This window comes from Anolis carolinensis, chromosome 2 (assembly GCF_035594765.1).
Source record: "Anolis carolinensis isolate JA03-04 chromosome 2, rAnoCar3.1.pri, whole genome shotgun sequence".
In the NCBI taxonomy this organism is placed as follows: domain Eukaryota; kingdom Metazoa; phylum Chordata; class Lepidosauria; order Squamata; family Dactyloidae; genus Anolis; species Anolis carolinensis.
This window is the reverse complement of record NC_085842.1, coordinates 87,809,552-87,952,327: the sequence shown is the minus strand read 5'-3', so window position 1 is coordinate 87,952,327 and position 142,776 is coordinate 87,809,552. Positions and strand designations below refer to the sequence as shown.

Genomic DNA, 142,776 nt, shown 5'->3' with positions numbered 1-142,776 from the left:
CTTTCCTGTCATCTCATGATGTGGCCAAAGTACTTCATCTTTGCCTCTAATATCCTTCCCTCCAGTGATCAGCTGGGCATTATTTCCTGGAGGATGGACTGGTTGGATTTTCCTGCAGTCCAAGGCACTCTCAGAATTTTCCTCCAGCACCAGAGTTCAAAAGCGTCTATCTTCCTTCGCTCAGCCTTCCTTATGGTCCAGCTCTCACATCCATAGGTTACTATGGGGAATACCATTGCTTTAACTATTCGGACCTTCCTTGCCAATGTGATGTCTCTGCTCTTCACTATTTTATCAAGATTGGCCATTGCTCTCTGCCCATGAAGTAAACATCTTCTGATTTCCTAGCTGCAGTCTGCGTCTGCAGTAATCTTCGCACCTAGAAATACAAAGTCTGTCAGTGTCTCCATGTTTTCTCCCTCTATTTGCCAGTTATCAATCAGTCTGGTTGCCATAATCTTGGTTTTCTTGAAAAACTGCCACCCAGCTTTTGCATTTTCTTCTTTCACCTTGGTTAGAAGGCTCCTCAGCTCTTCTGTCACTTCTGGTGTGAATGAATTGGCTGTCTACAGAAACGTTGCCAAGGGGACACCCAGATGTGTTACCATCCTGCTGGAAGGCTTCTCTCATGTCCCTGCAAGCTAGAGCTGACAGACAGGAGCTCACCCAGTCTTGCAGATTTGAACCGGCAATCTTCAGGTCAGCAACCCAACCTTCAGGTCAGCAGTCCAGCTGGCACAAGGGCTTAACCCATTGCACCACCATGGCTCCTTATTGTCTTGAGATCATAAACCAGTGGTTCTCAACCTGTGGGTTCCCAGATGTTTTGGACTTCAACTCCCAGAGATCCTAACAGCTGGTAAACTAGCTGGGATTTCTGGGAGTTGTAGACCAAAACACCTGGGGACCCACAGGTTGAGAACCACTGCCATAAACCATTGACAGTGATGGCAGATAATAGTGGCCTTTTGGGACCCAATGCCCTGTTTGGGTGCAAAGGAGATAACATTGGAGATAACATCAAGTGTAATGCATTACGGCCAGTGCAAGTATGAGATCATGGTTTTCTGAAAAGTATTTGGAGAAGAGGAATGAATGACAGAGTGCTGCAATGCAATATGTTTCAACTAGCTGAAGACATCTGTTTCCCTCCCTTGTGCCACTGCTGTTGCGAATGCCTTGTGCCTCTCCAGGAGGACAAATGTCCACATGGCCAACTCTTCTCTGAAGGACTGAGGTTTCATTTCTGCCAAGATTCCAGGGCTGAAATTATCCAAAGGATTTTAGCCTAAAATGCTCCCTTTTTTCCACTGGTGAGAAAAAAAAAAATCCTCCCACCTCCGCTTGTTTCTATGGCAACAGTTCCCAAGATAACAAACTGCACTCTCATGCAAAGAAGTGCAGAAAATGTTGCTGGAATGCAGTCCATAGGTTTGGGATCACCCCCTCTCAAGTCAAAGGCTCAGACCGCAACAGCAGTTACTTATCTTGGACAACTGCTTTTAAGGAGATTTGGAGTACAACATCTTCCAGCAGTCATGTAATTCTGGCTTAATGTTTAATAGCTCTATCCTCCAAGGATTCAGCTTATGAAGCTGGTGGATGAAATCAATGAACACAAGCCTGTGGGGTCAAACCTACATTTGGGAAAAATGCAGCATTTGCCTTAATCAGTAGATGCGAAGAGGCAGCAGCAGGGGGCTACAGAGTTATATTGGTTTGATAGCCTGCCCTAAGATAACTTACTCCCTGCTCTCAGGTATGGTACTAGGTGGTCTCCCAATGCCAGTGAGAAAGAAAGATTCAACAACCAGTATGTAAGATGGGAGTGGGGTGTGTATGCCTTCTTGCTCTTTGCTGTATGTTGCAAAATATCTTGGGTCAACTCTGCAAATTCAGTACATCTAAATTCAGTCAATTTCAGCAAGGCTGAAAAATTTGGCTCCCACTGAGAGGGACAAATGTCTCTGGACTTGATCCAGGAAGTGCACACCCAAAACCGAAAGGCTGACAGATAGTCCTCCTGCCCTCATTCCCAGTCTTTGTAAAAATATTTTGGTGCATTGTCATTTTATACATTCGTTTTGCTTTAGCAAGGGCTGGTAATGTGCATGATGTCGCTTCTTTGGGGTGTTCTGTATCAAGCCAGACATCTGGCAAAAATAAAAGCAGCTAGGGGAGAGGAGAACTGTGGGGGACGAGACAAGGACGACAGCTGGCTAGAGGATAAAAACATTCCTGCTGTCTCCATTTTGATTGCAAAGTGTTTCCTCCTAAGGCTCGCTGTGCACAGAAGATGTGGAAAGCTTATGTTCTTGGGCTGTGTCACTCACAAGAATATATCAAGAGCCCTGCTAGACCATGCTAAAGGGCAGCCCAGCATACAGCAGGCAACCAGCTGCGATGTGGAAACACCAGAAGTCTGACAAGTTGGCAACAGTACCCCATGCTTCCCAGGTACTTAAGCGTATACACACACACACACACGCTCCAGGAATTTGCCTACTACACTCCTTTAAACTGCTGGAAGCTGTTGCTGTGTCTTGTGGTAGTGAATGCCACAGTTTATGCAATTACAGATTGTGCAAAGCACTTCCTTTTATCTATCCGAAAATCTCCCACTCAAGCCTCCTTGCACCCCATCATCTTCATTAAAAATAATAATCCTGTGTTGAAATAGAGCAGTTTGAATCCAAAGTTTCCATTACAGAAAACTCAATGTGAAGGGTTTATAATTAAACCAGGGCCTGTTTGGGCCGGGCAATATTTGTAAGTGAAAACAGCACAAACTCCCCGGCCTCTCCAGATAAATCTCCCTTCCTTAAGTGAAAAAATAGACATTGTTTTGCCATTGCTGGGCTTACAAAGCATGAATGTCAAACCAGTCCTCGTCCTCCCCCTTACTTCCATTTTTTCTCAACCGCAGGTGGCAGATCTGAAGTCAGTGTAAATGATTCCAGAATTAAGCAGACAGCCTTCCACTCCACATACTGTTCCCGCTCTGGGAGGCGGAGCTGTCGCAGGGAAGAAAGCGAAGTTGCTAAGCACCGGTTTTGAGATGTGATGAAACGACCCACCCAGACTCTTTTCTCTCTCATTAACCCCAGTCCTCTTTTAATAGGGAAGCATGAGCTCCCTGAAGCCTCAGGTAAATGTGTACACCTGTATGACATAAGGTGAGAGAAAAAGATAATGAAAAGAGGCCACAATAAATACACAAATAAATACATCATTGTTCCATTCTAATGAGGCAGCCCAGAAAAATAAGTGCTTTTAAACTACACATGCTAGATTTGTAGGGGTAATTTCAACATGGAACAAAAAAAAAGCCTTTGTTGAAGTGATGAAAAAAATCCTGTCCTTCTTCAGAGATTTCCATGCAGAAGTCAAGGCAGACTTTTGAGGGAGGGACAGGCAATTCCATGGCAAGCCAAAGGACAATAGGAAAGGCCTGTTCTTTTCTGTGGAGTGGCGTCACGCAGGAGATACGGAGAGTCCACCACCCAATAGCACCAAAATGATTGTGCACGTTTCAGCAGAAATGTACTGTACTCATTTTTACTTTAAAAACCATTCCTGTGGTTAGATACAGTTGGCCCACCATATCCACTGATTCTGCATCCAGAAGTTCAACCACCTACAGCTCGGATATATATATATATAAATTCCAAAAGGAAAACCTTGATTTTGCCATTTTATATAAGGGACAATTGTACATAATGGGATTTGAGCAATTACTGCTGTTGGTATTCACCACAAACCAAACCCCAGAAGATACCAAGGGCTCACCGTACAACCACAAAAACATTTGTTTGTAAACACAGCTTACATGTACTGTATCAATATGCTAAAAGGCTATAATTCAATGTGAAATTACTTTTTGAACCTTTTCATGTGCATGAACTCTGGTCAGAGCTGTCATGATGACCCAGCTACGATGCTGTTTCTCCTGCATGTGTTACACGCAGGGCTCTTGTTTTTACTGGTATTGTTGTTGCTTTTAGTCAAATATTAAGGTATTTTAGCTATAATATTGTGGTCTGCTCTGGTGTAGGAGGAGTTCCACACTGGGTGGCACCAACCCCAGTAACTCCACTGCAGAGGGATAAAAGAAAAGATCCACTTTGATCTGAGAAGGTGCTTTGGAAGAAAGATCTCCTCTTTCTCCCTGGGGCCACTTTCTGTGTCCTTTTAAGGCCAAGTAGTTAGGCCTCCTGCCCTTCCTACTGGTTAAGCAAGCCTCTCTTGGTTGAGGTGAGTGCGTTTTCATACCCACACTGTAGCATGAATGTCATTTAACACCACTTTAACTGCTACAGAGTACTGGGAGTTGTAGATTTACAAGCTCTTTAGCTTTTTCTGCCACAGAGTGCAGGTGCCTCCCAAACTGCAAATTCCAGGATTCCATAGTATTGAGGCAATTAAAGTGGTATCAAACTGCTTTAATTCTGCAGTGTAGTTGCACCCACATAGTCTGCAAGAGTGGCATGGTAAGCATGCCCTGGCCAAGACATGCGGAAAGGGAGGCTCATGTATTTTAATAGTGATTTTGTGGGCTGTTAAATTGTATAGTTTTAAAGACTATGAGCCATTGGGATGCAAATACAGTTACACACCTCACACCTCTGAGGATGCCTGCCATAGATGTGGGTAAAATGTCAGGAGAGAATGCTTCTGGAACATGGCCATACAGCCCCAAAACTCACAGCAACCCCCCCCCCCCCAAATCTCTTGATGTCTTGGCTTTTAGTCCTGTTCTTGGTTATTTGGGGCAATGATTCAGAAAGTCGCATTGGATAGACTGTATCAGCTCTAGATTTAAGATAAGGTTAACATGACTTTTTAATGGGTGGGCAAAGTGAAGAGAGCTGTATGGTAAATGTTTTGTATCTCAAAAACGAGAGCTGATAGGCGGAAACTGATGCCATTTTTGGAATCAGCAGGTCAAACATACCCAGAAAAAGGCCTAACATTTAAGGCACCAAAATGTGTGTTGACTGGAGACCTCCAAGGCCATCTAGTCCAACCCCCTTCTGCATGAAGGACCTCCCAGTCAAAGCACCCTGGACAGATGGCGATCGCGTCTGCTTAAAAACCTCCAGAGAAGGAGACTTCACCCTCCTCCTCCTCTTGGCACCTGTGCGGCGTTCCAAGCGGGCTGCCGAGGATCCACAGCTGAGCCCCGACTTTTCTCTACCCCCCCCCCCCCCCCCAAAGAGCACGCCTGAGCCCCAGTAATTCTTCCTTCCAATCCGGTCAACAGCGGCTCCTATCCCCGCCCTCGGTGATGAGCCACCTGCTGCTTCCCGAGGAGGCGACGCAACGCCGACAGATGGGGGTCACCCGCCCCCCGCCGAGAGCGCCGCCCGCTCCTTCTTCTTCCCCGGTCTCGTCGCGCCCCAAGGAGCCCCATCGCCGTGGAAACGCGCTCCCCGCTTCTTCGCTCCTCTGGCAGCGCGAAGGGGCAGCGGCGCCTTCTGGAGGAAGGAAGGAAGGAAGGGAGGGAGGGAGGGAGGAAAGAAGGGAGGAAAGAAGGAAAGAAAGAAAGAAAGGCTTCCGAAGGAAATCACAAAGGAAGGAAGGAAGGAAGGAAGGAAGGAAGGAAGGAAGGAAGGAAGGAAGGAAGGAAGGAAGGAAGGAAGGAAGGAAGGAAGACTTCCGAAGGACACTACAAGCAGGTTTGGCTGGAGAGATACAGAGGAAGGAAGGAAGGAAGGAAGGAAGGAAGGAAGGAAGGAAGGAAGGAAGGAAGGAAGGAAGGAAGGAAGGAAGGAAGGAAGGAAGGAAGGAAAGAAAGAAGGGAGGAAAGAAGGAAAGAAGGAAAGAAGGAAAGAAAGAAAGAAAGAAAGAAAGAAAGAAAGAAAGAAAGAAAGAAAGAAAGAAAGAAAGAAAGGCTTCCGAAGGACATCACAAAGGAAGGAAGGAAGGAAGGAAGGAAGGAAGGAAGGAAGGAAGGAAGGAAGGAAGGAAGGAAGGAAGGAAGGAAGGAAGGAAGGAAGGAAAGACGGAAGACTTCCGAAGGACACTACAAGCAGGTTTGGCTGGAGAGATACAGAGGAAGGAAGAAAGGAAGGAAGGAAGGAAGGAAGGAAGGAAGGAAGGAAGGAAGGAAGGAAAGAAAGAAGGGAGGAAAGAAAGAAAGAAAGAAAGAAAGAAAGAAAGAAAGAAAGAAAGAAAGAAAGAAAGAAAGAAAGAAAGAAAGAAAGGCTTCCGAAGGATATCACAAAGGAAGGAAGGAAGGAAGGGAGGAAGGAAAGACGGAAGACTTCCGAAGGACACCACAAGCAGGTTTGGCTGGAGAGATACAGAGGAAGGAAGAAAGGAAGGAAGGAAGGAAGGGAAGAAGGAAGGAAGGAAGGAAGGAAGGAAGGAAGGAAGGAAGGAAGGAAGGAAGGAAGGAAAGAAAGAAGGGAGGAAAGAAAGAAAGAAAGAAAGAAAGAAAGAAAGAAAGAAAGAAAGAAAGAAAGAAAGAAAGAAAGACTTCCGAAGGACACCACAAACAGGGCTGGCTGGAGAGATACAGAGGAAGGAAGGAAGGAAGGAAGGAAGGAAGGAAGGAAGGAAGGAAGGAAGGAAGGAAGGAAGGAAGGAAGGAAGGAAGGAAAGAAATAACTGCACCCAGTTAATCCAGCCTTCTAACCAAGATGAAAGGAGAGAGTGCAGAAACTGGCTTGCAGTTAAACATCAAACATTATGGCAACCAGACTGACTGATAACTGCAAATAGAGGGGAAAAATGTGGAGGCAGTGACAGACTTTATATTTCTAGGTACGAAGATCACTGCAGATGCAGACTGCAGTCAGGAAATCAGAAGTTTACTTCTTGGGAGGAGAGCAATGACCATTCTCCACAAAATAGCGAAGAGTAGAGACATCACACTGGCAACGAAGGTCCACATAGTCAAAGCAATGGTATTCCCCGTAGTAACCTATGAATGCAAGAGCTGGACTATAAGGAAGGCTGAGCAAAGGAAGACAGATGCTTCTGAACTGTGGTATTGGAGGAAAATCCTGAGAGTGCCTTGGACCACAAGAAGAGCCAACCAGTCCATACTCCAGGAAATAATGCCCAACAGCTCATTGGAGGGAAGGATATTAAAGGCAAAGATGAAGTAATTTGGCCACACAATGAGAAGGCAGGAAAGCTTGGAGAAGAGAATGATGCTAGGGGGAAAGGAAGAGGGGCCGACCAAGGGCAAGATGGATGGATGGATGGTATCTTTGAAGTGAGCGGCTTGACCTTGAAGGAGCTGGGGGTGGCGACAGCACTCTGGCATGGGCTGGTCCATGAGGTCACAAAGAATCAGAAGCAACTGAACAAATAAACAGCAACAAGTCTCTAGGGACATATGCCATTGGAAATAAATTGCAATCATAACCTTATTGAAAAGGAAAAATGATGTCATATCCATTTTGCAAATGTGGATCTCCATGAACATGTAGAGAAGACCACCTTTTGAAAACCACTAGTCAAGAAAAGCATGGTTTTGTCAGAAATCAACTTTTTTTCATGTCAGGAGTGACTTGAGAAACTGCAAGTCACTTCTGATGTGAGAGAATTGGCTGTCTGCAAGGATGTTGCTCAGGGACCCCCCAGATGTTTTGATGATTTACCATCCATGTCTCCGCATGACAGAGCTGGAGCTGACAGAGGGAGATCATCCGTGCTCTCCCTAGATTTGAACTAGCAACCTTCAGGTCTACAACCCAACCTGCCAGCACAAGGGTTTAACCCACTGTGTCACCAAGAACTTCTTAACAAGTGATATTCATAAGCATTATAGGTCCACACAGGGAACTCAACTGCTAAACTGAAGAACCATGTCTTTGAACTGCCAAGAACAAAGACATACCACTACAAAAATATATTTGGTTAGCAGAGGATGGTTGATTTTTTTTGAAGTTAAAATTGCAGTTGCAATCCTAATTGTTCAAAAGATATACATTCCATTGAAACCTCTTAGTTTAAAATGTGTAGTCAGAGATAAAAAAACAAAGTCTTATTTGAAAAATAACATCTCTTGTTTACTCACAAACATCCTATATTAATTCACCATGCAGGGACATTTCTTATTTAAGATCAGTTATAGATAGGATGTAGTTCTCTCTGTATTGAGTACACAGGGTATCATTTTTAATCAATAGTCCATAGTCTATAGGTATAGTTGTACTCATTGAAGTCCATAAGTCATACTTCTCTACTGAAGTACAAACAGCAACATGCATCCACTTCCACTGAGATCTAAAGCAGACATAATACAAAATGGAGTCCTGAGTCTGAACATGTCTATAAACCCCCCCCCCCCCACACACACACACCAAAGAGGTACAGGTAAATCAACATACTGGTAAATCAACATACACATAGAATGGAGGTTAGCAAATACATACATTAACAAATAACTAATGGAAGGCATGGGAGGTTGCTATTTCCAGGAAGGAAGGAAGGAAGGAAGGAAGGAAGGAAGGAAGGAAGGAAGGAAGGAGAGGGAGGGAGGGAGGGAGGGAGGGAGGGAGGGAGGGAGGGAGGGAGGGAGGGGACCCTGAAGGTCATCCAGTCCAAACCCCGCCTGCCATGCAGAACAGGCAAAGCATTCCCAGCAGAAGGCCATCCAGCCTCTGCTATAAACCCGACAGGAAAGAAGGTATCCCAGGAAGCATATTCCACAGCCGAACAAATCTAAACCATCAGAAAGTTCTTCCTCATGTTTAGGTGAAATTTTCCTGCAAATTATATCCATTTCTCCACTATGTCCTAGTCTCCAGAGTTGCAGAAAACAGGCCTGCCCTCTTCTCAGTGTGACAGCCTTTCAAATATTTAAACCTGGCTCTCAACCCCTCTCAACCATTTCAAGCTCTGCTTCCTTTTGGACAAGATGAAAGCTTAGTGAAGCTACTCCTTGGGCTCACTCGCCCTCTCCGTCCCAATTTAATGTTTGTTGTTGTGTGCCTTTTCCACTCATGGTGATGACCGTCACCCCGGCTTTCAAATTGATTTGAAAGCGCAGCGGAGAGTTCCGCAGATCACTCACCAAAGGAACGGGACGGGACCGCAGCAGACTATTGTTAAAAGATCTTTTTTTCTTCACTTTCCCCTTCCCTGAACTATGTAACAAATCCCCCAATAAAAGTAGCATTCATTTTAACAGTAACACTCTCTATCTGGTTATTTTGTATCTTTCTCTGACTCCTTCCTTTGCATGCAATTTCTCTCTCTCTCCCGTCCCTTTAACTCCGGCTGAGGTTTCTCCGCCATAGATTAATATGGCGGACGATACAAATCGGCTCATATCTCTATCAAAATTACCCCTAGAACGCTCCTCTTTCAGTCCTAACCCTTTCTAAGGCTCCTGACTCGAAGACCACCAGCGGAACCGAAATCGGTCCAGTTTTCGGCACCTCAACAGCTGATTGTCAAACGGGACCGACTGCTCTCTTCCAGCCTTCTCCCGGACTTTTCTCTCCCCTTGACTCGCGGAATGGTTTTAAGAGATCCCTAGCCCCTTTCTGTGAACTGGGGATGGGGGGATCGCTCTCTCGCGGGGGAGACATGGATCTCCAAGTACCCTCACCCTCTCTGCAGCTGCCAGGGGGTGCCCGGACGGGTGCCCTCCACGTTTCATTCATACTTTCATGATTTTATGAAGGAGAAGAACACTCTTCCCCAGACCTACCCCTGGACTTATGAAATCCTATACTTCCAAAGACTGCAACCCACATGTGCCTCTTCCCCATGCCATCTCTACGAATTCCTCCCATCACAGATGAACTCTTTTTCCTCATGTATCCATGAATTTGCATATTCTATGTACCTGGACACCCTCATGACCCACTGTTGTATGAATTTCTAATCGTTGGGCTAACTTCATGAATTGTGAAATCATGCTGCTTGAACTCCACTCCTATGACTTTCCATATTGGGTTCCCCAGATGTTGTAAACCTCATTCTTATCAAATGTTTTCAATTGTTTATATCATCCATGGTTCCCCTTTGTGCAATGTAACCCCCCCTCTATGGATTCTCCCTTTCCTCCTTGAAATCTACCTATCTGCCTATATGTATTTATACTCTTTGGGATCCCCGGAAAATATGTGTTTTTCCCAGCTGGGTTTATGTTCCAACTTTATTTTAATTTTCATCCTATCCCATATAATTGTCAAATCATGAAATCAAATGGGAAATATTATGACCCCAACATGAACCCTAGCCCTTATGACCCAGACCTCCCTTCCCAAAAACAAAAGGATAATCTGCCACAGTTTAATCCAATCTCATTCCGATCGCATGGACAATATAGGGCTTGAGTCACCAAATTCCTAAAGGTGATTCGACCCCAAGGTAAACATTGTCATATCCCAGGCCAGGACGCCTCAGGAAGGCACCCTGTGGGGCCCGTCAATGACGGCTCATCACCACCCTTCTTTACTTCCCCCTGTCACCCCAAGGCATATCTAAAACCTGTGAACGTGACAGGACCCCGGACATCCTTGATGGGTGCCATTAATTCCTTTAGAAATCGGCCGGGCCAGGATTAATCTGATATTTCCTGTCCGGTCACTTCATTGTTTCAATAGCTCCCGCCTCCTCCTCCCTGATTGGCCCGAGTGGGGACAAAAAAGCGGCTCCCCATTGGGCCAGCAGAGCGAGGCGGGAAACGAAAGCCCGCCTCGTTCAACCTCCTAGCCTATCCGCGATCAGATCGGCGGGGGAGCGGGGCGGGAAATTCAAAGGGCTGTCAGACCGAAACATTGTATAAATATGGCTTTATTTGAAACATATGTTACGCTAGTAGATTGAATGATCGCTATTAGCGTCCTTTTCAGCTGAATCGCTCAATAAAGACTCCTTGGCGGATTTTCCTTCAACTTTGGCGAACCTTCTTCATTTCAGGCTTCAGGTTGTATTGCGGCTTATATTCTCCTTTTGGCTTCGCCAAGGTCCGTTCCCTCTGGACCGGGTCGGGTCTCTCCTTAAGGGCCCGATCCCCTAAAACGCGGTCGACAACAATGGCATGCCTAATGTGAACCTATCTTGCCTTTTCTCTGAGACCTACCCACCATCCCCGCAGTGAGTTTCCATGGCCAAGCAAGAATTTGAACCCATGTCTCCAGAATCAGCAGCACTCAAACCAATATTCAGGCTGTCCCCAAGTTACGAACAAGATAGGTTCTGTAGGTTTGTTCTTAAGTGGAATTTGTAATTCAGAGCAAGTATATTTTTAAACTGTAACTCCAGCTTAAAATATATCTTTTTTTAGCTTTGGATAGCATAGGGAAGGGTTAACACCCCTGTGGTGTTTGTTTTGCTGTCTGTGTCCCTGTTCAGAAGATTTCACCTCACTTTCTGTCCCTGTGAGAATTGGATTTTGAAAAATTTGGCTTGTTGTGGAAACAAGGATTGGTGATAAAGCTTCAGTGGAGACACCTTTCCCCCCTGATAACTCTTTCAGGAGTGAATTTCCCTTCCTAGTGATAGATTTATCTCACTTCCTGTTGTCTCACTCTCTTGCTTAATTATGAGCCGCTTGTAAGTTGGATGTTTGTAACTTGGAGATTGCCTGAACAATAGTGGTTCTTAATGGCCTTTTTTGGTAGGAGTTGTAGGGGCACCTTTAACCATTCATTAGCACCCAGAACTTGCAGCCAGCTCTCAGGCCTATACGTCTGGCAGAAAAAAGAGTGGCATCTCAATATATCCATTCAAGAACAGCTATCTAGGGAGCTTTATGGCCAATAAACAGGCAAAAGGCACACAGCCGAGAGAAGACAAAGAAGAATGGTTGATCAGCTGTGGCCCTCCTAATAATTCTTCACTTCAAATGGCAATATTGCCACCACTGTCTTGCCAAGTGGCATTGGAGGCTAAAAATGCATTATATAGCCATGTAGAATGGGCCTGAGCTGCAGTTTTCTCTGCTCATTGCCTGTGCTCTTGGCCCCTTTCTGTCCATCCTGTCTTTTGTGCAAGTTCCCCTTTAATCTAATTTTAATCCCATTTAATCTTAATCCTGTATATTCTGTATATCCCCAAAACAATACAAATATCACACTACTTTTCAGAACATAATCAGGTTTCCTTTCCAGAGTTTACAGTTTCATTTTTCACCATAACTGGTAATTATACACACCATAAGGACTTGTTTAGCATTTTAAAATCATTGCCATTTTAGTGATTATGTTACCAAATACTCTAATCCAACAGCTGGACGCAGCTGCTCTCTTATGCCATTTTAAAATTATGAGTTTAAAAGTATGCATTGTTTTTAATATGTATCGGTTTTAAATGCACTTTGCACTGGTGCTATGTTTTTTTGAATTGGTGTTATGAGTCCAAACTGCTGTTGAATTTTAATCTGTTTTGTTACCCGCATTAATCCCTACACCAGGCAGGTAAGAAATAAACAAAGCCAACAATTACGATAATGGTAGAAGACAGCCAGGCTAATGTGCCTATCAACCATTTATCTAAAACTGAAATTTCATGCTGCCTTGGATCCTATCTCAGGAGAAAAGCAGGGTAAAAACCTAATCAATCAATCAGGTAAAAATAGGTGATAGCAGTTTAAGGAGCAATTTGCTCATCTAGTGAGGGACAAGCATCCAAATATGGTTATGCTACCAGGGTGCTGAGCTTCATCACAGTTTTAGTTGCAGAGACTTTGAACACAATGGAATAGAAAGGTGTTTACAAGTAGGCATATGTTCCTCACTAAAAGTGCAGATTAAACCAAGGTTCACTGGAAAATGTTCAAAGGGCTGTTACCGCTTAAAGAAAACTTAAATGGGTCCAATCAGCTAAGGATGGTATTTCTCCTGTTTCCACACTTTAGCTAAGACGACTCTTAGGACCTTGAAAATGTTTGACTTAATACAGATGGACTGTTTGACACAGAAACTAAGAAACGCAAAAAAACAAAACAAAAACAACAACAACAACAACAACAAACCCAGACTGGTTGGGCTTTAAAGAATTTATTCAGAGTAGAGGAACACTATTCATTATAAATCTATCTGATGTATAAACTGTAATAATGGAATTAAAACTGGAACAAACAACAGTTGAAAAATGCAAGGAAAGACAATTGCCCGAAAGAGGACAATGGGAAGTCATAGTTTTAACTCACGGGATGTATGTGGGTTCTTCCCCCCCCTCTTTTTTTAACCCCCCCCCCACTTTCCTATACCTCCACAACCAATATTTCCCCCCACTTTCGCTGTAATTATCAAAATAATTGCAATAAAACTATTTTTTTAAAAAAGAAAGAAAACTTAAATGCATTGAATCAAATGATTCTATGCTTATGTAGCCTTAAATCCAATGTGGTGTAGTATTTTGGATATTGTCAACCAGGACTGTGGGGACCAGGGTTCAAATCCTTGCTTGATTATGGAAACACACTCTCAGCCTAAGAGGGAGGCAAGGAAAGACCTCTGAATTAATCTCACCAAGAATACTTCATTATAGGTCCACCATAGGATATAATAAATTGGAACAACTTGAAGGTACACAGTGACGTGTTTATGTCGTCTCCATGTATTACTGGGGGGAAAAACCAACTTTTGTTTTGATGTGATGCACTTACGTATTTTTACTTATTTATCTGCACTTTGATAGCAGGCATTGGGGGCATCTAAACTGTAGAATGCAATTTGACCACTTTAACTGTCGTGGCTCAGTGTTATAGAATCCTGGGATTTATAGTTTTGTGAAGCACCAAAACACTTTCCAAAGGCTAAAAGTCTCATAAAACTACAACTCACATTATTAATAGCACTGAGCCATGGTAGTTAAAATGATGTTGATGACCGTCACCCCGGCTTTCAAATTGATTTGAACCCGCAGCGGAGAGTTCCGCAGATCCATCACCAAAAGGAACGGAGCGGGACCGCAGCAGACTATTATTAAAAGATCTTTTTTTCTCACTTTCCCCTTCCCTGAACTATGTAACAAACCCCCCAATAAAAGTAGCATTTATTTTAACTGTAACACTATCTGGTTATTTTGTGTCTTTCTCTGACTCCTTCCTTTGCACGCAATTTCTCTCTCTCTCTCTCTCACTAACCCGTCCGATCTTTAAACCCTGGCGGAGTTAATACGTTAATAGGTTAATACGGTTAATAGGTTAATACGGCGGGCGATACAAATTGACTCATATCTTTATCAAAATTACCCCTAGCACGCTCCTCTTTTAGTCCTAACCCTTTCTAAGGCTCCTGACTCAAGGACCACCAACGGAACCAAAATCGGTCCAGTTCTCGGCACCTCATCAGCTGACTGTCAAACGGAACCGACTGCTCCTTTCAAGCCAGACTGCTCCCTTGGTGATGGATCTGCGGAACTCTCCGCTGCGGGTTCAAATCAATTTGAAAGCTGGGGTGACGGTCATCATATCCCCACTCGGGAGGGCGGGGCGAAGTGGGAGGAGCCCATTTCGCCCCTGCCCTACCGCATAAGCATTGTAACCTCTCAGCAGCAGCGTGGCCATCTGTTGAGAGGGGTTCGAATTGTTCTTTTTGCGACAAATTTGGAACAGAGCGGGCAAATGCGACCAGCAGCAGCTTATTATTAGAAGAAAAGATTACAGCTAGAAAGAGGAGAAATCCTTTACAAAACCGGGCTAGAATTGACAGGGAGGGTTAGAGAAACAATGAGAATTAGGGTTAGCATTTTTAGGGTTAGCATTTTTAGGGTTAGCACGCTGGACAGCTCCCAGCGGTGAAAGATAGGGAAGAAATAGAGAGGGAAAAAAAATAGAGAGAAAATTAGAACTCACAGCTCCTGACGTGGTACCAAGGACAGCTCCCAGTGGTATCGCAGTGCCGGCTCTTCCGAGTGGGGGTTGAAGTGAGAGCCGATCAGCTGGCAGGTGAGCTTGACAGCTGTCAAATTGAGCTGTCAAATGTTTGTAGGTCCAAAAAGGGGTGTTCCCGTGGTGCTAGAGGGATGGGATTTGGAGGGGTCTGGCGTTTGGTCTTTCTCCGGGCCTCGGGAGGGTGTGGGTCAGGACAGTTTGCGGGCGGCAGGCCCTGAGGAGGCGTTTTCCGGAACAACACCCTCAGGTCGTCTCCCAGCTCAGCAGTCCACAGGTCTTTGTCTTCCTCGCCGCTGGTGGGGGCTGGTTCTGGTTCCGGAGCACTCTTGATGGATCCTGGCATGGATTCCAGCACCTTGCAAGCGGTGTAGGAGGTCAGGAGGACTTCGAGGAGGTCGGGATGCCATCTTCACCAGGCGCCTCCTAGTGACCACAGCCAGGTCCAGCACTTCCACCCGGGAGGAAGTCCAAGGGGTAGAGAATGCCTCAGGACAGCAAAGAAAAGAGATCACGTGTCCCATCCCCACTCCCTTCCCCCCAAGACCCTATGTGCGGAGGGTTAATTTTGTAAAGAAGAAAAAAAAGGGGGGGGGGGAATGGAAATAGATCATTCATACCTTTTGGGACGTTTTCAATACTGAAGGTTCCTCTGGCACCCTCGCAGCCATGTTAGAGCTCCCCACTCGCGCCTGACCCAGCGACCAACAGCGAGGGTCCTGTTCGTGGCTCCATGGGGACGCACCTTTAGCATTTGCCGCCTCTTCTCAGGTGAGGGGGGTCGCCCTTACCTGCCAGCCTTCTCCTGGTCTCGTGGGGGCGCCCTTTCCTCCCTGCAGTTGAAGGGAAATACTTCCAAGGGAACCCTTACTTCAGGGATCCCCCCCCCCAAGAAATTCCCCTCCAGAGAGTTCAGCCCAGTCTAACGTGGAGGAGGGCTCCCAGCCCCCTCCCCTCTCACCCCGAAACACCGTTCCTCTTCTCAAGTCACACTCTCTCAAGCCTTTTCCCATTCCACCCCAAAACTCCTCCCCCCTTGCGGCCCCCCTCTCTTAATCTCTCTCTTCCTCTCGCTCGTCCTTTTGCCAGAGGAACAGGGGGAAAGGAGGAGCCGTGGGGAGATGAGGACCATCAGGGGAAGGAGGGGGAACGGTGGAAAAAGGGGGAACTGACTGTTCAGAGACCATAAAACATCCATTGCCATCCTCTGTTTTATCTGAAGCCTGCATATTGAATCAATAGTTTTCCAAAGAATCATTTTCCCCTCTCTCCCTCCTTTTAAAAGCTATCTATTTTTGAATTTTTGAGTCACAGTTCAATCCCCTTTTTTCCCTCTTCTTTTCTGTTTGTTTTCAAAACATTACCCATAGCTCCAGAAACTCCCCAAAGACCCCAGAAGAACATAAATTTTTAGACTGTCAATTTGCATTTTTGTTGGTTACAATTTGCAAGTGGGACCTTTGATCTGGCATTCTTTCCAAATCGTCAGGTCACATCTTGAAATTTGCTCAAACTAAAGGATCCCGTGTCCCTAAAGACTCCTTTCCCTTTTTCTTTTTTTTCACCCAATCCCTTTGGGCAACCCTGCAAAACCCCTCCCCTTTTTGAATCTTTTTGAATCTTTCTCTCTCTCTCTCGCTCTGCCCCTCTCCCCTCTCTGGGGGTTATTGTGTATCTTTGGAAAACCTTCCATCTTCAGGGACTGGCTGAGTCCTGCCTGGGGCTTCCCTGTTCTCTGAGTAGTATTCTTTGTTTGTTGCCTTGATTTTGGAGTTTTGTCTGTCCTTTAAATATTGGGAACCAAGTTTGGTTCCTCTTTCTCATGGTTTTCTTCCTTGATCTATCCTTCCTGCTCCTGTCTCTCTCTCTTGTTAGCTCTCTTCTCGAATGACTGTGTATACAATGAGTTAGGGGTTTTACTAACACTCTCTCAGTATAAAAGGGACTGTTGGAAAATTTAGAATGGGAACCCTGGCACCCCACATGGAAGGCACCCCACTCCGACCTGGACTACCAGGACCATCATCCGCTCCTGTGGCTGTAAAGGGACTCTGAGAAACCCAGCTCAGATAAGGCAAGAGCAACCAGTGGGGTGCCATCACGGTGATGAGGCCCCCACCCACAAGCTGGCTCCGATCCCTGGCAGGGATCGTAAGGCTGACCCTGAGCAGAAGAACATTTCCCTTCAACTGCAGGGAGGAAAGGGCGCCCCCACGAGACCAGGAGAAGGCTGGCAGGTAAGGGCGACCCCCCTCACCTGAGAAGAGGCGGCAAATGCTAAAGGTGCGTCCCCATGGAGCCACGAACAGGACCCTCGCTGTTGGTCGCTGGGTCAGGCGCGAGTGGGGAGCTCTAACATGGCTGCGAGGGTGCCAGAGGAACCTTCAGTATTGAAAACGTCCCAAAAGGTATGAATGATCTATTTCCATTCCCCCCCCCTTTTTTTTTCTTCTTTACAAAATTAACCCTCCGCACATAGGGTCTTGGGGGGAAGGGAGTGGGGATGGGACACGTGATCTCTTTTCTTTGCTGTCCTGAGGCATTCTCTACCCCTTGGACTTCCTCCCGGGTGGAAGTGCTGGACCTGGCTGTGGTCACTAGGAGGCGCCTGGTGAAGATGGCATCCCGACCTCCTCGAAGTCCTCCTGACCTCCTACACCGCTTGCAAGGTGCTGGAATCCGTGCCAGGATCCATCAAGAGTGCTCCGGAACCAGAACCAGCCCCCACCAGCGGCGAGGAAGACAAAGACCTGTGGACTGCTGAGCTGGGAGACGACCTGAGGGTGTTGTTCTGGAAAACGCCTCCTCAGGGCCTGCCGCCCGCAAACTGTCCTGACCCACACCCTCCCGAGGCCCGGAGAAAGACCAAACGCCAGACCCCTCCAAATCCCATCCCTCTAGCACCACGGGAACACCCCTTTTTGGACCTACAAACATTTGACAGCTCAATTTGACAGCTGTCAAGCTCACCTGCCAGCTGATCGGCTCTCACTTCAACCCCCACTCGGAAGAGCCGGCACTGCGATACCGCTGGGAGCTGTCCTTGGTACCACGTCAGGAGCTGTGAGTTCTAATTTTCTCTCTATTTTTTTTCCCTCTCTATTTCTTCCCTATCTTTCACCGCTGGGAGCTGTCCAGCGTGCTAACCCTAAAAATGCTAACCCTAAAAATGCTAACCCTAATTCTCATTGTTTCTCTAACCCTCCCTGTCAATTCTAGCCCGGTTTTGTAAAGGATTTCTCCTCTTTCTAGCTGTAATCTTTTCTTCTAATAATAAGCTGCTGCTGGTCGCATTTGCCCGCTCTGTTCCAAATTTGTCGCAAAAAGAACAATTCGAACCCCTCTCAACAGATGGCCACGCTGCTGCTGAGAGGTTACAATGCTTATGCGGTAGGGCAGGGGCGAAATGGGCTCCTCCCACTTCGCCCCGCCCTCCCGAGTGGGGATATGATGACCGTCACCCCAGCTTTCAAATTGATTTGAACCCGCAGCGGAGAGTTCCGCAGATCCATCACCAAAAGGAACGGAGCGGGACCGCAGCAGACTATTATTGAAAGATCTTTTTTTCTCACTTTCCCCTTTCCTGAACTATGTAACAAACCCCCCAATAAAAGTAGCATTTATTTTAACTGTAACACTCTCTATCTGGTTATTTTGTGTCTTTCTCTGACTCCTTCCTTTGCACGCAATTTCTCTCTCTCTCTCTCTCTCTCTCTCACTAACCCGTCCGATCTTTAAACCCTGGCGGAGGCTTCGCCCGCCATAGGTTAATACGGCGGGCGATACAAATTGACTCATATCTTTATCAAAATTACCCCTAGCACGCTCCTCTTTTAGTCCTAACCCTTTCTAAGGCTCCTGACTCAAGGACCACCAACGGAACCAAAATCGGTCCAGTTCTCGGCACCTCATCAGCTGACTGTCAAACGGAACCGACTGCTCCTTTCAAGCCAGACTGCTCCCTTCCAGCCTTATCCCGGACTTTCCTCTCCCCGCGACCCGCGGGATGGTTTTAAGAGATCCCTGGTCCCTTTCTGCGAACTGGGGATGGGGGATCGCTCTCCCGCTGGGGAGACATAGTTCTCCAAGGACCTTCACCCTCTCTACAGCTGCCAGGAGGGTGCCTGGACGGGCGCCCTCCACGTTTCATTCATACCTTCATAATTTTATGAAGGAGAAGAACAGACCTATCCCTGAACTTATGAAATCTTATACTTCCAAAGACTGCAACCCACATGTGCCTCTTCCCCATGCCATCTCTATGAATTCCTTCCACCACAGATGAACTCTTTTCCTCATGTATCCGTGAATTTTCATATTCTATGTACCTGGACACCCTCATGAATCACTGTTGTATGAATTTCTAATCGTTGGGCTAACTTCATGAATTGTGAGATCATGCTGCTAGAACTCCACTTCTATGAATTTCCATATTGGGTTCCCCAGATGTTGTGAACTTCGTTCTTATCAAATGTTTTCAATTGTTTATATCATTCATGATTCCCCTTTATGCAATGTAACCCACCTCTATGGATTCTCCCTTATTTCCTTGAAATCCATCTATCTGCCTATATGTATTTGTACTCTTTGGGATCCCCGGAAAATATGTATTTTTCCCAGCTGGGTTTATATTCCAACTTTATTTTATTTTTCATTTTATTTCATATAATTGTCAAATCATGAAATCAAATAGGAAATATTTTGAACTCAACATGAACCCCAGATCCTATGACCCAGGCTTCCCTTCCCAAAAACAAAAGGATAATCTGCCACAGCTTAACCCAATCAAATTCAGATTGCATGGACAATATAGGGCTTGAGTCGCCGAATTCGGAGTATTGACCTAAAGGTGATTCGCCCTCAAGGCAAACATTGTCATATCTCCTCCAAAAGGAAATCCAGGACACCTCAGGAAGGCGCCCTGCTGAGCCCATCACCACCCATCCCTACTTCCACCTCTGACACCCCAAGGCATATCTGAAATCTGTATACGTGACAGGAACCCTTGATTGCTGTCATTAATCCCTTTAGAATTCGGCCGGGCAGGAATTAATCCAATCTTTCCTGCTCAGTCACTTCATTGTTTCAATAACTCCCGCCTTCTCCTCCCTGATTGGCTCGAGTGGGGACAAAAAGCAGCTCCCTATTGGGCCAGCAGAGCAAGGCGGGAAACGAAAGCCCGCCTCGTTCAACCCTCTAGCCTATCCGCGATCAGATGGGCGGGGGGAGCGGGGCGGGAAACTCAAGGGGCTGTCAGACTGAAACACTGTATAAATATGGCTTTATTTTTGATATATGGTACCCTAGTAGACTGAATGATCACTACTAGAGTCCTTTTCAGCTGAATCGCTCAAGAAAGACTCCTTGGCGGATTTTCCTTCAACTTTGGCGGATCTTCTTCATTTTGGCTTCAGGTTGTATTGCGGCTCATATTTTCCTATTGGCTCCGCCAAGGTCCGTTCTCTCAGGACCGGATCGGGACTCTCCTTAAGGGCCCGATCCCCTAAAGCGCGGTCGACAACAATGTCAAATTGTGTTCATTTTACAGTGTGCTTTGCCTTGCTTTGGGCAGTCAGGCAATATTCCAGAGCTTGCTAGAAACTTTGGAGTATCCTGCGGCTTTGGGGTGGTCTGGACAGTGGGATCAGGGCCAATTCGGATCAATCCACTGTCCAGACAGAAGACTGGAACCATCAGTGCAGAAAAAGGGGATGGATCGTGACAGTATCAGCACTGCTGCTGCTTCCAGGCAGCCATGGACCTCTATCCAAGCTCCTGGCTGTTGTGAGCACCTCATTCTGGCATCAGCAGAACCAGCAAGGAATGATCACTCAGCTTGACCATAGGGGGCGCCAATGTGGCACTACAGCAGCTTTGGCTGGATGCATCTGACTAGAAGACTTTTTAGCCTAAAGAACATTTTAAAATATGTCAACTATAGAGTGTAGATCAGGCATGGGCAAACTTCAGCCCTCTAGGTTTTTCGAACTTTGACTCCTACAATTCCCAACAGCTGGTAAGCTGGCTCCAAAACACCTGGGGGGCCAAAGTTTGCCCATGCCTGGTGTAGACGGTCTAGTAGAGGCATACCTCTGGTTGACAAGTTCAAGGTAAAGTAAAACCCACAGGACCAGAAAAAAGCTTTATGTAAAACATTAATTTAAAGTACCACAATGCTGGGGCAAGAATCCAGAATGCCGTCATCTCCATCTGCAGAGCTAAGTGATGTGTTTGTTCAGCGAGATCTTGTAGGGACCTGGAAGGTTTGTGCTATGTATATTTGCTTGCACAAGCTACAGTGCATTTGAGGCACACCTATCCAAGCTCTGGTTAACATTCAAACTTGGTTTTTAAACATATTTTCTTTGTGCCAACACAGCAACTTAGTCGATTGTATGTTACTTGTATTTCACATCAGTGTATGTTTTAAAACATTTTACTATGCAATAATGGTATGCTTGCCTTATCAACTGTTTGAGAAGCATGGGTTAAGTGCTACAGTTTCAAAACATAATTATTGTTAGTGATTTTTACTCCTTTCCATACTACTTCCCCTCAAAACTTCATGTGTTGAGATGTGCTTACTGAAAAGAAAAACAGATTAAACCCAGTCCTTTTAGTATACAGTAATCATCTGTAAGGCACTTTTTGAGTTTTCCAAACACTGCACATTTTGTCATCCCATGTATTTCTATAAAAAGGAGAGAATTCATCAACGGCGACTATCTTGAATTATCCCATGACTTTGTCTTCCTTACACCTCTGCTTTCTTGTGTATTTGTTTACAAGGTAGGGACAAGAAGGAGGCAGAGGTTCAGCTGGTACATCAACCCAGGGTCCGGAGAGCAAAGGAGGACCCCGTGAGTTAGGTTGGTGGAAAAGGCCTGCATTTATTCGACTTGCTTTATGCTCTCTCCTTCCTCAACCCTTGGGCAATGGAATGTGCCAAGATCTGGAGAGCCTCTTCTCAGTTCCCCTGCCACCTTCCCGGTTTGTTTGGTGGTCACAATAGAGAGGGGCTGCATCAATGGCTGCTCCTGAACCAACTGGATGGAAGGATGGCTCCCTTCTTGAAATCCTCCTATCAGTAACTGAAAACCTTCTCATGGCAGCAGGTATTTTAAAAAACTACAAGGGATAGGTTTTCATTTATGTGATGAGTTATGGTTTGTATTGTCTTTTAATAAACATTAAAGTTTTAATGTTTTAAATTTATAAATGGCCTAATTGCTATTTAAATAACTTTTATATTTATACTTCTATCCAAGTGTTGTATACCTTCTAATCTGCATTGTTTTAAATATGTTGTTAGACATCTTGGGTCACATCATTAGGAGAAAGGTCAATGCTAGGTGGGGAATATAATGTCAAGTGTGGGGAGAAAGGCAGAGGCCATGGCATGTGAACCACGGGGGCATGTGAGGTTGTGACATTAGCGTTTTATGAAGACTGTACTAAAATGTCATTACTGTAAAGCAGAGTTTGTCTGTGCTTCATGGGCTTCAGCAAGGCTAAACATATTAATGGTTAACTTGTATCCCAGTTTCCAAAACATGCTCTAACAGCAAATTAGACATCTGAACTCTCATGCATTTCACAAACACAAATTACACTGTATTCCTCAACATGATGCAGTTGCATTTCAGCACAACATAACATGCACTATGTAAAGTCAATGCTCCTCTCCAACAAGAAATGTCTGATCCACAAACCTCGTGTTTCCAAGGAATGCTAGAATTATACTTTCAAAGCATTATGTAAAGTCAATGCTTCTCTCTAACAAGAAATGTCTGATCCACAAACCTTGTGTTTCTAAGGAATGCTAGAATTATACTTTCAAAGCTTGTTTGTGATTGTTACTATACTTATGAATAGGGTACACAGCAATCATTTTTGAAAGAGGTATTTTTATTCCTGGAGTTCCACTTGAGAGTAAGCAGGGGAGAGAAAGATTATGAAACATTTTTTTTGGCCTGGACAATGAAAGTAGATAATAGCGTGTTCCAATTTGCAGCTCTTCCAAGTATATATTTGCACCATTGATCTCATGTAAGATCATACATCTGTTCACTGCTGCGAAGCAGATACAAATGCACAGAATTTAGAACCAAGCAGGTAGAAGCTCCCCAGAAGGCCTAACAGGGAAAAGAATGAGAGCAAATCTAAGGGTGAGAACGCCCTTAAATAGCAGTAAAGGAAACAAACACAGGGACAGACCAGATAAAAAGACAAGGGGCAGTGGGGTGGGAGGACAAGGTTGGGCTTTGGCAATTGAAAGAAAAACCTGAACACAAACCTGGTTTCAGCAGCTCCTAACCCAATGGTTCTCAACCTGTGGGTCCCCAGATGTTTTGGTAGTCAACTCCCAGAAATCCTAACAGCTGGTAAACTGGCTGGCACTTTTGGGAGTTGTAGGCCAAAACACCTGGGGACCCACAGGTTGAGAATCACTTTCCTGACCTAAGGAGCATAAACATCCAACCACAGAAACTATAGATAGGTCAAAAGGAGAGGATCACACATCTATCAAATATATAAACCAGAACTTAATTGTACCAAATCAAGTAACTGTCATTTAACACAAAATGTTATTTCCTAGTTGGGGAGACTGCCAACATGAAAATGATGGCAGCTTTTTTACAGAATATATGCAGAAGATCCCAGGCTTAAACCCTGACATCTCTAGTTAAAAACATGTGGTAGCAGATGATCGGAAAGACATTTTTGTCTAAGACACTGGAGAGCCCTTGCCAGATAGAGAAGAGCGGATATACTGGCCAAGATAAACAGGAAAATGCTCTACATCAGCTCAGACCACTCATTACAGATTTGGATGAAGCAATGATGCAGTTTAACCAGTGGAGATATATACAGAGATTAACCAAGATCACTTCAATATATTTATCAAGAGGAAAGCGCTGCAGTTTCCGCCTTCTTGAGTTGGCAAAGATCAAAGTTATCTTTCACTTTCATCACAGGCAACTAAAGGAGGAAGCCTTTGCTCTTGATATGTATATTTAAATTCTTTGTTAATTGCATACAAATGCACTATTAAAAGGAAATATTCCATAATCCCAAACCTGATGTGAGAATGTAAATTCCTTTCAGCAACACTTGGCTGGCTTTATTAAGGTAAATACCATTTCATTTGAAAAACTGTCCCTTTCACTGACATTTTTGTAATGCACACATTTAACAAACCATGGGCATAAATAGCACTTTAAAAATTGTATAATATGGACTTGAGGACAGTGACACATACCAAGTGTGAATGGTATATAGGAGTAAAGATGGGCCACTATGCCACATAAAACAGAACTGCATCCCCCCACAAGAAGTTCAATTAAATTTAACTATGCTCTATTCACAGTTGTAGTACTTTTTCCATTTTGAAACACTACTTTCCAAGTAGGAATTGGTTTTAGGATATTACTTGGGGTTGAGATACTTACATTCATACATAGCATTCTCCACTGAAGATTCAATCTTAGATTGGCCAGAGTTAACCAAGAATTTTTTGAAGGAGGAATGGAGTTAAAAGAAGCAGAAACAAGAAAGAGGACAGGGGAAAACAAAAGACGCATACACTTAAGACACCTCAGAGAGCTTATTATGTTCAAAGAGAAATTCCAATGCAAGAAGGCAGGAAAGATACATCGACATGTAATCTAGAAATAGAGCAACAGTCTGTCAAAGGCGAAAAGCTGCAACCAAGTCTCTATCTGTCCCACTGAAGTAATGAAGAGAGGCTGCTCCCTTCCAGGGTCAGGCTGGCAAATGCTTCAGACTCACAACTGGTATGAGGCAGGTCAGCACCTGGTGATGCATTTGCTTTTGCGCCACAGCAACAACTAGTTAGTACTTACAACTAACAAAAAAAATCAAACAGTCCATATATGAACAACAACAGTGCAATACTAGCGTGAGGTACCACAGATGAATTGGGAAATGAAGGCAACCACCCTGCAGCAAAGCAGCCCTCATGGCACGTGTTTGGAAAGAGCTGCTGAGAGAGTGAAGACACACATGCTAGACACGGAAAAAAGGAAAGGTTAAGGCTGGAAAACTCTTAAATCCAGGTAACAAGCAGGAGTGGCCCAGGCCTGCTTGGTAGAGCTTCTTGAGAGCAGCCCTGCTCAGGACCTGAGCTCCCAGTTATGGAAGACGGTGGAAGATTCTTCGGAGGCAAAGAGATCCAGTCTTTGAATGCTTCTCCCATGTTTTCATTTTTACTATTCTCTTTGATAAAGGGCCAACATATGCTACAGTTTGCTTTGCTGCATTTGAATATACAGTGCTTGTATTTCGCACCCCTGGAATTGGGCTAAAACCATGTCTGGGTGCAATTCAGATTGGGAAAACTCTGTAGGGGGAAAATATGAACCCTACATCCTTAAGGCTGCTGTTCCAGGTTCTGAAAGCCATCACATAGCTTTACAATAAAAATGAAGTTTCAGTCTCAGGGCTCTTGCTTCTCCTGCAGTTTGGCACTCTGGTCTAAGGGGTTATGCTTTCCAGCTGTAATACATACAGGCACCCCCATTAACACAACTGGAAGGTGATCCCTTTAATCATCCCTTTGGGAAATATCACTAGGACAGACAGGAGAATCCCTTTCTTTCTGGGGAGGGGGAGGGGGGCAAAAGGAACACAGTCATACAGGAAAGGCATTTTTTAAAAAGAGGGGCACAATTCCTATAGAGGTTCCCAGAAGAAGGAAAGCACTCCACACCCCATTCTCCTTGTGAATCCATATCGGTTCTACAAAATCATTTAAAGCTAGAAACCAGTTTGTTACCATCCATGGTAATGGAATGGCACCTCCTATGCTGTATTCTAGCATGTTAAGATGTCCCTATTCCTACCAAACAATAAAGCGGATAGCCTGCCATCCCAGGTAAAACTGTGGTCACTTACCAGACATATCTAGGAATCCAAAGGGAGTCTTTAAAGGTTGCCACCACTCTTGAAGTACATTTTGGTAGCATAGCAAGTCAACCAGGTAAGTGGGGGCGGGGCAGCAGAGAGAATGCATGCACAAGGCATCCCAACTGTTCCCTCTGAACTGAATACAACAGTGATGGCTACTCTCGTGCTTCAGCTGCCACCTTGCCACCATGAGAGTAGATGGCTCTGAGGAGAGAACTTGAAAAATACTCAGAGACCCAAATCCACTGCTTGGGGAGAAGAGCTGCTTACGAGTTTCCTAGAAGTTAGTTTGTGCACATTTTTCACTGGGGTTAAGCAAGGATGTTGCAGGTATGGTAGAGAGAGAAATGCACAAGGGCCCTCTCTTCCCCAACAATTAAAAATTTACATATGTTATATACATACATTCAAAGATATATCAATATAAATATATAAAACAAACTTCAGCGAATGAGCAGAAAGAGGCCAAAGGCCAGGGCTAGAGCCAGGGCCAGCCCTGGAAGGTTTCACTCAGTCCTGCTCTTGTCTTTCGGATATAGAGGTGTAGCTGGAGGATCCCTTGGCAATGCACTGAAGAACTTAGAAGTGGCAATGTTTCCTAGTCCTGGGGCAGTTTCCTCTGCAAGGTGAGTCTTCTGCTGCCCAGACATGATGAGCCCACACAGGGAGAGCCAGCACATGTTCATACACAAACAGACAGTACCAGGGCCCACACCACACTGCTTTGGTCGAGTCAGGCTTGGCCAGGCTTGTGCAAAGAATAGATTGGCTGCAACTATAGGCGAGTGGGTTCCTCTTCACTTTCACTGCAGTTCCCACAACAGTCCTAGAGAACAAAGGGAGGCGGGAATAGGGAAGGGTGGAGGAAAGCAACAGGAAAAGGGAGAGCACACAGCAAGCATTGCATAAGTACAGTTGTTATTCCAACAGGCAAGAAGACACAGGATTTTCATTCCCATCAGCTTACAGAAAGACATGATTGCTCAGAAGGGAACGTTTCAGCCCAGCAGCAAGATAAAGTCTGCTAGTTAGGCTAGAGCAGGTATAGGCAAACTTTGGCCCTCCGTGTGTTTTAGACTTCAACTCCCACAATTCTTAACAGTTAGGAATTGTGGGAGTTGAAGTCCAAAACACACAGAGGGTCGAGATTTTCCCATGCCTGGGCTAGAGGGCAGTGCTCCCAAAGCTCCGTGCCTTCTAGCAGCCAATCTAAATCACTAGAGAGAAAGACTCTCACTGGGTCTTTCATCACATTTACTTGAAGCCAGACTGTACTTGTCATATCTTCGCAGAACTGTACCTGCACATGTACAACGTGAAAGTATGAACCATTCCCAACTGTAGCGCAGGAGCCATAGCCTAGTTGTTTGGACAGCAGGAAATGTCCAAAACATTAGCCCAATTCCATGGAATATTTAAAGACTCTGAGTAAGACTGAAGAGGAACACTTTTTAGTTTACCAGTGTCACAGCCAAATTAAAGAGTCATATAAGTTAGAAAAAACTGCTTTAAAAATTGTATTGCCTCCATTCCAGGAGAACAAGGCAAGATATTCACATTACTCTGTAGTGGCTGTTAATGCACACAAGCAGCTTTTTCTTAAGGGGGTGGAGGCTCTGAAGAAATAGTTCCTATCCCCTTGTCTTGCCATGTCCGCAGGTGAGTCTGGGGTATCAGGGAAGACACTTTCCTGAGCAGGGCAGCTGGGAGAGAAGGGGCTGCTCATTCTGGAAAGAGAAAACATGCTGAGAGAGCTCCAGCCTGACAGCTAAGGGTCCTCCTAAGGCATCTCTCTGATTATAGAGTAAGCCGTCACAGCCTTCAGAGCTGGACTAGGAAGAACAGGGCCAAGGGCTATTCAGAAATGATAGGCCCACATAGAAGGCTGTATGCAAGTATAGTAATATAAAAACAACACATAGGATGCTAGAAAAAGATCAAGTCCCTAGCCCTGTGAAAATCCTGCTTCTTCTTAGGCACTGAAAGCATAGGAGTCAGATTTTTTTTTTAATGTCAGGAGCAACTTGAGAAACTGCAAGTTGTTTATGGTGTGAGAGAATTGGCCATCTGCCTGGATGTTTGATGCTTAATAATCCTGTAGGAGGCTTCTTTCATGTCGCGGTCAGGCCCTCAATTGGTTCAACTCATTTCTGCGAAACCGGAGCCAATGCGTGGAGTATATGGATCAAGTCTCTGAGAGATCTCCTCTCCTATGTGGGGTACCCCAAGGTGCAATACTTTCCCCTCTTCTTTTCAACATCTACGTTAGACCCCTTGCTAGTTTGGCTGGGAGTTTCGGCCTAGACTGCTATCAATATGCGGACGACACCCAACTCCTTCTGCGCTTGGAGCCTGGAGCAACGTCAATACCAGACAATTTCACCTTATGTCTGGAGGCTCTGTCGAACTGGCTACGTGCTAGTAGACTGAAGGTGAACCCGGCGAAGACTGAGATTCTTTGGCATGGCCGCTCGACTGGTCTGACCCATTTGCTACCCACCTTCGATGGTGCTGCCCTATCTCCTTCGCCTACAGTTAAGAGCCTGGGTGTCGTTTTAGATTCGCAGCTGACAATGGAAGCTCAAGTCGCTGCTGCCAGCAAACAGGCCTTTTTCCACCTACGACAAGCAAGGCAACTGGCACCCTATATATCTGATGAGGCGCTGGCAACAGTCATTCATGCCACGGTCACGTCTAGGCTGGACTATTGCAACTCCCTGTATGTTGGCCTTCCGATGTCCACGACCCGAAAGCTCCGTATTGTTCAGAATGCGGCAGCCAGGCTACTCACAAGAACACTCATGAAATGCCACATAACACCAGTGCTGCAGCATCTGCATTGGCTTCCAACTGATTACCGTGGTCTATATAAGATGCTAGTTCTGACCTTTAAATCTCTTTACGGCCAGGGCCCATCGTACCTTAGGGACCGTCTCTCCTTCTCCCATCATCTGAGGTCGCAACGACCATCCCAACGAGACTTACTTTATGTACCGGGTCCTAGAGAAGTGCACTTGGAAAGGACCAGGCGCAGAGCTTTTTCTATTTCTGCCCCTGCCTTATGGAATGCCTTGCCGCCCTATATGAGAGCCATGCGTGAGTTAGGGCCTTTTACCCTAGCACTCAAGACCTGGCTCTTTACTAGAGCTTTTAATCTATGTTAATTTTATTAATATTTGTATGTATGTATTTTTATCCTTTACAATTTTATCTTGTAAATTGCCTAGAGCATCGTGGATGGAGGGCGATTAATAAGTAATTAAATGATGATGATGATGATGATGATGTCCCTGCATGAGAAGCTAGAGCTGACAGACGGAAGCTCATCCTACTCCCTGGATTCGAACCGCCAACCTTTCGGTCGGCAGTCCTGCCGACACAAGGGTTTAACCCACTATGCCACTGGGGGCTAGGAGTCAGGAAAAGGGCTAGTTTTTAAATCAGAAGAGCTCCAAAAACAAACAGGGACAAGCTTCAGGAAAGAACAAATGCACCTTTTTCAAATGTTTCTAACTCTTCTTCCAATGCTAGCTTACAACATTCCAAATGGAAAACAGATAGGTTAGTCATGATAAGAAATCTTTGGGGAAATGGGAGACTATAATGCACTTTCCATTTGTGTAGGTGCTGTGGGCTTTATTTCATAGAAGGGAACCAGCAAAACCATTTCTGAGTACTCCTTGCCTAAGAATACCCCATGAAATCCATGGGGTCACAAGTTGACAGGCAACTTGAAAGCACATACACACACACACACACACAGCTACTTAGAACCAAAAGGACCATGCTTGTCTATCTACCAGAAATGAAGAAGTGTAGGAGTGACATATTAGCAACCAAAACTGTTCCAGGTATTCTAGACCTGTTGGGTGTTCAGAATTGATAGGTATCTGATTATCTTTGGAAAAATTGTTTGGAATCAGGTTTGGAGCACTTAAGGAGGTTGTTAGTCCATGGAACTGAGTTCCAGGACTACTGCATTAGACAGAGGACATACAAGTGGGACTCAGGCCCAAGGCTTCTAGACAGCTGAATAAAATCCCACATTATCTGCTTTGAACTGGGATATATGGCAGTGTGGACTCAGATAAGCAAGTTCAAAGCAGATATTGTGGGTTATTCTGCCTTGGTATTCTGGGTTATATGGCTGGGTGGAAGGGCCCCCAGCCTCATGGCTACAGAAGGATGTGCAGTGTAAAGAGAACAAATTGAATGTTGTGAGGAAACTATTCAGAATACAGGAGGGGGCATCTTCTTTTCTTGTGGTCAGAAAATTTACCTGTCGGCTGAAGAGACGTTGAAGTAGACCTTTTTTTGGCACAGTAGGTTGTTGCCCCTTCCAGTCCAGATCAGGAGGCACAGCGCCATCAGGACCAAAGACATTTAGCTCCTTGAAACACTCTGTTTCTATCATCTAGAAGAAAAGAAAAATAAATACAGAGGTTACCAAAAGAAAAAAAATGCATTGTTTTCTGAGGGACCTCATTAAAAGGGCATCCCACTGCCACTAGGTCCAAGGTAGGTAAAGGTAAAGGTTTCCCCTGACATTAAGTCCAGTCATGTCTGACTCTGGGGGTTGGTGCTCATCTCCATTTCTAAGCCGAAGAGCCGGCGTTGTCCATAGACACCTCCAAGGTCATGTGGCTGGCATGACTGCATGGAGCGCTGTTACCTTCCCTCCAGAGCGGTACCTATTGATCTACTCATATTGGCATGTTTTCGAATTGCTAGGTTGGCAGAAGCTGCAGCAACAGCGGGCGCTCACTCCGCTCCCGGGATTTGAACCTGGGACCTTTCAGTCTGCAAGTTCAGCATCTCAGTGCTTTAACATACTTCGCCACCGGGGCTCCAAGGTCCAAGGTAGCGAAGTATGAAATACCTCCACTGATTTGTTGTGCAGTTTTGTGGCCTCCTCGTCCCTGAGAAGACTGGATGGCCCTTTCAATATGCATTCCCTTTCAGGAGCACCATGCTTCCTGGAGCACAGCAGAACACCTACCTCATTTTGCCAAGGAATAGGAACACTTCCTGTTGCAAACTTATGGTAGAAATCATGATCTGTGGGCTCCAGCTCTACTCCCTTGACTGTGGAGAACTGCTCAATGTCCAATACATCTTTGCAATAAATAGCCTGGGGCTACGGGGAATGCAGAAAAGAGCATTATGAAAGGCTAATTCTCCTATCATTAAATCTTGAAACAGAGATTGCAAGGCTCCTCTGTGTCATTCACGTACAATGAACTCACATCGGGTTTAAACGGTGGGTCTAGCATCCCAGCTTCCAGCCGCTTGAAATTCAAATGTTTAAAGAGAGGGTGTTCTTTCACCCCCTGGGCACCAGCATCTCCACATCCCAGCCGGTCCATTGGATCTTTGCACAGGAGCTGGAATACAGAACATAGAGTAAAAAGAGGGCCTCTCTACTACTTTGTGGCTTCGGCTACAAAAAAAACCTGCAGTAACCAGAGAGACAAAACAAACCTGATTCAAACAATTGTTTTTTAAGGAACTGACATAGAATTTAAACTTTTGGTTTTTTTTGTCTTGATTCTAACATACAGAATTAAAATTACAATTTATAATAAATGTTTGACTGAAATCTGAAAGAATATGTTCTTTGTCCAAACTCCCACAACTTCTAACAACTTTGATGTCTGAGATTCATATATTTACCTATGTTTCTCAGCCATCTTCAAGGGCTATAAAGGTCATGGAAGACTCCACACACTTTAATATTTATCTCAAAACTTTATACACAATCTGCAATCCTGAGGTTTTGTACAGAAACCATATTTTGTACAGAATATACAAAGGATGAAAAACCTTGTAAATTCAAGGATAAAATAAGGGTTTTCCCCAACACACATCCAAGGAAACAACAAAGTGATGATACCTTATTAAATAGCACATGCGATAGATAGTATGACCAACAACTATCTGTATTCCCAGGATATCTAAATATCTTATACACAAGGCACTGCTTACCCAAAACACTTGCAAAAGGAGTTAAAGTGTAAAAGGACTCAGGGGACTAGAGTTGATGGTGGATAAGGAGAAAGAGACAAAGGAAGCCTGCTCCATCTTCCCAGCAGCGGAAACTTTCTGCGTACAAGACATGTGAGTGGGACTGTGACAAGATTTCACATTGAAATCTTATCAATTGTTGTTTCAATCCTGTTGATGGAACTTAACTGGTGAACTAAATGAGACCAAGATGCCTCCTATAGAAATGAAAGCTTCTACATTGGTTTTTCCTGGGACAAACTAATAAGAGGATATGAATCAACAGGATGAGCTAATGTAGATCTTAAAATGTTTATTTTCTTAATGCCAGGCAGACATTATAGATAGGCAGTCATTTATGGTGCAAGTTGGAGTTAAGTCACATTTGCCACTCACTAATCTCAGATACATCCCTAGAGTCAGCCCCCAAGGTGGCAAGTGATGATCTGAAAGCTTATAAATCTTGTACTAAACAAGTTGCTAACATAGCAAAGGTGCACTGATGTAATTTCTTGGCTGAGCCTAGCTTTGGAGAGGGCCCTGCACACTAAACTAGTTCCAACCACAAATCAAGTGTTTTTCAGGGAGCATAGTTCAGCTTTTCCACTCAAAACATGCCCCACTCTGAAGAGACCTGGCATCCCTTTGCAACAGGAAAAGGAGGTTAAGTAGCTTAAGGCCAAGGAAACAGCACAAGTACCATGGAGCAGAGAGACCGTGAAGCAGGTGAGAATTTCTCAGAATACTCTTCTTGCACTTCCTTCACCAACCGTTCCACTTCTTCGCGTTTTATTTTTTTCCTGCGCTGCTGGAATGGAGACTGGCCCTCAATCATCTCATAGAGCAGGCATCCTAAAGCCCACCAGTCAGGGCTGAATGTGTAGCGCTCATTCTTCACGACTTCAGGAGCTTCAAAAGTAAGAAGTGTGTGAACAAACCTATGCATAGCTTTCAAATACATAAAATTTGGTATTAAAGGAAGATTTGTAGCTCAATGATAGCTTGGCACACAAGAAGGACTTAGATGCGAATTTCAGGATTGAGAAGGACCATTGCTGAAACCCTGGAGAGCCACTGTACATAAGTGCAGATGCTATTAAGCTAGATAAATCAGTATAACACCATTTCCAATAATCCCAGCAGCCCAGGGTAAAAAATATGATTATATTCAGTCTCATGCTTACTGGGATGGTAGAAATGGAAAATGGCTTAAATGGCAGCTGCCTTGGGAATAAGCAGCAAGAATGAATGCCCACCACCTCCCCCAAGCTGTAATTCAAAGATAGGGTACATCTCATTTTGCACAACTGTGTAATCCTGGGCTCTAATATTTCAATAATTGCCCATTTCAAATTCCATTGTTTCCTCCCTTCTACCCAAACAATGCAAAAATGTTTGTAGAATATTTAACAAATGTTAGGCTTTTGCACCACCTGAATATTTTCATACCTGGATGATACTGGTGGGCAATAAATACACCATAAAGATTCAATAGCAATACTGAGCAAATAAACAACAAAAACTGAGTTCCACTTGTTCTTACCAATTACAAGTGATTACAAAAAATTTTGTGTTTGACTTTGATATTTCAGGGAGGGACTTCCATATCCCTGCATTGACACAAACAGCCTTTTTGAAATGGCACATGAATTATTTCTCACTGGGCGCCAGAAAGATGCTAACTCCAATCTTCTCAGCCCCTGCTGAAAAGGGCCTGCTTTTGCCCCATGTCCTTGACCTGATCTGCCTCACAGTCTCCATCATCATCCCAGTTGACTCACCAGGTACTTCTTGGATACTTACCCATGTAGCCAACTGTTCCCACCCGGCCTTTTATTGTCTGTCCCTCTGGAACATATACAGCAAGCCCCAGGTCAGAAATGCGGATGTGACCTTGTGAAAAGACAGTGAGTCAAGCGAGTGTTCAATTGAAAGATCCTCCTTAACCCAGAATAAATCCTGCTATAAATCCCAAAGTGCATCAACTCACTGATAGATGGAGCCACAGCATCCACTGCAAATGTTTACTCACCATGGTCGTCTAACAAAATATTCTCTGGTTTCAAATCCCTATAGGGGAAGACAGTTTTTATAAGATAAATCCTTTCCTGTTGCTCATGCACATGAAGAACATCAGAAAACCTCAAAGCAAGAATCCCAAATGTCAAGAAAATACCCTACATATAGAGCGGAATATAAATAAAGTATATTATTATTATTATTATTATTATTATTATTATTATTATTATTATTATATTATTATTATTATTAGTAGTAGTAGTAGTAGTATTACATTTCAAAATACAAGCCCCCCCTCCCATGCAGATCTTCTCTATGGAGATCTTCAAGAATTCAGTTTGAAAATATTTTTAAAAAATCAAAACAGAAAATATTAATGTTACCATTTTATACAAGAAAACACCATTTTACTAAACCATTATATGTAACGAGACAAGAACATTCATGGATTTTGGTATCCACGGGGAGTCTTGGAACCAAACTTCAGCAGAAACCAAGGGCTTAAATAAATAGCCCATTGTTCAGGGAGCATCACTTACTTAACCCTCCTTAGCCCCTTGACCAGTGGCTCTCAACCTGGGGTGCACAGATGTTTTGGGCCTTCAACTCCCAGAAATCCTAACAGCTGGTAAACTGGCTGGGATTTCTGGGAGTTGTAGGCCAAAAACATCTGGGCACCCCAGGCTGAGAACCACTGCCTTAGACCTTTCTCCACACCCTCCACCAGCCTGACAATCAAAGGGTACCAGACCTTTTTCAGTTTCTGAACAATTCATTCATAGTACAGTACATTCAAGGAGTCGCACCAATCACTGCTGCCTATGAATGCCAACCTGAGTTGCAGCTTTGCCTAGGAGAAAGTCCAATTCTCACCTGTACACTATCCGCTCATGGTGAAGATCTTCCAAACCACAGCAGATTTCAGCAGCATAGAAAACAGCTCGCGGCTCCTCAAAGCCTGCCTCCCCCATGTGGTAGATGTGGAACTTCAGATCCCCGCCATTCATGAGAGTCAAGACCAAGCAGAGGGCGTCTTTAGTTTCATAAGCATAAGCCAGACTCACCTGTAATACACACAGACTGGTCAGGCTCTAGAAAAGAATCAAAATAGCCCCACACAGCTTAGAATTCCCCCATCAAACATATGGCATGACGGTACCAATCTTTACAAACACCAGACATTTTCAGAACAGAAAGGATGTGCAAGCCAATAGTTATAAGGAGAGTAAAGCTCAATGACACACATAGTAACGTTAAGTAGTAAAGGGGAGATGAAAGGAATGGAGGAAGCACCGGCTAAACAGAAAAAAACTGGGATTCTGGAGAGCTGAAAATAAAAACACAAAAGAAAGAGAGTTAGGATCTAAGTCTCAGACCAGGAATGAAAAACTCCCACAGTTTTCAGTACTGTCAGAATAATGTCAGCACTTCTATAAAGTGGCTGACACAAGTATAATAGTCGGAAATCACTAGCATATCCATACTGTCAGAGCTTCTCCAATTACTAGGAACTGCCTAGTTTTATAATCAGGTTCTCTAGAAACAAAAATGTACCTGGAAGGATAGAACATCAAGATGTCTGATCAGAAGGAATGAAAACTTAAAAACAGAAACTAGACACAGAAGGCTGGATATTTAACCCAGCTCTTCTGTGGATTTTTTTAAATGAAAAAAACTATCATACTACTCATTTCCAGTGAGTACAACCCATTCATCTCAAAACAATGTGTGCACTAAATATAAAATAGTTGATTGGCACAAAAGGCTCACAACCAGCTACTTCATTTTGTCCTAATGAGCTTAGGTAAAAAGCTATGTATGATTTTAATCAGACTATGCTGACCTTGAACACAGATCTTTTTAGCCCTTAAGGTCTCAATAAAAAGGGGATGCCTCCATTAGGGATGGGCAAGATGTGGCCTGGCGGAAACCTGGCGGAGGACTTGGAGGCCTCCATCTTTTCCAGAATTCCCAGAGAACTCTTTTTCTGGCAAAAAAGGTAAAGTACCACTGCTAGAAGCTTCTACGGTCTGTATGTCAACTTTTAAATAGGCTATAGCTCCCCTGCACTATTTAGGAAAATACCCCCACCCCCAAACCAAAGGTGGATTTCTGGCAACTTCTCTTTACTGGGTTGGGGAAGCATTTTTAACTGTCCAAGTGGTCCCCCAGACAGGCCCCTAAAGTCAGAAAAGTGGTCTCCAGTTTGTCTACAATTCCCAATCCTCAAATGCCAGAAAAGCTGCAGCTTTTACGAGAACACCACTTAGACACTAGAGAAATTATTATTTGCCTTTTCTCTTTAATAAGAAAAGAAAAATCCAGCGAGACCCTGGGGCTGTTGTGCTATCACAATACTTGGGAATAGGTACTTCATAACTGTCCCCCTCCACACACACACACATTTCTTTTACACCGCAAAAAACCCATACAACTAACCATGACAGTATAGGTTTCACACACAGGCAGTCCCCAAGTTATGAACAAGTCATGTACTGTGGTTTGTTGTTAAGTTGAATTTGTTTGTATGTCAGAATAAGTACATTTTAAAAATGTAACTCCAGCTAGCTAGCTAGCTAGCTAGCTAACATAGGGAAGGGTTAACACACCTGTGGTATTTGGAGACACCTTCATTCCCATGATAACTCTTACAGGAGTGAATCTCCCCTTCTAGGGGCAAACTCCTCTCACTTCCTGTTGTCTCACCCCCATTCTTAACTATGAGTCATTTGTAAGTTGGATGTTTGTAACTTGAGAACTGCCTGTGTAGTAAGAGATGAAGCCAGAGAAAAGCAGCTCCAGGGCCTGCTTTTCTGGGCCTGAATATATTGCACAAGATTTCTCTAGCCTAAAATGATACATTTTAATATATTGGGTTTATGGTTCCCGTCCCCTTGATCCAGTAATGTAAGTGTTATTTATTGCCATAATTGTATTATTTTACTTTGCTTAAGAATGTGTTATTATGTTGCTATGTAATGTTTGTGTTGTTTTTATGATTGGAAACCGCCCTGAGTCCCATCCGGGAGATAGGGTGGTATATAAATAAAGTTTTATTTATTATTATTATTATTATTACTTGATATATTAACAAACTCCAAAAGAGGTAATGCAGCCGGTAAGACTGCATGCACTCCTGTAGACTAATATCATCCCCAACTGACTTCCAACAATTTAAGATCCTATTTAAACCCACTCTCACAGGGGCTCCAAAACAAACTAGTCTTCTCCTTCCACTACGTGTAGCCTCCTCAATATCATTTCATTGTAGTGGGCAAGGATCAAGGGCACTGCCAAGCCATTCCAACCCCAGTGCAAAAGTAAAGCATTTCCTATGTACTTACTACAAACCTACTGTTCACTTTCTCCAGTATCTGCTTCTCATTCAAAGCCATGGCTTCCCCCTTCCGTTTTTTAATCCGCTTCTTCTCAAGCTTCTTGCAGGCATACATTTTCCCAGTGGCTCGCACCTGGCAAGCACACACCTTGAGAGAAGCAGGAAGTAAATTAAGTATTATACAACTGACAGCTCTGTTTTATCAGCTCTTTTGACATTGCTGATATTCCACTATATCTGAATCTATACAATACAGGAAAAGGGATATAAATGAGGGAAAAATGAGACCTGAAAAGGGAGGGGTGGGAGAAAGCAAGAAAAAAACCTGCGTCTCTTAGAGATGCAATGCAAAGCCAGTGGCAAGAGGCAGAGGCGAGAAGTGTTCCCACCCCATTATCCTGCCTTTTACAGAGAGATAGATGTCCCTCCTTCCTCATCTTAGTTTTTTGCCCAAACTGTGCTCAGTAGCAATGTGTAGAAGCATGACAAATGTGGTATGCCCATCATTTTGAATACTCAAGATGGAGCAGAGATTATATTTTAAATAAAAGTTTACAGTAGTCTCTCCAAGTTTAGTGAGGCTTGCAGGGAGAGACTGCCAAACCTCATGAGGCTTACACAGTAAGTCCCTATGAAACGTGTCTACTTCAAGTGCCCAAAATGGCAGGGAGAACATAACATTTCCAGCACTGACTCGTAAATATGTCTATCCAGGTTTTGGGGGCGATTTTAATTTTTATATGGGTATATACAGTAGATTCAAATATATATTTCTAAGCTGAACACAGATTGATTTCTCATCAAGCTCTTTCTCTGGAATAGAAATATATTCCATGCTACAGGCTCTTGAAAGTATGCAAGGGAAATACCTCCTCAGGATTGCTCCAGTAACATACCTCTCCAAAGCCTCCTTTGCCCAGTACACGGTACTGACGAAAAGTGTTCTTGGTCACGTGCTGCCTGAGAACAGAAAGGAGGAGAGGAGAGTGAACTGAAACTCACCCCCTAAGAAGGATAAATAGTTCCTTATGCATTTACTCTACAATGTATGCAAATAAACACAATACCTATCTATGCCTGACGGAAAGTGTACCACTTAGTATTACATCCAAAGAAATAGGTTTATATCCATGAAATCTCATGCTAAAGTAAAAACCAATGAGTACTGTCACATTTTCCTTCCCTGCTTGCCTCCTTCTTATTAAGTAGGTAATGAAACTTAAGGGTTAGTGGGCCTCAAGGTTAGTAACACCAAAAGTGTGAACATGTCCTCAAGAGAACACCTTTCACTGCATGACCAACATTCAAAAGAGAACAAGTATTAATGGCATGCAATTTGTTCTTAATGTAATACCTAAGGCTGCTAGACTGAATAAAATAGGTCTGCTATAAACTCATGACAAAACACATGGGTTACCTTTCTAGAGATTTCCATTGCAGGAAACGGTTAAAATAAATGCTATCAAGGTAGTCAGCAAAAGGTGCCACACTAAGATAGTCATGGATGAGCCTAGGAAAAGAAGCAAAAATGATTAGTGAAATCAAAATTAGGAAGGACAATAAAGCTGAAAGGCCCAGAGATGTCTCTGGACAAAATGCTGAATGCACACACCAATCTCTTGGATCATGAAGTCAGGACAGTAAACATCATACACAGCCCAGACAATGTAAGAGTCAGTCTGGAGAGCAGAGCAGAAGTGACTGCCTGCATCAGTTTCTGCCAAAGCAAGCAAACTCCAACCAGGGGCTCTCAGTTCATACACTCACTCATTGCTTATTTTTGGAGGGAAGGGGATGCGTGTAAGGGGGACTGCTATTTTTATGAACAGCAGTCCTGGCTGGGATGATTCTGGGAATTTTTGAGTTAGTTTTCCAACTTTGTCATGTTTTGTGGGAGCCTTTTCCACATCTGAGTAGCAAATACTGAGACCAGAAATGGAAACTACATTGGCCGGTGCAGAAACATTAAGCGCTCAAGGGGGATGCCTGAGGAGAGGCCTGCCCTGAAGAAGGTTTCATTTTAATATGGCCACAGCTTCAGTCACAACCACTACCACCAGTGTCAAGGAACGTCACAATTTCATTCGTAGCCATCCAATATCCAGAACTCATACTTGCAGACATGAAAATGTGCAAGACATGACGGAGGTCTTTTATTTCTTTATTTATATTCCACTTTTCTTCCACTGACATAGAGGCCAACTCACGTGGCTTTTACACAGTTGCCCATTCAGGACAGCTTTCTTCTGCAAAGGCCACTACTCCATGTACATTCAGACATTTTTCTTGAGGGAGGCAGAGCAAGTCTAAATAACGTTTAGGGCGGAGCACAACATATATACAGCAAGCATTCCATGCCAGGACATAAAATAATGATAAATATACGCAAACATTAAAACATTAAAAACATTAATCATTAAAATCAGTTATATCTACTTTAAAATCAGAATTGCACTGGAGGACCTAGAGAAAGTGGATCAATCAAATCCACCAGTAATTGAATCCACAAATATTGAACCCAGAAATGTGGACTGACAGTAGTGAAATAAATATTATATAAAAGACATGGACAGGAGTACACTCAGAGATGAAAAAATCATCTTCCTGATGCACAGTGTCAATAGGTTCACCTGCATCAGAGAATGAATGCTTATGTAACCCATTCCAAAACTTCCCATTAACAGACCTCAAATACATTAGACAAGAAAGCAGTCATTGGTAGTGACTACTGCCCTGAGAAAGGTTCACATTGTAAAATAAATTTCTCCCATTCTCCCCACTCACTTGGTAGATTCCTTAAAGAGCTCTTTACCCGGTTCCTCCTCCTCCAGTCGTTCAGAACACAAAGTTACCAGCTCCAAGGGCACTTCAGGCACATGGTCCGCACTCTGAGAAAAAGGGCCAAACAAGAGACTCAGATTTCTGCAGGTCAGAACCAGGGCCCACAGCTGAGACAGACCCAAACAAGCAGCAAAATCCTGTTATTCAATCTATGTCCTGCCAGATTCAAGACCACAGATGATTCTATCAGGTTAGCTAGGGTCTCACTGTTGAGGCTGCAGCACAACTGTGGGGCCAGCATGGAAAGAAAAGGATGGCAGGTGCAAAAGTCCACACCTCCTTATTTCCAAAGCTGCACTGCTCTGTCAATAGCAAGATGCAGAAGAAGATGGATACAACTGGCTCATTGCCTCTCCTTTCAGTGCCAGGCCCATATTTGCACACACAGAGAAAAACAGTAACAAATCTCGTTGGCCCACTGAGGGTCTGGCATTTGCCCATGAATTCTTGGCACATATGGTAATATTCCATATTGTTAATATTCAGGTATATGCTTCACACAACATCTGTTCTTTATCAATACCGCATGCTTCCTCCTCCACAAAGCTAGCTACTCTCACCTGAGGATTCAAGTATGTGTCGATCAGCTGCTGCCCACACTCTTTCCGATTCTCATCAGGGGTCACTTCATACTCTGCCTATACAGAATGAGAAGGAAACATCATGAATTTACTCTATGGACTTCTTGTAGGAATAAGAATACAGAGAGGATCCAAATTAATCATATTTTCTCATTGCAAGACAAGAAAGAACACCCCTTTATTTGCAGAGCCCCCAAAAGTTACTTTTTAAAACTGCAACTCCCAGAACCTCGCTCCCAGCCAGCACAGTCAGCTCATGGCTGGGGGAATGTTGGGATTCGTAGTCTATAAGAACTGCTCTAAACTCTTCATCATATGTAATAGCATTCTCTTCCGGTGGCACAGCGGGTTAAACCGCTGACCTGCTGAGCTTGCTGACCAAAAGGTTGGTGATTCAAATCTAGGGAGTGGGGTGAGCTTCTGCTATTAGCCCCAGCTTCTGCCAACCTAGCAGTTCAAAAACATGCAAATGTGAGTAGATCAATAGGTACCACTTCCGCAGGAAGGTAACGGCGCTCCATGCAGTCAGGCTGGCTACATGACCTAGAAGATGTCTGCGGACAACACCGGCACTTCAGCTTAGAAATGAAGATGAGCACCAACCCCTAGACTTAATGTCAGGGGAAAACCATTACCATTAACATCTCTTCTGGGGAATCACTATCCCAATAATTTTCAGACATTGGAATCCAAAACTCATTATCTGCTCTGAGAAGAATATAACTGCTGAACAGGATCAGAGCTATAGATTCAACTGTGAGAGAAAGCAGGATGTGGTGATCCAAAAATGCAGTTAGCCACTATGTCCTACGTGCCCAGGAGGGGACAGGGATCTCATACAGTTGTACTTACCACAGCATCCAAGAACTTGACACAGCGCATCAGCTCAAGTCGCGTTTCACAGAACTGCCGGAAGAGTAGGCGGCCAATGGGTTGCTTCTCACACAAACTGTGGTAGTCTCCCTCTGGAATGGAAACAGGCATTAGTCAATTCTTATTAACTCTTTTTGCCCTTAATTAGCCTGTTATGTTGTGTAATCCAAAACTTTTACTGCTTAGCAGGAAATTAAGGGACCTGATACAAAGGCTTCACAGATAACGTAACAGAATCTCCAAGCGCAGAAAGAGGGTACCAGTTATTATTTATTCTCTCTCCTGTTGGACCTCAAGACAGTTTTGTTTAATGAGAGAAGAAGAATCAACCTAATTAATCAAACTGAAAGTTTACTTATTGATTGCAACGTGGGGCATGTAGATCACACCCCAGGGAGTATCTTGCTATGTAACGGTTTGAGTCTAGACTTGTTTTTGATGTTGACCTGCTCTTCTCATTTAAAGACGGGCCAACCACTGTCAATTGGAACAGTTGCTTCACAAAAGTACAAGTCTAGCTTGGCATCTCTACACTAAATTTTCCTTGCTCCCCCCTTCGCCCCCATCCCCAATCTGATATTTATATACCAGGGGCTTTGTTCCTTTCCCTTATAGTCTGAAGGACAATCTCCTTCCCAACTGTGCTGTGATTGAAGGGAGGAAAAGAGGAATGACATTCAGTTCCCTTATTAAATTACCAAGCTCTTTGTTTCTCTGTGACTCACTGATCTGGGCAAGTCTCCCAAGTGGAAAAAGAGATTTAGAGCAATGACTTCTATGGGAAGGCAACAGGGCAGCCTCCTCAGAATACAGGATTCTGTGGCTTAAGTGTGAGTTAAATAATCTATATCACCCGACATGCAGAGACATGGCAGAATTGGTTGTTTTCTTGGCTGAGACTAAGTAAAGACAGGAAGGCAAGAACAGTGACATCATGCAGAGAAGCCAGATGTAGCCTCCTATGTAAATGCAGAGCTGGGGAAAGTTACTTTCTTGAACATCAACTCCAAGAATCCTGGGATGCTGCTTGAGAGGTTTTGGGAGTTGTCTTCCAGAAAAGTAACTTCACCAGCAATATTCAGGTCAGAATATGGAGAAACAGAACAATTTCCAATCAATAAAGGAGTCAAGGCAAGCCTGTATTTTATCACCCTGCTTAATATGTACTCTGAACTTATCATATGAAAAGCAGGTTTAGACTTGGAAGACAGAGACATGAAAATTGGAGGAAATAAGGGCAACGTGAGACTCTACTGGATTAACCGAAGTGCAAAAACAGGGTTATCGTGACCGTTAAATAATGACCACAGCTAACGTATCAATTTTAAAGTAAATTATGAAGATACAAAAATAGTCAAAGTTTCCCCAGACCATCATGCTGTCATTAATCAAAATGGAGACTGCAGACAAGAAAGCAGAAGAAGACTAGGACTTGGAAATGCAACGAGGAAGGAACAAAACAATATTCTCAAAAGTTTAAATTGAATGCTAAAGTAAGGATTGTCTATGCCAATCTATTTCTGATTTCTATGTATGGTTGTGAATACCAGATAGTGAAAACAGTTGATATTTGGAGAAGCAGTTCATTTGAAGTGTGGTTCTGCGGGTATTCTGTGAATACGTAGAATGCTAAGACAATAAATACATAGGTCCTTAAGGAAATCAAGCCTGAATCTTCTCTAAAAGTCAAGATGACTAAGCTGAGTCTATCATCCTTTAGACATGTCATGAGAAGACATGACTCACTAGAAAAGACCATGATGCTTGGCAAGACTGAAGGCTACAGGAAGATAGGAACACCACCTTTGATATGGATGGAGTCTGTCAAGGAAGCCATATCCCTGAGTTTGAAAGACTTGTGTAGGGCTGTTGATAACATAGTGACTTGGAAGTATTTTGTTTATAAGTTTGCTATAGGTCAAAGCCAATTTGAGAGCAGTTAACCATACGCAAATAGCTGGGCCAATCTGGTTACCTGGCAGCCATAATTTCTGTGTACAATTCTAAACTGGAGTCTTTTGGGGAAAGAAACAATCCATTCTGCTAAAAAAAAAAAAACACCACATAGGACGAGTAATTGGCTGCATGCCCATTTTTGAAAGAGAAATATTTTTGCAATAAAGTATTTGGCAAGAACTGGGACTTAAAAAAACATTTTGTCCATTGCCTTAAGTGTACAATATCTCAACTGAGCCAACAGTAGCAACTCATCGTCCTACCCATCATGCTGCGACCAATACAGTCATCATTCCCCAGGAAGCTTCTCTGCTACAAGTCCCCCAGACCAAACTCTTTTACAGTGTATGTTGCAAGCACTTTCCTCCTCTGTGCAGCAGTTTCTTCTAAGGAAGCTGTGGTTTCCTGACTTGTGAATACACTCAAAGAAAACAACACCAACACTGAAAGGGAGGAGGGTGGGGAAAGAGGCAGCATGCAGCTGCACCATTTCCTTTTCTGACAGGAAATGAGTATATTGAACGAAGGAAGGTGAAGGGTTCAGTGCAAGGCAAGATGAGAAAAGCCTTCCTTGCTCTAAAGAAGAGACTTTATGCTTATTGGATCTAATCAGGCTTCCCCCTCTCCTACAAGAATTCTGAAGGTCTATCAACCAGAGCCAGGTGTTAAGCAGTGGCCCGGGAAGGCAGACACAACACAGAGGAACCATGTGATTCTGAATATACAGTATGCTCAGCCCATATATTTGTTAGCTTTTCATATGAGAACTGAATCTTGCACACAAACTCTACTCTTGTTTTCCTGAAGGTTGTCTTGACTTCAGTGTTCTATAAGAGGAGTGGAAGTAACTTCCTGCTAAACCACAGGGAAGTGAAACCTTTGCTGATCATCGTCAACTGTGGATTGCAGTAGATCCTGCCTGGCCTTCTGCCTAAACCTGCTCCCATGGGATCAAAGGCACAGATGTAGAGGCACTCTTGATCCACCATGCCTGCCAAAGGCAAGAACTACACATCAGGCAAAGGAACTCTACATTGAGATAACTTGATGATAAAGTTTTTTTAAAAAAAACATAAAGAACATTTTTCACAGTTTGCTATTCTAAGGTATCCCCATAGGAATACGTCACACATTACAGGAGGCAGCTGTATGAATTTCAAAGAATACTCCAGCCAACTAGTGTCTCCTTGACCAGCACAGACATCTGCTTCCCTTGCACGTCACAGCTTTATCATGTCAATCGGCTGTATGCACTAAATGCTGTGTTTAAAGTAGTTTTAACTGTGGAAGTTACACTTTCTGGCAGTCTGAAAAAAAAACAGGACAGAGGGATCATAGGAAACTACTCCAGTAACAAGGACAAGGAGAGAGGAAAAGAAATCTCTGCTGGATCAGGCCAATGACCACTTCCAAGGGGTCAAATGGCAGGCTATGCAGAAAATACTGTTACAAGAGCCAGGACTGGAATACTGGCAGAGCACCAGCAGTGAACTTTCGATCGTCCAACACACACAAGATAATGTACATCGGAAGGAAGAATTAAGTGAAACCACTCAAAGAAAAAGCCTGGGCGTCACTGTGGGCAGCAGTAGGAACCCCTTAGTCCACAATTGCGATCTCTAAGGGAGAAAAGTGAAGGACACATAAGACAAAATGAACTGAAAATATTTAACCCATTAAGGGGGAAAGGCCGTTATAGTTCAGAGACACATAATGTACTTTATACATAAAAGGCTTCAGATTAAATCCCCAGCATTTCCAGATACTGCTAGGAGAGACTACTGATTGAACCCCTTGAGAACCATTGCTAGTTAGTGTAGACAATATAAATCTAAATAGATCAGTTGTCCAAGTAGGTATATGGCAGCTTCCTATATAGCAAGGTTATCACTTCACAAGTATTCACAGCACAGGCATCCGTGTGACTAAAACACACAGCAAATCATTGATGTTTTAAAGAACAAACATCTCACTAAACCTCAGTAACATTTTGTCTTTTGTGCTAATGCCCAATTGTATCAGATTGAATTTCTCAAAAGTGTTAGCACAAAATAGAATGGAACAGAGCTTAAAAACACAAAAATATATAACCAGTGTTAGATCTTTCAGCTCCCCTACCTTTTTCTTTAAAAAAAAAAAAAAAGCTTAACATGCACAATTTGAATCACAGGGGATAGCATCCTGGACAATAGGCATGTAGGGCATCAAGAACTACACAGAACCCCAAATTCAGAACTACAGTTTTCATTGCTGTTTCCAAGGTGATAAGAAACAGCAGTAATACTGAGCAACAAAAGATTCTCACACCATTTCGTAAGCACTCTACACACTGTACATGAGAGGTGTCCCTGCATCTCTGGAAAAGCCTCTGTGTGTTCAAAGTGTACATGGGAGGAAGTCGGCAGTAATCACACCGTAACCCAAAACATTTGAGATCCCCTCATCATTTAAATTACTTGCTTATATAGCTCTTCCTTTGCACGACTTTGTTACTAGAAAATTTATTGGAACCTATTAAAAAACCACATTCCAGACCAAAAGAAAACTACAATTTAAACACCCTATAAATCTGAAATCAAGTCAATAAATCTTGGTTCAATAGAGGAAGAATTCAAGCCATGTATGCAAGGCTTCCTTTTAAAATTGAATGTATCAAGGTGATCCTGGGGAAAAGATCATGTCTTTCACCTGCGAGAAAGATATTTCTATCATACATTTAATAAATTCAGAGGTTCTAACAGAGGAATGTCAGTGACAAGGACATACTGTCATTGAGCTAAATGACTGCCTTGTGCAAAATCACTTTATGCATTTCATGTGTTTTACATACACCTGAGATCCCAACAACTCTTTCATTGGGTTGCTGTGAGTTTACTTTTTATTTTATTTCTACTTTATTTTATTTTGACAAGTCTGAGGAACATGTGGCCTTTCAGATGCGGTTGGACCGCAACTACCATTGGAACTATTAATAAAAGGATGGGAGCTACAGTCCAACAATATCTGGAAGACCAACCATTTCTATTACTGATTTAATAGAGAGTCCTAGAGAGAAAATTATCATCTTTCACCTTGAGTTATCACTTGTCTGACACACTGATTGCAAGAGAAACCCCAGCTCTCAAGAAACTGAAGTAACTGCAATCTAGATATGAAGCTGAGGTTAGATGAAACTAAATCATTTTATCTTCCTAAGTAAGGATTTAATTATAACTCATAGGTGATAAAAACAGCAAGGGAAACTTGTGGGAGAAGGGATACAGAACAAGAAGAAATGAACACTTTCATTCCATGAACTTCAAATAACTCTAAAATCAGGAAAGACAGAAGTGATATTTCCCAGAAAGAGTCAGAATAATATAAAGAGAAAGTAACTGGAATCATTATCCCAAGAGGGCAACAGAAGCTTGCTCAAACTTTTTTTTTGTTGAAACAAGTCATCTGCTTCAAACTAGGCATGAGGCCAAGTATACTTTTCAAAAGAAAAAGGATGATCATGAACCCATGAAACTGCCTTACTCTGGGGCGGTCAAACTCTGATTCAAAAACAAGATATGGCTTGACTGTTTACATCTGCAGCTCATGTACCAAGAAAGATGTCCAGGCAATTTGCATCTGACAATTTTCTTAAAGACTCATGAACTGAACAATCTATATGCCTTTTGGAGTCACTACATCTGCAGACACCATGAAAAGGAGAGAGAGAGTAGCAATTGAAGAACATGAAGTGCGTGCAAAAGAATAAAAAGAGGGCAGAAACTCTTGAAGAAGCACAACATGGATATAAGCAGCTGCTTAAACAGTGAGGGCAATATGAAAAGAAGGACAGAAAGGGTTACTGGGTGCCAAGAAGGTAAAGAACATGGAGAGGAGAGAGAAGGAATGAACACAAGCCTATTGACAAACAGAAATGGGAGAAGGCCTGGAGAAGGGGAAGCGACTGATCAGTATTGGCCCTTTTGGGTAGTCACAGAAATCTTTCAAAAGATGGACACTCTGCTGCCACTTTCCTTAGGAAAGGGAGGGTAAAAGCCGATTCAATAGTTCCCCCCTTTCACAATTTAGAAGATCAAGAGGTGAGATTAATCCCCTTTAGGCCTTTAGGCTGGTTTAATGTTTACAAAGCTTTACAAATGTTTACAAACATTGGTTTAATGTTTACAAATCTCAGTTGGTGCAAGACATTTGATTTGTTTAATATGTTTTAACTATTTGAATGATTATTTATAACTACTATGTATATGTTTTTTACAGTTTTATAATATTGTGTTCTGCTGTTACTGTTAATGTTTGAATCTGGCATTTGCTGTACTTATACCCTTTTGGGGTGACAAGGGCAGAGTATAAGTACAGCAAATAAATAAATGAATAATGTTCATCTCCACATATGCTTAAAGTTCTCATCTAAAAATGGATCAATATAATCTGCCTAAAGCTTTCCCCTTAGCAAGAATGCAAAGGACTTACAAACAGCACAGAAACTCACGAGGTCTTGGACCAAATAATCTGCAATATGTGAAGTATAACCCTGAAATAACTTCTGTAAACATTACTCTTAAGGCATTTATGGTGTGTGTGTGTTTGTCATGTATTCTATCTTCTGCATTTTTGACAATGGTTATGTGTGGCTGAGAGGGTCTGTAATTCTAGCCATCTCTATTTTGTGCTCAGTCTGAGCACTGTTCTGTGCAAGCCAATGCTCTCTACTATGACTGGCAGGTGCTTCTCAAGATCACAAGCAGGGGTCTTTAATAGCCCTGCTACCTGAGAAAGAAAGCATGTAAAGTATGTAATATTAAGGAATGAGCAAACTTATTTTCTGTTGCTCTAGAAACTTCCTAACAGTAAAAGGTGTTCAAAGGTGGAATATGCTGCCTTGGAGTATGACAAGTCTCCCTCTCCAGAGGTTTTTAAACAGAGGCTGGATGGTCAATTGCTGGGAGAAGTCTGATTGTGTGTTCCTGCATGGTCTTTTCCTACTCTATGATTCTATGTCCCCTCTATTGAGCTATGTCCCCTCACAAGGTTGCCAGCAAGGTGTGGTAAAATGAAATGGGCTCCATATCAATAACACTATGTAACAATATTTGAAAAATGTTCTGTTCCTGGTCTGAAAGTGTTATTTCTTGTTTAATTGTGTGGTACTTATTCTGAAAGTAGTTGTTATACATCATAAACTTCATTTTAGTGGCTGCCACAAACTAGGGTGAATTGGTTGAGACTCTGAGATATTCATTGAAAAACTGTAGCAAAATGTGTCGCAGTTTAATAAGTATTTTCCATGTTTTTATGATAGAATCAATTAGGAAATTACATTTATAGCTCAACAACAGAAACTGTGTTACATGGTGTAATCTTTCAAAAGTCCCAGCATCACTAGTGTGAAAAACAGATTAGCTATCATTGTCGAAGGCTTTCATGGCCGGAATCACAGGGTTGTTGTGAGTCTTTTGGGCTGTATGACCATGTTCCAGACGCATTCTCTCCTGATGTTTCGCCCCCACCTATGGCAGGCATCCTCAGAAGTTGAGGGGTCTGTTGTAAACTAAGTAAGTGAGGTTTATATATCTGTGGAATATCCAGGGTCGGGGGAGGAACTCACTTACTTAGTATCCAACAGACCTCTCAACCTCTGAGGCTGCCTGCCATAGATGTGAGTGAAATGTCAGGAGAGAATGCTTCTGGAATATGGCCATACAGCCCGGAAGACTCACAACCACCCAACTAGCTATCACTTTTGCTTCCATCTTTCCCCTTTTACTGCTGAACGATACAAATATGGGAAGAATTCTCAATTCCTCCCTGAATTGTACCTAGACAGGCTGTTCTGGCTCCTTGTGATCAAACTAGATGAGTACTTGTTTCTTATTGGTATGCTTTGTTACAAGTGTCTCCTTCTGCTTACTTGTGGCTATTAGGTTTAATTGTTCATAATAACTGTAGGAAAACTGTAGATACCCACTAGGTAATTAATTATCCACAATGAAATCCATGATGATCTGGCACAGATTTGAACAATTCCATCTTGTAAAGGTCCTGTGCCAAGCACTCCAGGCTTCACCATTCACAACCAAGCCATTGCCGTCCCACACCCAGGAGAGCGAGACAGAGAAGGCAGGACTTGACCTCCTGCTACCACAACCATGGTCCTCACCCAAGGCATGCCGAAGATCTTCACACTGGCTGACATGGGGAAACTGCAGCATTTGGCGCCATTTCTTACTCTTGCCCTTTCGATTTCCGCCTCCACCTGCATGACACATAGAATGAAAAGAAATATGCAAAACTGTGAGATAACTAAAAACAGGAACTGACCAGAAGATATGCCTCATGATGACCTTTAACCAGCTGCTTCCAGCCATCAAACTCAATTCAAATGTGGCCTGGAAAAGCGCGCCTAGAACTTTTCCATGTCTTTTCCCTCTCTTTGTCCATCTGAGAATTTCAGAAGCCAATCCACCTCCAATCACAAATTAAAGGTCAGAAGGTGGTGAGGAGCTTTGTTAAGGGCACCCTTCAGTAAATAAATACACACAATGCACTGAAATACGATCTCCAGGATTCTTTTCTATATACTGCAATTATAGGTGCCTGTCAGAGTATAGACACTCAGTGCCAAGTCTTTGTGTACATCAAGAAAAGGAACTTGCTCTAGAAAAATAAGTGTCAAGACACAACCATTCTAAGCTCCTACATAGTGTTGAAGCTGACTCATAGGGCAACCATAAACTAATAAACAACAAAGTAGAATACTACTTTCCTTCTGCTACCCAAGGAATAGAAAGACTGCTAATTAGCATTTTGGAAGCAGAAGAATATGTAATATTTGTGATTTCAGAACAATTACAGGAGGTCTTGGGGTTAATCACTCAGGCATTCCAGCCTACCTTACAGGCTCAGTTACATATGAGTTCTATAGGGACCACCTACTTATCATGCTACATCATGAGATAAAAACTACAGCAAAAGAAAATGATACAGAGCAGTAGTCGCCTCCTTCCGCTAAACCAAGGCACATAATTGGGCCTTTTCACTGCCCTGATTAAGCCCTTCCAGACGGTCCTTGCCTACACAGGATTTCTTTTTTGTAGCTTTCCTTTTCACAACAACAAAAAGGGAACAAGGCAGTTATAGTTTTACTATACACTCACCAAAAGGCGGAGAGCAGGGGTGGGCAAAGACAACCTAGATGTGCTTTTTTGAAACTTCTAAGGAACCCTAAAGGGCCAGATTTCATTTCAAAAATAGTTATTGCTCCAAAATGCATTCACAACACCTCCTCAATCCCTACCCCACCCTGTCCCATGATTTCCATGGTCAAACAAAAAAAGTTGCAAAATTTTTCACCATGTTTTTGGGGCCTCAGGCAAGTTTTTAAAAGCATGAAGTACAGTAGAGTCTCACTTATCTAACAAACAGGCCGGCAGAATGTTGGATAAGCGAAAATGTTGGATAATAAGGAGGGATTAAGGAAAAGCCTATTAAACGTCAAATTACATTATGATTTTACAAATTAAGCACCAAAACATCATGTTTTACAACAAATTGACAGAAAAAAGCTGTTCAATACACTGTAACTTTATGTAGTAATTACTGTATTTACAAATTTAGCACCAAAACATTGCAATGTATTGAAAATATTGACTACAAAAACATTGGCTACTAACAAATTGACTTCAAATAAAGATAGAATTGCATAAAATGAACTTACAGTAACAACAGCATTGGAAGTTAAATCCATAAAAAATTCAGTCCTTGCTGCCTAGAGAAACAACTGTGGATCTGGGCGGGAGACTGACTGCGTTGGATAATCCAGAATGTTGGATAAATGAAACTCTACTGTACATAGAAAGTGACCTGAGCTTACTTCTTGTTATTAATAAAAGATGCCTCTTCTGCATTCAAAATGACCATGATGAAAGTCACGACATCTTATTGAGGATGTGGAAGGGAGCATTTTGACCAAAAAAACCCTTGATTTGATGGTTTTTTTTTTGCAGGAGTGGGTACAAAGGGCAACTGTGAGCCTCTAAAATCTCCAGTGGGGCTACTGTGCCCCTCTCCCTTGCCTTCCTAGCTGGCCAGGCTTGGCCTAGAGGCTGAGAGATTACTACTTGTTGAACTTTGTGGCAGGACAAGGATTTAAAGCCGCTTTTGCATGATCCCACCAACTAGAAGGAACCAAGACAGTGATATCTCCAGCCCATCCTCTGTTCAGATATCAGCCAGCATACCAACGCCTTAAATCAAGAAATAGCTTTCTGTACAGAAATACTTGCAGGAACGTCTCAGTAAGCAAGAGTCCAAAAGTGGCAGGCTAAAACCTGGAACCTCAAGCCATGGCTGATATTGAATGAGAGACTCGCCCCTGGGCAGACAGAAGACTGGACGACTTGGAAAACGCTAAATAGACTGCACCTTGGCACCATGTGATGCAAAGCCAATCTTCAGAAATATGGCAACAAAGTGGAGTCCATGACATGTGAGTGCAGAGAAGAGCAAATCGCAGACCACTTACTACTACAATGCAGTCTGAGCCCTGCCACATGCACAGTGGAGGACCTTCTTACAGTGACACCAGAGGCACTCCAAGTTGCCAGCTTCTGGTCAAAGGACATGTAGTATAATACCAAGTTTGTAACTTTGTTTGTTTTTTTAAATACATGATAACTGTACCCTCAATTCGCTTCTGACATGATAAATAATAAATAACCAACTAGTCCCTCTTGCCACATTTAAAATGTAGATGTGAAGTTTCCCTCATATATTTCTACCGTGTCTGTTAAGAAGACAACTGAAACAACTCAGCAAAGAACCTGTGCAGTAAAACTGCACTTTGTCATGCGTATTTCCTCTTAAAACCATTTATAACTAACTATTCAAATGAGGCTGGATGAGGAGCGTAAGAAAGCTCCTGAAAAGTAGCGGTTGATGAAGCTTGTAATATCTATAGAGAAAAAACAATTTGTTTAGTGACTAGGCATTAGAAATCTGCTAATTTTTTAAAGGGTTATACTTTTAAAAACCCTTATTTTTGAATTGCAGAGTCTAGGAAACAAGACTCCAAGTTCCAAAAATATAGAAAAATAACATAGAAAAATATTATTTTTTTGTTGGGATTTGGGGAGGACGGTCAGTTTTAAATGTAATTTTAAATGTATTTCTTTTTAAATTGTACTGTAACTTTATATCCACACATGGATATTTAATTGTGTTTATAATTTTTATATCTGCTTTGTTTTAAATTGTCATTAGCTAGTGTGGTTGTTAGCTGCCTTGTGTACCCACAGGGAGTACAAATAAAGTTAATAATAATAATAATAATAATAATAATAATAATAATAATAATAATAATAATTAAAGATACCATCCTCAAAGACTAAAAGCATACAGGTTTTGTGAACCATTTTACTGTACCCATTTTACACTGCTATAGAGAGGAGCCCCCAGTGGTGCAATAGGTTAAACTCTTGTGCCGGCAGGACGGCTGACGGACAGATTGGTGGTTCAAATTCAGGGAGAGCAGGTGAGCTCCCTCTGTCAGCTCCAGCTCCCCATGCGGGGACATGAGAGAAACTTCCCACAAGGATGGTAAAACATCAAACATTCGGGTGTCCCCTGGGCAACATCCTTGCAGACAGCCAATTCTCTCACACCAGAAGTGATTTGCAGTTTCTCAAGTCGCTCCTGACACGAGAAAAAAAAACTGCTATAGAGGACTTGGAGGAGAGACAAAGACTATATATTCCATGTCCACAGCAGATTCTTGCTTCTTCATTAGCAACCAGGCATTGCCTAAAAGGGGGCCAATAATTGTGCCACAAACTTGTCTGTACAAACCTAGGAAGGAAGTGAATCAAGGCACCGGGCAGCCAGCTGCACAATACTCCTGGCTGGAGCTATTTGGAAGGGAGGAGCCAAGTGGCGAAGGAGGGGGTGTGGAGGTCTGGCAGAGCGGTGCCAGTGATTGAAGGCTCCCTGGCTCTCCCCTCAACAAAGGCGGAGCTGATCCCACCTTTGGAAAAGACAAATCCATCACAAAGAACAAGGAGGGAGGCAGCAGTTCAGCCCTTCCCTGCGCCTTATCTTCATATTCCACATGCTGCTACCAGAGGAGAAGCACTTTAAAAAAAGAAAGGCGGGTGCTCCTTCTTGCTCTGCGCTATCCACCCAACAATAAAAGCACAACACCATCCCATGCACAAATATTTGAAAATGAGACTAAGTACAGACGGAACATCCAACAGATCAGGTTTCAAAAAATAAATAACACGAGTACAGCACAAGGCTTCATTAACCCTTGAGGTCAAGATCAGGTTTTCAAATTGAACCAGTTTTGGAAAAAAAAATGGTGTGCCTCTGCAAATAGGGTTGCCTCTGCCTTCCTCTGAGGCTGAGAGGATGTCATTTGCTCAAGGTATCTTTGCGGCTTTGCATGACCAAGCAGAGATTCGAACTCTGGTTTCCAGAGTCCTCGTCTGGTTTTCTTATATGCAGTCCTGTAAACCAAAGAACCTGACAACATGTTTAGTACTGAATGGCACTTCAAATGGAGACTTGCTATACAAAGAAATACTGCCCCAACAAGAAGAACATAAATTGTGCAAAAAGCCACATATATATATATATACAGTACTTCATTCCATGCACACATGCTGCAAAGTAATAACCAAATACAGTTTTTTAAGTCCATATATATTTAAAGAAAAATATTGTGTTTCTGTTAAACTCAACAGTCTTACAGGCATCACACATACTTTTTTCCTAACAGAAGTGGTTTTCATAAAGGAAATCTGTCACATTTGAAGTGGTTCTCAGAGGCCTTCTTAGAAATTTATGGTAAACTCAAGAACTCAGTTTCATTTACATAACTATTTAACATCAATGACAAAATGGTTCATAAAACACATGAAAATAGCAGATCTCACTAGCCATTTGATATAAATCACTTTTTAAAATGTAACTATGACTATTTCTGAGCCATTCGAGTAATAGTTATGACTAGGAGATAATGCAAGAACCTTTCCATAGTAAACTAATATTACATGCAAAATTTATCCAAAGGAGTGGTTTGTTGCAACAAAACAATCGAGTCCTACGGCTTCCTAAAGCCTAAGTGTTATGGGACAAACTTTCCTGGGCTACTGTCTACACAAGGAGGACATTGTTCCTATAAGAACTACGTTTGTCAGTTGTCTGAAGTGATTGAGAACTTTAGCCTGCATAGCTTCATTCATTTGTAGTTTTGGAATGGATCATGAAATCTGAAATCATTAAACTCTTAAGTTCTTCATCTCAGTATTTCTGCCCACATACTTGAAAAGGGTATATAACATTCCTTTAAGGGTGCAATCCTACACATATTTAACTGGAAGTAGGTCCCAATGACCTCACTGGGCACAGGACACTGTTAAAGAGTAGAAGCCAATATCTCAGGACCTTGGCAAGAGCTAATGTACAGCACATAGCTGCCTGGAGCCACAGAGCTCTTAGGCTGACCAGCGTAACGGGAAGCATTTAATGGGTTGAATTGAAATTGTACCCAAGTCCATTTGGGTAATGGCAGAATAAGAGACATAGAGAAGAATCCTAAGTTCCTGCCAGAAAATATTTCAGACCTAATGGTTGCATTGTTGCTTTAAAGAAGTCAATACTTTATGGCAAATAATTCCTAAGGGGTTGCCATCTTGAACACAGAGGAACTTTTCCTTATCTCTTTAGAACAGCCTTAAATTTACCAGAGCTGACTTTTATTTCCTTGGCCTATTACGGGAGCCAATCTAATGATTAAAAGGTTCCTTCATTTAATATTTCATTATACTAGTGTATTCTTTCCACTTATTATGATTCAGGGCATCTGTGCATGATTTAACCCATACCAATAACAAATTCTATCAATTAATATTTGAATATTTGTTTATAGCAATTCGAATTCAGAATTATTGAAAATCCTTTTATATAGTTTCTGTACCTCAATAAAGCCAGCTAATAACCAGGAAACACCTGTTTTTCTGGATGAAAGAAACCAAAATTCCCTGCCAAAGAGCCAGACCATAAAGCTCCTAAAAGCTCTCCTTTGGGTGGCACTACACAATAGCTCTTCCATGCTTGGGATACTTCCTCTGTAAAAAAATTCTTCTCAGTTTCCCTTTAGCTGGAAGTAAACCCCACTGATACACTTCTAAAAGAAAGACACACAAGTGTAGGCTACTACCAAAGTCTGGATAAATTGACTGCCATTTCACACACACTCACAGCACATCAACACCATTTCCAGTAAAATGGGTTGTAAGGGTGGATATGCATGAGATAAGACAGGAAAGTAATGATTTTATTGCACTTTTCCTCGTATTGTGATACTAGAACACCTTAGTTAGTCAATACAGAATGAAAGCCTGCATCACAATTACCTTACAGGTTGCTGTGAGTTTTCTGGGCTGTATGGCCATGTTCCAGAAGCATTCTCTCCTGCCGCCTCACCTGCATCTATGGTAAGCATCCTCAAAGGTTGTGCAATCTCCAACAGAGAAACTTCAGGAGATAATGCTTCTGGAACATGGCCATACAGCCCAGAAAACTCACAGCAACCCAATGATTCCAGCCATGAAAACCTTCAACAATTACCTCATACTTTGTACATAAAGACAGACAAGTAAAAGTGCATTTCGCATCCAACCAGTAATGACACCAGAAAGGAAATGTCTCACACACAGCATTTGATGCAGAGTCATCACTGTTCTTAAAGAAGTTAAAGAAACCAGAGAGTGGGTATCTATTGTAGGCATGCCATCGGACTGTGTGGAAGTCTGAATTCCAAGACGTTTTGGTTTTATTCATATGTGAATAATACCTCAGAAAATCTCAGAAAGTGAATCAGAGCAATGAGACTTTCACAAACATGTGGTAACTTCAGTACTCTGTATTGTCCTTTGACCTTCCTTCAGGCCAAGTATGAGAGTACATATAAATAAAAACTATACAGATGAGTATGATATATGGTCCCTTCAAATCCCTATACAAGGACAGAAATTCTGCCAATACATCCAAGAGGCTATTAAACCCAGGAGTTATAGTAGCAAATTTAGTAAATACATATGGTTCTCTGTCTGTCAGCAGGTGCTAAAATATAAAATTGCTTGCTAAAATATAAAACTCTTCTAAAAGAGTTAATTGGGAGGCAATTGGGAGGCTTGGGAAGCACACTATTGTGTGCTGCTGCTGGAGGATGGCATCCAAAGCTCTGGATAAGAGTATATTCAGCAGTGGAAGGAGTGCCCATCTTCTACCAACAATAATAAACTATTAGAAGAATATGCCTACTAATGGAGGCACCATTCAAATCATTGCAGGTTAGCTTTTAAAAAAGAAAAGAACCCAGACCTTTTCTCTAACCCAGTAGTTCTCAACTTGTGGGTTCCCAGGTGTTTTAGCCTACAATTTCCAGAAATCCCAGCCAGTTTACTAGCTGTTAGGATTTCTGGGAGTTGAAGGCCAAAATATCTGGGGACCCATAGGTTGAGAACCACTGCACTAGCCAGTTTTACCCTGACCGGTAGAACAATCCATCAGAGTGTCATCCGCATAGAGTAAAAAATAATTCCATAATATTTCTGCTGCTCTATGGCAAGAGAGCATGGTTCCTGTGGTAAAACCCACACCACAACATAACCGTTTGATGCTAGAGTTAGCCTGTATGGTGTGTAGGCCTCTCCAGAATTCACAAGGGAATACTTCAAAGCTCAGTTGCCATTTCTCTGTCACTGAAATGGAGGAATCCATGCTCCTAAATGTTTGGCTTACTATTTTAAAAACTTTTCTTAAAAAATGAGGAGTGCAAACCTACCATGTATTGGATGCTGGATTCCAAAGATGAAGCACAAGCTTTATCAAGGCACAGGCATGCTACTGCCAATAAAGACATTTTCTGCTACAACTGGCCCAAGTCACTTGTTTACCTTTTCCATTATATGGACTCCTTTCCAACTTTTGGCCTATAACCCCTTCACAGACCCATTAAAAATCCCTTCCGATCCTCTCGATCGATTTGCTGGATCATGATTTTAAACCTCTGCAACATTACAATCCTGTATCTGGAACTGAGAAATACCCCAAACCCCAAAGTTATCTACAAGGGTGGCTAAGAGAGTGACTCCGTTGCTTTCTGTTGGTTTCAATGAGCACAAACGTTGTTTCATGGACAAAGTTACCAAATAAGATTGTGTATAAGATTACCTTCAGCCTATGCGTATAGAGCAGACATGGGGCAAATTTCAGTCCTCCGGGTGTTTTGGACTTTAACTCCCACCATTCCTGGACTCAGGCCCCTTCCTTTCCCCCCTCAGCCGCTTAAGCGGCTGAGGGGGAAAAGGAAAGGGCCTGAGGCCAGGAATGGTGGGAATTGAAGTCTGAAACACATGGAGAGCCCAAGTTTGCCCATGCCTGGTATAGGTTATATGAAACAAAAATGAATGTCATGTTTAGATTTGGGTCCCTCCTCAAAAATATCTCATGAATTGGAAGAGACCCCACGGGTCATCCAGTCCAACGTAATTCTGCCCTGCAGAAACACACAATCAAAGCCTCCTTGACAGATGGCCATCCAGCCATATGTATGCAATCAGTATTCCAAAATATGTGTGTGTGGCAGACAGCAGGGAATCAGAATGCAAGGGTGCATCTACACTGCAGAATAAATGCAGTTTGACACCACTTTATCTGCAATGGCTAAATGGTGGAAGGATAGGAGCTGGAGTTTGGAGAGGCACCAATACCATTTCATACAGTTAGCTAAAATCAGGACAGTGAATAAAGAGCATCACTCAGAAAACAGAGGAATTCCAGACATGAATCAATCAGGGCTAGCTAACACCCAGTGTCGAATACATCTCACCATGTTAAAACAATGGATGTGGCTCGTAATGAGACATGCCGCATCTTCACAGGATGTCTATGTCCCACACCACTGAAGAAATTATACTGTTTAGCTGGCATTGACATCTCGGGCCCATCTCCTGTTTGGGTATCAGCCAGCACGCCAACACCTTAAATCAAGAAATAGTTTTCTAAGATCTACAGAGATACTCGAAGGAACACCACAGCACGAGAGAGTCCAAAAGTGGCAGGCTAAAACCCGGAACCTCAAGCTATGGCTGATACCAAATGAGAGACTCCCTCCTGGGCACACAAAAGACTGGGCGACTTGGAAGGCCCTGAACAGACTGCGCTCTGGCACCACGAGATGCAGAGCCAACTTAAAAAAATGGGGCCACAAAGTGGAGTCCACGATATGCGAGTGTGGAGAAGAGCAAACCACAGACCACCTATTACAATGCAGCCTGAGCCCTGCCACATGCACAATGGAGGACCTTCATTACATCAACATCAGAGGCACTCCAAGTGGCCAGCTACTGGTCAAAGGACATTTAGTATAAAGCCAAGTTGTTGTTGTGTGTGTAGTGCTTTCAAATTGATTGCAACTTGGTTCGCTTCTGACACGATAAATAAGCTAACACCTCCCAACAAAGGACTCCCCCAGGCAGGAAGCAGCCAGACCTTGAAGCTGAAAGGCTATTCAATGCTAATCAAGGCGTCCAATTTAAACATTCACAACATTCAAACAGAGAAGAGTTTTTCCTCCCATCCTGGCCATTCCACAGATAAATAAACTCTCTCTTGACTAGTTTTCCGACATACCTCACGAACTCTGAGGATGCCTGGCGAAACGTCAGGAGGGAATGCTTCTGGAGCTATAGTTCCCATGGTTCCACAGTGTTGAGAGATGGCATGTAAAGTGTAGATCAGGCATGGGCAAACTTCGGCCCTCCGGGTGTTTTGGAGTTCAACTCCCACAATTCCTAACAGCCTACCGGAGGGCCGAAGTTTGCCCATGCCTGGTGTAGATCCACCCCTAGTTGCAAGGATTTCGGGCAAGGGCGACTCAGCCTGTCCTTTCCTAAAGGAGAGGAAGCAGCTCGTCCCCTTTCCCCCCGCCGCCCCTCCCAGGACTGGCTCTGGGCTTGAAGCAGAGCAAGCAAGCAAGCAAGGAAGGAAGGGGATGCCCGGGAGGGAGGCAATGGGGACCGGAACCCGGCGGCGGCTCTCACCTTCTCGCGCCTTGAGCAGCACCGTGTTGGCCACGATATTCTCGAGCTCCATGGGGGCCTGCCCGGCGCGCCGCCGTCCGCCCAATCCGACTCCCCAACGCCGCCGCCAGCGCCGCCGCCGCCGCCGCCCGCCCTGCCCGACACCTAGGCTGCCTTCTCCCTGGCCCCGCCCACTGCCTGCGCGCCTTAGCCAATCCACGCCCTCGCACAGCCAGAATTCTTCCCTCACTGGCTCGAACGGCCCCTCCCCTCGGCTCCTCTCCGCCCCTCGCTTTTCATTGGCCATCTGAATAAAGAAAAAAAGAAAACCACGGAAGGCGGAACGGAGATTCTCCTGCTCCGGGGATTGGCTCCAGGAGGCTCTGGGGGCGGAGCTGCCAATCAGTTCGGGAGGGTAAGAGACTAGCCAAGCCTCAGCTCTCCGTCCTCGTTGGGAAACATCTCCAAGGCCGGGCGGTGATTGGAGGAGAAGTCGTGGGTCAGCGATGACGCAGGAGACGTCATAGGCAGCTCCGGAGGGGCCGGGGCAGGATTCCCGCACGTGATCCGGGCACCCAGGAATCCGGATCGAGGCTTCTTCGGAGCGCGAGGTCTCGCAACGTGGGGTCGCCGGCCAATCTTAACGACCTAGTACAGTTTGACACCACTTTAACTGCCCTGACTTTTAACAACCACCATGTCAGATTACACAGAGATGCCAGTGAAATCCACAAACATGTGGACAATTTCAACAGAAAGGAGGAAACCATGAACAAAATCTGGCTCCCAGGATTTTAAAAAAACTCTAAAATCAGGACAGTAACTAAAGAACAACACTCCGGAAACAAGGGAATTCCAGACAGGAAACAATCAGGGCCAGCTAACACTTCCCAACAAAGGATTCCCCCAGGCAGGAAGCAGCCAGGCTTTATTTATTTATTAGCGACATTTATATCCCGCCCTTCTCACCCCGAAGGGGACTCAGGGTGGTTTACAAGTATATATACGTACAATATATTATATTATACGACTATATTACAATATTATTAGTAATATTGCATGTAATATAAATATGCAATTATAATAGTGAATTATAATAATTACCCTGTTTCCCCTAAAATAAGACATCCCCAGAAAATAAGACCTTGTAGAGGTTTTGCTGAAATGCTAAATATAAGGCCTCCCCCGAAAGTAAGACCTAGCAAAAATTTTGTTTGGAAGCATGCCTGCCAAACAGAACACCAGAGCATGCAGGATTGGTAAATGTACGTACCGTAGAGTGTTGGACATGGAATTAATGGTAGTACCAAGAAATTCTTGATAGGATTCACAGTTTGTCTGGTTATGCTGGTTTGTGATGACAACTAATGTACAGTATATAATAAATGTTCATTTTTTTGTTCAACAATTAATGTGAATTCTTCTTCATGGAAAAATAAGATATCCCCTGAAAATAAGACCTAGAGCATCTTTGGGAGCAAAAATTAATATAAGACACTGTCTTATTTTCAGGGAAACACGGTATTACATTGTATTACATCATATTATTATTATTATTATTATTATTATTATTATTATTATTACATGTATATACAATATACTAGCTGTGCCCGGCCACGCGTTGCTGTGGCGAAGTATGGTGGTATGGGAAATAAAGTATTGAGGAATTGGTGGTCATTAAGGTAAAGGGTAAAGGTTTCTCCCTGACATTAAGTCTAGTCGTGTCTGACTCTGGGGGTTGGTGCTTATCTCCATTTCTAAGCCAAAGAGCTAGCGTCCGTAAACTCCTCCAAGGTCATGTGGCATGACTGCGTGGAGTGCCATTACCTTCCCGCCGGAGCAGTACCTATTGATCTAGGTTTTTCAAAGCAAATCAAGGTGATTAATTGTGACATTCACACCCTGGTCCTCCCACTTACCTAGTTTCCAACTTCACAACCTCTGAGGGTGCCTGCTATAGATGTGGGCGAAACGTCAGAAGATAATACGTCTGGAACATGGCCGTACAACCCATGGGGTTTGTTGTTTGGAGCGCCCCAGCACTCTTTGGCAGGAAAGGTTAAAGACTTTGTGACATTACCACTCCCATGATTCCATAGCATTGAGGCATGGAAATTAAAATGGTGTCAAAGTGCATTAATTCCACAGTGTAGGAGCGCCCCATGTTTCCGTTCCTTCATCCCTGGTCAATGTTGAGGAATATTGGGAGTTGTATTCCAACGGAATCCAGAAAACCATGCATATGTCCCCTATTGGCTTTCTCCTGCTGTCCTGCAATATAGCACTTGTTGGAGATAGCAGTCTTCTCAAGCCTCCTCTATTTAATGTTTTGTCTGTTTTATAATGTGTCAGATTATTTTCTGAAGTGTACAACTTCTTTGGTTTGCAGTTTTATTCGCTCTATATACTTAAACCAGTGGGAGGGGCTGCAGACCATGTGACTGGTTTAGTGATGGTTTAGAATGTTCATTTTTAAACAGGATGACAGAAGTCAGTTGAGGCTCCAGTCTGTTTGAATACAGAAGCCAATGTTAGGAGTTCGAAGACGTTGAGGCTTGAATCTGTTTAAGTACAGAAGCCAATGTTAGAAGTTAGAAGTCAGTTGAGGCTTGTGTTTCCTTGGAAATAGACTGTTATAAAAGAGAGCTGTATAGAACAATATAGTTTTAAAGAGACTGTTAAAGATTATAAGTTAAAGATACAAACTGAAATATTTTAAAGATTAATCTGACGAGAAATGTACCTGTATATTTAAATACATAAAGTTATGAGTAAACAGACATGTTATTTTAAAGAAGTCTACTTGAATCTTTGTCCACTGACAACGTCAAATAGAAACAAAATATCTACACGCCCAGGGATCTTCCATTACCCAATAAACTGAAGCAACACCTCGTGAAACTCTGCTACTCAATAGGCTATGATGCTTATTTATTTCGTGTCAAAAGCATTGCATAATAAATAAATTTAAAAGTGATGAAATAAAGGAAATCACAAGCAGCTAAATAGTTTTAGACCGAAAGTGGGCAACAGCGACCGCATTGTCCGTAGCTTTAAACAACTCCTCCTCCGTACACGAGGCATGACATTGTGGACAAGCATACATATGCGGAGTTGTCCTAACTTCACACACAGTCACACAAGGTGATAATCCCCAATAAGTTGTGATCCTTACAGGTCATAATCCTTTAGCCCAACAGCACTCAAGTGGCTTTAGAAAACATGTCTCTATAAACTCTTTTCCAAATCATGTAGAACTCTTAAGAATTCCTACTTATTCTTATGGGTATTGCTCCATTATCCAGATGGAGGCCACTAGGGAGCGCTAAAGAGAGAAGGATAGTCCATTTTACGGGGTGGAGGGTGGATTGAAGGCGGAAAACAATTTCCCCCTGTTTTCCTGTTATTCTCCCCATCTATGTACCCGGCGTGGGAACAACCCTAATTTATGATATGGGAGAGGGGAGGGGGAATAACCAGCAAAACGGGGGAAATGGTTTTCCTCCTTCAACTCCCCCCCTCCATAAAATGGACTATCCTCCTCTCTCTTGCGCCCCCTGGTGGCCTCCGCCTGGATAATGGAGCAGTGCCTTTTAATGTTTGTAACAGCTGGCAGGATGATCCTCTGAGTTGCCTTCAAGCCGCTTCTGGTTTATGGTGGCCCTAACCCCTATCATGGGGTTTCCTTCACAAGCTTTATTCAGGGGAGGATTTGCCTTTGCCTCCCTCTGAGGGTGAGAGAGTGTGACTTGCCCAAGGCCACCCAGGGGGTTTAAATCCCTTCATAGTTTCCAAGCGGAGGGAAGTCTAGTCAGCCCAGTGTATCCACAGATTCAAATATCCAGGGCTTGAAAATATTTTTTTTAAATCCCCAAAACGGACCATGATTTTTGCCATTTTATATAAGAGAAGCCAATTTACTATACCACTATTTATACTGGGACTTGAGCATCCATGGATTTTGGTATCCACGGGGGAGGGGGTATCCCTGTAAACAAACCCCAGTGGATACCAAAGGTGTCCTGGTCCCACTCTATTCTGTGCTGGTCAGGCCTCCTTTAAAGAACTGCGTTCAGTCCTTGGTGCCACATATTAAGAAGGATATAGACACGTTGGAGCAGGTTCAGAGAAAGGCAATGAGGATGGTAACTGATATGGAGAGCAAAACAGATGAGGGAAGTTTGAAAGACTTGGGCATAGCCATCTTGGTGAAGAGAAGACTGGGGAGTGACATGACCACCTTTCAAATGCCTCAAGGACTGTCACAGAGGGGAGAGTGTAGGCCTGTTCTCTGATGTCATTGAAGTTAGGACCAAATCTTATGGTTTGAAGTTACAGCAAAGTAAATTTCCATTGAACATTAGAAGAAACTTCTTGACCATAAGAGCAGTGTGGCAGTGGGACTGACTGCCTAGAGGGCTGGTGCGTTCTCATTTTCTAGAGCAGGGCTTCTTAAACCTTTTCCACACATGACCCCTTTCCGCTCGAGAATTTTTTTTTACTCAACCCTGGAAGATGTATAAAAAATTAACATTTATTAATAATGGAAATTTGCAAGGTTAGCTAAAGAGGCTGATTTTCCTTTTATGACGTACGGCTGAAGCATTTTCTGCAGAGTCCACTGTAAACGCTGCACGTTGTTGATAACAAGTTTATGTAAATGTCTAGATGGTGATCAGAAACCTTTTACCATTCCCAATTTTCTTTTAACCCCAACACTGAGCTAAGGGGACCCATTTGGGGTTGGGACACACAGTTTAAGAAGCTGCAGTCTAGATATCTTTAAAAAGAGGCTTGACTGCTTCCTGCCTGGGGAACTTTAGCTTGGGATCCAGCACTGAGCAGGGGTTTGGATTCAATGGCCCATGGGACCCCCTTCCAACCCTGATTTTATGACTCCTGTTACACAAGTTGAGCCAAAGACTGACAGCTTGTCTACTTGAAAAAAACTTCAACCAAATCAGTAGACATTCAACACTGGCAGATAGTGAGTTCACAGTATGAATTTGCCAGGTTCTTATTATACAAATGTATTTCTGGGTGAGCTCTTTTGCCTTTGAAAGTGGTCTTCTGCTCATGGTGTAATGGCAAACAATGAGTCTGTGAGGTTGTGCAATCCGTTTTCTTCCAAATAAGTTACTCAATATGGCAGTTGCTGTGCTGGCGACTGGCACAACCTTAACTGCGTATGCAATTTACAGAACAATGCTCTGGCTCCTGATTCTTGGCTCGAGCAATTACAGTGCCCCAAGGGCAGGGCATATATCATGCAAATGCACAAAGGCAAAGCGCACGTCCAATTCTTGGGAAAAGAAAACCTCAGAGTTTAACTTTGGGTGGTGGAGTGGAGAACATTTGCCTAATTAAGAACAACTCAACCAATTCAAATTTTGGCACACAAACTGCTCTTTACACACAAACACACACAGGATCCCAACCAGTACAGCTGACTTTCAACAACCAACTGTGAACCGAATAATGATACAGTAACACCTCTGATGACAAAGTATGTTTATGAGCCTTACTTCTTTACCATAAAATTTGGTACCAGAAGCAGAAATAGCATAGAAAGAAGACAGATAGTTTCCTATACTACAAAAAATTAGAGACGTTTCAGCAACCTTTTTGTCTAAAACAAGTAAGAAGCCCAACCAAAATCAAGTGATCAGATTAGGTAAGTCTTACTGAAGTAAATAAACATTCTGAATCTTAAGGAGGACTTGAAAACTTCTTCCAAAATGAACTGAGGGATTATTTTTTCTTTAACCACCCTCCACTATTCTATGAGCTCATCTATACTGATCACCTAGGTCAGTGTGTACCTGGGTCAGCCCTATGGGGAGAGAGCAAAGATGAATACTTATATCGTCAACAAAAACTAAAACTTAGTAATGTGGTTTATCTTGCCCAGGGCGAATGTAAAGGGAATTACTTACAATGCTTCAGATTTATCCATAGTTATTTTATTCACATGACACCCATAAAATGCTTTCCACAACCATCACAGTCCCAATCTTGAAGTGTCTGATGGGAATCCATCTTGTCACTTACTAAAAGCAAGCTCTTAATACTTCTACTGAAGAAAGAAAGCTTTTAATACTTATACTGAAGTATTATTAAAGTATTATTAAGTATTATTAAAAGCAAGCTCTTAATACCCTGTTTCCCCGAAAATAAGACATCCCCAGAAAATAAGACCTAGTAGAGGTTTTGCTGAATTGCTAAATATAAGGCCTCCCCTGAAAGTAAGACCTAGTAAAGTTTTTGTTTGGAAGCATGCCCAACGAACAGAACACCAGAGCATGCAGGATCGGTAAATGTACATACCATAGATAGTTGTACATGGAAATACAGTAGAGTCTCACTTATCCAACATTCACTTATCCAACGTTCTGGATTATCCAACACACTTTTGTAGTAATTGGTTTCAATATATCGTGATTTTTTGGTGCTAAATTCATACAGTAATTACTACGTAGCATTACTGCGTATTGAACTGCTTTTTCTGTCAAATGTGTTGTATAACATAATGTTTTGGTGCTTAATTCGTAAAATCATAACCTAATTTGATGTTTAATAGGCTTCTCCTTAATCTCTTCTTATTATCCAACATATTCGCTTATCCAATGTTCTGCTGGCCCGTTTATGTTGGATAAGTGAGACTCTACTGCAGGGGTCCCCAAACTAAGGCCCGGGGGCCGGATGTGGCCCTCCAAGGTCATTTACCTGGCCCACGCCCTCAGTTTTATAATATAATATTTTATATCAGTTTTAATAATATAATATATTGTTTATACATATAATATTGATAATAATCTTATGTTATACAATATAATACTAATAAGAATACCATATAATAATATTAATTATATGTTATATATTACATATTATATTACAGTATAGTGGTATAGTTCAATATAGTAATATATAATGCTAATATTGTGTTATGCTAATAATATAATATATTGTATGTACATACAGCTGCTCTGAGTCCCCTTCAGGGTGAGAAGGGTGGGATATAAATGTAGTAAATAAATGCAGTAAATAAATAATTAATTTTAGACTTAGGCTCGGCCAAAGTCTGACATGACTTGAAGGCACACAACAACAACAACAACAACAACAACAACAATAACAACAATCCTAATTAACTTGACTATCTCATTGGCCAGTAGCAGGCCCACACTTTCCATTGAAATCCTAATAGGTTTATGTTGGTTAAAATTGTTTTCATTTTTAAATATTGTATTGTTTTTTCATTGTTGTTGTTGTTGCACTACAAATAAGACATGTGCAATATATGTGTGTGTGTGTGTTTATATATATTTATATATACAATATAATTTACAATAATATATAATAATTATAACATATTGTATATACATATAATTTTCATAATATTATATTGTAATACGATATAATACTAATAATACAATATAATAATATTAATTATATATTATATTTTACATGTAATATTACCAATAATATTACAATATATTGATACAGTACAATATAGTAATTTATTACCAGTATTGTCCTATGCTAATAGTATAATATTGTATGTAAATTTAATTTGTAAGCCGCTCTGAGTCCTCTTCGGGGTGAGAAAGAAGGGTGGGATATAAATGTAGCAAATAAATAAATAAATGTGCAGTATGCATAGGAATTTGGTTTTTTTTTTCAAATGATAATTCGGTCCCTCAACAGTCTGAAAGATTATGAACTGGCCCTCTGCTTTAAAAGTTTGGGGACCCCCGCTCTACTGTAATGGTAGGAACAAGAAATTCTTGATAGGACTCAGTTTGTCTGGTTATGTTGGTTTGTGATGACAACTACTGTACAGTATATGATAAATTTTCATTTTTTATTCAACAATAAATGTGAATTCTTCTTCATGGAAAGAATATGTCATCCCCTGAAAATAAGACCTAGTGCATCTTTGGGAGCAAAAATTAATATAAGACACTGTCTTATTTTGGGGGAAACAGGGTACTTCTACTGAAGAAAGGAAACTTATGGGAAAATGCAGCAAATGAGCTGTGTTGCTGAGGGCACTTCCAGGCAGCACGAAAATGCAGGTTTTAAATGAAGGACAAAAAAACCCGGGACCTGAGAACATGTCCCCACACAGATCTGTGGGTCTCAGGATTTCTTCTCCCGGGGCAGACAGGGAAAATCCAGCTGAAGGGTTTTTTAAAAAATCACTCAGTTATGTGCTGGACTGTATATGAACACATGCGAATATCTTAATATAAATACAAGCAGATTTGTATGTGCGTATTTGAAGTTCAGCACATAATGGAGGGAATTTTTTGAAAAACAAAACTTCCACAGGATTTCTCTCTTCCCCTAATTGCTTATTCAAGCTCTGTTTAATATTGTAAAGTTTAAAATTAAGAGTTTCAGAGAGTTCTAATTGCTCTCAGTTCGTGCTTCCTTTAAATCAGCTGTGTGTCCGTTTCACAGCCCAAACAGATGATCAGCTGTTTTGGGCTTTTTAAAAGCAGACATGTGCTGGAGCAGTTTCCAAGAAGGGGGGGGGATCATGTGTTTTTTGCAAGTTAAGGGATATACTGTGATGTAAATATGCACATTTTCCAGCCAGAATAAAGATACAAGGGGAATATTTTATCCCGTGGTTTTTTTGTCCATTTCAGTGAATCAGCGTGGACTTACCGCTAGTGTCATGTAGCCGCCCTCTCTTTTAACTTGAGAAATCCCATGTTTTAGGTGTTGTGTGGATGGGCCCTGAGTGGTGAATTCCATGGAGAAGAGATAATATTCTGGCAATGCTTTTCTGGGGTACCTACCACCCATCTGAGAGATGACACTACCAGCAATGACCTAGCTAATGCCAGTAACAGAACCATGGCCCCCTCCTCTACCGTCATCCCATGGGACTCAAAGTGGCACAGAGTATAAATGGAAGGAAAAGGGACAATGGACAATTGGCTACACCAGGGTTAGTCACTAAGGACCTCATCACATTGAGATCCACATGGCGGGTGATAGTGAGGGGCTTCAGCATACATCGTGATGAATCCAGTAGGCAGCGTGGGGAACCTGTTGCCCTGCATCCCGCATGGCCTGCATTGCTGCTTACCTATCCCACAGAGAGAAGTGTCACCACCCAACTCTCCTCCCCCTTTCTCTCAATGACAACACAGGTCTCCAGAGTCTTAGTCTAATCCACAAACTCCGCCATGCTAGCTGTCATGAATGTTTTCTAAAATAGCAGTTATAATGCAGAGGCAATTTGGATTGGAAAAAGGTGGGAGGGGAGTGTTTATCAACAGTATCAGCTCCTGGAATGTGTATCAACTCCCAGAAGCTAATATTTGGGAAAGAAATCCACTTCCAACCATGTTTTCTTCCAAATGGCAGGGATGGAAAGCTTTTCAGGTTAGAGGGCTAGTGTGGCTGTCATTTTGCATGACCAGATATGACTCCCAGTTGTCCTCTGGAGGTTTGGAGAGAGCTATTTCAATGTTGAGAGGAATGTGTATTCAGTTTAAAAGCCGTTTTTATTTCCCAAAGAAATCTGGAGAAGGTGCTGGATGGTTAGGGAGTTTCCCATGGGTCACACTAGATGCCTCAAAAGGCCTCATGTGATCCAAAAGCTGCACATATTCATATTTACTTGAATCTAATGCGCATATTTTTTGGATAAATGATATTCCCAAAATTGAGGTTGTGCATTAGATTTGATGGTGCATTAGAATTGTGCATGTAAATTCGACTTTGTTGTTGATCCTATCGTCAAGGAGGCAGGCAGGCAGTTGAACAGGGGAGGTTTTGGAGGTCATTCGGGAACTAGGTGAGGCTGGTGAGTTTGCCAGCCTAGGGCTGACAGAGGGAGGCGGCTTCCCACCAGCCTTTTTGCAATCATTGCATTACATTTGACAGCAAATCCTTTTTTTGTAATGTGCACCTTCAAAGTTGAAGTACACATTACATTCGATGGTGCATTATATTCAAGTAAATATGGTATCTTATCCTTGCTTTATGAATGTCTTAATGTATACAGTATCTACAAATGTGGACTAAAGCCTTTTTTGTCCTCCTACACTGCCCTCTCAGGGCCCTTCCACACAGCCATATAACCCAGAATATCAAGGCAGAAAATCCCACACTACCTGCTTTGAACTGGGTTATCTGAGTCCACAATGTCATATATTCTAGTTCAAAGCCAAAAACGTGAGATTTTATTCAGCTGTGTGGAAGGGACCAGAGTTTCAATCTCCCACCAACCCTAATCACTCGCAACATCTATTCACAAAATGTTTTGGAAGACCAAAATGCAACCAAATTATCAATATCACACCTAGTCTGGAATTTCAAAATGAGGGTCAAACTAAACTCTATATTGGGACTATTTTTAGAAGAGGGACTCCCTGAAGTGGTGAAAGATGCCTGTTAGTCTTGTGATTTTCTTCATATACATATCTTCCATCTAGCATGTGGTTTTTTTTTTCATTAAAGGTCTGCAGAAGCCCAACCCAGCATTCAGTTGCAAGTTTTGTGGTTGATGCACATATCTCAGGAAATTGTATTCCATAAATGGAAACCCAAAGGGAGGTCAAATGAAACTAATACTCCACCCCTTTAATGTCCAAAGCTTGCAAGTAGAGACTGAAAAATTAATGAAATTCATGCATTGCTGTAGCACAATTAGAGCAGCAGGCGGCACTGCAGGAAAGTCCAAAATGCAGCTTTTACTGGCAAATCATTTTCTTAGAATTCTCTTGCAGCCTGCTTGCTCCATGTTTAGTTCTGTTAGAAGTTGTTTCCTACAATAAGCTTAATGTTATTCTGAGTGATCTATCAGGGATACTATAAAGGCTACTGTGGCAGGAAATGTTCCCTTTAAAGACAGAGGCTATTCCAGAGATAAAGACATTTTCTTGGAGACACTGGCTGGAGGGAATGATAAGCTGCCTTTATGATAAAAAGGCATCCCAGGGTAGAACAGAGGACAGGAAAAGGCAAAGAAAGACATAGCTATATAGCCACAACTGTGTTGCAGAAACTGGAGATTGCAAACACTGAGAGAAGGTCAGCATGATAATATGTATTTATGATATTAGATTTAACCCTTGTCTTCTTTTCTTCAACACTTCAAAAGTTGACTCTGTGATCCATTATCCATGTTCCCAGATTTACTACCAAAGGGACCTGTTGCTCATCTCCATTGTGAGAAAAAGTCGCATGGGCCAACATAGCAGTTTGGTGCCAGGACTGCGGGGTGATGGTGGCAGTAGTGGTGTTAAAACATGGATCCTAGAAAGGACGTGGTTGAGATACACACACTCTTATTAATTTTGTTAGAGACAAATTCATTGCATTTGAAAAGATGGCACAGATATTGTGTAATGCTAAAAACATGATGTCTTCCTTAGTTTAATTGTAACTTCACATGGGTCCTATCACATTATTATAGCACTACTTTTACACTTTAACTGCTATGCCTATGTCTTGTGGAAATCTGTAATTTATAGTTTAGTAAGGCCTAAGAGCTTGGCTGTGGATTCATTCCCAAAGCCTCTCCCTATATGGCAAATTCCAGCATGTTGTCATAGCAGTTAAAGTGGAACAATAGTGTTATAAAGCATAATATGATAGTGCAAGGGTTTGAGGGAAGCCATGTTCTCTGAGCCGTAGCCTTTCTCCTGCTAACACTAATTTGTTGTGCACTATGTTTCTATAGCTGTTCGACAATTGATGGACAATTGCACAAAGAGGACAATGGACTTCCTTCTACTTCTTCACAGCACCATGACAGTTATGAAAATAGTCATGCGGAAATGTTAGCAAGGTGGTGATATTTCATAGAATCACAGAATCATAGAATCGTAGAGTTGGAAGAGACCTCATGGGCCATCGAGTCCAACCCCCTGCAAGAAGCAGGAAAATCTCATTCAAAGCACCCCCGACAGATGGTCATCCAGCCTCTGCTTAAAAGCCTTCAAAGAAGGAGCCTCCACCACTGTCCGGGGGTGTTCCACTGCTGAACAGCTCTCACAGTCAGGAAGTTCTTCCTGATGTTTAGGTGGAATCTCCTTTCCTGCAGTCTGAGGCCATTGTTCCGCATCCTGGTCTCCAGGGCAGCAGCAAACAAGCTTGCTCCCTTCTTCCTATGACTTCCCCTCACATATTTGTACATGGCTATCATGTCTCCTCTCAGCCTTCTCTTCTGCAGGCTAAACATGCCCAGCTCTTTAAGCCGCTCCTCATAGGGCTTGTGCTCCAGACCCTTAATCATTTTAGTTGCCCTCCTCTGGACGCTTTCCAGCTTGTCAACATCTCCCTTCAACTACGGTGCCCAGAATTGGACACAATATTTCAGGTGTGGTCTGACCAAGGCAGAATAGAGGGGTAGCATGACTTCCCTGGACCTATATGCTATACTCCTATTTATGCAGGCCAAAATCCCATTGGCTTTTTTCGCCGCTGCATCACATTGTAGGTTCATGTTTAACTTGTTGTCCACGAGGACTCCAAGATCTTTTTCACACGTACTGCTGTCGAGCCAAGCACCCCATTCTGTATCTTTGTATTTCATTTTTTCTGCCGAAGTGAAGTATCTTGCATTTGTTCCTGTTGAACTTCATTTTGTTAGTTTTGGCCCATCTCTGTCAAGATCATTTTGAATTCTGCTCCTGTCTTCTGGAGTGTTAGCTATCCCTCCCAGTTTGGTGTCGTCTGCAAACTTGATGATCTTGCCTTCTAACTCTTCATCTAAGTCGTTAATAAAGATGTTGAACAGAACCGGGCCCAGGACAGAATCCTGCGGCACTCCACTTGTGACTTCTTTCCAAGATGAAGAAGATGCATTGGTGAGCACCCTTTGGGTTCGTTTGCTTAACCAATTACAGATCCACCTAACCGTAGTTTTGCCTAGCCCACATTTGACTAGCTTGTTTGCCAGAAGGCCTTACTGAAATCCAGATAGGCTACATCCATGACATTCCCCGCATCTACCCAGCTTGTAACTCTATCGAAAAAAGAGATCAGATTAGTCTAGCATGATTTGTTTTTGGTAAATCTGTGTTGACTACAGGGCTGGCCGGAGATAATTTTCAATGTTAAGCGGGGGTGGTGAAAAGCGCCCCCCCCACCGGCGCCGCCTCCCGCGCCCTGGTCCCGCCTCCCGCCCAGCGTGCCCTGGCCCCACCTCCCACGCTGCGTGGGAGGCGGGGCCAGGGCGAATAGTGCGGGAGGCGGGGCCAGAGTTGGCCCCGCCTCCCGCGCTACTCCCGCTCGCCCGTCTGGCCTTTTCTAGCTGGCCAGACTGCAGCGGAGGTCCCTCCAGGCCGCGATTGCGGCCTGGAGGGACCTCCGCTGCAGTCTGGCCAGCTAGAAAAGGCCAGACGGGCAAGGGCGAATAGCGCGGGAGACGGGGCCAACTGTCACAAGTGGAGTGCCGCAGGATTCTGTCCTGGGCCCGGTTCTGTTCAACATCTTTATTAACGACTTAGATGAAGAGTTAGAAGGGCCAGGGCACGCTGGGCAGGGGGGGCGGGGCACCGCCCTGACGGTGCCCCGCCTCACGCCCAGTGCGCCCTGGTCTTGTGGTAGCTGGCCAGGCAAGCCTTGTGGCCTGGCTGGCCTTACCCAGCTAGCAGCTGGCCGGGCAAGGCCAGCCAGGCCAGGGCGCACTGGGTGGGAGGCGGGGCACCGTCAGGGCGGTGCCCCGCCTCCCGCCCAGCCTGATGGCGCCCCCCTGGACCTGCGCCCGAGGCGGCGGCCTCACATGGCCTCCATAGTGGGGCCGGCCCTGGTTGACTATTAGCAATGACTGCATTTGTTTCTAAGTGTTTGCAGACCACTTCCTTAATGATCTTTTCCAGAATCTTGCCTGGTATTAACGTGAGGCTAACCGGACGGGAATTGTTTGGGTCATCCTTTTTTCCCCTTCTTGAAGATAGGGACCACATTCATCCTCCTTCAATCTGCTGGGACTTCTCCCGTTCTCCAAGAACTCTCAAAAATGATTGCCAGTGGTTCCAAAATAACTTCCGCTAGTTTCTTCAATACTCTTGGGTGTAGTTGATCCGGCCCTGGAGACTTGAATTCGTTTAGAGCGGTCATGTGTTCCTGGACAACTTGTTTCCCTATTTGGGGTTGGATTTCCCCTAATACTTCATCTATTCCATGTTGCTGAGGTTGAGGCTGGCTTTCTTTTTGTGAGAAGACCGAGGCAAAGAAGGCATTAAATAGTTCTACCTTTTCCCTATCTCCTGTCAGAATTTCCCCATCTTCTCCTCGCAGAGGCCCTATCACCTCCTTGTTCTTCCTTTTCCTACCGACGTAAGCAAAGAAGCCCTTTTTATTGTTTTTAATGTCTCTGGCAAGCCTGCACTCATTTGCACTTTAGCCTTGTGAACCTTTTCCCTACAGGAGTTGGCTATTCGTTTGAATTCTTCTTTGGTGGTTTCTCCCTTTTTCCACTTCTTATGCATGTCTTTTTTTAGTCTTAGACCAGTTAGAAGTTCTTTGGACATCAGTTCTGGCTTCTTTGCAATTGTCTTATTTTTATTCTTTGTTGGCACTGTTTGCATTTGTGCCTTGAGTATTTCACTTTTGAAAAACTCCCATCCATTTTTAACTCCCTTGTCTTTTAATATTGGCGTCAAAAAGTCAAAAAGTTTTTTCAGTCAAAAAGCCTTTGGAAGAGATGTTAGAGGCGTTTTCACCTGAATGTTAAAGGAATATTCTAGGTGTGCCTCTTTTAGGAGATAGATCTCTACATGTTTAATAGCCACTTTGGGATTTGGATCACCACCTTCAGCTTTACTGCTCCACTGACCTTTGAGCTCCTAGCCGTCATGGGCAACTTCTTGGGGGAAAGAGCAGCAATCATGGATTGAACCTGCTGGTCTCTGTAAGAAAGCAATTGTCTTTGTCTTCCTTCCAACATCTATTCTAAAGACCTTTTTGAATGGGGAGCACTAAGGGCATTGTTGTGGAAGCCTAGTGCTCTTGGACTGAGTTTGGATGGCAACCCGTCTTCTCAGTACATGAAATCCAACAAGAGAGCCAAAGAGATCTTTTTTGGGGGGGGGGGGGGGTATCTAGATGTTGTTTTCATGTTTTAATATCTTCATGTTAATGGTTTTAAATTGTATTTATATGTTGATTGTTTCTATTGATTTTATGTTATGTTTTATTTGCTTTGTATAATGTGGCATTGAATTTTTGCCTAAATGTATGTTGTACGCTGCTCTGAGTCCCCTGCGGGGTGAGAAGAGCGGGATAGAAATGAAGAAAATATATAAAAATAAATAAACCTGAAGGATCCTCAACAAATGCCTTTCCATCCACCAGCTGCTTTCAAACTCCCAGAGAGAAGTCATCAACCCTCTAGTACAGGGGTTCCCAAACTAAGGTACACAGGCCAGGTGTGGCCCTCCAAGGCCATTTCCCCACCCCCACCCTAGACTTCAGGCTTAGGGTTGCCCTAAGTTTGAAACGACTTGAAGACACACAACAACAATCCTAATTAACTTGACTACCTCATCAGCCAAAAGTAGGCCCACACTTACCATTGTAATGCCGCTAAGTTTATGTTGGTTAAAATTGTTAATAATTTTAAATATTTTAAATGTATTTTCCCTTTTTTGCACTACAAGTAAGATATGTGCAGTGTGCATAAGAATTCATTCATGGTTTTTTAAAAACTATACTCCTGTCCCCCAACATCTAAGGGAGTGTGAACCGGCCCGTGGCTTAAAAAGTTTGAGGACCCCTGCTCTAGTGCATTGATTAGTTGGGGCTCTACCCATCATCATTCCAAGTTGGTGGGACTCCATTTAGTCCTTTGCTCCTAGCAGCAAAATGTCTTGGGCCTCCTCTGATTGAACCCCTGCAAAAAATTGTATTTCAGACTGGACAAAGTCAGGATGAAAACTTAATATGGAAGCATCCTCATTCTGTTGTGCTGCATCTAAAAAGGAGTGGGCAATGGCAGCTTTAATAGCTGTTGTTGGACTACACTGCCAATGCAGCTCCTATGATCTTCACAACTATCCATGCTAATTGAGCTTAGTGAAAATTGTGGAACAACATTTGCTCGCTCAAATTTATGTCAGCTAATATGATAGCTGGAAAGGGAGAATCACAATTAACAAATTAAGATCCACATTGAGCCTTAAACAGTGGGGGCAGAACTATCTATAAGCTAGAGCATACACTATAGCCTCAGTATTTTGAACCTTATCATGGAGAATGCCCAAAATAAAATGTAGTGCAACACTGTGCAATTCAAGGCCAAAACAGGAAACAGGGACGGACTGATAGGGCGTCTACAGTATATTCTTCCCTCCTTGAGTAATTGCTACATATTCATTTCTCCACAGTCTCACAGAACCATTGAAGAAGCAGGCATCTCTCTGGACAACTGACATGCAGAAGGTATGCAGGATATAGGTTGCAGGGATTTGCCATTTTGGGCGCTTCTGGTGGATTGTGCTGCAAAGAGTTGGTGGCATTCAGGACAGCCTGGACGCATGCAGTTGCATCCCTCACTAATGGATCTTGAACTCTGCAAGACTGTAAGCTGTATCACACTATACACACTGTTATAACATCATTATTCCACATTAACTGCTATGGCTGCTCCCTGTGGAATTCACCCCCCCCCCAAAAAAAGTATAAGTCCTCGTATCCTATACAATGTTGTCATGACAGTTAAAGTAGAATAACTGTATACTTTAAGGGAGGCAGGGCTTTAGAATTCTCAACCATAGGGATCTTAGACTGAGGTTTACAAATCCCAGAATTCCACAGAGGACAGCCAATGCAGTTAATATGGAATAATAGTGTTATAACAGTGTAGTGCAGGCATGGGCAAACTTTGGCCCTCCAGGTGCTTAAGCATCTGAGGGGGGAAAGGAAGGGGTGGAGGCTAGGAATTGTGGAAGGTGAAGTCCAAAACACCTGGAAGGCCAAAGTTTGCCCATGCCTGGTGTAGTGTGATAGGGCCCGATGTCTTACTTAAATGGTGCTTCCAAGCTCAGAAAGTAAGTGACAACAGTAAGACAGCAAATAAATTGTGCCATGAAATGCAGCGGTCCAACAAACTCATTCCTTTGGGATAGATTTACATATATAGAATCCCTTTTGATGATTGAAGTTAGAACCATGGGAAAATTCTGCAGAGAGGTGTGGTGACCAAGAGAGGAAATGAGCTGTCAAGTGTAGTTGGGGGAGGGTGGGATAGATTTTGTCTGATGAGGCAGCAGCTCAGGCCAGTGAAAGGACAGAAGATATCCTATACAGAGAGAGATAAGCCCTAAATCACACAGCTTGATCCTTTTATTAGACCAGGGCGATTTACATTAAAAAAATTCAAGGCAATTCCAAAACTTATTTTCTTCTGCTTGAGGCAACTGGCTAATAAAATGTCCTGAATCCTTCTGAAACCTTGGTCTGTGCAGCTTCTTGATACTGGGAATCACATTGTCTGCATTGGGCAGTTTCTCTGAGGAAATGCTTCAGTCTGTCCTCAGAGGTGCCATATGCACTGTCCTCAACCCACAGCAGCAAGTCGGAGTCCAGTTGGGCCGATCAGCCCTGATAGACTGTCACCTTACTGTCTGTGTTGCCGTTGCCACACCCAGATGTCCACATAGCTCTGTGAGAGCACCTGGCCATTGATGGCACCCTGTGCTATTATCAGCAGAGATGCTTGTGTGACCAGGAAAGAGAAGGTGGTCTCCCCTCCTTCCTGGTTGCCTGGGTACCTGCGACAAGCAGGGTTCTTAATGGCTTTACTGGATTAATTTTACATACAAATCACGTGTTTGCTTTCCAGATGTGGGGAAATGCCACACACCTTCCAGGAGACACTTCCCTTTTGATGGAAACCCCAAACTCTCATCTTAACAAGTCAACACAACTACAGTGTGTTGCTGAAGCGGAGTTCCAGCACCTGCTGCTTCCAGTCACTTATAGCCTGGTTTGTGTGCTAAGCTTGGGCTCAAACAGTGTTGCCTTGTGGAGCTGCTGGGTCACCCGAGCCCAGGCCCCTCCTGTCATGATCTTCATCTACAATCTCATTGTCATCGACCTACTGTTTGCCCTGTCACTGCCCCTGCAAGCTGTGTATCATGCTAGACGCAACGACTGGCCCTTTGGCGAGGGCCTGTGTAAGGCCACCAATGCTCTTTTCTTGGCCAACATGTTCAGCAGCACCCTTTTCTTGGCCTGCATCTGCCTCGAACGTTACCTGGCTGTCATCCACCCTATCCGCTACCTGCGCCTCCGGTGGCCCTTCTACCGTGTGCTACTCTCCATGGCAATCTGGTGCACAGTAGCGATTGGGCTGCTGATCTTCTTTTCCAAAAGCACTGTGACTCGTCACTTCCCAAATGGGAATACTGCCTGCATGGAGAATTTCCCGGCTCGTGTATGGAGCAATGAACTTGCAGCCATGGTCTTTGCCTCTTCAGCCTTGGGTTTCTTTGTGCCCTTTGTCACCATTGTCATCTGTTCGGTTGTGATTGGCCGACGCATCATGAATCTCACACACAGGTCAGTTCAGGCTTCCTCGCTTCGGAGGCACTCTCTCCACACTCTCCTGATGGTGACCGGCCTGCTTACCTTCTGCTTCCTACCATTTCACATCATCCACATCCTACATACGCTTGGCCGTATTGGGGTCCTCTCAACCCCAGGACTGCTGCCTTTCACATGTTCAGCACAGCGAGCGGTCATGGCCCTTGCGAGCATCAACAGTGCTCTTAATCCACTGCTGTACTATTTCAATATGAAAGCTACCAATCGGAAACTGCCCTGCTGTGGCACAATAAGCCAGAACCTCATGGATTCAGGTGAGACTGCTAGCCCAACCATGGAGGGCCTCAGAAACATGACCTAGATCAGTGGTTCTCAACCAGTGGGTCCCCAGATCTTTTGGCCTTCAACTCCAGAAATCATAACAGCTGGTAAACTGGCTGGGATTTTTGGGAGTTGGGAACCCACAGGTTGAGAACCACTGACCTGGATACTAGTGTATAAGGCCTTCTTTGTAGCAACATCTGACTTGTTCTGGAGTGTCATCATAATCTTTGTTTTCTTCCCTCACCCCCACTATTAGCAAGACAATGTATTACCCGTAACTTTTGAACAGGATATCTACAATAGCTTCCTGACACGACAAAGAAAGATAATATAATAATCTTAATACCTGGGCAATTTTGAAACACACAAAATCTACTGGTTTTAGAGGATCACCTTTTCTAGTATATAGGTACTCCATAGGGTATCATGTATTAGTTGTCTATGTGGGCATGGGATCATCCAGTATACAGGCAGGAAGGTGACCATAAACTCACACTGGAGGATGTAGAGATTCCTAGAGAGAACATTTTAAATCAAATCTGCAAAAGTCAAAACTTCAAATGTGGAGGGGCAACTGTTTACTTTAATCTGGCTGGTCCATGAGGAATGACTGGTATTAGTTATACTCAGAGCCAAAATATCTATGATTAGAGGAAAAACCTGGAGGCAGTGGGAACAGAGACAGTTCTAGAAAGGAGTGCAATCAGTTAAGGAGTCCAGACAGTAGAGCGACAGAGCTATGATTTGAAAAGTAACCATGGAAATATGGTTGTTGGAGAATCAAAGACTGAAGAAAAATTCAGAGTGGGACTCTAGACTCAAGCCAGGAAACTGAGGACATGAAGTGGGCATTAGATGTCACCATGGTTCATTATTGTTCCATTTTTTTAAAAAAATGTGGTCAGGCTGATGCAAGACATTTTGCTTCTGGAGTACATGGTTTCTCACTACCCATATAAGTCATGTTACAGAGCACCAAAGTGAGCAAGCCATTTGATCACATGAATCAGAAAAGCAGGAGAGGTTGCAAACAGTATGCAGGAACTAGATCTAAAAAGGAAACATGAAATGTACAATTATATCAGTCAACCATGCTCTGGTCATCAGCAAAATGCCTCTCCTTGCAGCTGATGTCCAGCAATATAGGTTGAGGAGAGAGTTACAGTCATTGCAATAATACCGAAATCATGACAGTAAACATGAATATGAAACACTTAACTATCTGTGGTTGTTTTGTATTTACAATCATAATTAAGGGCCCTCCCACACAGCCATATAACCCAGAATATCAAGGCAGATAATCCACATTATCTGCTTTGAACTGAACTATCTGAGTCCACACTGCCATATAATCCAGTTCAATGTGGATTTTATACAGCTGTGTGGAAGGGACCTTATAGACATGATTGTGATACTATGAAGAGTGGAGTTGCAGCCACCTTGTGTGAGTGTTTTATTGGCCTCTATTTATACAGACATAACTCAGTTTTAAAAACCTTGGAAACTCTTTTGCATACCCAGACCTCCCTTTCTGCCTTGTCATCTGTTTCTCTGGAATCTCTTTAGCAGAATTGGGGGCAGAGACAATAGTGCCTGCAATAAAGCGTGAGTTGGAAATGAATTGGCTACTACTGAAACTGATTCTACTACAGGTAGCCTGCCCCTGTCTATAATAGGCATGGTACAGAGCACCTGCCTCCAGAATCCCTTAAGGCCAGTGGTTCTCAACCTGTGGGTCTCCAGGTGTTTTGGCTTACAACTCCCAGAAATCCTAGCCAGTTTACTAGCTGTTAGGATTTCTGGGAGTTGAAGGCCAAAACATCTGGGGACCCATAGGTTGAGAACCACTGCTTTCGGCAGATGTGAACAACAAAACAGAGGAAAAGGGGAGCTCAAATAAATCTGCTTCACCAGATGCACCCAGCATATTAAAAATAATAGATCTGTATACATTTAGCCACCAAAATAGAAATCTTAGAAAAGTGGAGGTTGAGGAAAGAAAAAAATAATAATAGCTAGATGGATTTTGGGAGAAGCTTTTGGGTGCTTTTTAGAAGATTCAAACTGTTTTTATTTACTTCTGCAAGGCTTACCCTAAACTGGTAGTTTGATTTCATATGGGCTTATTGTTAGATTTGGACAAAATATTTGCTGAGACAATACAGTTTCTCTTGATGTTTGTGATGCAGGAATCTACCTCTACTCTTAGAATGTTATTTCTGCCTCTGGCACCAAATATTCTGTTGAAGAGTAATGTCCAGGTACACATTTACTTTGTTAATTGAGGTATACCTGTACTCTTTTTTTTTACTTTTGTAAATAAAGCAAACATTGCAAAAGCAGGGTAAATCAGCAGTGCTTTCAGTCTGCTCTTTGAACCTCACTTGGGGCAACTGGAAATGCAAAATAATTACAGTAGAGTCTCACTTATCCAACATAAATGGGCCGGCAGAATGTTGGATAAGCGAATATGTTGGATAATAAGGAGGCATTAAGGAAAAGCCTATTAAACATCAAATTAGGTTATGATTTTACAAATTAAGCACCAAAACATCATGTTAGACAACAAATTTGGCAGAAAAAGTAGTTCAATATGCAATAATGCTATGTAGTAATTACTATATTTATGAATTTAGCACCAAAATATCACAATATATTGAAAACATTGACTACAAAAATGCGTTGGATAATCCAGAATGTTGGATAAGCGAGTGTTGGATAAGTGAGACTCTACTGTACCAACAAAACCCAGAGAGCATACACACACCTATTTTGAAGCCCCACATTGCTGTTTTCTCTTTTCCATATCTCTTTTCACTTCTTCTTGGTTTGAATGCAAATTATTCTCTCTCCATTCTCGGTATAGGATAGTTAACATGTTTTGAATGCAAACCACCCCAGCTGTTTTACCAGCTCCTTCAGTCCTCCAGTTGCTGGGGATAACAAATTTCACCACTAAAATAGCAACTGTGACATTATAGAAAACCACACAATGTAGCGTCTTCTTCTGTTCCCTTCTATTCCCTTCTGGGATGAAAGAATAGCTCTGCCTGCACACAAGAAGGACTATAAATGTAGCCACCCTCCTGATTCACAAGGAACCATCACTGCTGGATTTTGGACATCCCTGCTATGAAGGATCAGGTGGGTTCTATAAACATACAGGTCACATTCCTAATCATACATAGCAGATCCATTCTGCAGAACCATACGTTTCTACTTTATTCTGGTCTACAAGAGGGAAACTCAGATGGCGGAGATCTCTGGAAAGCACCTCTCTGATATGATGGAAGCCTCGTAGTTCCCATCTGGGGATTACATACCTCATAACCTCTGAGGATGCCTGTCATAGATGTGGGCAAAACATCAAGAGATAATGCTTCTGGAACATGGCCATACAGCCCGGAAAACACACAACAACCCTGTGATTCTGGCCATGAAAGCCTTCGACAACACAGCTTTACTTCTGCTCTTCCGTTCCCACATAGAGAAGAAGGTAGAAGAGTTAAATTCAATGACAACAGTGGTGGGTCCAAGGACTCATCTAATGCAATCTCCAAAGCCCAGAATTTTCCCAGTTTGCCCAGTTCTACCAAAACAAACCAGGAGGAAACATATATCCTAAAAATAAAAGGATAGGTGTTTGAGGAATCCATATCAGACTTCTCAAATTGTACCATATATACTCATGCACAAGTCGACTTTCTGTATAAGTCAAGGGCGCGTTTTGAGACCAGAATTATGGATTTTGATGTGACTTGTTAATAGGTTGAGAGTGATTCTGCAGAGAGGGGAATACTAATGCTGCCTCAGGGCCAGGAGCCTCTAGCTATTGCTGCTATCATTTCCCTGCCCAGGCATTCAAAAAGTCCAGAAGTGGCATCATGATAGAGAAAACAGAGTGGTTCCGTGCTTCTTTTAAGTTTTCCTGGAATGGACTCTTACCTTTCACCATTTTCTTCAGAGAAGGGGATGGTTCTATTTTTGATAAGAGTTAAGGTACAGCATTTACAGCACCCACTCAATCCAGTTTACTAAAATTTCTAAACTTTTACATGGTGTATGGGGTATATTGTTCAATTTTGGAAATGTTTATTAACACACACAAACACAGACTGCTTCATAAAGTGCAAATTGCCCTGTAATCTGGGAGATTTTTACTCAGCATTAGTATATAAAATGACTGTAGTAATTGGTTTTCGATAACACAAAACAGAGACTCAATCAACTCACACCGGGGCACAACCAGAATATGAAGCAAACTGTCTCAACCACTGGACATGTGCAATTATTGTTAATGCATCCATACTATCTGGTTGAACACGTCTGCCAGGGTAACTTCACTTCTGTGGCTTCTTGCGTAACACTGTTGCTGGTTTTTTTTTTTTAGACATTTATTATCTGCATCCTCCCACATCAGAGAAAAGGATGCATGAACATTTTGTTATTCCATGTTCATAGAGCTCATTAGCTGTCAGAACTTAATCTGCCTTACTGACATAGCCCAGAAACTTCTCACATAGGAAACTGCATACCATCTACATATATACAATTATACATGGTGAAAGCACACATGGTTATCTTACTATGTCTGTTTCTGGTATGTCCTGAGATGGCCTGAGATGTGTTCCAGGGGAAAAGAGAAAGGCTAATGAAGATATGCCTCAATAAGGATAAAGAAAGAGGGAAGTAGTTATATACCAGCAGCTTTTAACTCAAGGTAAGGGAATTGAATAACATAAAGGCACCTGATCCCATATTATCTTAGAGGCTAAGTAGGGTCAGCCCTGGTAAGTACTTGAATGGGAGATAACCCAATGAATACCAAAGGCTATGGGCTGTATTTCAGAGGAAGGAACTGATAAACCACCTCTGAGGGCCCTTCCACACAGCCATATAACTCAGAATATCAAGGCAGAAAATCTACAATATCTGCTTTGAACTGGAATATATGGCAGTGTGGACTCAGATAACCCAGTTCAAAGCAGATATTGTCAACAGGTGACTTGAAAACACTTAGTCCCACACAAAGGAATCAGAAGATTTACTCTCTAACCAAGAACATAAAGAGAGTGGGCATGTCAAAAACATGGATAAATAATGTGAATAATTTAGATGTGCTGATCCTAAATATAAAACTAAAGAAAAGACACCAAAGAGAGTACTGTGCATTATCATTATATGTACAGAAGACTCCAATCAGCTAGAAAATAGAAAAAGAACAAACTACATGGGAAATGCTTTGGCTGTGGAAAAGCAGCATATAACTTTTTTTGAAAGCAAACATACACTCTCACATGCAAGCATGAGGTAGGCCAACCCTGCAGTTCAGAGCTTTCCAAACACTTCATGTTGGTGACACACTTTTTAGTGTGACCTCTCTGCCATGACCTTCCCATCTTGGGTGCCCCTTCATGGTTTAGCTCATGGTATCATCGAGGTGCGCAAGTCCCAGCACCATGTCAAGGTAACAATCCTTTGCAGGGGTTTTTAGACATACTACACAGTAATTCAATTTTACTAGCAATTTGAACGTTAAACCAACCCCTTACAAGAAAGATGAAAACCTATATACATTGTAATAACAAAATATTTGAAAATACAACATATCTGTTATGATTGAGCCTCATGGCTCTGTTACTGACAGACGTGGGCGTAAGACTCCTCGAGAGTCAGATACTCTCGAGGAGCGAGAAAGAAAAAGACTGCGAGACATTTTTGCAGCACCATCTGACGAAGAGTCTTTTGAGGGGTTTACGGAGAGAATGGAGGAGGGGCTGGTTAGCTCGGAGGAGGATGAGATGGATTGGACTCGGGTAAGGGAGGAATTGGGTGCCACTGGTCATGATAGGATAGAAGATGAATGGGGACTTTCAGGACTAGACCCATGGCTTAGCTGGAGGGATGGGACGGGATCCACAGCTGGAGATGCTGTGGGGCGTAGTCAGAGGTGTTCCAGCTCTGATGAGGAAAGTGATGAGGAAACGCCCGGGTTAAGGAGGACAGCTGACAGTGATGAGGATTTGTAACTGGCATAAAATGGGGCTTGGGAGCAATTGCAAATTGCGTTGGGCAAGGTAATCTGGACAAACGCTTGGGATCTGTGTGGGACGCTTTCCTGAAGACTGGTGTGTTTTCCTGTACTGAGACGTAAGTTGTTTTTGGAATTCAGGGTCAGACGGCGGGAGGAATTGTGTGGGCATTTGTTTGTGCAAACCTGTGCTTACTCTTATTAGCTTGACCTTCCGTCGTCTTCTTGACGGACGCCATCTCCTGCTTTGAAAACTCGGATTGAACTGACCACGGCTTGTCTTCCCCCTTCTGGACTTGGAAACTACAAACGTCTACTTCTGGCTTTGAACCACGGAAAGGAACTGGGTCTACTCTTCTGCTACAATCCTTGGCTGATCTGTTCGTGTTGGAAATCCTGTCTGCTGTGTGTGTGGGAGCGACGCAAGTTCCTCTAAGCACCGTGTTGGCAGCAGAGAGGAATCTGCTGCCAATTAGTTGCATTCTTTTGTTCCTCGGCTTTTGTTTTGTTTACCCTCAGGCTGAAGCAAGCAGTTTGTTTTTACCCGGATTAAACTTCGGTTTAATCCGGTTTATCTTTTGTACGTTTTTTCCTTGTCCCTTTTTTGCTCCTAAAGGCTAAAATTGCCTGGCCCTTGTGTTTTTACGGGCATTTTTGAGTTCTGTAATTAAATAAACTCTGTTATTTTGAACCTTGTGGCGTTCTGTCCTTGACATATCTCTTGAAAATCTCTCATTTATATTTTTTAAATATATGGTTTCTTGCTTATTTCACATAGGCCCCTTCCACACAGCTGAATAAAATCCCACATTATCTGCTTTGAACTGGAATATATGGCAGTGTGGACTCAGATAACCCTGTTCAAAGCAGATATGTGGGATTTTCTGCCTTGATATTCTGGGATATAGGGCTGTGTGGAAGGGCTCAAAGACTCGGAAATTTCTTGTTACATTCGCACAACACAGCTACACACTATAGCTGACACTCTAACATGTTGCGACGCACAGTTTGGAAAGCTCTGCTAGTTAGTAGCAGTGAGGCCAGGATACTGTTCCTTCAATTGTGGTTCTGGTCTTTGCAGATGCCTGTATCCTTAAAGAATCCATGAATTACAGGAAACTAGGAAACACCTGTTCATGTACATTCTTCCTCAGAAGAAAGTCCCATAGATTTCAGTGATGCATGCTCCGAGCAGGCATTGTCCCTCAGGTCCCTTTTACACTGTCATATAAAATCCAGATAATCTGGCAGTGTAGACTCATATCATTTAGGACCCACCCACACAGCCATAAAACCCAGAATATCAAGGCAGAAAATCCACAATATCTGTTTTGAACTGGATTATCTGAGTCCACACTGCCATATAATTCAATTCAATGTGAATTTTATACAGCTGTGTGGAAGGGGCCATAGTTCTAAACAGATAATGTGGATTATCTGATTTGTTAATCTGGATAATATGGCAGTGTAGAAGGGGCCTCAGGCCCCTTCTACACTTCCTCTATATTCTAGGATTTGATCCCAGATTATTTCTTTATCCCAGGTTATCTGGCAGTGGGGATTTATATAAACCAGTTGAAGCAGATAATCTGGGATCAGATGCTGGGATATAGGGCAGTGTGGAAGGGGCTTCATTTTTATGTACAAAGGAGGGGCAATTTACTAGTTTTGCATTTGTAAGTTTTACTGGAGACAATGAGAACAATTTGAGAACAAACATACATGGGATTATACTAAGAATTTATTAGGCTGGCCAGCATGAAAGGATACATGCTGTCATTGCTAGCTATGATGATAGATTTCATAAGGAATTGCCCCAAGCAATGGACATGAAGAACCAAAGAGTTCCCATTGAGCCCCACATTTGATACGTTTCGGTTAAACACAAGGGTGGAAGGTATTTGTTCATATGTTCCCAGATAACATCTGCCGGAAGAAGCTGAACGTCTGGCTGGGTTCTACATCCTGGTTGTCAGTGGGGTGTTAAGACCCCTGTGAGAAAGTTGTTGTGGGAGCAAACAAAACAGAGGTTTTTGGTTGGAAAGTGCAATGTCTTTGCTCCCTGATGGTAGCACCAGTGTTTGTATCTAAAACAACTACAGGCAAAATGAACTTGTTGTACCTAACTGGTCCTCTTCATTGCATTGCTTGTTATGAAAGTAAAGGCTATTAAGTCTGAGGCCCCTTTTACACTGGCATATAGTCCAGATTATCTGATTTGAATTTGATTATATGAGTCTACATTGCCATATAATCCAGTTCAAAGCAGATAATCTGGATTTTATATGGCAGTGTAGAATCATAGAATCATAGAATCCTAGAGTTGGAAGAGACCTTGTGGGCCATCTAGTCCAACCCCCTGCCAAGAAGCAGGAAAATCACATTCAAAGCACCCCTGACAGATGGTAATCCAGCCTCTGCTTAAAAGCCTCTAAAGAAGGAGCCTCCACTACAATCTGGGGCAGAGAGTTTCAGTACTGAACAGCTCTCACAGTTAGAAAGTTCTTAGAAGAGGACTGAGAGGTAGATAACACCATGACAGGCGAAAGCAGCATGGCTCATTCCTGTTCTATTCCCAAACCCTCACCGGTACTGAGTTATCTTCCTTACACTTCTCATACAAGACTATCCAAGATGAAAGAGTGCTAGATTCTTACAACAACAAGTAACGTATTCACAAGAAATAAGTAATGGCAGTGGAACACAACTCCAAAGTCCTTAATCCCACCCACTGCTGCAAGTCAGCATCTGAGACTCTGCCAGAATTGAAAATTCATGTCTCTGATCCAAACAGGTTTCGTCACTACTGTTTGGGGGAGAAGTAGGGTCAAGGTAGTGCTTTGTCCTTTTTCCAAAGTTGCTGGGCATTTCCAAATTTGGTTATTTCTAACAGATCCAGAATATATTTTGTAGGGGGCGGGAAGGGGGGAGACAACAGAGCTAAAGTTAGTGCAAAGCAGACATCTAAGTACCAAGCTCAGAAAGAGCTTGAAAACCTAGCTCTTCACTCAGGCCTTTGGATAAAGATTGCTCATCCTCATAACAATCTTGAATCTGTGACCATTTTTGTACCTGTTTGCACTTTTTACCTTTGTCAACTTGATATAGACACAGGGTCTATTCCCATCCCAATTTGCACTTCCAAAAATTTGCAGCACTTTATCAGTCACCTCGTGTTTACAATATTTATATGGTGCACCTTACCCAGTCTACTTTTACAACCTCTCCGTTTTAATCCATGTTTTTATTAGTTTTTGTCATTTGTTTTTATTGGGTGATGTTTAAATTTTTATAATTGTGCATGTCTCTTGTCTATTGTTGTGTTTTATATTGCTATTGTTTTTATTTGGGCTTGGCCCTATGTAAGCTGCCCTGAGTCCCCTTTGGGGAGATAGAGGCGGGATATAAAAATAAAGTTGTTGTTGTTGTTGTTGTTGTTGTTGTTGTAATTATTATTATTATACCTACCAGCTGTCCCAAATTGTCAGGGACAGTCTTATTAATCCTCTACAATCCTAGTTTTTCTTCAGTTTTTAAAGTGCTCCAGTTTTTCTTTCCTCCCCTCACTTCTATATATATAAAAGAGTGATGGCATCACGGCAATTCACAAAACAACAAAAGTACAGGCCCCCCAACCTCAAAATTTGACAACACAACCCATCATCCACGCCTCAAGGTTGTTTCAACAAAAAGAAAAGAAAAATAAAGTCCTAATTAGAGGGAGAGCAATAATTTTTTTTATCCAATTGCTGCCAGTTTAGAGGGCTAATCTCTGCCCACTTGGTTGCCTAGCAACCAAGGGACAGCCAGGTTTCAGTTAGGGGACAGGCAGATTTAGGCCTCACTTAGACTTCTTCCACAGATTATCTAATTTGCACTGGATTATATGGCAGTGTAGACTCAAGGCCCTTCCACACAGCTATATAACCCATTTATAATCTTATATTATCTGCTTTGCACTTGATTATCTTGACTCCACACTGCCATATAGTCCACTTCAGTGTGCATTTTATACAGCTGTGAAGAAGGGGCCTCAGATAATCCAGTTCTGAGCAGATAATATAAGATTAGAAATATACAGTAGAGTCTCACTTATCCAACGTAAACAGGCCGGCAGGATAAGTGAATATGTTGGATAATAAGAAGGGATTCAGGAAAAGCCAATTAAACATCAAATTAGGTAATCGTTATACAAATTAAGCACCAAAACATCATATTATACAACAAATTTGACAGAAAAAGTAGTTCCATGCGCAGTAATGCTATGTAGTATTTACAGTAGAGTCTCACTTATCCAACACTCGCTTATCCAACGTTCTGGATTATCCAACGCATTTTTGTAGTCAATGCTTTCAATATATCATGATATTTTGGTACTAAATTCATAAATACAGCAATTACTATATAGCATTACTGTGTACTGAATTACTTTTTCTGACAAATTTGTTGTCTAACATGATGTTTTGGTGCTTAATTTGTAAAATCATAACTTAATTTGATGTTTAATAGGGTTATCCTTAATTCCTCATTATCCAACATATTCGCTTATCCAACGTTCTGCCGGCCCGTTTATGTTGGATAAGTGAGACTCTACTGTACTGTATTTACAAATTTACCACTAAAATATCACAATGAATTTAAAACACTGACTACAAAAACATTGATTATGAAAACGCAGACAGCGTTGGATAATCCAGAACATTGTATAAGCGAATGTTGGATAAGTGAGATTCTTCTTTAATATGAAATAATTACTGGGATAGAATAATGCAGAACAATATAATCTCTAAAACCAAGACAGTAAATAAACAGGGGAATTCCACACAGGAAACAATCAGGGCCAGCTAACACCTCCCAACAAAGTATTCCCATCATCAAAGTCTGGCAAATCCTGTTTTCTCAGGGCCACAGACAGTAGAAGCACATAAAATATCGCAAACAACACCACTCTGAAAACAAGGGAATTCCAGACAGGAAACAATCAGGGCGAGCTAACACCTCCCAACAAAAAATTCACTCAGAGAGGAAACAGCCAGGCTTTAAAGCTGCAAGGCCATTACATCCTAATCATTTTTCCTAATTGCAGCATTCATACTTGCCTCCAACAAACAAAAAAAACCAATCAGAAATATTGTATATTCACAACCTTTAGGAAATAATATCCCCTGATGGCGCAGCGTGTTAAAGCGCTGAGCTGCTGAACTTCTGGACCGAAAGGCCACAGGTTTGAATTGGGGGAGCGGAGAGAGCCCCCACTGTTAGCTCCAGCTTCTGCCAACCCAGAAGTTCGAAAACATGCAAATGTGAGTGCATTAATAGGTACTGCTCCGGCAGGAAGGTAAAGCCGCTCCATGCAGTCATCCCACATGACCTTGGAGGAGTCTACGGACAACGCCGGCTCTTCGGCTTAGAAATGGAGATGAGCACCAACCTCCAGAGTCAGACACGACTGGACTTAATGTCTGGGGAAAACCTTTACCCTTGACCTTAACTACCACCAATTCCTCAATACTTTATTTCCCATACCACCATACTTCGCCACAGCAACGCGTGGCCGGGCACAGCTAGTTGCCTACTAAAATACAAAAGTGGTCTGCACTCTATTAACACAGTTGCTGGAGAGAAGAGGAGAGGGTGCAGTCTTGCTCCTCCTCAAATGCAAACTGCTACAGCCCTTTCTGGCTTGTGTGCTCTTCCTCAATAACATTTGCCATCGTGACTGCACTCTGAAGTTCTTTTGCCACACATGCCCGAATATTCAACTATGAAATATTGGAGGATATAAGGTATATCCTGATGATCAAAATTATATTGCAAAGTCATCCATACAGAAATTCGATTCCAATGCGGTCAGTAGTATTTTACTAAGCCATTTCTGGTGATATTGTAGAGGGAAGCTTTAATTTTGACCTGAAGAAACAACAAAAGTAGCACTGTTATTAGCAGAAAGCAAGCAAGGGCCAATTGACACATGGAGGGGTCAATCTCCAGGTATGTTCCTCAAGGTATTTTCCTTTTTCTAAAAGCCTATGCAAGATGAAAGCACTAAAGAAAGCAAGGAAGGGACCTGGACCAGGACGTGTATAGTACAATTGGGACTAACATTTTCTCCATGTTCTGCTTTTACTATGCACATTGTATCTCCTCACACTCATGGCAGTACTATTACCCACAGGGGAGAACATGCAAGCAGAGTTTAGACAAATTGTGCATGGGAAAAAGACAGAATTTCTGCTAATGGCCCTTCGCCATAGCAGATATTTCAGAATAATTTTTCCTTCTGGAAACAGATGCACTTTCAAGCTACTTTCTCTGCTAGAACAATACATATTTGCCCACCCCCCCAAAAAACAAAAAACAAAAACAAAACAAAAACAAAACAAAACCAAAAACCTGCAGCTGGCATTCTCAATAAGATGTTCTGGACTAGACACATGGTTTTGTGCTAGTGGAAGGGTGCTATAGATGCACAGGAAACATTTGAGACATCATCAGGATTATTTGTGGCTTTGGATTTCTGTTTGTTTTGGTGCTGCAATCCCGCTTCTACTGATTAAATCCTATCCAAAGACCTTTGCTTTGAGTTGTATCGATCTGGGACTGTTTGCTTTGCCTGAAGCAGAAAGTATACCTCGCCACTTTATCTTTGCCTGGCCACCACCATGACTTCCCTGCTTCTGCTGCTGTTCCTGCCATTCTCCATGCTTCTCAGCCAAGGGGAATCGTTCCTGGTGAGATCCTAGTATAACTCATTTAACATGTTAATGGTCTTTCTGCTTAAGTCCTCTTGTTCCATGACTGGTCCTGCTTAGAGATATGAAACATATCTGCCAAAGAGATGAGAAATTTGCCTTTAATGTGAGTACCAAAGAGGAAGTAGAATAGGAGATTGTAGTGGTTGATAAGGTCGGAAGAATGGAACAGAAGTATAGGTTGGAACAGTTATGGGAGGCAAACATAACCTTTCTCAAACACTGATATGTGCGTTCCCCAGGTTTTTGATTTGTGTACAAGGTGGTCAGCACTAGGGAACAAAGCACAGGCCAAGAACTAGAACATCTGATTCTCAGACATCTTTCTATTTTTCATGATATATCAAGTGTGTGCATGCGTACCTTCACGTTACCCATATATGGTTCCATGAATTTCAAAAAGTTTTCTTAGGCAAAGAATTCTCATTGGCAGTTTTGCCAGTTTCCTCCTCTGAAATATAACAACAGTACCTGGGTATTTATTTATAGCCTCCCATCCCACCATTAACCAGGACTGACTTTGCTTAGCTTTCAAGATCAGATGGGATCTGGTGTCTTTGGGGAAAATATACTTGCCACTTAAGGGTTCCAGGGAACCCAAATGCCCATGGTAGAGAACTGTACTTTCCTGGAACCCAATGGAAAATGTTGGAGGTTTCCTTCACTTGTACTTCTGTTCTTTGAAGTCCTAAACAAAACTTCTATTGAAACTCTGTAGAACAGTGTCTTTGGCATCCTTAGTGACAGAGAATGCATTCCTATTCTCTTCCCATGCCTACATGGTTACATGCACCGGGGGGGGGGGGGGGGAGGATAATATTTCTGACTATACATCAAATTGCTTTCTCATTTTGTTGAATTAAACAGAGCAATTCTGAGATATTATTTCCTGCAGAAAAGGTGTATCTAGTTTGTTATTTACATGAGGAAGTAGAAAATAAGCAGTCAGTTCAACTGAGGCTGATTACTAGCCAGAAGATCCAAACCCACATGCGTAGGTCATTCAGTGCACCTCTGCTGATGTCAAAATGGGGTGTCAGTGCAGCCAGCAAAAAGGAGGGGAGATTGCCCTTGTCCTTCTTGCTGGTCATATGAGTTCTGACATCAGCAGAGGTGTGAAAGAGTGCTGGTATTAGTGTTCATTCCAGATAGCAAACCAGGTTGAATTGGACCAGATTCCACTGTCCAGATTGCCCTGGAGCCACAGGATACCCCTGGGTTTCCATCAAATTCCAAAGTATCCCTCAACTTGGCCTAAGGTGGACAAAAACAGGTGAAAGCTTTAAAAACCAAAACAAAAAAAACCTTGCAATACTCACCAGAAACCACTGTGCGTCATGGGGACAGCCAGTGGTCCATTTGTGGTGAGTCTGGATTTGGGGGCTCATGTAAACAAGTCCTAGGAATCTGGAGAACATTATTCAAATCCCGACTCAGCCATGAAAACTCACTGGGTGCCCTTGAGCAAGTCACACATTCTCATCCTGACAGGAATGAAAAGGCAAACCTCTCTCAACAAATCGTGCCCTGAAAACCCTATGATACATTTGTCTTAGGGTTGACATAAGTCAGAAATGAGTTGATGATACACAACAACGAGGCATTTGTCTCAGTTGGCAGTTGCTGAGATGAGGAGTGGACAGCTGTGGCAGGAGCCTGCCTTTCCACCAGAGTCCTCTGGTCATTCTTATCTGTCGAGGATAGATATGCATGTGCCATACAGCCTGATATATGCTCATTCTGCCAGTCTGGTGCCTTCCAGTGCAATAGAGGCTGTGGGCCAATACAGCTGAATTCTGTATTTGAAATGAGGTGAGGAAACATCTTGTTTCCCCCTCCAGGCAACAACATGCCTTGGGCTGGCCCTGCTTTCATTCCCATCATCCTGTGCATTATGTGTGAGCATCCTATGAGAGAAAAGGTCATCTTGTTAGCTCTGCTGTGTTTGCTTTCTTTCCAATTTCCCATTGACAGCTCTTCAGAGTTTTTTGCCTGTCTCCAATTACCTACCCAGCAATCCACATGCTTGCTGTATAGAGTGCCCGAGAACGGTTCCTAGTCATCCCCCATTCATTGTAGCTAGTGGTATCTATGTTGTGGTGAGGGTGCTGAAGCCACTTTGGATTTTAATCCAAACTTTTAAGGAATTTCCCAAGATGCTGAACCTTACCCTCAAAATAGATTCAGCACTCTAGGTTAAAAAAAAAAAAAGCTCCAAAATACTGTCTGGGTGAGAGTAGGGGCATTGCTATTTAGAGGCCTGATGGGGCCCCCAGAAAGAAATTGTGAAATTCCCCAAATATCTCCAAGGGGCATGGAGAGGCATTTCCTCTACATGTTTGGCTCCTCTGGATCTATATGGCCATGGAAAAACCTTTTTTGAAACAGCAAATAACTTCTGTTTGCTTCCTGTTGTTAAAAGAGGTATCTCCTAATCTTACAATGATCCAGAAAGTCTCCAAAGCATGGTAAAAATGCCTCCCATGCCCTCTAGAGGTCATTTGGGGGCAAAAAAAGCCTTTTGATGTACTGTAATTTGATTTTTAAAGACATGTGTATAATGGGGCAGTTCAGCCTTTTGCATTAATGTAGCCCTCTACACTCTCACAAGTGCCCACTCCTGCTTTAAACCAATAGGGCATGACAAATGATGAGAGAATGGCAAACTGAATTCACACAATTTCAGAAATAGTGCACCATAATAGCAGTCTGCATTATCTAAAGTTTAGATACAAAACCCTTCCAAGAAAGTACACTTTGGGCTTTAGAGCTATTTTTTTCATACACAAACTCAATTGATTAATGGTTAGTACCAACTAGTGCAAAGACATTGAATCAATGGACCTTTCAAAAGAATTGGATTTGTGATAGTCAGGTTAATGATTGGCTGCAGTCATAAAATGAATTAACCAATTTTCCCCATCAAGTGATCCCTCTTTAAAAAAATAAAAATAGCATAATATATTAAAAAGTACTACACCCTTCAAAGTAATAACATCATCATTTAGAATTTTTCAAACCTGGTGGAAAAGAAGTGTGATAAATAATTTATATTGCTTTTTTAAAAAAGCTTAAAGCATTTAAAGATGCTGATAATCATGCTGAAGTTTCAAGAGCCTTTGATGAGCTGTTTGGGCCATGGAAGCATAATGAAACACAAGCCCGTCAGAAGTCTTCAAGCTGCTCTGTGTCCCTGGAAACCCTCCATACAGGATGGAGGCTGGTTTCTAGAGAGTGGGAATGGAAGTGCTGTCAAAGGTTGTGTTGCCAAAAGAGACACATAGTGCTGCAAAGCAATCATTTGTTGTTGTTTGGGGTTTTTTCTTGGCAGGGTATCCCACACAGACCACACAAGAAAGAGCTTGAAGGTGAGTATCAGTCAACTCTGTGGTTCTCCAGGTCAAGGAATAGTCAGCCAAAGGATGAACTGCTGTGACTTGGATCCCGATGGGACTTCTTTAGATCACTAAAGGAAGTGAGTTATGCATTGCCAAAATATCTCCCCTAGATCCCAAGAAGAGAACAAGGGCACATAGATTTTTCATTTGTTTGTCTAAATGCAAACATAGAAATAATTGTTATAATCTAAACCAGTGGTTCTCAACTTGGGGTCCCCAGTTGTTTTTGGCCTTCAACTCCCAGAAATCCTAACAGCTGATAAACTGGCTGGGATTTCTGGGAGTTGCAGGGCAAAAACATCTGGGGACCCTGGATTGAGAACTATTGATCTAAACAGAATGTGACAAGGCTCTTTTTGTAGCTGGGAAAACTGAGAGCTCAGTTTGCCTCTGCAATTCACTGACATGGTGTCAACTATTAAAAAGAAACTTCAGGCCCTGGCTGATTACCCTTCTTATGGTTACTTATCTTTAGAGGGTTGTGCTTTAAAAGCCAGTCAAACAAAGGACTATCATTTTAAAACACTACCACTAGTTTTCCCAATGCTTTCCAGGTCCAGATTGAGAAGGGTCCTGGACAACAGCTTTCTCATGCCAATGGTGGGCTGACCAAGAAGTGGGTGATGGCAGCAGGATAGCTCTGAGCAGCTTCAGGCTGCCAGGACCTCTGTTGTGTTCAAAGGCATATGAAGGCAACCAGGAGACCAACCTTTGTGGCAAGTGACTGGGAAAAGTGTGTCAACCTCTGTGTCAAGGACAGACAAAACCAGAAAGGGATTTCCAGCAACTTCTTGTTTTACTTTGTTGTTGTTGAGCAACTTGTGCAACCCTCAGAAGGTCCCAGACATGCCCCAGACTCACTGCAGTTGCCCACCATTGCTTTGTTGCCATGGCCTGAATGACTTTTCAAGGGTCCAATTTTCTGAGTTTGTTTCTGTAGGCTAACTTGTAGCACAAGAACTTACCCCTAGTAATCTGATGGAGAGCAGGAATCTCTGGAAATATTAATGTTCTGTCACCACTTCCCTGCATTTTAGGGTCAATATGTATATAAGTGTAGATAAAGGTATACTATACCATCAGTTTTTGTTGACTTCTAAGGAAAAAGACCAAATAAAATCTGGACCAACCACCCTGACATTTCTCATCACTCAGAGATGGAATGCTCCATGTCCATAATTTTAGCCTCTCCTTTTTTGAGCCTGTATGGGATCACAAAAACAACCCCGTGGGGTTGTATATGGTGATAGAAGCAGTCCATCCACCTCATTTTGTATTATAGATACATCATCCAATGAGGAACCCTGCCATTTCCCTTTTCGCTATCAGCGCCAAATGCACTACTCCTGCATCCCGGGTAATTTTATTATTCCTCGACACTGGTAAGCATCTCTTTATCAGATGGAGTTTGGGGCCCAGTGACGAATGGGTGCTATGAAGCTTGCCAAATGTTTGTGCCCAGGGAGAAGGGAGAGGGTACAAATCAAGCCTTTACACATCTGTAAGCTGGGGCAATGGGGAGAGGTAATTATTTGCAGCTCTCCATTTTGTCTAATGACCATCTTCTATATATTCCTTCTGTGATTTCTTATCAGGTGCGCTACCACAGAGAACTATGACCGGGACCATAAATGGAAGTACTGCAGAGAAGAGGAAAGGCCACAAAGTGAGAAAACTGTGGAATCTGATACAAAAACCAGTGTGCTGATAAATTAAAGGAAGGTTCTCACCAGTCTGTATATGTCAGTAGTTGAGATAAGGGGATACCTACATACAGGCAAAATTAAAATTTCTTTCAATTCCAAAATTTCTAGCATTGCAGAGAGCAAGACCGTGAAAACTGATAACTCTTACATTTCCTATGTTCCATTTGTTTATTAATGTTGCCTTCCTGTTTTCCTTGAAATTCCTAAACTGTATTTCAAAATGCTCAACTTGAGTTTTTGAAATTACTGAAATGCTAGATCTTTGGAGACTGAGAGAAAATACTATTGGGGAGGAAGAATTCTTATTTGGGAGACAATACCTGCATCCATCCCCTAGTTTAGACTACACAGTGCTGCTTCACAAGAAAACAAATCTTAAACTGTTATGACTACAGAAGTGTCAGGTTTTATGGTTAACCCAAGAAGATGCTACTCCTTATTTTGGTACCTACATTCTTCCTGAGATCCAGGACAGTGCCATCAGACAGTACACTGCAGTGGGTGTGCTTATGCCAATAGGGGCAGCAATGGGGTCGGTGGGTATTGAGGCTGGTGGATGTTCCAGATAGGGCTGGAGCTGTGACTACACGCTGTTGTGCTGTGGACAGATGAGGAACTGCTTGCACAAGGGACTGTTGGATGCCTCCTTCCAAACATAATTTCAATTGCTGGGGAAATGGTCTAAGAAATTCCATCCTGACTCTTGTTATCTTTTTGCAGGACACTGTGACCCCAATCCATGTCAGAATGGTGGCATCTGTGAAGCCAGGAAAATTGGGTTCCACTGCATATGTAGACCTGGTTTTCATGGGAGAAACTGTGAGAGAGGTAATGAATATTGCACCCAGAGCTATAGACCCTTCTGGCTCCCTCATTGCCTTATCCTGGTTTTGGACATGTATCCTCCTAAGCATGCAAGTACATTTCTCCAAGGAAGAGTTGGCTGGTGCTATCATTAGGCAAGCTAAGGCGTTTACCTCAGGTGGTAAAACAGGGCTTTAATGAATGGCTGGTTGTTTGCTGTCTAGTTGACTTTGATTTATAGTGACCCCTAGGAATTATGGATGGAAACTCTTTATTTTCTTGCTTCCCAAGAGATGTCAAGGAATTTGGCATTTCTTCCTTGCAAAAGATGGACAACTCACTGCAATATTTATAAATTGCACATTTTCAAAAAAAATTAAGTAGTTTTACTCAAAACTGTTGAACTTTCTGAAGAAGAACTGCATGGATTCATTGTGCACAACTTTTTGAGAAAGAGGGAAGAGACAATACAAGAATGCAGGATTAGATACCAGAAATTCAGAAACAAAGGCGCATTATGTTCTGGAGTTTGGGAGCCAATTTTGATAGAAAGGCCAAGGCATGCAGGAAAAATCACAATCTATCTTGTTTCACCCTCTAGTTATAAAGGTCTCCCAAACAGTGGACTTCCTAGGGTCTGAGTCTGCCCTTCTTTCCCCATCCTTTTGACCTGCCTGCCTAATCCAATTGTTTCACTTCATCCCCGCCAAGACTACTCCTCTTCAGTCCCCCCCCCCATTGCCCTTTCTGAGTTGTCTTTTCTCAAGTTTGTGGACTCAGCCTGCATTCCCCTTCTTTCTTGATCTGCCTGCCTATTCCTATCACGCAATTCCGTCTCATCCCTTTAATCCACTTGATCTCCAGCAAGGGTTCTCCTCTCCTGCCACCCCTCCTTTTTTTCTGCTGCCAACACAGAATTGGAGTTGGCAGTCAGGTCAAGAAGGAAGGGGAGTGCAGGCTCAGAATTCAGAGAGTTCAGAGAACACGTTGTTGGGGGGCGGGGGTGGGGGGGGGGTGGGCTGAGAAAGAGTGATGGCAGAGAGCAGGGCAGGAGAAGAACAGCCTTGGCTAGAATGTAGCAAATCAGGGAAAATATCAGAGTTGTTTTCACAGTTAAGGTGCACGACCTTAGGGCTTAGCATTCAAGGCATGTTCTACTCCATTCTCCCCTTTTCAATGTTGAACCATTCTGATGCTTATACATATTGCACAGCAAAGTACACAACATTGCTTTAAAGGGTTGTGCTGTATTTCAACTGTGCAATTTTTAAGGCTGGGCAGAGTTAACAAAGTTGTACTGTTCGCTATGCTGAGAACAAAAAAAGCTTCCACAACTTGCGGGAACTTTACTAGGACTATTTTATTTCTTGTTGCTTTTTCTTGAGTGGTCAGGAATATCACATTTTGACCTCATTAGGGAAATTGTCAAATACCCATCCCATCCCTATTATGAATGAGAGATTTATTAATGATTTAATGTATTATTTGGTGTATTTTTACTGTGTGGAAAAGTACTTAAAGGATTTTCTGTCTCAGACACTTAAATATTTTGTTTGGCCTTGAATCCTATATAGCCTGACTTGAGAGAAGGGGCAATTTCCTGAATTGTTTGAAACCTTGATTCTGAAATAAATGCACTCTTATTATTCCTCTACTTGTTGGAAAAGAGTCTAATGAAGAGTGTTTCAGGTAAAATAAGACAAATGTTCCACGTTGTCGAGGTTGTTAACTCCTTGTATTAAATAGCTTCAAAGTAGCTATGCGATCTTAAAGATATATCATGTGTGGGTATGTGTGTGTGTGTGCCTTCAAGCTGACTGTCAACATACATCAATCTCATTAATTTCATAGTTTTCTTAGGCAAGGAATATTCAGAGATGGATATAGTACTGACAACTAATAAGGAACATAGCTGGTTTTAAGCGGCTTATGTGTCCTCCTAATTAGTGCTAAGGGACTTCCTATAATCAAGGATTGTAAATGTTGGATCCTTTGGCCCATATCTTTGTGGCAGGAAGCCTGGAATCACCCCCTAACTTTGCTTTGCAGAAAGCTGCTTTGGCGCACAAAGACCTCCACACATCGGCATGAAGGACACCTGGCTGCGGTATCATCAACCTGCTGGACTGGAAGAGTGCCATTGCTTTGGGAAGGACATTGCCTGCAGGCCTGTTCATGGAAAGGGTCAGAGCAGGACAGAAACAGCTTACAAACAGCTTCTGAAAGAAAGGGGAGAGTGATCAATATATTAGTGGTTGGGCAAAGTAAAATCAAGCATGATACTCTCAAATCAGATAAGGTTACCACAAGGATGCCAGGTGCTTCATTTGAAGCAGTTAGCCTCCCTTGACCCTGCTACAAGGTAGTTTTCAATTCACACACTTGTCACAGTCAGACGGCACAGATCTCAGTAACTAAATATCTGCTGTATTGTATACGTTACTGGTTATTCTCAAGTTATGACCTGCATGCATTACAAATACATGCACCAAGACTTCTGCATTTCTTTTTTAATTAAAGCTTTGATCTGGAGGAAAATGTGTGTGGGGAGTAACGTAATCTTTTTTGTGGAAAGTTATCACTTTCCTGCTCCAACTGCTACCTCCTGGAAGAGGTTTTCTCTTTAACGAGGAAAAAAAGCTGTTTAAATTTGGTTACATCCATGGACATGTTTCATGTCAGTGAAATGATAAATTTAATCTGAACTTTTTCATAACCTACTCAAGTTTGTTGTTGTTATTTGCCATCAATTGACTTTAATAATAATAATAATAACAACAACAACAACAACAACAACAACAATTTTATTTTTATATCCCGCTTCCATCTCCCCAAGGGGACTTGGAGTGGCTCACATGGGGACAAGCCTAGCATCATCATACATTAAAACACAGCCATAAATTATAATTTAAAACAATATAAAACAATAAAAACAACATAACACAGCATAAAACAGCATAAACATATCTGGTCCTTCAAACCTAGAGCATAGTACAAATATGTAAGGGTGAGCTTGTGCAGACTCTATGTGAGACTCAAGGATAATAATATAGAGCGATCAGGGAAGATTACAAGATTAAAATCAACAAGAGTGAGGGACAATGATAAAGTGCAATAACTGTGGCAAGTTAATATCTAACTGGAACTATTCATTCGAAGGTACATCAATACAGCCATGTTTTAAGGTCCTTACGAAAGGTGGACAGGGAAGGTGCCACTCTGGGGAGGGCGTTCCAGAGCCGAGGGGCCACCGAGAAGGCCCTCTCCCTTGTCCCCACCAACCGCACCTGAGACGAAGGTGGGAACGAGACAAGGGCCTCCCCAGAGGATCTCAAGGCCTGTGTGGGTTTATTAGGGGAGGAGGCGATTGCAGAGATAAGCAGGTCCTGAACCGTGTTATTTGATCTATGAATGAGAGACCTATAAGACTGGAACTACATTGCCCTATATCCTAGGGTCTCTCCCCATGCTGTTAATTGAGTGCAAATTACATTTGCATGTTGCATTCAGTTCTTGGCAACTAAGGTAAGCTAAGGATAAAGGGGGAAAATAGGAAGGAAAAGAAGACCTAATCTATGACATCTTAATAGCAGCTGAAAGATTGAGGTGCCAGAGGTTTATTCAGGACAATGAAAATTCATACACCAATTGGAGAGTCTGCAGATTCAGTCTCTGACATCACAGGCAAATATAGTCAGATGGTAGCTGATGCAAAACATCTGTACCTAAAGATCCAGGAGAGGCCCTGCTAATGGGTGATAATGGACCCTACTGGGCTTAGAGGTTCAAATACTCTATTCTTTTATAAGTGAAGTTTGGAGAAGTTCATTTTTGAAATCACAGCTGCCAGAAAACCCTACTGCAGATTTCATGATTTCATTATTCTTCAAAAAGTATATTCTTCCAAGCTCATGTATAAGTCCAAAGATCTGTACTGTTTTCTTTGACTCAGACTGTGCAACAAATCCTTGTTTGAATGGAGGCCTCTGCCTAGAGTTGAAGTCAAGCTGGGTCTGTGGCTGTCCTGAAGGGTTTTCTGGATCACTGTGTGACATAGGTATGTGTGTACAAATTAACTCATTTCCATTTGCCAAACTCTATAGCTGTACTAAAAAGTGAACAGTGGGACTCAATGTCCAGGTGAAGTATGGGGAATGATGTGCGCACTAGGAACAGATATTCCATTTATATTTATGTCTAAACATCATAAGAAACCAAAATGTTTTCTACTTTCCAAAATAATCTGTAAGATCTGCTTTGTTAACAGTTGTAAAGTCAAGTATTATCAACAGAACATACCGACCTAGGACCATGGTTTGTTGATTGAGTCTATCCATCTGCTACAACTTTCATAGAACCATAGACTTAACAGAGTTGGAAGAGGCCACAGAGGCCATCTAGTTGCTATGCAGGAAAAACAATCAAAGCACCTATTACAAATGGCCATCCAGCCTCTGTTTAAAAGCTTCCAAGGAAGAAGTTTCCACCACACTCTGAGGCAGAGAGTTCCAGTCTGAAGAGCTCTTACAGTCAAGAAGTTCTTCCTAATGTTCAAGTGGAATCTCTTCTCTGATAATTTGAACCCATTGCTCTGAGTCCTAGTCTTCAAGGCAGCAGAAAACAATACTGCTCCCTCTGCCTTATGACATCCTTTCACATATTTATACATGGCTATTGTATCTCCTCTCTACCTTCTCTTCTTCAGGCTAAACATACCCAGATCTTTAAGATGATCCTCATAGGGTATGGTCTCCAGACCATTGATCATTTTAGTTGCTTTCCTCTGGACACATTACAGCTTGTCAATATCCGTTTTAAATTGTGGTGCCCAGTCATGAAGATGATCGGATTCAATTTCTTAAATTATCCTTTCCCTTTTACTCTGGCTATCAGCTCTTTCCATTTAGAGTCCCAATTTCCCTTAGGATATCCATTTGTGTATTTAATTCTCATTTCCATAATATAATTGTGCAGCATACAGTCTGCTAAGGATTCATACGACTGTTCAATTTCCCATTTTCTGTGCTCTTTTCACCCCCAGCCAACCATTGCATTGGTTATTTGTTTGAATTCCTCTTTGGTTGACTCCTCCCCTTTCCATTTCTTGTACATATCCCTTTTAAATATTAACTCAGTTGATAGTTCTTTGGACATTCATTCTGGTTTGTACATCAATTCCCTTATTTTTATTTCAAAGTGCAAAAATACAGGAATTAATAGAGAAGGGATAGAAATCCACACCAGAAATCCTTGGATTGTTGGATACCCTGCTTGAACATTCTGATGTTTCCCTTTAGAAATGGGGTGACCAAGGTGGTTGCCTCATCTCACATGGAATATAATCACTAAGATCTCTGTGGCTTGATGGACATGGACCCAGGAGATATGTGTTCAGACTACTGTCCAGTTACTTGCCCGCCAGTTACTTGTTTTTGAGCCAGCCTCCTCTCAGAATCAATTTTTGATCTGTAGAACCAGCTTGCAGTGATATTCTACATAAGGGTGCTGTACCCATAAGTCATTAGAGGGCTGAGATACACTATTCACAATAAATGCACTATAAACATTAATACAATCAGTCCTTTGTAACTATTGATTCTGCACCCATGGATTCAACCATCCACAACTTGAAAATATTTTTAAACTATCTGCAAAAACAAACCTTGATTTTACTGTTTTATGTAAGGGTAATCATTTTACTATTCCAATATATATAATGGAACTTGAGCATTCCCAGATTTTATGATCCACTGGAGGACATGGAATCAATCCCCAGTAGATATCAAGAACTCACTATAATAATGCAAATCATACCAGGATGAATAGGTAGGGGACAGGCAGTGCAAATTCCCATTCTACAAGATTGAAAAAGCATGTAGCAAAATCAAAGGTGCGGCATGTTTTGGACAAACCAAAGAGACGGTGGAAAATGTACACAGCACATAGTTTTGTTTTTGGTTTTGTTTTGTTTTTGTATTTTTAAGGATGAGGTGAATTCTGACACAAAGAAGGATCAAGGCTCATTTGTTATAAGAACAGGAGAATAACTCTTGTTCTTAATATATATAACCATAATAGAGAGTATTCAGCAGTTTAAAACTAATCCATAACATGGTGGTAAGGATAAATAGGCCCAGATTGAGGCCAGATTTGAGGCAAAATAATAGGCACATCCCTGGTCTTTCCTGCTAGAATTGACACATGGAGAAACATTTGTTGAAAATCTGGGAATTGTTCAACAGGAGTCAGAGATACATGAATAATCGTGGCCTTGCTTACAATGAATGTATGATGAGGCGCAATGGTTGATCCACACCTTTGGTCTTCACTTTCTTCACCTGAAGAGTGACTGTCTGAAGAAGAAAATCTCTGCCATAATGAAGCCTTTCTGTGATTTGATCCCTGAAGAACCATGGTTCCCAGTTGTTTGAAAAGCCTCCATACATGGAGGAAGCTCTTCTTTCCGGCTGCTGCTCTCCATACATGCTGCCTCTCTTCACACACTTATTATGAATGTCTGAATAGGGATAAACTCCATGCGTGAAGAAGAGCAAAATTTCAGAAAAATAACCTGCATTCAGAGTCATTCAATCAGTCTTTTCACAGCACTATCTTTCCACCAAGACATTCTGACAGAGAAGGGCTACTTCTACCATTGGCAGAGATGGCTTCCTCTGCTTATGTCCATGTGGGCTGCCCTGGGTCCCCTAATGTAATGTGTTGTCCTAAATTTCAGGAGAAGATCCTGCCCCATTTTCAGCCTTGAAGTAATATTAAGTTGCCAATCCAGTCAAATCCTATACCTCACAACCTCTGAGGATGCCTGCCATAGATGTGGGTGAAACGTCAGGCATGAATACTTCTGGAACATGGCCATACAGCCCGGAAAACACACAACAATGCTGGATATGGCTTTTGGGGAATGTGGGTGTTGTTTTTCTCCCCGGGCTTTGAAGTTATTTAAGTATGAAGGAAGAAAAGACTTTTCATGCTTTGAAAAAGTGAGGAAGAGTGGCTGTGTATTCTAAATGGTTTTGATAATAAAAAAAAAGATGCAGGCCCTTCTTGTTCATAGACGTCTAAGAGTCTGTCCCTGATCTTTTCCCCCACTAGACCACAACCAGACATGCTACAATGGAAACGGGGAGCTGTATCGAGGAACAGCCCGGAACGGGGTCACAGGGGCACTTTGTGTGCCCTGGGACTCCCCCATCCTGCATTCGGAGTACTCCAGCAATATGAACAATGCTGTCAGCCTGGGCCTGGGAGCACATCCCTTCTGCAGGTGAGCTGCAGTTTCATGGTGATGAGCAAATGGGCCCTTTGAAGAAGGGAAAACAAAGGAAACAAACTGACAAGTATCCAATGTAATCCACAGAAGAAACTGGAGATATGTCTCAGATGCTCTAAAGGTGGTTATATATTTTATTAGTAAAAGGAACCTGCAGTGTTTTGATCTGTGTGCATCCCCAAGGTCAAGGTCTTCTTCTCCAATGAATTGTTTAAGAGTTGCTGACCCAGAAATATCAGAGGTCTAACTGAAAATTCCCCACTGAGCAAAGTCATGAGAGTACACACGAGCAAAGGTACATCAGGCTTTTTTAAACTAATTTTTAGTATCATATAAATTGTCTCCAGCTTCTTCTGTGAATCAATTAGGAATAAGCTAACAGGGCCGGCCGGAGATATTTTTTTATGTAAAGCGGGGGTGCTGAAAAGCGCCCCCGCCACCGGCGCCCTGGCCCCGCCCAGCGTGCTCTGGCCCCGCCTCCCACGCTGCGTGGGAGGCGGGGCCAGGGCGAATAGTGAGGGGGCGGGGCCAGAGTTGGCCCCGCCCCCCGTGCCCTGGCCCCGCCTCCCACGCAGCGTGGGAGGCGGGGCCAGGGCACGCTGGGCGGGGGGGCGGGGCCAGAGTTGGCCCCGCCTCCCACGCTACCCCCGCTCGCCCGTCTGGCCTTTTGTAGCAGGCCAGACTCAGCGGAGGTTTCTCCAGGCCGCGATTGCGGCCTGGAGGAACCTCCGCTGAGTCTGGCCTGCTACAAAAGGCCAGACGGGCGAGCGGGGGTAACGTGGGAGGCGGGGCCAGCTCTGACGCCGCTCCCCCCCCCCGCCCAGCGTGCCTTGGCCCCGCCTCCCACGCTGCGTGGGAGGCAGGGCCAAGGCACGCTGGGCGGGGGGGGGGAGCGGCGTCAGAGCTGGCCCCGCCTCCCACGCTACTCCCGCTCGCCCGTCTGGCCTTTTCTAGCAGGCCAGACGGGCCAGGGCGCACTGGGCGGGAGGCGGGGCACCGTCAGGGCGGTGCCCCGCCTCCCGCCCAGCCTGACGGCGCCCCCCCGGGCCTGCGCCCGAGGCGGCGGCGTCAGCTGCCGCATGAGTGGGGCCGGCCCTGTAAGCTAATAAGATACAGGACACAGATGGGTGTTGGTAGTATTTGGGGATCGAGTAGCCCAAAGTATCCTGGTCATGGGAAGAACCACACAATTGCATTTCAGGAGACTGAAATGACTGGAGCAGGGAGGCAAGGCTGCTAAGTACTTTACTTGCTGAGTCCTGGCTTTATTGAGTGCTGTCTTAGGGGTGCTGGGACCCTTATAGCACCAAAAGCTAACCTTAGCAAATTCTGAATTGTACGTTGTTTGTAGGAACCCAGATAATGACAACCAGCCATGGTGTTATGTCCTACACAACATGCAGCTCACCTGGGAATACTGCAATGTTACTCGCTGTCTTCCCCCACCAGCAGGTAAGGTGTGTCTTTCTCACAAACTGGAAGGGGTTGCCTTGTGACTGAGCCCACAAGTGAATGACCCAAACTATTTTCTTTCTAGGTAGCATGGTCCAACAGCAAGAAAACGAACCAACAGTGTCAGTGCAGATGTCCTTGAACCAGACCGTCAGCAGCAGTAGCACCGTGTCTGAACCAATTACCATCACTCCAGTTTGTGGGCGGCGCTATACAAAAACCACCTCTTCTCTCAAACGTGTTGTAGGGGGCATGGTGGCACTTTCTGGTTCTCACCCCTACCTAGCTGCCTTGTACATCGGGGATCAATTCTGTGGGGGAAGCCTTATTGCCTCCTGCTGGATCCTGACTGCTGCACATTGTCTGGAGTTCAGGTAGGTCTATGGGCAGTTCCAATGCGGGAAGTGAAAGTCTTCACTGGAAAATCAACGTTCCAAAGGGAGCCTCCACTGACATATGAAGCTCTCCGTTTTGCAAAGTATGACTCTGTGTAATTCCAGGCAGGGCTTTATCATGCCTCATTCACTGATTTTTTTAAGTGATTCCAAATAGTGTCTCTACTCAGAACCTTCCCTCATTTTCCCACTGCTGATTCCATCTTTTTTCATGCCTGGAACACTCATTAAGAAAAGGAAATGCAGGACAACAGCTTTCTAATTTCTAGTATGAGAAGTCCTGTATCTGAAAACACTCTCACAAAACCTCTGTAAACATGTGTTACTGATGGAAAATGTTCTGAACATTTGTATAATTTTACGTAGCACTATTTACAATTAAAAAACTTATTTTTTAAAAAAAACCTCTGCTGAGCACAACAAGATAACTTATTGGGTACTGGAAAAACATCAGTTGAAAAAAGAGCTAATATTATTGGGGAGGGGGGTCTTGTTTCCTCCTGTCCTTCTAGGAAGGTGACTTGCTGGAGGTGAGAGTCTTCATTTTGGAAAATTTGTGTGGCAAGGGGAGCCTCTGTTTATATATGAAGCTCTCTTCTTCAGAAAGATGATGGGGGGCATGAGGCTAGCATGTTCCCTTGCCTTTTCTACTGGGATTCCAGAGTTAGTGAACATGTGAAGAAAGCTGCTGAGTCAAAAGTAAGGGTGGAGAATTTTTTTTGGTTTCCAGATGGTTTTGTCTTTAGTTCTCATCGTTCCTTAATGTGACCAATGCTGGCTAGCACCTCAGGGAGCTGCAGTCCGATAATATTTGGTGGGCTATCCCTCCACTCCTGCTTTAAATCATCTGTCTCTGAATCAAGAAAGACTCTACTAACTACAACTTTTGTACTATAGGCCAGATGTGACCAAGATTTCAGTGGTGCTGGGTCAGACCCTCTACAACAGGAGCACTAAAGGGTCTGTGAAGCTCCATGTCCAGGGCTATCGGCTGCATGAACATTATTCTGTGCTCACGAAGCAACATGATATTGGTAAGAGTCTCTTGTAGTATGTCTTGGATATGCACACGTTTGCACACTCAGACACCACAATGGGTAGGCAGTCCTTCCAGCACCCTGAATATTCACGAAGCATTAATTTCCTTTCACCCATGTTGTCCATGGATAAGAAATTTTGTCAGTTTCAGCTTCTCCACCCACATTCAGTTTTGTTTAAAACCTCATGTTTGTCAGCATGGTGTAGTGGTTTGAGCACTGGATTAGGATTCTGGGGCCAGGATTGAGATCCCTGTTCAGCCACATAAACTACTAGGTAACCGTGGGTCTTCTCAGAGTAGATACCAAACCCCAAAATCAGTGTTTGCATGAGGAGTAAGCAAAATGTGGTCTTGGGGTCACATACAACCCAGAAGGCTGCTTTTGTGGCTCTTGACCTCTCCAGATTTCACTTGTATGGCCAAAACAACAACAGGGAATTGCATCTGCTGGAAGCCTTGTAGAGTAATTCACTTTTAAAATAGGTTGTAGCCCGCCCCGCCCACCCCGGCCCCGGGGCTGTATTGCTCTTTGCTTTGGGGATTCTTCTGCACTACAGAGACTCCCAATGGCAGATCTGATGCAGTTGCCCAGCCCTCATTTTTATGTTTGAATGTTCAGTGATTCAAAGCCAAACTTTTAAAATGTAAGCACTCAAAACCCTAGATTGGACAAATCACTTCTTTTGAATTTCTTTGCTATAGCCACTGGCACGTCAACTGTGAACCCATTACAGCTTCTTAGTTCCTTGTTAGTTTCCCTATCCCAGTGAGTCTTAGAGTAATCTATGAATTGGATCCCTCCCCACCCCTAGCACTGTGCACTTTGGAAACAAATTGAGGAGGGAGGGAGTTACAAAGCTCTTAGTGCACCTTATTTTAGTAATTCCTAGAGGGGAGGGGAGATAGGAGCAGCCTCCAAAGGAGGGTGAAGCGAGACATAGCTAAAAACAGGGTTCTTGTTCTTGTTTACATCCATAGCCAGTGCTAGCCAGATGTCAGAGGAAAGGGAGAGGGGTCATGTAGGGGAAGGGGGGTGTCCACTAGCCGAGGGGCCCCCATTGAAGTAATTCAGGGGAGGGGAAGATACGGGAAAGGGAGGCCAAAATTAATTTGGCCTAAGGAGAGGAAGAGATTTCTTGTAGATTTAAAACGGCCTCCTGACATGGTAAACTTGGATACTCAGGCTGGCAGTTCCTCCGGACTAAAGGTGGTGCTGTTGAATGCCAGGTCTGCAAATGGAAAAACTGCAACCATCCAAGATCTCATCTTGGACGAATGAGCAGATCTGGCGTGCATAACGGAGACCTGGCTGGATGAGGCGGGTGGGTCAATCTCATCCAACTCTGTCCTCCCAGGTACTTTGTGCAGCACCAACCAAGATCCGGAGGACGGGGAGGCGGTGTCGCAGTGGTCTATAAAGAGTCTATCCCCCTGACCAGGTGCCCCATCCCACAGACAACCTTGTTTGAATGTGTCCATCTGAGGGTGGGTGGCTGGGACAGATTAGGGATTCTGTTAGTATACTGACCACCCCGCTGCATTACAGTCTCCCTACCTGAGCTAGTGGGGGTGGTCTCGAGCCTGGCGTTGGAGTCCCAGTGGCTTTTGGTGCTGGGGGACTTCAGTGTCCATGCTCAAACCATCCTGACTGGCCCAGCTCAGGACTTCATGGCCACCATGCCAACCATGGGGCTGACCCAACTGGTATCTGGTCCCACACACACTTGACTTGGTTTTCTGTCAGGGATGGGAGAAAGGTGGCGGTGTGGAGGAGCTTACCATCGCTCCTTTGCCATGGACCGACCATCACCTGATCAGGTTTAGGTTGACTGCACCGCCTAACCTCTGCAGGGGTGGAGGACCTATTAAAATGGTCCGCCCCAGGAGGCTTATGGATCCAGATGGATTCCTTGGGGAGTTTCCCGCCGCCTCGGCTGGTGATCCTGTCGATGCTCTGGCCTCTCTTGGGAATGGGGAGGTGGCCAGGGCAATAGACACGATCGCTCTGGAACTTCCCCTCTCAAGTACCCGAGCTAAACTATCTCCGTGGTTCACCGAGGAGTTGGCAGCAATGAAGTGAAAGAAGAGGGAACTAGAGGGCGTGTGGCGTTCAAAGCAGAACGAATCAGACCGAACACGGCTGTGTTCCTACCTAAGGACATATGCCGCGGCAATAGACACTGCAAAGAATGTCTTCTATGCAGCTAATATTGCGTTCCCAAAGAACCGTCCGGTGGAGCTGTTTTGAATTGTCAGAGGTTTGTTAAACCCCATCCCTCAAGATGGGGTCCCTGACAGCTTGGCAGCTTGCTGTGAAGCATTTGCTCGGTTCTTTGTGGACAAAGTCGCTCTGATCCGCTCCAACTTTGACACCATATTAACGGCAGTTTCCGAGGATGTAACACAAGCACCTGCTTGTCCCATTTTGATGGATTCTTTTCAATTGGTTGAGCTCAAGGATGTGGACAAGGTGCTTGGAGAGGCAAGGGCTACCACATGCATCCTAGACCCCTGCCCATCCTGGCTGGTGAGAAAAGACAGAGGGGGACTGGCTGAGTGGGTGAAGGTGGTGGTGAATGCCTCCCTTCGGGAAGGCATATTTCTAGTGAGCCTCAAATTGGCTGTAATCAAACTGCTGTTGAAGAAGCCATCACTGGACCCCACTCAATTGGGCAGCTATCGGCCTATTTCCAATCTCCCTTTTTTGGGCAAAGTCGTGGAACGTGTGGTGGCTGCGCAGCTCCAAGAATTCTTGGTTGACACTGATTTTCTGGATCCGGCACAGTCTGGCTTCAGGCCGCAGCATGGTACCGAGAAATATTTGGTCGCCTTAGTCGATGATCTCCGCCAGGAACTGGACAGGGGGAGTGTGTCCCTGCTGGTTCTGCTGGACCTCTCAGCAGCCTTCGATACCGTTGACCACGGTATCCTTCTGGGATGCTTTGCCGGGATGTGGCTCGGAGGTACTGTTTTGCAGTGGCTTCGGTCCTTCCTGGAGGTTCGTTCCCAGATGGTGTCGCTGGGGGACTCCTGCTCGGCCCCACAACCATTGTCTTGTGGGGTCTCGCAGGGTTCAATACTGTCCCCCATGTTGTTCAACATATACATGAAGCCACTGGAAGAGATCATCTGGAGTTTCAGAGTGCGGTGTCATCTGTACGCAGATGATGTCCAGCTCTGTCACTCCTTCCCACCTGTCACTAAGGAGGCTGTTCAGGTCCTGAACCGTGTCTGGCCACTGTGTTGGACTGGATGAGGGCCAACAAGTTGAAATTGAACCCAGACAAGACAGAGGTCCTCCTGGTCAGTTGTAAGGCCGAACAGGGTATAGGGTTACAGCCTGTGTTGGATGGGGTCACACTCCCCCTGAAGACACAGTTTCGCAGTCTGGGTGTTCTCCTGGACTCATCGCTGAGCCTGGAACCCCCGGTCTCAGCGGTGGCCAGGGGAGCATTCGAACAACTAAGACTTGTGCGCCAGCTGCGCCCATGCCTTGGGAAGTCTGACTTGGCCACGGTGGTCCACGCTCTGGTTACATCCTGCCTAGATTACTGCAACGCGTTCTACGTGGGGCTGCCTTTGAAGACAGCTTGGAAGCTCCAACTAGTACAACGGGCGGCAGCCAGATTAATAACTGGGGCGGCTTACAAGGGAGTGTACTACTCCCCTGTTAAGCCAGTTCCACTGGCTGCCGATATGCTACCGAGCCCAATTCAAAGTGCTGGTTTTGGACTACAAGGCCCTAAATGGTTCTGGTCCAACTTACCTGTCCGAACGTATCTCCCCCTTTGAGCCTACAAGAACTTTAAGATCATCTGGGGAGGCCCTGCTCTTGATCCCACCCGCCTCGCAGGTGCGGCTGGTGGGGCGAGAGACAGAGCTTTCTCAGTGGTGGCTTCCCGGCTGTGGAACTCCCTCCCCAGCGACACCCGGCAGGCTCCATCCCTTCTGGGGTTCAGAAAGAAACTGAAGACCTGGCTATGTGCGCAAGCTTTTAAAGAATGAGTCTTTAATGGCTTCGACCTGGTCTGAAATAAGGTTTTTGTACAAGGTCTGGTGGACGAATGGCATTAGCACTTTGCACTATTTTAAATTTTGTATATTGTATAGTATAATAGTTTTAACTGTTTTAATGTTTATTTTATTGTACTATGGTGTATTGGCATAAATTGCCAGTCTGTAAGCTGCCCTGAGTCCCCTTGGGTGAGAAGGGTGGGGTAGAAATGATAGGGATAAATAAATAAATAAATAAATAAATATTTTGATTTTCTTAATCACAAGTTCTTTCCAACCCTAATAGGAAACATTTTTATAAATTCTAATAAAACCAAATGTGACTAAATTCTTTCTCACTGCAGACTCAACTGAACATCTATTGATATTTTCCACTGTAGTCTGAATCTCTTTTCCCAGTGCAGAGGAGCAGCTTTGCTTCATTTGCTCCTTTCCACCTGCCTCCCATCCCTAAACCTGTGGCTTACTGATGATTGCTGCCTTTTACATTCTCTAGCATTGGTGCAACTGAAGGAAAAGATACCAGGGCACTGTGCTGAGTTTTCACACTCCATTTCACCTATCTGCCTACCCAGTTCCATGAAATCAACATATGACACCAGCAAGCAGTGCCAGATCGCAGGATGGGGACATATGTATGAAGGTGAGAAGGAAGGAGTAAAAAACAGGCATGAAGATAGGACCTATCGTGCTGTTTTTTCCATGAAGATCCATCCTGGTCAGCTGGACACATTTCCATTTTATATACACTTCAGATGTGAGGGAGATGGGACTGATTCATATTCTTCCCTGTCCTTCCCCTCTCAAACATTTCCAAGCTGTCCACCGAGAATGTAAGAAGAGTCCTACTGGACCAAATCAAATGTTCATTTCGTCCAGCAGTGAGCTTTGACTGTGTCTTCTTGCATGGCAAAGGGTTGAACTGGATGGCCCTTGTGGTCTTTTCCGACTCTATGATTTTATGAATCTTAACACGAGCAAAACAGATGTCTCAGCGCAAAGCCCACAAGCAGCACATGAGTTCATATCCTGGGAAAGTGACTTGTTTGGCCTGTAATTCCAAGTTGCATCCCCAAACATTTCCAAGTTGCATATGAGTGGAACGACCTACAGCTGCTCATGTTCTTCAATACCTGTTACGCAGAAGCATGCTGTTTCTGATGCTGGAGATAATGCATAACTAAGGGTATATGGGACTTGCAGCTCAAAAAAGTAACTTCCCCTACCTCTTAGATGCATTTTTTCCCAGCTTGTTTCTCAGCTGTTCCTGATGCCCTTTAACATCCAGTCACAAGTATCTTCTGTTTAGTTTACCAAGATTCTGTTCTTCCCTGATAGGAGACGACAAACTCTCCTTGTTGCTCCAGGAGGCGGATATTCCCATCATTCCTCATGAACAGTGTACTTCCCAGCAGATACATGGGAATCGCATTACAGAAGGCATGCTTTGTGCTGGATACCTGGATGGAAGAGCTGATGCTTGTCAGGTGAGCCTAATCTGGAGTAAAGGAGCATAGGAGATGTGAGGAAGCCCATGATTATAATAAGGTCAGACACTTATACTAAGGGCCCTTCCACACAGCCATATAACACAGAATATCAAGACAGATAATCCACAATATCTGCTTTGAAGTGGATTATCTGAGTCCAAATTGCCATATAATCCAGGTCAATGTGGATTTTATACATCTGTGTTGAAGGAGCCTAAGAGATTTTAATAGAAACCACCATTTAACTACATGTTTAGACCCTGCTTTAGACACTAGATGCCCCACAATAAACTTTAAACAATAAACCATTTATAGTTTAAAATGTGATATCCTCCTTTTCTACAGTTTCGACCCTAACTTCTTGAGAATTCACCCCTCTCTACTGATGCACTTCTTTCAGTGAAGCTCAACCCTATCATAATCCCAACCAAATATAGTGGGCCCAACCATTAGACAGAGTATGGTCAGCCAAACTTTTGGAGGAATGGGTTGTGCATCACACAGCTGGGCATGCTCTACACCCCTCAGCTGGCCTGCTGCCTTAGATGCAATGGATGATACTTTGAAGAAAGCTTAGTTTGCTGGTCCAGTTGGATTTTCTCATGGAGTGGAAGGCAGCTTCTTTGTTTGAGGGTGCATCTACACTGTAAAATTAATGCAGTTTGACACCACTTTAACTGCTATGGCTCGATGCTATGGAATCATACGAGTTATTGTTTCACGAGCCTTCTCTACCAAAAAGTACTGACGCCTCACCAAACTACAACTTCCAGGATTTAACAGGCATAGTTGTTAAAGTGGTATCAAACTGTATTAATTCTACAGTGTAGAGCCAGAATCTTGATAAAAGCTCTGAGGAAGTACTGTGCCAACAGGAAAGTGGGTCATAGAGAGCACATGGAAACTTACTTTTTGTAACTTTGGGAAACAATACAGATAACAATGCTGAAGGATGAGCAAGATAGCTGCTGAGTTCAGTAACAGAAGTGGGCATAGAAGGATTTGACATCTTTAAACATTTGTAAACACTCCCCCCCCCCCATCCCCTCGTGTTTCAGGGAGATTCTGGTGGGCCTCTGGTGTGCGAAGAACAGAATGGGGCCACGGTCCGTGGCATTGTCAGTTGGGGGACAGGCTGCGCACAGGAGAATAAGCCTGGGGTCTACACCAACGTTGCTGACTACCTCGATTGGATTCAAAGCAACATGCAATAAGAGCCATGAGGGTATCATTCCACTTCAGTCAAGCCCAACATCTGTGCTGCTGTTTTCTTTTCTCCAGCTGTTACTGATTATTTCTTATTGGTGTGGTATAGATCTAAATAAAGTAAGACACACTACTGACAATTGCAGAACCCAGACTAACTAAATAAACAAACCAAAATCCATCAAGGTTTTTTGTTGTGTGCCTTCAAGACCCTTCCAGATTATGATGAGTCTACAGACATTATCATCTGCAGTTCTCTGACAGTGCGTGATTGTGCTGTTTTTCACACAATGTTGTAGCATACCAGTGGCATTCCAAGTTTCCCTATATTGTATTCATGGGGGGAATATGCTCCTAAACGTGCAACGTTCCAATATTGCCCCTTGTCTGATAGGAAACTGCTGTGATACTGAGTGAATCCAAGTGTTGGTGTGAGCATGTTGTTGATATAAACTTTCTTCATGCAACTTCCCCCATTCCCATGTTGCAGCCATTTAACTTCCAACAAGCAGAGGGAAAGGACTTCTGGCTGCTTTGCCATTAATTATCCATTTTTCCTTGTTTGCCTGCATTTTTTAAAAAAATAGTAATTGTGTAATTTAATTTCACAGGTCTTTACGGGCAGTATTGTGTTTTATCAGTTGTTGTGTAAGCATTGTCTTCATATGGGATATACTACAGAGATATTTTTGGAAAAGTTCCTGTTTAGCTACATTGTGTGTTTAGCTACATTGATGCACATGGTAATGGCACTGATTTGTTTACAATAATTGCCTTATGAATGTGGATGCACACCTTTAATTGTGATTGTCACTGATTGCAACCCTCTGAGTTCTGCTGTTGTCGCCCCAGCACCCCAAAACCAGGTTTGTCACTGATAATGATACTATCCCCTGGCAGCATACATTTTTATAAGACTGGGATTTGAATACTTTGTCATCCACAGGAGTTAACAGCATTTCTGTGTTTATTGTGATGAGAAGTTTGGAAAGATTAGTATGTGCAACCACAACCACAAAAATCACATATTAACATAAACATGAACTGGAGGATTCTCACAATAATGTTCTAAATCTTAAAATTGCCCAGAATTTCCTGTTTAAAAAAGGTGGGGGAGGGGATGACAAACTCTCGGAAGGGCAAAACATGGGTAGGGAGGAGTGGGCTACAGAGTAATGTGGTAAGCAGGTAGCATAATCTGTGTTAATAAAGTGCTATTCGGAGAATTGTTTGAAAGGAAGAAGAGCAATGCTGGCGTGTTCTCATTTTCACAGAGAACACGATTGTGCTAAGAGAAACGAATAGACCATGTTTTTTTAAAAAAAATAATTTTTATTAAATCTTTTTCACATACAGTGATTGCAGATAAAAACGGGGAAAAGTGAGGGTAGAAGGGGAAGGGGGAGAAGAAATAATAATAATAAGACAGAAAAAAAAAACTTACAAAAGGTAAAGGAAAAAGGGAGGGGGTTGGGGAAGAAAAGAAAAACTTTTACATAATGAAGAAATAATACAACCAATAACAGGAAACTCCTTCTTATGGGAAGTTCTCTTCCCTACTTAAATTTATACATTTATACACTGTATGTAGCTATATCTTATCACCCATTTTTCTCAAAGTTCAGCAATTAATGCATTTTTTTTAACTTTTAAGGTAATCATCTACTTTTTTCCAGTTTGTTTCTCTAACACTTTTTCCTCTTGTTTCTTTCAAAAGAAATGTAAGTTTGTCCATGTCACGTATTTCCCTTATTTTATTCAGCCAGCTGTCTTTCTTCGGAACATCTTCACTTTTCCATTGCTTAGCAAAAATCATTCTTGCTGCTGTAATACAATATATGAATAAAATATCATCATTTAAATCAAAATTTGTATTTATATCTGTTATACCTAGTAAATAATATTCTGCTTTAAAAGGGAATTTTTGGTTCAAAATAATTTGTGTTTCCGCATGAATCATTTTCCAAATTTTTTTCGATTTGTCACATGTCCACCACAGGTGGTAAAAAGAGCCCGTCTGGACTTTGCACTTCCAGCATTTACTATCATAATTCTTATAGATTTTTCCTAACTTTTGGGGGGTCATATACCATCTGTGAAATATTTTTAACCAATTCTCTTTTAAATCAGATGCATAGGTGTATTTTAATTTCTTGTTCCAAATAGATTCCCATTCAATTAGATTAATCGGTCGACCTATATTTCTAGCCCATTTTACCATACACTTTTTGATTTCTTCAGTTTGTGTTGTCCATTCCAATAATTTATTGTATATTTTGGAAATTGCCTTTTTCTCCATGAACATTATTTTGTCCCATACGTTCTCTAAGTCACCAAATCCCTTTATTTTATCTTTATTATATTGTTCCTTTATTTGAGCATATTGAAACCAAGAAAGATTACTAAATTTCTGTTTTATCTCTTCCTGTGATTTTAATTCATATGATTCCTTCTTTTTTATCAATATATCTTTATAAATTGGCCAGATTTTCCATCCCAATATTTTTCTTTGGCTGGCTTCTAATGTGGAGATCCATAGGGGTAATTTGTTATAATAGAATTGAATTTTGTATTTTTCCCAAGTTTTAATTAGCGCGGATCTAATAAAATGGTTTTCGAAATTTTTTTCTATCTGCCTTTTATCATAGCCTATATAAACGTGCCATCCCCTGTGCAGATCAAATCCCTCTAACGTTAAAATATTTTCTTTCTTTAAGGTCACCCAATCCTTGATCCATAACAGGGCGCATGCCTCATAATATGCCTGAAAATTTGGTAGGCCGAATCCTCCTCTTTTAGGTATATCTGTCATAACTGTATAATTAATTCTAGGTTTTTTATTTCTCCAGATGAATTTTGAAAGTTCTTTGTTCCATTCCTTAAAAAAATTTTGGTTTCTAATAATAGGTAAATTTTGAAAAAGATAAAGTAACTTTGGTAAAATATTCATCTTAATTAAAGCAACCCGGCCCAATAATGATATATTTAAGTATTGCCAATTTTGTAAATCCTTTTCTATTTCTTTCCATTTCATGATATAATTATTTTCCAGAAGTTGAGCGTTTTTTGCAGTGATCCAAATTCCTAAGTATTTTATCTTAGAATCATAGAATCATAGAATCATAGAATCATAGAATAGTAGAGTTGGAAGAGACCACATGGGCCATCCAGTCCAACCCCCTGCTAAGAAGCAGGAAATCGCATTCAAAGCACCCCCGACAGATGGCCATCCAGCCTCTGCTTAAAAGCCTCCAAAGAAGGAGCCTCCACCACGGCTACGGGGAGAGAGTTCCACTGTCGAACAGCCCTCACAGTGAGGAAGTTCTTCCTGATGTTCAGGTGGAATCTCCTTTCCTGTAGTTTGAAGCCATTGTTCCGTGTCCTAGTCTGCAGGGCAGCAGAAAACAAGCTTGCTCCCTCCTCCCTTTGACTTCCCTTCACGTATTTGTACATGGCTATCATGTCTCCTTTCAGCCTTCTCTTCTGCAGGCTAAACATGCCCAGCTCTTTAAGCCGCTCCTCATAGGGCTTGTTCTCCAGACCCTTAATCATTTTAGTCGCCCTCCTCTGGACGCTTTCCAGCTTGTCAACATCTCCCTTCAACTGTGGTGCCCAAAATTGGACACAGTATTCCAGGTGTGGTCTGACCAAGGCAGAATAGAGGGGGAGCATAACTTCCCTGGATCTAGACGCTATTCCCCTATTGATGCAGGCCAGAATCCCATTGGCTTTTTTAGCAGCCGCATCACATTGTTGGCTCATGTTTAACTTGTTGTCCACAAGGACTCCAAGGTCTTTTTCGCACACACTGCTGTCAAGCCAGGCGTCCCCCATTCTGTATCTTTGATTTCCATTTTTTCTGCCGAAGTGAAGTATCTTGCATTTGTCCCTGTTGAACTTCATTTTGTTAGTTTCGGCCCATCTCTCTAGTCTGTCAAGATCGTTTTGAATTCTGCTCCTGTCTTCTGGAGTGTTAGCTATCCCTCCCAGTTTTGTGTCGTCTGCAAACTTGATGATCGTGCCTTCTAACCCTTCGTCTAAGTCGTTAATAAAGATGTTGAACAGAACCGGGCCCAGGACGGAGCCCTGCGGCACTCCACTTGTCACTTCTTTCCATGATGAAGACGACGCATTGGTGAGCACCCTTTGGGTTCGTTCGCTTAGCCAATTACAGATCCACCTAACCGTAGTTTTGTCTAGCCCACATTTTACTAGTTTGTTTGCCAGAAGGTCGTGGGGGACTTTGTCGAAGGCCTTACTGAAATCCAGGTACGCTACATCCACGGCATTCCCTGTATCGACCCAACTCGTAACTCTATCGAAAAAAGAGATCAGATTAGTCTGGCATGACTTGTTTTTGGTAAATCCGTGTTGACTATTAGCAATGACCGCATTTGTTTCTAAGTGTTCGCAGACCACTTCCTTAATGATCTTTTCCAGAATTTTGCCTGGTATTGATGTGAGGCTGACCGGACGGTAATTGTTTGGGTCGTTCTTTTTTCCCTTCTTGAAGATAGGGACCACATTCGCCCTCCTCCAATCTGCTGGGACTTCTCCCGTTCTCCAAGAACTCTCGAAGATAATTGCCAGTGGTTCTGAAATAACTTCCGCTAGTTCCTTCAGTACTCTTGGATGTAGCTGGTCTGGCCCTGGGGACTTGAATTCGTTTAGAGTGGCCAGGTGTTCCTGGACAACTTGTTTCCCTATTTGGGGTTGGATTTCCCCCAATCCTTCGTCCATTCCATGTTGCTGAGGTTGAAGATGGCTTTCTTTTTGTGAGAAGACCGAGGCAAAGAAGGCATTAAGTAGTTCTCCCTTTTCCCTGTCCCCTGTCGCCATCACCCCATCTTCTCCTTGCAATGGCCCTATCGCCTCCTTTTTCTTCCTTTTTCTACCAACGTAAGCAAAAAACCCTTTTTTGTTGTTTTTTATGTCCCTGGCAAGCCTGAGCTCATTTTGCGCTTTAGCCTTGCAAACCTTTTCCCTACAGGTGTTGGCTATACGTTTGAATTCTTCTTTGGTGATTTCTCCCCTTTTCCACTTCTTGTGCATGTCACTTTTGAGCTTTAGCTCAGTTAGAAGTTCTTTGGACATCCATTCTGGCTTCTTTGCACTATTTTGGTACTATTTTAATTCCTGTATTCTCCTGAATTATCTCCTGATTTCTTTTAGGAATATTTTTCGTTAAAATTCTTGTCTTATCTTTATTAATATAAAATCCCGCTAATTTACCAAAGTTTTCAAACTTCTGTAACCAATTTGCAACTTTATCTTTAGGTTGTTCTATTATACAGATTAGATCATCTGCAAAAGCTCTCAATTTAAATTCATAATTTCTTATTTTTAGTCCCTTCAATTGATCATCTTGCTTAATATTCCTAATTAAAATTTCAATTACGAATATAAAGATTAATGGAGATAAAGGACATCCCTGCCTTGTTCCTTTACTAATACTAAATTCTTTGGATTGTTGCCCGTTAATTGTAAATTTAGCCGTTTGTTTATCATAGATAGCATCTATCGCTTTCAAAAAGCCGAAACCTACATCTAATTCTTTACCTAATACTTTAAAAAAATTCCAATTTACATTGTCGAACGCTTTTTCTGCGTCGACTGCTAAAAATATCACCTCTTTCTGATGATTAGTTTCATAATATTCTATGGCATCCAATATACATCTTACATTAACATTCATTTGTCTATTCGGGAGAAATCCATTTTGCTCCTTGCCTATCCAAGTATTTAGAAAAACTTTAAATCTATTTGCCAGAATTGTAGTGAATAGTTTGTAATCTGAATTTAGAAGGGAGATTGGTCTATAATTGCGAACCTCCGTTAGATCTACTTTCTCTTTTGGGATTGCGATAATTTCCGCTTGTGTCCATGTTTCGGGGATTGCATTTCCTCTTAAGACTAGATTCATAATTTTTGCTAGATGAGGTATAAGCTCATCTTGAAGAGATCTATAAAAATTTATTGTAAAACCATCAGGTCCTGGAGCCTTATTTGATTTCATTTCTCTTAATGCCTTTCTAATTTCCTGATCTGTTATATCTTTATTCAGTTGTTCCCTTTGTTGGTCTGTTATTTTTGCAAGTTTCAATGAGCTTAAATATTGTGTTATTTCATCCAGCTTAATGTCTTCTTCTTGATAAAGTTTAGTATAAAATTCCCTGAATTCCTGCAAAATCTCTTCATCCTTATATTTCAGTTCACTTCCACTTTTAATTACGGTTACCAATTGATGTTTTAGGGTGGCCCTATCACAGCGTTTTCTTGGCAAGATTTGTTCAGAGCTGGTTTGCCTTTGCCTTCCTCTGAGGCTAAGACTGTGACTCGCTCAGGGTCAACCAGTGGGTTTTCATGACTGAATTGAGCCCCTTCTACACTGCCATATAATCCAGATTATCAAAGCAGATAATCCACATTATCTGCTTTGAACTGAATTATATGAGTCTATACTGCCATATCATCCTGTTCAAAGCAGATAATCTGGATTTTATATGGTAGTGTAGAAAGGGTCTGTGTGGTATGAAAGAGTTTTGACTCGAGTGCAAACTGGATTAAATTGGCTGCCTCTCATCCTCTCTAGGATGCAACCATTAAATAACTTGTTTATTACTTCTTAATCACCTGATGCATTGCAAAGCCAGTTCCTGTCTTTTCCTTTTCTTCTGAATGCCTTAACTTTCCTCTCCATGCTTTAGCGTTAATATTTCTCTTTTTTCATACACTCCATTTTCTTTAGCTCTAAGCAACATTCCTGAGAGGGGTGGAAGACTGAATAGATGTAGGTTTTCACCATCTGCAAGGTCAGATGGTGAAATCCATGAAATCTCAAAGTTGGTTCAGCAGAAGATGATGTTTTTGCACACAGTTGAATGCCAAGATTATGGCCCAATTTGGTCACATTCGTATATTTAGCATATTCCTCTAAGAAGAATAAACCAAAGAAAATATGCCAGAAGAAAATACTGTATATGCATGTTTACTACAACACATGATTTATTAATCTCCACAGGATCTGAACACCAGAGGGCAGCCCATGACCACACTGTCCCTAACAAAAGACCAAAAAGCATGGAAGGCAGTTTTGCACAGACTAAAGACAGAACCATTGAACACCAATCCCCTTTATTGTTAGGCCTAAGTTTCCTAAAGGAATTAAATTCTATCTCATCTTGAAAGCTAAGTAGGATTAGCTTTGGTTAGTAAGTAATAAAAGATGAAAGCACCAACGAATATCAGGAGCTACAGGTCAGATTTCAGAAACTAGGAATACCACTTCTGAGAATTCCTTATTTAAGGAAACCCTATAAAATTCATGGGGTATCATAAGTCAGCTGAGACTTGAAGTCACGTATACACACACAGAAAGAATGAGAATACAGACCCACATAAAGAAACCAGAGTTCTCTTGTTTGGTGTGGCAATGGTACAGTGGAAATATACAGAGAAAAACAACATGTAAGAGGCCTTCTGAGGGGAGTCTTTAAATTCTCTTAATCCATGCAAGCATCCACCAGGAGAAGGGCAGCCAATTATTCTCTTTGCCTCCCACTTTCTTAACTATATTGGGAGACAGTGCTGGCCATTTTCCAAGTTGTTGCAGTGACTAGTCAATCAAGCTTGCTCATTTCTAATCTTGGCTGCCCTAAGGTCCGTGTGTGTGTGTGTTTGCCTGTGTCTAATATGTCTATTTAAAGAAGTTCTCTTTGTGGGCATTCCAATTGTTCATAGAATCATAGAATAGTAGAGTTGGAAGAGACCTCATGGGCCATCCAGTCCAACCCCCTGCCAAGAAGCAGGAAACCACATTCAAAGCACCCCCGACAGATGGCTATCCAGCCTCTGCTTAAAAGCCTTCAAAGAAGGAGCCTCCACCACAGTCCGGAGGAGAGAGTTCCACTGCCGAACAGCCCTCACAGTGAGGAAGTTCTTCCTGATGTTCAGGTAGAATCTCCTTTCCTGTAGTATGAAGCCATTGTTCCCCGTCCTAGTCTACAGGGCAGCAGAAAGCAAGCTTGCTCCCTCCTCCCTATGACTTCCCTTCATGTATTTGTACATGGCTATCATGTCTCCTCTGTTACCAGTTACCCACCCACACCACCACCATATGCACCTTTCTCACTCAAAACCATGTTATGATGGGAACTCAATAAGGCTTTTATTGCAGAATCACACAGCCTTATTCATGGCAGTGTAAAGGAGGTGTCTGGACAGCAGTATTTATCATTGTTATCTCTTTTTTTATCTTATCAGAGAAAACTTGTTAAGGAGGAAAAAAGGTAGGATAGGTGTACAATATCCTTTGAGTAGTGATTGGCTACTTCAGAGTACAGTCAGCCCTCCACATTCCATGCGGATAGGGACACGGGACCCCTGCAAAAGTGGGGAAACTGCAAATAGATTTTTTTACCTGAGGGAACACCTCTCTAGAAATCTCAAGCCCCATCCATTGTCAATTTCTGCCAGTAGGTGATCACAGAATCACACTGGAAGACCTACAAATATTTGCCTTAAAGCAATGGTTCTCAACCTGTGAGTCCCCAGGTGTTTTGGCCCACGACTCCCAAAAAATCCTAGGCAGTTTACCAGCTGTTAGGGTTTCTGGAAGTTGAAGGCCAAAACATCTGGGGACCCACAGGTTGAGAACCACTGCCTTAGAAATGTTCTCTCTAAGAACCACTGGCAACTGAAGGGTCCAAAGAAAGTACAACTGATCACCAAAATAAGCAACAATGGCAAAACAATAACAAATATGCAGCAAATTCAGAAGTTATTTGAAAATTACTATGCAAAGCTATATCAAAAGATCAGGAAAATATAGACAAAATCTCACAATTTGTAAAAGAGACTAAGAATACAAGACTAACAGATGCAATGAAAGCCAACCTAGATATATTAATCACATTGGATGAATTAATGGAACAATAGATAAGCTTAGACCAAATCAAGCCCCTGGTCCGGATGGCCTCTTGGCACGTTATTGTAAAACATTTAAGGAAGAGCTGACACCAATACTTGTGTCAGTAATGAATAAAGTTTTGGAAAAAGGAGAGATACCAGAGTCTTGGAAAGAATCCATAAATAGTATTAATCCCAAAATCAGATAAGGATATGGATCAAACTGAAAATTACAGACCTATTTCATTATTGAATTGCAACTATAAAATACTTGCCACAATTTTGGTAGATAGATTTAATAAAACGCTAGCAAAAATTATTCATAAGGATCAAGCGGGATTCCTACCAGATAGACATTTGAGTCAGAATGTCAGAACAATTCTGAACGTGCTAGAGGTAGCAGAGAGTGACCCCAATAAAGATCTGATATTCTTCCTGGATGTGGAAAAACCATTTGATCATGTTAGCTGGAGGTACTTGGACAAAGTTTTGGAATCAGATGAGATGGGCCACCAGTTTTAAAAAGCAGTAAGGGGCAATATACCCTAAGCAAAATACTAAGCTAAATATAAGTGAACAATTAACCAATAATGGAAGTTTACTTATTTAATCTATTTGTATCCTACCCTTCTCACCCCAAAGGGGACTCAGAGCGGCTAACAACAAAGGCACAATTCGATGCCTTGAATACATATCAACATAAAACAACATATACTTTAAAATCACATAATTAAGTTGACCATAAAGCCCAGCTGGAAAACTAGAAATTCCTAGAGAAAGTATATTAAATCTGTAAAAGAGAAACCCACAAATGTGGATGGCCAACCGTATTTCATTAAGGTGGTATTGTACACTTTCAATAATAAACATTAAAGGAAATGGGAAGGAGAAAGAAGGAGCGAGAATTAGTGGCTGCTTTAGAGACACCTTGAGATTGCCTGATTTTGGGAGCAATTGATGGGAGATGGTAGGAGAAATTGTTTCTGAAATTGGCAGCCTTCCTCATTAGAGATTTTAAGGCAGAGAAGGAGATAATGGGATGGGGGTGATTTTCATAAAGGAAAAAGCACTCAAAAATAATAAAGCAGCAATAACAACATTAGCCACAGATCAGCAGATCAAGAGCTTTTTGTGCCAGCAGTAGAGCAATTGAGCTTAAGAAATTGAGCTTAAGGAGCAGAGTCAGGCTTTAAAGATCATTTAAAGAACTACATAACTAGATAGGATGGTTACCAGGGCCTTGCTATCTAACTAACTCACTCACAGCTGACAACTTGTCTCTCAATGCTTACAGGAGAAGAACAAATTGAGGACTCAGGGGCTTGCCATATACTCAGAAAAAGAGGCATGTCCCTGAGAAATATCAGTCTAACAAGCAAAGTAATAGGTAGAGAGAAAGGAAGACAGGCAAGCAGAGAGGCCAAAGGGAGAAGGGCTTGTCCATGCCAACTATCTTATCTGCCTATCTAAGTCCTTGATGAGGACTACAACCTGGTGTAGGATGTAGTTCAATTCCAATAGGAGGAGCCCCCCCCCCCCCCCCCCGCCAGTGCAAAGCTTCCCCAGATACTTTGAGGAGCATTGGATAAAGAGAGTTCAGAAAGTCTTGAAGGCTGTGAGGAGCGGCTGCCTGAAACATAAGGAAAGAGGACTGTTTGTTTTATGCCTTCTATTAGCATAATATGGTGTTTGCGCAGCTGGGATGGAAATGAGAATATGCCCCAGGCTTGGAAGCACATGACAGAAAGGGAGAGTGTGAAATGTGGGGGTGATTCACTGACATAGTCTCCCCAAAAGCCATTTACTACGTGTGACAAAAAAGTATCTATGGGCCCTTCTAGACAGGCCCTTTGTCCCAGGGTCTGATCCCAGGTTTTCTGTTTATCCAAGATTATCTGGCAGTGCAGACTCATATAATCAAGTTTAAAGCAGAAAACCTGGGATCAGATTCTGGGATAAAGGGTCTGTCTGGAAGGGCCCTATATCTTGAGAGGCATTGCTGCTCTTCCACACTTTAGTTCTGGTCTCTGTTACAGGATAGAAGCAAAAGAATGGCAAAGAAAACACGAGAGTCCTTTACCTTAGAGATAATTAAAATATTGAGTAAACAAAACAAACAAACTCTTATGTTAAGGAGCACTTATAAACTGGGCAACTTATAAACTAAGACAAATGCAAAGAAGCCAGAATGGATGTCCAAAGAACTTCTAACTGAGCTAAAGCTCAAAAGTGACATGCACAAGAAGTGGAAAAGGGGAGAAATCACCAAAGAAGAATTCAAACGTATAGCCAACACCTGTAGGGAAAAGGTTTGCAAGGCTAAAGCGCAAAATGAGCTCAGGCTTGCCAGGGACATAAAAAACAACAAAAAAGGGTTTTTTGCTTACGTTGGTAGAAAAAGGAAGAAAAAGGAGGCGATAGGGCCACTGCAAGGAGAAGATGGGGTGATGGTGACAGGGGATAGGGAAAAGGCAGAACTGCTTAATGCCTTCTTTGCCTCGGTCTTCTCACAAAAAGAAAGCCATCTTCAACCTCAGCAACATGGAATGGACGAAGGATTGGGGGAAATCCAACCCCAAATAGGGAAACAAGTTGTCCAGGAACACCTGGCCACTCTAAACGAATTCAAGTCGCCAGGGCCAGATCAGCTACATCCAAGAGTATTGAAGGAACTAGCGGAAGTTATTTCAGAACCACTGGCAATCATCTTCGAGAGTTCTTGGAGAACAGGAGAAGTCCCAGCAGATTGGAGGAGGGCGAATGTGGTCCCTATCTTCAAGAAGGGAAAAAAGAACAACCCAAACAATTACTGTCCGCTCAGCCTCACATCAATACCAGGCAAGATTCTGGAAAAGATCATTAAGGAAGTGGTCTACAAACACTTAGAAACAAATGCGGTCATTGCTAATAGTCAACACGGATTTACCAAAAACAAGTCATGCCAGACTAATCTGATCTCTTTTTTCGATAGAGTTACGAGTTGGGTCGATACAGGGAATGCCGTGGATTTCAGTAAGGCCTTCGACAAAGTCCCCCACAACCTTCTGGCAAACAAACTAGTTAAATGTGGGCTAGACAAAACTACGGTTAGGTGGATCTGTAATTGGCTAAGCGAACGAAACCAAAGGGTGCTCACCAATGCGTCGTCTTCATCATGGAAAGAAGTGACAAGTGGAGTGCCGCAGGGCTCTGTCCTGGGCCCGGTTCTGTTCAACATCTTTATTAACGACTTAGACGAAGGGTTAGAAGGCACGATCATCAAGTTTGCAGATGACACAAAACTGGGAGGGATGGCTAACACTCCAGAAGACAGGAGCAGAATTCAAAACGATCTTGACAGACTAGAGAGATGGGCCGAAACTAACAAAATGAAGTTCAACAGGGACAAATGTAAGATACTTCACTTCGGCAGAAAAAATGGAAATCAAAGATACAGAATGGGGGACGCCTGGCTTGACAGCAGTGTGTGCGAAAAAGACCTTGGAGTCCTCGTGGGCAACAAGTTAAACATGAGCCTACAATGTGATGCGGCAGCTAAAAAAGCCAACGGGATTCTGGCCTGCATCAATAGGGGAATAGCGTCTAGATCCAGGAAAGTCCTGCTCCCCCTCTATTCTGCCTTGGTCAGACCACACCTGGAATACTGTGTCCAATTTTGGGCACCGCAGATGAAGGGAGATATTGACAAGCTAGAAAGCGTCCAGAGGAGGGCGACTAAAATGATTAAGGGTCTGGAGAACAAGCCCTATGAGGAGAGGCTTAAAGAGCTGGGCATGTTTAGCCTGCAGAAGAGAAGGCTGAGAGGAGACATGATAACCATGTACAAATACGTGAGGGGAAGTCACAGGAAGGAGGGAGCAAGCTTATTTTCTGCTGCCCTGCAGACTAGGACATGGAACAATGGCTTCAAACTACAGGAAAGGAGATTCCACCTGAACATCAGGAAGAACTTCCTCACTGTGAGGGCTGTTCGGCAGTGGAACTCTCTCCCCCAGACTGTGGTGGAGGCTCCTTCTTTGGAAACTTTTAAGCAGAGGCTGGATGGCCATCTGTTGGGGTTGCTTTGAATGCGATTTCCTGCTTCTTAGTAGGGGGTTGGACTAGATGGCCCATGAGGTCTCTTCCAACTCTACTATTCTATGATTCTATGATTCTATGGGCTGAAGTCCTTTTATAGTGTAAAGCTACTGTATTATAAAATGTAGAGCTGCAATATGAAGATACCATCCAAATGACAGGCCAGTACTGAAATCAACATACTTATTTCACTATCTCTTTGACTGTGACTGTATTGTTCTCTTTGGATCGTCTGCTGGATCTCCTTCTATCCAGTGGCCAAAGTAGGGCTGGCCCTAGGTAATTTTCAAGTGTAAGCAAGCACTATTTTTGCTCCCCCCCCGCCCCAAAACCAATCACTGAAAAATAAAAGGTAGAAGGTAGAGGTTAATAGAATAAGTGTGTGTGAGTGTAATCAGGCCCAGCCCAACAAGGAGGCCATTGAAGCGCCTGCTTTGGGTGCATGGTCCGCGGGGGCGCCATTGAGGTCCACCCCCAAACTATGGGCTCGCTCGCCGCCGAACAGGAAGGCCTGTTCGGCGGTGAGCGAGCTGTCCTGCTGCAGCCTGGCTGGCTCGGCAAGGCCAGCCGGGCCAGGGTGAGTGGCGCGAGAGGTGGGGCCACGTCTGGGCAGTGCCCCGCCTCCCGCATCATGTGGCCATGCCATGTGCCCTGGCTCCACCTCCCACGCTGCGCAAGAGGTGGGGTCAGGCTATGATGGCCACTACTTGAACTGGTTGGGGGATTCTTTGGGAACTGTAGTCAAAAAGGAACTTTTCCTGAGCTCTCTTTCTTATGCTCCCACTCAATGGCCCTCCTGATAATGATGGACTGCAACTCCCACCATCCCTCTCCATTGACCATGCTTGGCCAGGGCAAATAGGTATGGGTGTCCAACAAAATCTGGAGGAGCACAGGTTCCCTGCTATTGAACTGGAGGTGTCAAGTGTAGAATCGGAGGCCTTCAGCCTAGTAAGTCTGTGTTTTATCTCCCTAAATAGTTGGCAGAGAGGCTGAAAAAAATTTCTTCCCATTTATACAGACATGTTGTTGCTCTTTCTGTTGCCATTGATCAAAACCTATAGAACCCATTTACCAGAAATGCTAAATCATAGAATCATAGAATCATAGAATAGTTTGTTGAAGTGGGAATGATTGTATATAGAGTTGTTTAAATGTAATTGAGTTATAGTGTTGCAATGTGAGCTGAAGATTGCATCATGCACTGTCTGCTGTCCACTATGCGAGTGTGTAAAGAGTTAACTGTGTATTGCATCAGACAGCAGAGGTGATTATAAATAGCTCCCTGTGTTATCTGTCTTCCCCTCTGCCCTCTGCTCTCTGCCTCTCTGCATTCTGTCTGTATATATCGTCTTGAGAGTTTTCTGTTTGTTAGTAAACCTTTTGTAGCCTCTTTATTGGTGCCAGTGATTCTTCGTTGATCTTCCGCTGCATGTGTGTTTATCCAAACTGCGCGCTCTGACAGTGGTTATGGGCCCAGACCTGCGCCAGTGTTCAGAAGAATCCAGAAGGGGACCAGAAGGACCAGCTGGATCAGCACCAGAGCCTACTCCAGAACTTGCGACTGTGCCAGAACCAGACCAGTTTCCAGTGTACCCAGTATACTAACCAGTCTGTGTGGAGCCAGAGGTCCAGGAGCTGAGCGGTGAGCTGAGCTGTGAGCTGTGAGAAGGAAGCAGTTCTGGTGAGCCATGCTTTACCTGCTGGAGGGGGAGAGTTTGTCTTCGGTGGAAGCAAGCTTTGCCCATAGCAGAAAAAGCAGTGTTTTGCAGCGGGGCATGCTGGGCTTCGAAGTAATTTACGAGGCAAAGGTACAAAGGAAAAGCCATAAAAGTGCCATAAGTTCCTGTGAAGGTGAGGACTGCCGGGCTGTGCTGCGTGTGTGTTTCGTCAGCTGCTAAAGGCTTTATCTCCCAGGAAGGCAAGGATTGCGAGTTCAAATCCTTTGACTGTGTTTGATAAGTTAAATGATGAAAATTATAAGGAGTGGAGCATTTATGTGAAGCATCTGTTAGGCAGAGAAGGGCTACAAAATAGTATTCTAGGAACGGAACAAGACACAGTTAAAAATGAAAGAGGACTGGCAACATTGGTTTTGAGTTTAATGCCAAGTCAGTTAGTTCATGTGCAGAATTTGCAAACTGCACAAGAGGTATGGAATGTGTTGAAGCAAGTTCATCAAAGACAGAGCACTCTTGGTGAAATGATTTGGACTAAAAGACTTTATAGAACAACACTTGAAGAAGGGGCAGATGTGAGGCAACATGTTAAGAGGATGAAAGATTTGTTTATTGAATGCCAAAACAGAGGTGTTCAGATTGCCAAAGAGCAACAGGCTTATATTATGATGTCGAACTTAACTGCTGAATGGGATCATCTGTTACATTCCTTACAAAATGTGCCAGAAGAAGATCTGAGTCTGGATTTAGTGTGTTCCAGGATCTTGGAGGAAGTGGAACGACTATGTTTTGAAAAAGAAACCTCGTGTGGGAGAAGTTACCAGAGCGAGGGGGAGTCAACTCCAGAGACGCCGAGCCAGACAACTGCTTGTGCGAGTGTTAGAGCTGTAAGGAAATGTTTTATTTGTAACAGGCCAGGACATTTAGCAAGAGATTGCCAAAACCGAGGAAGAAATCAAAGAGGACATCAAACCAGAGGTGGTCACAGGAGAAGTGGACTGAACAACAACCCTGAGCCGAGAGTTCTGATGGCTGCAAATGAAGATGGAGACAGTGAAAGAAGTAACAAATGGGTTTTGGACTCAGGAGCCATTCATCATATTACTAACGATATTTCTCTGTTGAGAGATGTACAAGATTTGGAAGGAGCAAATTTGGCTGATGGGTCATTTAAATTGTTTTCTAAATTTGGAACCTGTTATATTCCATGTTTAAAATTGTATTGGGAGAAAGTCTTGTATGTTCCTGAAATGAAGACAAATTTGTTAAGTGTACCCACATTGACTGATCAACAGTTTAAAGTGTTTTTTAAAGGAATTTATTGCTATATTCGTGATAGGGAAGGAAAATTGGTTGGCAAAGGAGTAAAAAGAAACAGAATGTATGAAATGTTTGAAAAAGTGAACTGCATTGATGGAGAAAATGTAGAGATTATGTGTGTAGGAGGTCAAATTCAACATGATCGTTGTCTGCATTTATTCCACTGAGTGATTGGTCATGCTAGCATGGAAATATTAAGGAAGACACTTAATTTGTGCCCTAATTACAAAATGGAGTCATGTAATTATGATTTAGATTGTGCCATATGTAATGAAGTGAAGAAAGAGCCTGTAAAGTTTTACAAGAGGTCTAAAATAACTGTGGATGGCATGTTTGAAAAGGCACATGTACATATTGAGGGTCCTTTTGAGAAAAGTACTGGTGGATCAAAATATATGATGCTTATTGTAGAAAGAATGAGCAGATTCGGTTATGCATATTTCTTTGCAGACTTATCAGAAGCAACTAGAAAATTGAGTGATTGGCTAAGTTTGGTAGAAAATGTGTATGAAAAGGAATTGGACACTTTAATGACAAAGGTGCAGGAGTCTGTGGCAGTGAATTTAAAGCACTGTTAAGGTCAAAGAATATTAATTGGATTGAAATTGAACAAATGAAAGGTGAAGAAGGTGTTGCTGAAAAAAGAGCACAGCTATTAAATGAGATGAAATTGTGTATATTTAAAGACAGTCATATAGCTAACAATTATTGGCCAGAAGTGTTACACACATGTAATTATTTGACAAACAGGCTGTGGGATGAGTGTGTACAAGACATTCCTTTTCAAAAGTTGTATGATCATGTACCAAATTACAAGTTTTGAGAATATTTGGCCAGAGAGCAAATATAGTAATCCCAGCCAGTGAGAGAACAAATAAGAAAGAAAAATACAAAGAAATGACATTCATTGGGTACAGCAAAAAGTCTTACAAGTTCTTAGAGACACCTACCAAAGTGAAATTGTCAAAGATGGCTTATTTTGAAAGACTCAGAGATTGGAATAACATACATTCCAATGTAGAAAAGTTACATGGTTTTCAGCGAGCTAAAGTCAATGTAGAAAGTGAAGAAACATCTAAGAAAGTAATTGAGTCAGTGAAATCAGAATACACAACACCAAAGAAAGTAAGTCAAGGTACACCTAAGAAACAAGGAACAAGAAGAAGATCTAGTAACAAAGGTGTAGACACACAGGTGAAACAAGAAGCTAAAGAAGAGGTAAATTTGAGTCATGTTAGTGTTGAGAAGAAAAGATACGCTTTAGTGCCATATACATGTGATCCAACGAAGTTTCATAAAACACCTGTGGCAAAAGATTTTGTTAGTAGAGGTAGATTTGTAATTGTTGAAGAATGAGTCTATAGTTGTTGGTGATTGTGTGTAATGAATTGTAAACTTGTGAAAGTGTTCCCCATACATGTAAGAAGAAGTTTTGTATATGTTTGCTTAACCTCAGTTACAAAGTTAGACATTCAGAGTGTAACAATGTTATGAATGTAAAAGAAGATGATTGAAATGTGTTCGAGCTGTGTATATAGCTGTGATGACTAAATTACATTTAAAGAGGGCGAATTGTTGAAGTGGGAATGATTGTATATAGAGTTGTTTAAATATAATTGAGTTATAGTGTTGCAATGTGAGCTGAAGATTGCATCATGCACTGTCTGCTGTCCACTATGCGAGTGTGTAAAGAGTTAACTGTGTATTGCATCAGACAGCAGAGGTGATTATAAATAGCTCCCTGTGTTATCTGTCTTCCCCTCTGCCCTCTGCTCTCTGCCTCTCTGTATTCTGTCTGTATATATTGTCTTGAGAGTTTTCCGTTTGTTAGTAAACCTTTTGTAGATAGCCAAACAGGCTTCAGCCTCTTTATTGGTGCCAGTGATTCTTCGTTGATCTTCCGCTGCATGTGTGTTTATCCAAACTGTGCGCTCTGACATAGTAGAGTTGGAAGAGACCTCATGGACCATCCAGTCCAACCCCCTGCCAAGAAGCAGGAAATTGCATTCAAAGCACCCCCGGCAGATGGCCGTAATCATTGTTTTCAAACCACATCTCAGGTTGAATCTACACTGCCATATAATCCAGTTTCTGATCCCAATTATCTTCCTTGAACATTTACAGAAGACTACTTACTTTAATAATTACGTTGTACTCTGATACAGTACTGAAAGTCAGACTTGGACCCAGTGGAGCCCTGAGTAATGAAATCAAAACATCAACTGGTGTGAGACAAGGGTGCATATTAGCCCCCTTTCTCTTTAATTTCTATATAAATGACATTGTGAAAACATTATCCTCTGTCAATCTACATGGCCCTAAAGTTCTGACCAGAACTATCAACATCTTACTTTACGCTGATGATATGGTGATCATGGCAATGTCTCCAGTGGGACTGAGAAGATCTCTGGCAAAATTCAATTTGTATTGTGAGCTATATTCCCTCATTATGAACAAGGATAAATCCAAAATTATGGTCTTTGGAAAAAACAGGAAGCAGTATACTTGGACCCTAAATGGTGTACACTTGGAACAAACTAATAGCTACAAATATCTAGGCATTACGTTTTCATCATCTGGTGCTTGGTCTAACCATATTACTCATAGTATACAAAGAGCAACAAAAGCAGCAGGTTCCATTTACAAGCTGTACCATCATAGATACCCAGGCACAATCAGACCTGCCCTGCAAGTCTTTAAGAAAAAAATAAACACTCATATTTGGGGCCGAAATTTGGGGCCACACCTATTTGGCCAAGATCGAAGCTGTGAAGAGCTACGAACGTCTAAGGCTCTTTCAGGCAGGGGCGAATCCTTTTAATCCCATCGCTGCCACCAATTGTAATGAGGATTTATATATATACGCTACCACCAATTAGTAAAGGAGCTATTAACGATTGCTACCTATAACAGAAAGCCTTATTTTATTGGTAATTTTTGCCTATGTTATTTAATGTTGATTTAGAGATAAAAGTGGCCAGAAGTTAGCTACTGATGATTGGCCATGTGTCACCATGGTAACGTAGCTGCTTCGGTAGAAATGTAACAATTTCTAAGCTAGTGAAAGGGGCGGAGCTAGCTGGAGGAGAAAAGGAGGGGATGTTTTTAAAAAGAGTTATGTTGGTGTTTCGAGTGAGGGAAACTAGAGAAAAGATGTGTGTGTCTGGGGTTCAGTTATGGTAGTCTCTAGCCGGGTGAGCTAGAGGGAAAAGGATCCTAGTTTAAGTTTGGGACTTCAGTTGAAATACTGAAGGAAAAAGTGACTATTGTTCAGTCAGATCTGGGGTTTCTAGTGAGGAAGAGCTGAGGAAAAGGAATATGGTAGAGACAAAGTTTCAGTCAAGTTGTTAATGTTGAAGAATGAAAGATATGGTTTATATTGTATATAAGTGAAACTGAAGAAGTAAACTATTGCAACAAGTTACGATTTTTTTGGACTAAAGAAACCATAAATAACTAATTCTCTGTTTTAAATAAAGAAAGTGCTTCTGAGTGGTGAATTGCTCGACTTAGTATCAGCAGAAGATTTGTCTCACATATTTCCCCTCAGTGTCACATCATATTGTACATGCACATGTACAGACTCAAGGGTTTATAGCTGGCAGTGGCTGGGATCCTGAAAGGATTGCCCCCTGCCTGTTTATGAAGTGGACCCTTGCACTACCAATTTGTAATGTCTTTATAATGCTGCCACCAAATGTAAAGGGGATTATTAACGCTTGACACCCCTTTGGAAAGATGTAACCACCAAAGACTCAGAGAGGAGACCTTTTAAATTTTGTTTTTCTTTCTTCTTCTTATTTACTTTAGATGGTAACACAAGTCAGTTTATAATATAGGCGACAGAGGCTTAGATATTGGAGGCACAATAACAAGTTTATTCAGGCACAAAGCTTAGTGGTTACAATAACGTTTCTCCTTAGAGGCACTTTAGTTAACAATTGCAATATTAGAATGAGGTGAGTCAAACTCCTTAAAATGTCACTTCTTTCTCTATTGCTTTTAAACCGCAGTCACCCTGTGATATACAATTACAGATTCTCTGTTCCTTCCCAGGACACAGACTACATTAAATAAGTCACTAAACCTATTTTAAACTGACTCAAAAATAAGCAATTGAGCCTCCCTGATCCCTTCAACCTAGGATCAGTCTTCCCTATGCCTCATCAGAGCACAGACTAACTGCTTTTTTTAAAAACCTGCATTTCTCCAACAAAATGGCAGTTGGCTCCGCCTACTTCTCCATGGCAACCAACCCGTGAGTGCAGAGATGCAATAACTGAAATACTGACCCTTTTAAAACACAAACACACAATTAAACATAACATCTGTAAACTAAAAATTCACACTTCATTACAGAAGCCTTCCAAGTTAAGCAGCTTCGCATTCTCCTGGGACTTTCCAGAATAACGCTGATGGCTGCAGTAAGGGCAGAGCTAGGAATGCTCCCAGTAAAAGCTCAAATTTTAATGAGACAATTCAATTACTGGTCAAAGGTAAATCGGATGAATTCCAGTAGACTTCCTCGCCTATGTTTAGAGGATCAAGACCAGCATGCCCACAAGTCATCATGGGTAGTGGCCTTAAACAATGAGATGGCTAAAATTGGCCTTCCTTTACAATTTTTGAGTGATCTAGGACCTAGAGCAAAACCAGTGCTCATGCAACACACTCATGATATCTATGCTTAATTGGACCTAGTAAGTATAGGTAGGTCTTCTGCCACAAAGTTTTTAGCCTCCCACAAACTGAATATTCATTTACAACACTATTTGACCATTCCAGTTCCGTTACCCTTAAGAAGAATATATACCAGGGCCAGGTTTGAACAACTCGGTATTATGATGCAAACTGGTTGCTACTGTAACATCCCAAGAAATGAGAGATTTTGTGTCTGGGGAGAACAAATAGTGGAAGATATCGAACATTTTTGATTGACTGCCCAGCATATGCTGAATTTCGACACAGATATTTACATCCATTACTATCTAATTTTAGGTCTCCCAACAGAAATGATCTTCTGACAGTCCTCTTGCAAGGACAAGAAAGATCCACCATAATCAGAGTAAGCCTTTTTATCTTGAAAGCTATCAAGAAAAGAGCACATTTCCTGAAAGAAGAATCAGGAAAATAAGATCTTGACGGCAAACAGAAGGTCAGCTGTGTCCTCTCATCCTTTTTGCCTTGTTTTTATTTATGTTGCACTTTGAAATGGTCATATGACTGGTCAAACAAATAAATTATTATTATCTTCCTTGAACTGGATTATATGCACTGCCATATAATCCAGTTCAAAGCAGACAATCTGGGATCAGAAAATGGATTATATGCCAGTGTAAAAGAGGCCCCAATCTATCTGTGTGAATATATGTGTAAGAGACCATCCAGACTACAGAATTCCCACTTTAACTGACATGGCTACAATGGAATCCTTGGATTTGCAGTTTGTTGCGGCACCAGAGCTCTCTGGAAGAGAAGGGTACGTACCTTACATAACTACCAATCCAGAATTCCATATCATTGAGCCATGGCAATTAATGTGATGTCAAACTGCAGTGTGGATACAGCCTATAACTCCATAAAGAATGATAGAATCATAGATTTGGAAGACACCACATGGCCATCTAGTCCAACCTCCTGCCATTCAGGAATGCACTCTGTTTCTCTTTTACTTAGCAGTTGAATACAAAGCATGGAAACTTACTCTTTTGTACTGCGGCTCCCATACATCCCCCCCCCCCGCCCTCCCCAGTGGTGTGGGGATCTATAGTAATAAAAAAGTGAATAGATTAGCTTTTCCAGGCTCTAGTTGAGTGCAGGAAATGCCACGAAGGGCTGCTGGCTTGTATTTGGTATCACAGGAAGAGCAGAGATCAACACCCGCCAACAAAAGAGCCTGGGCCAAACCACAGCGATGATAGATGTTCAATTGAATCTGATGGTTTAACCGCCTATCTTGCAGAATCACTGAGCTTAAAAGTTAAAGTCTGCCCCAGGATCTTGGAGCTGGGCCCTCTTGGTTGTGGAATCCAGCTCCCATGGCGCCAACAGCCGTTTTTAGATAGGTGAAAGGTCAGTGTTTCAAGTTTTTCTATTTTGAGCCACAAAGCTGGGGAAATTAGTCAGCCTCTGGCCCCTGCAATGTCTGAGCCAAGATGACTGGTCAGCCTGACTCTCTCTCTCTCTCTCTCTCTCTCTCTCTCTCTCTCAAAAAAAAAAAAAAAACCCGAGCAGGAGGCCTTTAGGCTCCCACCCTTGTGCACAAAGAGGTCCTCTCTCTCTACACACACTCTTTGCCCCAAAATCCTATCAGGGTCCCTCTGTGTACTTCTAGATCCTTCTTGCATCCTGGGATAGACCTCATTCAAACTGCCTCATGGTTAGCTCCTTCCCATTGAAATCTGGTGGAAAGGGCTTCCATTTCAGCTCTTCTGACAGTGACCCCTTCCCATTTCCTCAAGACTCAGTTTTGTGCTGCTCCTCCCATCAATCGTGACACTTTCTCTATGACAACCTGTCCCTTTGCCCTTCAAGAATCTGCCTTAGCAAGTGGTTGCCAGAGTGTTGATCTTGATGGAGATATTTGAATCTGGAAAATATTACAATTTGGGGCTACATCTCCGACAATTCCTGGTGCAACTCTGAGAATTGCAGTACAAAAGATAATTTTCCCAAGCTCTGGGTCTGACTTTCAATAAATTCCAATATTACAGTGTTGTTGTGGTCCAATCCCCTCCATCATCTAAATTTAATGGAAGTTTAAGCAAAAAGACTACCACTGCAGCTAGTACTAATTCCCCACCCACCCACTTCTAATGACCAGGAAAGGGAGAAGGTAAGAATGAGAAATGATGAGGGATTCCCTACACACCATTTTCTATTTCTGGCAGCTTTTGAAACTGTTGCCAGAAGGATATCTTGGTAATGCCAAATTAGTCTTTCACAATCTGGCATCTTCTGTGTGTTTTGGACTATACCACTTAACACCTCTTACCATTGGCCTGCTAGCTGGGAACATTGGGAAATGATGTCCCAAATGCCTGGAAGGCACCATATTGCGCAATATGAGACCTCTTTGGAAAGCTGCATCATTTGTAAAGCTTACAACTAACATATTTGTTCTGCCCTTCTTGTCAACTGCCACACACTTCATATCTTCTAAACCCCTCATATGTAGAGTTATCATATGTAGAGAGCACACTTGCACTTGCAGATTCAGATTTTAAACACAAGTCATAGAAAGTGCTTTGTTGTTGTGTACTGAAGTGGCTATGCAACATATACCTCTATAAACTGATTAGCAAATCATTTAGAATTCTAAAAAATATCCTACTAATTTTTATGTTTTGTAAGAAATGAAGTAATGATCATCTGAGTTGTGTTGAATTCATCCATCACTTCGCCTTTAAATGGTTTCCAATTTACGGCAGCCCCCAAGGCGACTCCATCAGTGGGCTTTGTGGGCCAGGATGGGGGCGGGGGGAGGGGCATTGCCATCTACTGAAGCGAAGTGGTACTCGCCCAGGGTCATGATTTCCATGGCTGAGCGAGGCTTTCAATCTTGCTCTCCAGAACAGAAGTCCTGGGCTCAAACCACAATGGCTTTCAGTGATACTGCTACTATAGGATTAAAATAGAGCTTGCTAGTCTTGCCCTGGCAGTAAACACATTTACTTGGGAATAAAAAGCATTACAGAAAATGACTTATGCACACAGATACACACAGACAGGGTGTTCTAAAAGCTATATACACTATTTAACAGTAGCTATGGTGATTATCTGAATACTTAGTAAATACATTATATTAAAAAACAAATGTTATTATAATGATTGAGAAATTCCATCTTAAAGTAAAATGTAAGTAAAGTGTTCTCATTCTTGTCCCTGTGAAGCAACGCACTTCTATCCTTGTCAATGCTCAAAGTTTCAAATCTCACTAAATGTTTCTCTTGTAATTTTGTGACAGTTCTATACTATTGGAATTGTTCATCCTGTTAAGGATGTATATTTGAAGTAGGGATTGCAACAGTTATATAATTACTAGCTTGGAGACCCGGCAGTGCCCAGGTCATTTGAGAAAGGCATTGTTCGCCCTTGGCCCTCTCTCGGAATGGCTCTTAATATGTATCGGGGGGTTTTTCAAAAATTTATATATATTTTTTTAAAAAGAAAATATTTTTTAAACATTTTTTGCTACTGCAACCTATCTTGAATGGGAGCACAGCCCAGCCGAACATGGCTGCTGCTCCCCCGACCAATCAGAGGAGTGCACGTGGACTCAAAGGTGGGGGCAAACGTCCTCTGCATGTCCACGCAGTACTCCTCTATAAAAGCCCATGTTGGTGCTGGCCGGAGCCTTTTGAGCGTGCGAGAAGGGTGGCTTGGGTTGGGAAGCGGTCAGAGAAGGCGAGAGCAAGGGGAAGCGAAGCGAATCTGCAAGCAAGCTAATAGAAAGGGAGAGCAGAGCGAGAAGGGTGGCTTCTTGGCCTGGAAAGCGGACAAGGGAAAGCACTGGGCATGGGCAAGCCAAGATAATAGAAGGGAGAACACAGCATTGGGTGATGCCTAAACCGGTCTTGGGTGCTGCACTGCTGGAGAAGGGAGAGGGAGGTTATTGTCAAGGGCAGCTGTGCCAGGGTCTAGCTCGCTGTGGAGCTGCTGGCCCGTCAGTGTTCTTTTTGCATAAATATTTTAAAAGGGACATATGGTTCTCCAAGTTACACAGCTTTGTCTTCTTCAAACTGTGATCCATTTCCAAGCCAAGGGATTTAGGTTATCAAATCTGGTAGCGCTTTGCAAGAACCGCTATAGATTTCCAGTGCTCTTTTTGAAAAAATATCCAAAAAGGAACATATAGTTTTCCAAGTTACATAGCTTTGCCTTCTTCAAACAATGATCCATTTCCAATCCAAGGGATTAGGGTTGGCAAATCTGAGAGTGGATAGCGAGCACAACTACACATTTCGAGTTGTTTTTTTTAATAACTTATTAAATAAGGAATATATAGTTCTCCAAGTTACATGTGCACTGCACACTGGTATATCCTTGTCTTCTTCAAACACTGCTCCATTTCTAATCCAAGGGATTTCAGTTAGCACATCTGCGAGCCTATTGCAATGAAGCGTTCGTGGGGATGTGACTCGTCCCGTAAGAGTTCAGGCCGAGCCATTGCCGCAGGCCAAGGAATGAGGGGTGGCACTGGCAGGAAACAAATGGGGGCTCCCGAGGGCAGCCCCGTGCAAAGTGAAAATGTGCAAGGTCGGGGTCCGGGTGGATTGCCAGCGGAAATGTGTCCTCTCCAAAATCAAACCCAGTCAACTGTGGCAGAGGATGCCACTGATGTCTCAGAACTTGGTCGTGTCGTTGTCCTTGCACCAGACATAGTGGTAAAGGAAGAAATTGATAGGCTACCACTGACTCTTTCATCATCAGATGATGGGGAGGAAGATGACCACGCCAGTAGTGCCGTTCGCCCGGGGTACGTTCTGTTGCAAACAACTCCTTCCTCCCCCTGCCCCGTGAGTACCCCACAAAGACCACAGAGAGCACCACCATTGGGAAAACCAAAGTCTTTCCTCTGGGACCATTTCACGGTCCATTCCCAACATGCGACTTTGGCTGTGTGCAGGCACTGGGGGACAAACATTAGCAGAGGTAAAGACCTGAGGCATTTGTCCACCACTGGCTTAAGGGTCCACATGAAGAGGCATCATCTATCTATTCCCTTGGGGGGAGAATCCCTTAGCCCTGCAAGCAGTAGCCTGAACTCTCCAACATCTCCATTAGGGCCGGGTGGGAGACAGACTCAAGCAACCTTAGATGATTGGGGCCATTCTGCTGGCAGGAAGAGAACGGGGGAAACGGCATCCACCTTTGAGCAGATCACTAAGCGAGTGGGAGAGATGCTGGCTCTTGACCACCATCCCTTCAAAATGGTGGAGCAAGAAGGCTTTGTTCGCTTGATGAAACTGCTGTGTCCCCAATACAAACTCCCCTCGCGACACACCTTTTCCAGAAGCGTGATACCCGGGCTGTATGAAGCCTGCAAGGTACACGTTGAAATGATGTTGCGGGGCGCCCACGGAGGGCATATCCATTACATTTGGACCAGCATTGGTGGAGGCCATTCCTACCTCTCTCTCACTGCCTGGAGACGGGCCATTGCTGGGTGCAAGAGACACGGTGGAATGGGAACACTCCCGAGGGATTTTTTTCCAGGTTTTAGGCATCTGATTTAAGGGAGCCCACCCGACCACCCACTGGTCTGGCAGGTTGCTTTTCATCGGCCTCGGGGGCTGTGGCCGAGGCCAGCCATCGTTGACCAGCAGGGAGTGGGTCTTTATGGCTGCAAGAGACATATTGGAATGGGACACTCCCAGGGGATTTTCTCCCATTTTTAAGCATCCACTGTACAGAGGCTCCTTCTTTGGAGGCTTTAAAACAGAGGCTGGATGGCCATCTGTTGGGGGTGATTTTAATGCGATTTCCTGCTTTTTGGCATAAAGGGGCGGAGGGATGGGTGCCGGCCAATGGTTGCCGGCTCCCAGAGGAGTGGGACACGAGCCCCCTATTTCTCTTGCAGCAGCAAAGTCCCCGCCCTGCTGCTTTGGACAAAGGGGCAGGGGGTGGGGGCCAGCCAACAGTGGTCAGCTCCCCAGAGGAGTGGGACCCGAGCCCCCCATTTTTCTTGCAGCAGCAAAGTCCACGCCCTGCTGCTTTGGAGAAAGGGGCAAGGGTGGGTGCCGGCCAACGGTAGTTGGCTCCCCAGAGGAGTGGGAGCCAAGCCCCACATTTATCTTGCAGCAACACAGTCCCCACACCGCTGCTTTGGAGAAAGGGGCAGGGGTTGGGGGCTGGGCCACTGTGTCAGGTGGGCGGTGGAGCCTTTTCGGATGACGGTGGCTGTCCAGTTTTCCTCCAACATGTTTTGGAGAGGGTTAGCTTGGTATAATGATGGTGGTAGGGTTGCTGCTGGCTTGGTTTCTGTCCGTAACAGACTGGCCTTTTGTTACCCCAGTTCTAAAGATATAAGCTCAGCTGAATGATTTGAATAGTTTTTATTATTTCCAAGATGCAAAGTTAGTTAGTTACCTAAGTAGAAGAAGGACTTTCACATTGAAGAAAACCCAATAGAAAAGGGGCCGGGCTGTGGCGCAGCTGTTGAGCAGTTGCCTTAAATCACTCTGACCATGAGGTCATGAGTTCGAGGCCAGCCCGTGGCGGGGTGAGCACCCGTCAATTAAAAATAAAAAATAGCCCCTGCTCGTTGCTGACCTAGCAACCCGAAAGATAGTTGCATCTATCAAGTAGGAGATAAGGTACCACTTATAAAGTGGGGAGGCAAGATTAACTAATTTACGACCTGGAATGAGGAAGTGCCGTCAGTGTGGATGATGAAGCAGCTGCTCCCCCCGTGGCCAGAATCGAACATCCCCTCAGAAGAAGGTTAACTTGCCTCTGCGTGTGTCTCTCAGTCTCTGTTTGATGTGTTTATGGGCATTGAATGTTTGCCCTATGTGTGTTATAATGTGATCCGCCCTGAGTCCCCTTCGGGGTGAGAAGGGCGGAATATAAATACTGTAAATAAATGTAAACTGTAAATAAATAAGTCTTTCAATGCAGGAACAAAAGGGTTTCTTTGAAAATTCTCCAAAAATGAGAGGATACAAGAAACGTTCTGCAATTTGGTGAGCTGGCAGGGTTGAATGTGTTCTCCCACTGTACCAAATTTGATCAGGATAGCTCAAAGAATGAGGGCGGGAGAGCCCTGTAAAGCCCCCCCCCCCGCGCTGCTTTTTGGCAACTGCGCATGCGCGTCCGCCATTAACGAAACAATTTAGAGCATCATGAAATTTCAGAAATATCCAAAAATTTTGGGGGGGAAAATCAGAAATAGTTTCAAAAACGAAGCACCCTACTTTAGAAGCGAGTTTAGAACCTTTTTTTTTCATTGATCGCTCATACCTAATACGCACATACAAACACTGACTTTTATTATAGTTGTAGATATGGATATAGATAAGCAGTTAAGGGTTCATACCTTTTTGGTGACACCCTCTGTATGTATTATGCATGTTTCTATATATACGTATGTCTGGTTTTTGGGGGTTCTTTCCTGTAAGTGTAGGACACATTGAGTCCCATTGTTGTGGAAAAGTCAGGGTAGCCATGGAAAACCACTGGATGATCATGGGCAAGTCACACTCTCTCGTCTTAGAGGAATGCAAACCATTTTACAACAAATCTTGAAGAGAAAATCTTGTGATAGGATCACAAAAATTAGAAATGAAGAAGGCACATAACAAGAACAAGAAAATAAAATTGATATGTTACTGCGGTTAGAGTTTTGTAATATATTGGCATATTCAGATGGGAAAATGCTAAATCACAGAGGTGTGTCCATGTGTTGATTCACAGTGGCTAATATAACCATGAATGCAAGATTGCATCATGGGAGGGTATATAAGCAAGCAGCCATCATGTGCTGATTGATGGATGATTGCTGTTGGAGAGTTAGAGGATCTTTGGAGAGAAAGAAAGCCCATCCACACAGCCATATAACCCAGAATATCAAGGCAGATAATCCACAATATCTGCTTTGAACTGGATTATCTGAGTCCACACTGCCATACAATCCAGTTCAACGTGGATTTTATACAGCTGTGTGGAAGGGGCCAGGTGTGTATCTGTGTATAGCTGTAAATATCTGCAATCCTACAGCTAAAGATAAAGTTTTCCTGTTGGAATGAACCTCTGTGTTGGCTGTGTGCTGTTCCTGCAGGTATCTCCCTCAGTAAGAGTGCCTATAGTCTGCCTAGAGAAGTGGTTCCCAACCTTTTTTTGACCAGGGACCACTTTGACCAGGGACCACTCTCCAACGTTATTTATTTATTACAATATTTATATCCCGCCCTTCTCACCCTTCTCACTTAGTACCAAAGG

General features: G+C 42.9%; 3 protein-coding genes across 4 annotated transcripts; 2 read left to right on the top strand and 1 right to left on the bottom strand.

The window, feature by feature from the left end:
- Positions 1–22,696: 22,696 nt before the first annotated feature.
- grk6 (G protein-coupled receptor kinase 6) lies at positions 22,697–59,617 on the bottom strand. The gene is made up of 16 exons (XM_003217539.4): positions 59,452–59,617; positions 49,503–49,598; positions 41,372–41,484; positions 40,499–40,576; positions 39,882–39,985; positions 38,515–38,607; positions 37,994–38,057; positions 37,105–37,245; positions 34,634–34,824; positions 33,774–33,811; positions 33,545–33,634; positions 32,442–32,650; positions 30,985–31,122; positions 30,738–30,875; positions 30,018–30,152; positions 22,697–26,564 (listed from the first exon to the last, which is right to left on the bottom strand). The coding sequence occupies exons 1-16, from the start codon at positions 59,501–59,503 to the stop codon at positions 26,514–26,516; spliced, it is 1,731 nt and encodes a 576-aa protein (XP_003217587.1). The 5' UTR covers positions 59,504–59,617; the 3' UTR covers positions 22,697–26,513.
- A 17,633-nt stretch (positions 59,618–77,250) lies between these two features.
- Positions 77,251–83,761, top strand: LOC103277905 (lysophosphatidic acid receptor 6). The gene has a single exon (XM_008104970.3). The coding sequence runs from the start codon at positions 77,291–77,293 to the stop codon at positions 78,308–78,310; it is 1,020 nt and encodes a 339-aa protein (XP_008103177.2). The 5' UTR covers positions 77,251–77,290; the 3' UTR covers positions 78,311–83,761.
- Positions 83,762–90,878: 7,117 nt separating this feature from the next.
- On the top strand, positions 90,879–114,032 carry f12 (coagulation factor XII). Of its 2 annotated transcripts, XM_008104971.3 has the most exons (14): positions 90,879–91,035; positions 94,388–94,424; positions 95,737–95,836; positions 96,050–96,120; positions 96,881–96,988; positions 99,014–99,148; positions 100,917–101,021; positions 104,078–104,249; positions 105,607–105,707; positions 105,793–106,081; positions 107,000–107,136; positions 111,652–111,798; positions 112,494–112,642; positions 113,704–114,032. In XM_008104971.3, the coding sequence occupies exons 1-14, from the start codon at positions 90,967–90,969 to the stop codon at positions 113,857–113,859; spliced, it is 1,776 nt and encodes a 591-aa protein (XP_008103178.2). In that variant the 5' UTR covers positions 90,879–90,966; the 3' UTR covers positions 113,860–114,032. The 2 variants fall into 2 exon arrangements, with proteins under 2 accessions (XP_008103178.2, XP_008103179.2); XM_008104972.2 differs by lacking the exon at positions 90,879–91,035 and having other exon boundaries at positions 94,392–94,531.
- Positions 114,033–142,776: the final 28,744 nt, after the last annotated feature.

Coding starts and splice junctions, on each gene's coding strand:
- LOC103277905 (XM_008104970.3), top strand. CDS start 77,291: ATGGAAACCCCAAACTCTCATCTTAACAAGTCAACACAACTACAGTGT.
- f12 (XM_008104971.3), top strand. CDS start 90,967: ATGACTTCCCTGCTTCTGCTGCTGTTCCTGCCATTCTCCATGCTTCTC. Junction 101,022..104,077: donor TGGATCACTGTGTGACATAG/GTATGTGTGTAC, acceptor TTCCCCCACTAG/ACCACAACCAGACATGCTAC. Junction 106,082..106,999: donor GCACATTGTCTGGAGTTCAG/GTAGGTCTATGG, acceptor TTTGTACTATAG/GCCAGATGTGACCAAGATTT.
- grk6 (XM_003217539.4), bottom strand. CDS start 59,503: ATGGAGCTCGAGAATATCGTGGCCAACACGGTGCTGCTCAAGGCGCGA. Junction 34,825..37,104: donor AAGTGAACAGTAGGTTTGTA/GTAAGTACATAG, acceptor TGTGTATTACAG/GTGAGTCTGGCTTATGCTTA. Junction 30,153..30,737: donor CTATTCCTTGGCAAAATGAG/GTAGGTGTTCTG, acceptor CTTTTCTTCTAG/ATGATAGAAACAGAGTGTTT.